Consider the following 139,831-nt stretch of genomic DNA (forward strand, 5'->3'; position numbering starts at 1 on the left):
ACACCCCCCCAACACACATCCCACTCACACCCCACACTCACCCCACTCACACCCCACAGACCACAGCACTGTAGCTGCATCACTTCCCACCACAGCCCAATCATGGAGTGCCACCTACAAGGAACAACAGACAGAAAGCCAACCCCAGCGCCGACACAGAAAGACTGCTTAGCTTCCCCTTCTCAGTGCCCAGCAAGAAACCTGGGAGCTGACACTGCCCTCTGGGTCTTCCCACGCTGCGCTAGAGCCCAGGAGAATGGTTCTCTTCCAACCATTCTCCTTGAACATGTCCAGGACGCTCCCCTCGAAAGCCTGCCCTAGCGGCTCCAACTGGGGATCTTACCAAGGACGCATTCTCTTGGTGTCTAACATGCCTAAGGGGCTGTTGGAGGCCATATGGAGCTGAAAGATGGCTCAGCCACACCCTTCCAAGAAGGGCAACCTGCCAGCCAGCACATTTCCAGAGCACCCGCCCCACACCCAAAGCTTCAAAGCCCCTCTGGGCATGCATCCTCAATGCAGAGGCCTACAGAAGCACAAGACATGCACCCGGCAATGCTCAGGTCCCTGCCCTGAAGCTGCAAGGCAACTCTGAGCTTGCACCCTCAATGCAAAGAGACCCACAGAAGCTTGGGACACAGATACACACAGCAGAAGCTCAGGCCCCAACCCCAGTCACAGCTTCTGACAGACACATGCGTATTGGGTCTGGTAGAAAGAGAAAGAAGGTGGAGGCCGGGCGCAGTGGCTCATGTCTGTAATCCCAGCACTTTGGGAGGCTGAGGTGGGTGGATCACCTGAGGTCAGGAGTTTGAGACCAGCCTGACCAACATGGTGAAACCCTGTCTCTACTAAATACAAAAAATTAGCTGGGCATGGTGGTGCGTGCCTGTAGTCCCAGCTACTTGGGAGGCTGAGGCAGGAGAATCGCTTGAACCCGGGAAGTGGAGGCTGCAGTGAGCTGAGATCGCACCACTGAACTCCAGCCTGGGCAACAAGACTGAAACTCTGTCTCAAAAAAAAAAAAAAAGAAAAGAAAAGAAAAAGAAAAAGAAGGTGGAGGCCCTAAGGGGTCTGGAACCCACAGACTCCAGCCAGAGACAAATCAGGTGCAGAAGGGGCGGCTCTGCTGCTGCCCTGTGGGCAGGTTCAATGGGCTGGGCTGTGGTGGCATTTTCGGGGGCCAGCTGGGCAGCTGTGCAGTGAGATTATCCTGGGCAGAGTGAGCAGGGGGGAGCCAGGGGCGGTGCACTCACTTCTTGGACGGTCCAGGAGGCATCGGAACCGGACTCGTTGGGGTTTTCTTGCCAACTGTCTGAGCCCGGGGACAAGCACGGGCCCCCTTCCTCCTCCAGCTCCTGCCCACACTCCATTTCACCCTCCGGGGCTGACGTCATTGTGGAGTTATTGTTCTCAGAATCTGTAATGGCAGATGAAGGAAGGGTCAAACCTCAGAGAGAAGCCAGTGAATGTTAGCAAGGAAAAACTGGCATCCTTCCCGCGAGTGCAGAGGTTCACCCCGTTCTCCCTCCGAGGTCCTGCACCGGGCCTGCTGACGTGAGCAGGGTAGGGGTTCTGCTCCAGGTGGGGAGGAGGGAACCAGGGACCCCAGTCTCAGCACAACACGGCGTGGATCGGACAGAAAGACCGCACGGTCCTAGCATCCAGCCCCTCCCTCCCAATGTCCAGATCAGTGGCTTCACCTGACTCTGTACTAGGATGTCAGCACACCTCGGGCACCTCTAAAACAGAGCCTGTTATGCTTTCCTCCCCTACTGTAGACATTCCTCCTGTCTCCCCAGGGTGGGCACTCTCCCAGTGGTGGCCCAGGGGTCTCCCACTGCTTCCCTTTTGTCCTGGCACTAAGGCATCTGCCTGCCCAGCTGCTGTGCCTCCAGATTCTCACCCATGCAGAGCTGCCACGCAGACAGCATGGAGCACCCGCACCCCACGCTCACTCTAGCCTTTGCTGTGGTGTAGATGTGCCTCGTCCGTCCCCACCAAAACTCATGTTGACATCTGATCCCCAGTATGCCAGTGCTGGGAGGCAGGGCCAGGGGGAGGTCAGTGGGTCATGAGGGCGAATCCCTCACGAATGGCTTGATGCTGTTTGTGGTCAAGGGTTCTCACTCTCTCTCGAGACTGGTTTACTCCCCTTGGGAATGGATTAGCACCCACCAGAGTGGGTTGTTACGAAGCCAAGATGCTTCGTCAGCATCCCCGTCGGCCCTACTCTGCCATGTTGTGACATGGCACAAAAGCCCGCACCAGAAGCCAGGGCGAGGCCCTGAACTTCTCAGTCTGAAGAACTGTGAGCTAAATAAACCTCTTTTTTCTTTTTCTTTTTTAATTTAATTTTAATTTTTTTGAGACAGGGTCTTGCTCTGTCGCCCAGGCTGGCGTGCAGTGGTGCAATCTCAGCTCACTGCAACCTCCGCCTCCTGGGTTCAAGTGATTCTCCTGCCTCAGCCTCCCAAGTAGCTGAGATTACAGGTGCGTGCCACCACACCCAGCTAATTTTTGTGTTTTTAGTAGAGACAGGGTTTCAGCACCTTGGCCAGGATGGTCTTGAACTCCTGACCTCATGATCCACCCATCTTGGTCTCTCAAAGTGCTGGGATTACAGGCAGGCGTGAGCCACCTTGCCCGGCCTCTTTTCTTTTTCTTTTCTTTTCATTTTTTTTTTTTTGAGACAGAGTCTCGCTCTGTCGCCCCGAGCTGGAGTGCAATGGCACAATCTTGGCTCACTGCAACCTCCTCCTCCTGGGTTCAAGCGATTCTCCTGCCTCAGCCTCTGGAGTAGCTGGGATTACAGGTGTTCACATCCAGCTAATTTTTTTTATTTTTAACAGAGATGGGGTTTCACCATGTTGGTCAGGCTGGTCTTGAACTCCTGACATCGTGATCCATCCACCTCGGCCTCCCGAAGTGCTGGGATTACAGGCGTGAGCCACGGCACCCCGCCTTTTCTTTTTCAATTACCCAGGCAACAGAAAATGGACGAAAACACCCTTCAAGGAGTCCCTGTTTTCTTTTCTTCTTCTTCTTTTTTTTTTTTTTTTTTTTTGAGGTAGAGTCTCACTCTGTCGCCCAGGCTGGAGTGCAGTGGCCGGATCTCAGCTCACTGCAAGCCCCACCTCCCGGGTTCATGCCATTCTCCTGCCTCAGTCTCCCGAGTAGTTGGGACTACAGGCACCTGCCACCTCGCCCGGCTAATTTTTTGTATTTTTAGTAGAGACGGAGTTTCACGGTGTTAGCCAGGATGGTCTCGATCTCCTGACCTCGTGATCTGCCCGCCTCGGCCTCCCAAAGTGCTGGGATTACAGGCGCCAGCCACCGTGCCTGGCCTGGAGTCCCTGTTTTCAATCCTGGGTCTGGACGACCCCACCACTCCCTGACACACACTCCAGATGGTGCTGGGCCAAGCCTGCTTTTCTGTACAGAACCTTCTCTCTGCCTGATCCCCACAGACCCTTCTCCAAAGCCCCAGGCCTGCCCCGGCTGCGCCCCTGTCTGGACACTTCCTCCCCCTGCCCGTTTCCAGCACACAGTTTCGTCACTGCCCTCCCATCCTCTGAGATCTGGAGGGCAGGGACCACACAGACCTTTTTCCCTTTGAGTACTCAGTGTTGGCATAGCTAAGAGCTCAAGAATTCGTGAAGTTCCTTAGCAGGACTCAAAATTGATAACAAATCTTCTAAACGTCTACATACACAGACACACATGAAACATCACAGCCAGCCCAAGGCCCCATCCTTTGAGAACAGATATTTCACCCATGCCAAGGATTCTGAGCCTGCCCCTCCCACCAACCTGCCTTCCCACCAGGGGCGGGCCCTGACTAGCCTAACCCAATCAGGGCCTCAGTCAATCACTGGCACCAGTGATTGGCTGAGGGAGGGGCCAACCAGCAAGAAGTATGGAAGCATCCATACTTCCGGACCGTTACTGGAGTTTCTGCCACTCAGTGCATCGTGGAAAGACCACGAGGCGGTACTGGGAAACCACTGTTCTCCACCTGCAGACAAAGTTGGCAGTGGAGAAGGGCAGAGCTGTCAGGATCAGAGAAATGGAGCAGAGCCCTAGTACATTTGAACCCCTCAAGCCTGGACTTGGGCAGAGATGGCCCAGCACATTTCTCTTGCTGAGAAAGCCTAGGAGAGCTGGGTTTCAGGCCGTGCCCAGTACAAACAGTCCCAACAACCACAAGTACCAACCAAAGCAAAACGAGCTTCCCTAAAGAAAGGCCGTTCAAGGAAATGCACACACAAGTGGTCTCTTAACTTCCATAGAGATGCCCGCCATGCCTACTGATGAAGGAAATCAGAACAGAGCCCCTACAATGCCATTTCCACCCAACCACTGGCACAGATTGACAAGATCAATCATTCTGAATGCTGGAGAGAATGAGTAGAAATTTAGAAGGCAGGGACCAGAGACACAGCCGGTCAGTGGCCCTTTTGTGCAGGGGATTTGAAGATATTTGCATTGTAAATGTGCCAGCCTGAGGCCAGCAGGCTAGTGGCTGGGAATCTGTCCTCCAGATGGCCAGCCTGGCTCAGAGGGCAAGGTCTCCATGCAAGCATGCAGCCCAGCAGCCTGTGTCATGGCAAAACAGCGGGACAAGGGAAGCGCCCAGGACAGGCCTGTTGCTGAGTCAGGCCCTGCTGGGTGGCAGAGCCAGGGAGGCTGCTGAGGTCCATCTTCCACTACAGGCCTCAGTCACTGTACATGAAAATAGCAAGGCATGGGCAGGGCATGAGCTGCCACTCACATAAACATGTGTGTGTGCACACGTTCACACAGAGGAGATGTCTAGAAGAGGACACACCAGTTTACAGTGTTGCTCTGGGGAATGTGACAGGCCTGGTCCAGGGTGAGGAAACTTCATGCTATTTTATGTCCTCCTATAACATGTGGATCATTTGCCAACCAGCATTTACATTTTTGTAATCATAAAAATAAGTAGCTGGATTCGGAAATAAGAGACATAGTTAACTAGCACTTTCTAAACAATGTACATGTTAACTCATTAATTACTCACAGGCACTTGTATAGAACAGGGTTATCCAGAGAGAAGAACTAATAGGATATGTAGGTAGGTAGGCAGGCAGGTAGATAGGTAGATACATGGATGGACGGATGAATAGATAGGATGGGATAGATGAATGGACAGATACATAGAATAGATGAATGGATGGATGGATGGATGAATAGATGGATCCATGAATAGACAGATAAGCTAGATGAATGGACAGACAGATGATAGATAGATAGATAGATAGATAGATAGATAGATAGATAGATAGATAGACAGAGAGATAGATAGATAGGATAGATGGACAGATAGTATAGATGGATGGACAGATAGGATAGATGGATAGATGAATGGATGGATAGAAAGATTGGATGGATGGATGGATGGATGGATGGATAGAATAGATGGACAGATAGAATACATGAATGGATGGATGGATGGAATAGATGGATGGATAGATAGAATAGATGGATGGATAGACAGATAGATAGGATAGATGGATACGTGGATAGATAGGGTAGGTGTACAGATAGGGTAGATGGATGGATAGATGGTGTGATGGTTAATATCAAGTGTCAATTTCATTGGGTTGAAGGATGCCTAGACAGTTGGTAAAGTATTGCCCTGGGTGTGTCTGTGAGGGTGTTGTCACAGGAGACTGACATTTGAGTCAATGGACTGGGAGAGGAAGATCCACCCTCAATGTGGGCGGGCACCATCCAGTCAGCTGCCAGTGTGGCTAAAACAAAGCAGGCAGAAGGTGGGGAAAGCTGGCTCGCTGAGTCTTCTGGCTTTCATCTTCCTCCTATGCTGGATGCTTCCTCACGTTCCTCCTGTCCTTGGACATCAGACTCCAGGTTCTTTGGCCTTTGGACTCTTGGACTTATGCCAGTGGTTTGCCAGGGGGATCTCGGGTCTTCAGCCACAGACTGAAGGCTGCACTGTCGGCTTCCCTGCTTTTGAAGCTTTTGGACTCAGACTGAGCAACTACTGGCTTCTTTCTTTCCCAGCTTGCAGATGGCCTATCACGGGACTTCACCTTGTGATTGTGTGAGCTAATTCTCCATAATACACTCCCTTTCATATAGACATAGATCCTATTAGTTCTGTCCCTCTGGAGAACCCTAATACAGACTTGTAGACAGATGGATAGATAGGATAGATAGAAAAGATGGATGGATAGGTACCTGGATGAATGGATGGATGGATCATTGATAGTAGATGATAGACAGATGGACAGACAGACGGACAGACAGATGGATGGACAAACAGAGGGATGAGAGAGGATGTATTAAGAGAATTGGCTCACACGACTATGAAGGCTGAGAAGTCACCATTTGGTTAAGCTTACATTCATTTTCATTCCCAAGATCCACCTGTCTTCCACAAAGGCCAAATAGGGGAGGTGAATGGGAATCCCCACCCCTGCCTCTTTGGAGTGCTTGGAGGTGGCACTAATCCCTGCAATCCCTCCAGGGATGCAGTACTGCTTTTTTTTTTTTTTTCCTGAGTCAGGGTCTCACTGTCACCCAGGCTGGAGTGCAGTTGTATGATCACGGCTCACTGCAGCCTTGACCTCCTGGGCTCCAGTGATCCTGCCATGCACGCCCATGTTCACCGTAGCACTATTCACTATAGCCAAGATACAGAATCCACCAACTATCCAACAATGGATGATGAAGAAAATGTGGTATATATACATAATGGAATACTACTTGGCGTTAAAAAAGAATGAAATTGGCCAGGTGCAATGGTTCATGCCTATAGTCCCAGCACTTTGGGAGGCAGAGGCAGGGGGATCACTTGAGGTCAGGAGTTGGAGACCAACAATGCTAATATGGAGAAAACCTGTCTCTAATAAAAAATACAAAATTAGCCAGATGTGGTGGCACACACCTGTAATCCCAGCTACTTGGGAGGCTGAGGCAGGAGAATCGCTTGAACCTGGGAGGCGGAGGTTGCAGTGAGCCAAGGACCAGCCACTGCACTCCAGCCTGGGAGACAGACTAAGACTCTGTCTCAAAAAAAACAAAAGAAAGAAAGAAAGAAAAAAGAAAATCGGCTATTGAGTAGAGCCACCTCCATCAATAACCTTAGCCAGATCTTCTGGAGAACTTACTGCAGCTTCTCCACCAGCACTTGCTGCTTCACCTTGCACTTTTATGTTATGGAGATGACTGCTTTCCTAAGACCTCATAAACCAATCTCTGCTGGCTGCAAACTCTTCTCTGCAGCTTCCTCAACTCTGTCAGCCTGTGTGGAATTGAAGAGTTAAGGCTTTGATGTGGATTAGGCTGTGGTTTAAGGAAATGTTGTGGCTAGTTTGAGCTCTCCAGACATCGCAAACTCTCTCCGTATCAGCAATAAGGCTGTTTCACTCTCTTATCATTTGTGTGTTCACTGGAGTAGCACTTTTTTTTTTTTTTTTGAGATGGAGTCTCACTCTGTCATCAGGCTGGAGTGCAGTGGCGTGATCTCGGCTCACTGCAATCTCTACCTCCTGAGTTCAAGTGATTCTCCTGCCTCAGCCTCCCGAGTAGCTGGGACTACAGGTACACACCACCACACCTAGCTAAGTTTTGGATTTTTAGTAGACATGGGTTTTCACCATATTGGCCAGGATGGTCTCTCTCTCTCTTTTTTTTTTTTTTTTTTGAGATGGAGTCTCATTCTTGTCACCCAGGCTGGAGTGCAGTGGCATGATCTCGGCTCACCGCAACCTCCGTCTCCTGGGTTCAAGCAATTCTTGTGCCTCAGCCTCCCAAGAAGCTGGGATTATGGGCATGAGCCACCACACCCAGCTAATTTTTGCATTTTTAGTAGAGACGGGATTTCACCACGTTGGCCAGGCTGGTCTCAAACTCCTAACCTCAGGTGATCCACCCACCTCAGCCTCCCAAAGTGCTGGAAGCACTTTTAATTTCTTTCAAAAACTTTTCCTTTGCATTTACAACTTGGCTAACCATTTGGTGCTAGAGGCCTAGCTATCAGCCTATCTCAGCTTTCAACATGCCTTCCTCAAGAAGTTTAATCATGTCTAACTCTTGATTTAAAGTGAGAGGCATGAGGCCAGGTGCGGTGTGGGTGGCTCACACCTGTAATCCCAGCACTTTGAGAGGCCAAGGTGGGCAGATCACTTGAGGTCAGGAGTTTGAGACCAACCTGGCCAACATGGTGAAACGTCATCTCTACTAAAAATATAAAAAATAGCTGAGGGTGGTGCTTCACGCCTGTAATCCCAGCTACTTGGGAGGCTGAGGTAGGAACATCGCTTGAACCTGGGAGATGGAGGTTGCAGTGAGCTGAAATGGTACCACTGCACTCCAGCCTGGGTGACAGAGCAAGACTCTGTCTCAAAACAATGAAACACAATTTAAAAAAATAAAGTGAGAGGCGTGAGACTCTTCTTTTCACTTGTGCACTTAGAGGCCACTGTAAGGCTATTTTTTTCTTTTCTTTTCTTTTGAGACAGGGTCTCACTCTGTCACCCAGGCTGGAATGTAGTGGGACAATCGTGGCTTACTGCAGCCTCGACTTCCCAGGCTCAAGTGATCCTCCTGCTCCGGCTAATTCTTATATATATATTTTTTTGAGATGTGGCTTCACCATGTTGCCTAGGCTGGTCTCAAACTCTTGGTCTCAAGCAATCTACTCACCTCGGCCTCCCAAAGTGCTGGGATTACAGGCGTGAGCCACGATGCCTAGTAAGGTGGGCCACCTTTTGATCTACCTTTTGATCCACGTTTCAGCAACCAAACAAAGACTCAGAGCCCTTCCTAACTCTACCAGCTGCAACGTGAAATGCATCATCTCTGCTAGTGGGCCCACACTAATAAACTCAACCGATCCAACTTTATATCATTTGGAACTCAATGTCTCCAGCCTGGCCAGGGGCTTCCCATGTCCCCATCCCAACATTGAAGGATCCCATCCTTTGCCACCCAATGTCCTCACTTTTTTTTTCTTTTTATGCAGAGATACAGTCTTTCTACATCGCCCAGGCTGGTCTCAAACTCCTGGGCTCAAGCGATCCTTCCACCTTGGCCTGTAAAAATGCTGCGGTTATAGGTGTGAACCGTGGCATCTGGCTTAAGTGCCCCCGCTTTAACAGGCTTAAGTGCCCCCGCTTTAACAGTAGACACCCTGCATGGCTGAGAGCTCAGCTTTCCTTGTAACTCAGCTAATCGCATGAGAGCTTGTGCTCGATTTTCTACAATTTCAACCCCGTGGCTACAGCAGAGAAGATTCCGACCCAGGGCACGCTAACAAACTCTCAGATCATTTACGCAGAGCTGCAGCCCAGACATCGAATCCCTGAGTTCATCCTTTTCACCACTTTCTCAGTGATGCTGGGGGGCAACCAGCCAGCATCATTGCATTTCTTGGTTTTCAATAAATGTTCAAAAGCATCATGTAGAGAGTCACCAAATTCCTGGCCTCTTACGAGTGGTGAGTTAGGAGTCTGAAGTGCATTTGCTTTGCATGCCTCTAGAAACAGTTCATGCTGCGTACTACCAGTCCTCGCAGCACTATTATTAATAGAAGTGGAGCCCTCAGGCCACGCGGTGGCTCACACCTATAATCCCAGCACTTTGCAAGGCTGAGGCAGGTGGATCACCTGAGGTCAAGAGTTCGAGACTAGCCTGGCCAACATGGTGAAACCCCGTCTCTACTAAAAATACAAAAATTAGCTAGGCGTGGTGGTGGGTGCCTGTAGTCCCAGCTACTTGGGAGGCTGAGGCAGAAGAATCACTAGAACCTGGGAGGCAGAGGTTGCAGTGAGCCAAGATCATGCCACTGCACTCTAGCCAGATCAACAAGAGCAAAAAAACTCCCTCTAAAAACAAAAAAAGAATGTGGAAGGATGGGGGTTCACACCCTGACCCCTAAACTTGAAAGACAACATCAGAGAGACCCCATGGCAAGCAGCTGGGCAAAGACTGAAAGAGGGGAAGGGTGGTGCAAAGGTCTTGCAGTGGAAGCACACCTAGTGTATCCAGGAAGGGCCAGGAGGCGGTGGGCTCTGGGCGCAGGAGAGGGAGCCAAGAGGAATGGGGTGGGCAGCCGTCTATGTAGGACCTTGTGGCCACCATAAGGGCTCCTGCTGCTAGTGGTGGTGGGGGCAGATCTTGGAAGGGGGTCTGTGGTTTGACTGCTGTGCTGAGCGTAAGCAGGAAGGTAGCGTGGAGGCGGGGAGACCAGCAGGGCCCTCTGCATGTGGGGCATGGAGGAAGGAGAGGGCCCAAGGGTGGTGGGTCTGACAGAAACAGCTGGAATACAGAGGTGCCCTCACCAGTGGAGGTAGGGCTGGGCTTTGGACACAGAAAGGCTGAACGTCTGGGGCTGCCAGTTATAGGGTTGGTATTTAAGGCCTCAGAGGAGGGGAACCAGTCTGAGGCCCCAGAAGCCAACAAAATTGAGGATGGACTCAAGACGGTCAGCAGGCAAGGCCCGCCTGACACTGCCCTGTTCCTGCCTCTCCACCCGCCTCCTGAGTCAGGGAGGTGCCTGGGCAGGTCCTGGGGCCCCCTCACAGCCCTTCAAAAACTAACCCAGGCAGAGCTCTCAACCCCTGCAAAGCCTCGAACTCTGCTTCCCTGCAGCATCCTCTGAAACCCTCTACCAAGCCTTCAGCTCAGCCCGACACTTCTCATTTCCAAAGGGAAGAAGAACCGTGAGCTCTCTCCAGGAAATGAAACTGAAACTTTTCAAAAGCACCAGGAACCTCTAGCAAAGACACCAACAAAACTTCTTGAGAGTTCTGTAGCCACAGAGGATCTCGGCCCCACCTGGGCTGCCTGCTGCCCAGGGTTTTCATTTCCCGGAAGGGAAGTGACACATCTCCGGGGGTCCCCACTGCCCCCGCATCCACCAGCACCCCCGGGGCCTCACCTGCTATGGGGGCTGCAGGAGGCAGCCTCTCTCCGCACTGGCTGCAGAACCTGGGGGCTTCCTCCTTGGAGACATGCTGGCACGAAGGACACTCCATGCGTCCTGCTGGGACGACTCAACACCAGCGCTGGTGCCCTGCAGATCCAGAAGCAAGAGCAGGAGTTGCTGGCAGCCCGCTATATACCAGCCTCCTGTCACGTGACCACAGCTTCGGTTTCATTTTCTGGGAAAGTGAAATCACAGCAGCCCAGCTGGTCCCCTGGTTAATCGAAACCCAACAGGAGCCGAGGCCAAGACCAGCCCCTCCCTGCTCTCTGCTGCCCTCTTGGCTCTCAAGCTTTTGCAGTCTCTTTTTTATTTTTTTGAGACGGAGTCTGGCTCTGTCACCCAGGCTGGAGTGCAGTGGCCGGATCTCAGCTCACTGCAAGCTCCGCCTCCCAGGTTTACGCCATTCTCCTACCTCAGCCTCCAGAGTAGCTGGGACTACAGGCGTCCGCCACCTCGCCCGGCTAATTTTTTGTATTTTTTTAGTAGAGACGGGGTTTCACCGTGTTAGCCAGGATGGTCTCGATCTCCTGACCTCGTGATCCGCCCGTCTCGGCCTCCCAAAGTGCTGGGATTACAGGCTTGACCCACCGCGCCCGGCCAGCTTTTGCAGTCTCTGCCCTGGTCCCTCACTCTGTCAGCCTAGAACCGTTCCTGCTGCTGAGGACATGGGTTGGGCCAGGTGGGGATAGGGGATGCTCCAGACAGGCTGGGCAGCCATGTGCTATTCAGCAGGGTACCATGGCCTGCCCTGAGCAATGCGCTCAGCCTCCTGATGCTTCACCCTCCTCATCCTCTAAAGAGGACTAGAGCACCTGCCCCACAAGTGATGGGGCCTGAGCAGGCAGCCCAGAACTACTGGGCTGGCAGTCAGATTCCTAGTAATGGGGGGAGGCTGCCGTCCACGAAGCTCCCCACTCTGCACTGACCACCTGCCCTTAGAACAGCCTCTGTGGTAGATGGCATCAAACCAAGGTGATGGTCACAGCGAGTCCAGACCAAGACTCAGGCCAGCATCCCCGGCCTCCAGGGTCACTTCTTGCATCCAGGGTGAGAGTGGAGATGGCATTTGGGCTCTTGGCCACCTAATAGTGGAGGACCTGACTCTCTCCCTCCCCAGTAAGAGGCCCCAGGGCACACTGGCCCACCCACCCCCTTCTTCTGATGGCTTCGAACTAAAGAACTCCACTGGGGCAGTGGCTGGAGCGGCAGCTGAGTGGTGCCTTCAGCAGCGGGAGGACACTCAGGCCACCTCCCTGCCCTGGCCCTGCCCTCTCCTTCCACTGGGTCTCCATCACAGGGTGGGCTGATTCAGGTTGGGCCTGAACGAGGGACGGAGGCACTGGCTGTTGGTTCCCTGGCTTCACCTGTGTGGGAGACTAATCTATGCCACTCCAAAACAGACTCTGGTCAATTTTGAGATGGCTATTCAGAGAAACCACATAGTCAGGAGCAGTTCTGGGAAGCTGTCCTTTTGTAAAAGGCTATAAAGGAAATCCACATCACGAAACAGCAGACTGGAGCGGAAGATCTCTCTGAGGCCCCATTACCTGCCTAGAGGGATCTCAGAACGGTCCCAGGGACACACAAGAGGAGTGCCTGCGGCCTCACCAGTTCCTCTGAGAGCAGCTCCGAGATCACTTGAGTGATTATCTGCACAAGACAACCCTCTACACCTCCCCTCTCCAGCCCCAAGCTCCCGTCCCAATGTCATAAATAAAACATCAATCATCTGTCGTCTTCAGTCTTCCCTTTGATGAGGTTGCCAATAAGTGTATGGGACAATTTGCATCTCTTTTCTCCAGGTCTGCTGCCCTTTTATTCCAGGGACTAAAATTATCTCTCCTTCAGAGTAGAAGGAAAGTTTAAAACTCCCCTTCCCCTGCCACAGCCAAGCCCTGGCCCCCACCGAACCTCCTCCCCTCCACACTCCACCTGAAGCAACCACCACTGGGCACTCCCTCCCTCAAACACCTTCAATGACTCCCCACCGCCCAGGCCTCTTTCTTCCCACCCGAACTGTTTCCTTCTCCAATGCTACACTGGGGAACCATAGACCAGAAAACTCGAAAAATCCTCCATTAAGCATCTTCTTCTTCTTTTTTTTTTTTTTTTTTTTTTTTTACAGTTTCAGTCCTCACCCAGGCTGGAGTGCAGTGGACAATCTCAAATCGCTGCAACCTCCGCCTCCGGGTTCTATTGATTCTCCCGCCACAGTCTCCCAAGTCCCAAGTAGATGGAATTACAGCCATGCGCCACCACACCTGGCTAATTTTTTGTGTTTTCAGTAGAGAAGGGGTTTCAGGTTGGCCAGGCTGGTCTGGAACTCCTGACCTCAGGTGATCCGCCCGCCTTGGCCTCCCAAAGTTTTGGTACTACAAGCATGAGCCACCGCGCCCGGACCCCTAAAGCATCTAATTGTTCCGTCTGCCCTAGGGGCCGAAAGACACAAGAGAGCGCCCCAGGCACCCAATACTGCTGCATTCAATACGCTTCCTGTCTTTTCTCTGCCATTTTTCCCCAAGCACAGACACTGCCACCCAAATCAAAGCCCATCCCCCCAACCACAACCAAAGTCAGCAAGGTGGGGGCAGGGAAAGGTCACCATCATGTTTGCACAACTCCTTCCCTCCCGGCCTGGACTCCCCCAGGACCCGGCCCACTGGCTTGCAGGCAGCCATCCGGGAGGGGTGCCCACCCCGGCCTTGAACCCCGCGCTCGGGCGACTTCGCCAAGTCGGGAGGATGCTGCGCGGTGCGGTCCGGAAGGGGCGATGCCTCCCTGGTAAAAGTTAGGAGTCTGTTTTTGCAACTTCACTTTTCCGTTGTTGCAATTCGTGCAGGCGCAGGATTCCCGGGCGGAGCTGCAGGCCCCGGTCCGGCTGTCCCCGTCCACTACCCGCCCGTGCCCCGGCCACTTCCCGGGGGCAGCACTGCCGGGATGGGCGGGTCGGGGGCTCTCTGCGCTCCGGGGATGTCGCCGGGGTCCCATGGGTGCCCGCTGCCCCCACCCCGGCCCCTCCCGCAGCCGGGAAACAGGGTCGGTGGGCGCCGCGGGCGGGGCTGGACCTGGCACCCCGGCGGCGAAACCGAAACTTGGAGCCGGCAGGAAGAGGCGGCCGGGAGGGGCATCCGGACGCAGGCGCCGCTCCCCGGGACCCGGCCAGCCCGCCCGCCCGCGGGGCCCACTGCACCCTAGCCCGCTCCCCGCCCCGGGAGACTCTCCGCGTCCGCTCGCACCTGCGGCCCCCGAGCTCGCCGCCTGCCGCGCTGTCGCCCCTCGGGTCACGGGGCCCTGGGCCCGCCCTGCCCGCCGCCGCTGGACCCGCGCAGGCGTGTGCGGAATTCCCCGCCAGTGGCGCCTCCCAGTGACTCCGCGCCCCCAGCCCCCGGGAGGCGCCTCGGGCCGCTGCGCGCCGGGTACAGGCGCAGGAGGGGCCTCGGTTCCCGCCAGGCGTGGGGCGCATGCGGGTCTCCCGGAAGCCCAGACCCCAGGCGGGCCTGAGCAGTGGGGTGGGGCCGGACAGGTGCGCCCCCTGCCCCGGCGCCCAGCACCTCGGACAGTGTCCGCGGCCTTGCAGAGCGGGCGGCCAGCCTGGGAGCCGCCCAGAGGGCGCCCGGGGGGTGCAGTGGAGGTCGTCAGCGCGCCGCGTGGGGGCCTTTGCGGATTAAGAGACCTCCGCGGCCCTGCGCAGAGCGCTCTGTCACTGATGGAGGGGCCACACGGTTTCCCCTTCTGTGAGGCTCACGGTGTAACCAGGGACCTCCGTTTTAAAATCACCCTTCCTTCCCCTCTCACCCCTTCATCCCGTCCCTCTCTGGACACTGTGCGTCTCTGCGCATTCCAGAGGAGATCCTCATCCTGAAACAATCTCGGGCGCGGAGCCCCAGCTGGATCCTCCTGCTTAGGGGGGGTCGCCAACAATTAGTCCAACATCCTCGCCAGCCACCCCTCCTAACCGACAACTGCCCACGACAGCCATGGGAACAAGACACAGACCCTGCCCCTACCCCACTCCCCACGGCGCCCACGGCAAGTTTCCCTAGAAGAACCTGATGGCAGCCTGGGCAATATAGAGCGACCCCATCTCTACAAAAAATCATTTTAAAAAATTAGCTGGCTGTGGTGGTGCACCTGTAGAGGCTGAGGCAAGAGGATCGTTTGAGCTCCAGGCTGCAGTGAGCCGTGATCATACCACTGCACTCCAGCCTGGATGACAAAGTGAGATCTTGCCTCAAAAATGAACCAACACAAAAACCTGAGGGTAAATTTTTAATTTTAAGATGGCATTTTTTATTTGTTTGTTTTTTGGAGATAGAGTCTCACTCTATACTCCAGGCTGGAGTGCAGTGGTGCGATCTTGGCTCACTGCAACCTCCACCTCCCAGTTCAAGTGATTCTCATGCCTCAGCCTCCAGTAGCTGGGATTACAAGCACCCGCCACCACGCCTGGCTCATTTTTGTAATTTTAGTAGAGACGGGGTTTCTCCATGTTGGCCAGGCTGATCTCAGACTCCTGACCTCAGGTGATCCACCTGCCTTGGCCTCCCAAAGTGCTGGAATTACAAGCATGAGCCACCGCACCCAGCCAAGGTGACACTTTAGAACGCTAGTTGGGCATCTTCTCACTTTGCTGGGTCTCCGATTAAAACCTGCTTTTTCCTCCCACCAATCCTGACTGCACCACTGCACTCCAGCCTGGGCAAAAGAATGAGACTTTGTCTCTAAACAGTTAATTTCAACTGCTGCTTCTGACTTTTTCAATATGACTAGTCGAAATGTGTAAATGACTTGCATGGCTCACATTGGTGGCTTGCATGATTTTTCTGTGGGACGGTGCTGTCTCCGTGATCACAGTCTGTCTCTACCAGCTGCTGCAGCAGGTACACATAAGCCCTTGGAGCTTTGCCTCTTGCCCATGTAACAGTGCTGGGCCGGAGTGCTGCTCAGCAGGGTGCCCTCCTCCGCTCTGCCATTTTCACCCCATGGCTTTGGAGGGCACCCAAAGAATCATCTCCATCCCAGGCATCAGAAAGCGGAAAGGAGCCTGGAGGGAGAGGTTGTTATTGGCTGGGCTTAGAAATGGCACACAAGCTTCTCACACTTCATATGCTGTGTGTGTTTGCCAGGCTGTTGAGACACAGGACCCCAGACCAGAGGGGTTAAACATGTGGATGAAAAGAGTCAAACTCTGTAAAATATTTGAAGAGATTTATTCTGAGCCAAATATGAGTGGCCATGGTTTCACTTACGTCCGTGTGAAGAGACCATCAAACAGACTTTGTGTGAGCAATAAAGCTTTTTAATCACCTGGGTGCAGCCGGGAGGAGTCCGAAAAGACAGTCAGTGAAGGGAGAGAGGGGTGGGGCCGTTTTACAGGATTTGGGTAGGTAGTTGAAAATTACGGTCAAAGGGGGTTGTTCTCTGGCGGGCAGGGGCAGGGTCACAAGGTGCTCAGTGAGCCAGGATGAGCCAGGAGAAGGAATTTCACAGGGTAATGTCATCAGTTAAGGCAGGAACAGCCATTTTCACTTCTTTTGTGATTCTTCAGTCACTTCAGGCCCTCTGGATGTGTACGTGCAGGTCACAGGGGATAAGATGGCTTAGCTTGGGCTCGGAGGCCTGACCCATAGCCTGTGGCACAGCCTTCAGGCAGTCCTGAGAACATGTGCCCAAGGTGGTTAGGTGCAGCTTGGTTTGTACATTTTAGGGAAGCCTAAGACATCAATCAAATGCGTTTGAGAAATACACTGATTTGGTCCAGAGAGGCAGGAAAATTTGAAGCGGTGGGGGCAGGAGACTTCCAGGCTGTAGGTAAATTTAAACATTTTCTGGTTTACAATTGGTTGAGTTTATCTAAAGACCCGGGATTAATAGCAAGGAAATGTTCAGGTTAAGATAAAACATTGTGGAGACCAAAGTTTTTTTGAAGTCTCATAGTGCCTGCCTTTAGAGACAAATAGATGACAAATGTAATGTTTCCTATTCAAACCTTTAAAGGTGCGAGAGTCTCAGTTAATCTCTGCAGGATTCGGAGGGCCTGGACGAAAAAGATCTAGCTATGTTCACAGAGATTCTTTACAGATGCAAATTTTCCCCCACAAAGGACAGCTCTGCAGGGCCATTTCAGAATATGGTAAAGAAACATGTTTCGGGGTAAAACATTTTGATTTTCTTCTTTGTCACATAATGTTATGCCAGAGTCAGACTGTAAAGTAAGTCCGGAGGTTGCCTCCTTTGGAGAGAGGCTAGTCAGAAACTCGAAAGAATGCTCCCATTTGTCTCTCACTTATCTATGACCTGGAAGACTTTCCAAAGTTGTTCGGCCTATGCATCTTACATAGATTGATGTCTCATGTCTCCCTAAAATGTATAAAACCAAGCTGTGCCCTGACCACCTTGGACACAGGTCGGCAGGACCTCCTGGGGCTGTGTCACGGGCAGGTGTCCTCAACCTTGGCCAGATAAACTTCCTAAATTAACTGAGACTTGTCTCAGGTATTTGGGGTTCACACGAAATATAGGATTAAATGAAATCCATCTGCGAATGTTTGGTTTGTAAGGCATGACTCTCTGATGCCTTAGATAGGAATTTGGGCAAGATTAAAAAATTCAGAATTTAGTCTTCAAACAGCAGAAATGCACCATCTCACAGCTCTGGAGGCCAGAAGCCCAAGATCAGGGTGTTGGCAGCACTGGGTCCTGCTGAGGCTATAAGGGAGTATCCGTTCCAGGCCTCACTCCTGGCTCCTGGTGATCACTGGTACGGGCTGAATTAAAAGTCCTGAACCTCTTTGACAGAAACTAACAGACCCTCTTTTGGCTATAAAACAACAAAAAAAATTTTTTTTTTTTTTTTTTTTTTTTTTTTTTTTTTTTTTGAGACGGAGTCCCGCTCTGTTGCCCGGGCTGGAGCGCAGAGGCGCGATATCGGCTCACTGCAAGCTCCACCTTCAGGGTTCACGCCATTATCCTACCTCAGTCTCCCAAGTAGCTGGGACTACAGGCACCCGCCACCACGCCCGGCTAATTTTTTTGTATTTTTTTTACCAGAGACAGGGTTTCACCATGTTAGCCAGGATGGTCTCGATCTCCTGACCTCATGATCCGCCCGCCTCGGCCTCCCAAAGTGCTGGGATTACAGTCAGGAGCCACCACACCCAGCCAACAACAAAATTTTTAAGTCTCAGCCACAGCAGGACAGAGGCTGGCCGTGTCCCACCTGCTTCCCAGCCCCAGCCCTCTTACTGTCATCACCAGTGTCAGGCCTCTGAGCCCAAGCCTGCACGTATTCATCCAGATGGCCTGAAGCAAACGAAGAATCACACAAAAGAAGTGAAAATGGCCAGTTCCTGTCTTAACTGATGACATTACCTTGTGAAATTCCTTCTCCTGGCTCATCCTGGCTCAAAAGCTCCCCCACTGAGTACCTTGTGACTCCCAATCCTGCCAGCCGGAGAGCAACCCCTTTTAACTGTAATTTTCCACTCCCTACCCAAATCCTATAAAACAGCCCCAACCCGTCTCCCTGCGCTGACTCTCTTTTTGGACTCAGCCCGCCTGCACCCAGGTGAAATAAACAGCCTTGTTGCTCACACAAAGCCTGTTTGGTGGTCTCTTCACATGGACGCGCGGGAAAACCAGGTCCTATCAAAGACTGAGGATGCCTCCACTAACGGTACCCACCCGGCACCTGGTCTTGTTTCGGTGGTTCTGACTGGCCTCCTGAGGATGTGCACTTCGGGGACTTGTACCCTACATGTCACCTTTTTATGTATAGGGCCTGATTATAATGCATTTAAATGTTAAGTCTTTTTCCCAAAGTGAACATGGGTCATACGTTGCTGCATTTTTCACACATGTAAAGCCTAATGCCCATGCATATGCGACTCCTTCATGAATACTCATAGCCCCTCCTGTAACCTACTGAGCACGTATACTTGGCCAACCCTTTCAGAGTAAATTCCTGTCTTACCCGTCCCTTCCTCAAAGTGCCGGCCATGCTTCCCAGGCTACAAGAAGAGCCTCCGGCCAGGCATGGTGGCTTATGCCTGTAATCCCAGCACTTTGGGAGGCCGAGGGGGGCGGATCACGAGGTCAGGAGATCGAGACCATCCTGGCTAATACGGTGAAACCCCGTTCTCTACTAAAAAAAAAAAAAAAATACAAAAAATTAGCCGGGCATGGTGGCGGGCACCTGTAGTCCCAGCCACTGGGGAGGCTGAGGCAGAAGAATGGCGTGAGCCTGGGAGGCGGAGGTTGCAGTGAGCCGAGATTGTGCCACTACACTCCAGCCTGGGCAACAGAGCAAGACTCCATCTCAAAAAAAAAAAAAAAGCCTCTGGCCGGGCTCAGTGGCTGACGCCTGTAATCCCAGCACTTTGGGAGGCCAAAGCAGATGGATCACAAGGTCAGGAGTTTGAGACCAGTCTGGCCAACATGGTGAAACCCCGTCTCTACTAAAAATACAAAAAAATTAGCTGAGCATGGTGGTGTGTGCCTGTAATCCGAGCTACTCGGGAGGCTGAGGCAGAATTGCTTGAACTGGGACCCGGGAGGTAGAGCTTGCAGTGAACCGAGATCATGCCACTGCATTCCAGTCTGGGCTACAGAGTGAGACTCCATCTCAAAAAAATAAATAAATGGCCGGGTGTGGTGGCTCAAGCCTGTAATCCCAGCACTTTGGGAGGCCGAGACGGGTGGATCACGAGGTCAGGAGATCAAGACTATCCTGGCTAACACGGTGAAACCCCGTCTCTACTAAAAAATACAAAAAACTAGCCGGGCATGGTGGCGGGCGCCTGTAGTCCCAGCTACTCGAGAGGCTGAGGCAGGAGAATGGTGTGAATCCGGGAGGTGGAGCTTGCAGTGAGCTGAAGTGAGCTGAGATCCGGCCACTGCACTCCAGCCCGGGCGGCAGAGCGAGACTCCATCTCAAAAAAAATAAAATAAAATAAAAATAAATAAATAAATAAATAAACCTCCTTGCAGGCTGCAACCCTTTATGAGAAACAAGTTCTCCTTTATTAATGGTTGAACCTCGACGTTCTTCAGCTGACAGTTGCTAGAGTTCCTTGGCTTGTCCTTGTGTCATGAGATCTCTGCCTTCATGTTCACAGCACATGCTCCATGTGTATCGATTAACAAATTTCCCTTTATAAAAACACCACTTCCAACCTGGGCAACATGGCAAAACCCTATCTCTACACAAAATTTAAAAATTTGGCTGGGCGCAGTGGCTCACCCCCACAATCTCAACACTTTGGGAGGCCGAGGCGGGCAGATCACTTGCGATCAGGAGTTTGAGACCAGCCTGGTCAACATGGTGAAACCCCATGTCTACTAAAAATACAAAAATTAGCTGGGCATGATGGTGCACGCCTGCAATCCCAGCTATTCTGGAGGCTGAGGCAGGAGAATTGCTTGAGCCCGGGAGGCAGAGGTTGCAGTGAGCCAAGATCACACCACTGCACTCCTGCCTGAGCCACAGAGTGAGATTCTGTCTCAAAAATGCATAAATACATAAATAATAAAAATAAAAATTTGCCCTGCATGGTGGCTCATGCCTGTGGTCCCAGCTACTTGGGAGGCTGAGGCAGGAGGATCACTTGAGCCAGAGAGCCGACTGCAGCGGTCAAGCCACCGCAATCCGGCCTGGGCAAGAGTGAGATCCTGTCTCAAAACCAAAAACAAGAAGTCACCGCTTACATGGGATTAGGCCCACCCTACTCCAGTACGGCCTCATTTTAACTTGAACTAACGACATCTGCAACAACTCTATTTTCTTTTTTCTCTTTCTTTTTGAGATGGGGTCTCACTCTATTGCCCAGGCTGGAGTGCAGTGACACAATCATGGCTCACTGCAGCCTCGACCCCCCCAGGCTCAAGTGATTCTCCTGCCTCAGCCTCCAGAGTAGCTGGGACTACAGGCCTCCCAAAGAGCAGAGAACTCTTTTTTAAACTTGTATACAACATACAATTGTTTGGTCTTTGTGTTCACTCAAATAGCATCTTAAGATGGGTATCATTCTGCAACTTGGTTTTTTCCACCCCAAATTCAGTGTTACAACTTAAACCTTCATCTCATTTCACTTTTTTTTTTTTTTTTTTGAGACAGAGTCTCACTCTGTCACAGAGGTCGACTAATTGTTGTATTTTTAGTACACAGGGTTTCGCCATGTTGGCCAGGCTGGTCTTGAACTCCGGACCTTGAGCGATCCACCCGCCTCGGCCTCCCAAAGTGCTGGGATTACAGGTGTGAGCCGCCACACCCGGCCTTCACCTCATTTCTTTTAATTGCTGCGCAATATTCCATGGTATTATTCCAGTGTCCTACAGTCAAGACGCTACTGAATTCAGAGACACCCAGTTTTCTTCCTGCTTCTTCTTGCTTCCTGGAAGGCTGACTCAAGCATGTTTGAGTAGCTTCTGAGAAGCATAAGTGTTGAGTCATAGGTGGTGTGCAGATTTATGAAACTGATAGTGCCTAGTGCCCGCCACAGTCTGTTTACCTTCACCCATCCCTGTGAATGAACCATGTCTAGGTTCAAGCATGGATGCCCTTGGTATGTGGGTGCAAGCCAAACGTGGACTGCTGCCCCTTTCAGCCCCGGCAGGGAGGCCCAGCGAGCACAGCTTTGGGACAGGTTCACTTTATGTAGAAAGAGAAGCTGCCTGAAGTCACAAATGACATGGATTGGAGGGCAGGGGTGAACAGTTCACTTGTGGATGAGAGAGGGCCAGGCATGGTGGCTCACACCTTAATTCCAGCACTCCAGGTTGAAGCTGGAGTATCGCTTGAGCCCAGGAGTTTGAGACCAGCCTGGGAAACAAAGTGAGACCCTGTCTCTATAAAAAAAATTAATAAATTAGCCTGGCATGGTGGCATGTGTCTGTGGTCCCAGCCACACCAGAGGTTGAGGCAAGAGGATTGCTTGAGCCCAGGAGCTGAAGACCAGCCTGGGGAACACAGTGAGAAGAAAGGGAGGGAGGGAGGAAGAAAGGGAGAAAGGGAAGAAAAAAAGGAAAGGAAGGAAGAAAGAAAAGTAAAAGAAGGAAAGAAAGAAGGAAGAAAAGGAAGGGAGCAAGAGAGGAAAGGAAAGAAGGAAAGAAAGAGGAAGGAAGGAAGGGAGAGAGGGAGGGAGAGAGGGAAAGGAAAGGAAGGAAGGAAAATGGGAGGCAAGGGACCTGGAAGAGTCATGTGGATGAACACACTCCAGTGTCTGCTCCAGTGTCCAGTGGGGAGCCCCGCAGCCAGCAGCCCTGGTTACAGAGGCTCTCTCCTTGCTGTGCTGACACTGGCCGGGACTGCCTGGGCAGAACGAGGCTCAGCAGGGCAGGCACATTCTTCTTGAAGAAAGTGCAGGGAGAACACACCTCCGAGGCCGCCACAGGCCTCCAGGGATTTACCCCTAGACTCAATCAAAGCATTCATAAAAATACAAACACGCAGGCAGTCCTCATCTGCTCAGGCTGCCGTGACAGATCACCCCAGCCCGCAGGGCTTAACACGGAGATTCATTTTCTCCTGGTTCTGGAGGCTGGGTCCCCATGAGGCCTTTCTTCCTGGCAGGCACGTGGCCTGGTTCTTGCTGTGTCCTCTCATGGCGTTCCCTGGGGCGTGAGGGTGCAGAGAACGAGCTCTCTGGCATCTCTCCTCATAAGGACACTAAAGCTATCAGTTCAGGGCCCACCTCTCTGACCTTCATTAAACCCTAGTTACCCCTAAAAGCCCTATTTCCAAATGCAGTCACATAGAGGACGAAGCCTTCAACTTAAGGGTCTTGAGGGGGCACGATCCCGTCTCTAACCCAAGCACACGTTGAACAGCGGGCTCAGTAAGTCAATTATGATGCATATAGAGACCAGAATACCACGCAGACATTAAAAACCATGTGTTCTAATGCTATTTATTATCACAATAAATAACTCACTGCAAACGACTGCATGAAAAATGTGGGTTCCAGAGCCCCATGTATAAAATGATCCCATTTATGTAAACTGTAAACATACATCCACATGCTGACGGACAGGCACGTTTGGGGAGGGGTCTGGAGTGATCACCCAAGTGGATGGGGTTGGGGGGTGGTTTCCTGTATTTTTTACAATAAGCATTTATGACTTTTACAAAATCACCAAAGCTATCACTTTCTCCATTCACAAAACAAAATTATTTTTACATAGAGACTTGACGTCATTTGGCACACCTAGGTTTTCTCTTGGAGAGCGCAGATGCTGTAAACAGGAGCAGACCCGCCTCCCAGACTCCCGCCTGCCCCGTCCCTCCCCTGCAGGTGGCACTGGTGAGCTGGGAAGGTGCTGCGGGCCCCAGGACGCCTGGCACAGCCCAGGCCTTCCGGCCTGGCCCTGCTTCCTCGCACAGTCTGTCATTCTAGAAGACTCTCTCCAAACCACTCTTCCAAAGAGGGTCATGCCAGGGAACAGCAGCGAGGTCATTTTCCAGTCATCCCACAGGAAGCCACTGCGCCGACCCCACCCCCGCCGTAGACCTCCAGGCCTGGCTTCCTTCTTCCCCCCAGGTTACCTGCTCAGGGCCAGCATGTCTGTCAGGCGGCATCCAGCATCCAAGCACAGTGACAAGAACCTTCCGGAACACCCTGCAAACTGTGGATGCTCATGGGTGGCCCCATTACGCCTTGAGCAGGGTGACCTTGGGGTCCGGAATGGCGTCTTCTCTGACGTTGTAGGGCTGGGCCCCTGGCTCCTGCCTCAGGTGTTTCTCTGCAGAAAATACAAGCAATTTTTCAAGCACTGAAAGCTCAGAAGTGAGGATGGGTCAGTTCACGCGAAGAGATTAAGGGGGGGTCTTTCAGGGTTCTAGAAGGTGTGCTGGAAGGAGCTATGGGCCCCCCAGGCCAGTGTCACTAACTCCGTGAGGGGCTCGGCGGAGTCTCTGTAAGCGTATTTTTCAGGTGACGAACGGCCCTTTCTTACCGCTCAGGGTACCCTCCCATCCCACGGCCAGGCCACAGTCTGCTCATCCATCTCCAGTGCACTGCATCTGAGCTGCTTCCTTCTAGCAACAACATGGGTGAATCTCCCTGACATCACATTGAGCCAACGAGGCTGGTACAACATCCGCCCCCCTCACTCTCACGGAGCTGACCCTGCTTCAGCTGTGGCCTCAGTGGAAGAGGAAGAGGCCTGGCACTGGGGCCTGGGACCCTCTGGCCCCTGCTGTGTGGGCTGGGGTGGACGCTCTGCATCGCTGGCCCATCCTCTTGTTGACACCTGCTGCAGCTCAGACCTCCAGCGATTGCTGTCTCAGGGCTCAGCGCCTACCCTGCTCCTGTCCCTCCCGTCCCTCCTGTCCCGGGGCTTCTGGATCTCCTGACCCGGCCCTGCTCTGTCCTGGTCCTGATCCCTCGCGGTGTGGACTTCGGCTGGAAGGACATTCTTCCAACCTTCTGCACGAAAAACGTGGGTTCCAGAGCACCAGGTGTGAAATGATCTCATTTATGTAAAACCACAAACACATATCCACACACTGACAGGCAGGTACATATGCATGTTTAGGGGAGGGGTCTGGAGTGATCACCAAAGTGGACTGGGGTGGAGGTGGTTTCCCATTTTTGTTTTTGTGTTTTTTTGAGACAGAGTCTCGCTCTCTCACGCAGGCTGGAGTGCAGCGGCACGATCTCGGCTTACTGCAACCTCTGCCTCCTGGGTTTAAGCAATTCTCTTGCTTCAGCCTCCAGAATAGCTGGGACTACAGGTGCCCACCACCACACTCAGCTAATATTTGTATTTTTAGTACTGATGGGGTTTCACCATGTTGGCCAGGCTGGTCTCAAACTCCTGACCTCAGGTGATCTGCCCACCTCAGCCTCCCAAACTGCTGGTATTACAGGCATGAGCCACTGCGCCCAGCTGGTTTCCTGTAGTTTTTACAATAAGCATTTACGATTTTTATAAAATCACCAAAGTCGCAGGATGTCTGACTGTGCCCACCTGCTTCTTCCAGGGTGGAGAAGGACTGGAACCCCTTCAGGTCAGCGGACAGCAGGACACGGAGAACAGGGACCTGAGGGACAGACAGACTTTAGCCAGGGCAGGATGTCCCTCTCTAGCACAGGGCAGGCAGCCTGGTGGACACGCAAGCTCAGAGTCTCCCGGAGAGGGACAGCTTCACCTCCACACCGGCAAACGGTGAGAAGAAACACAGCCCAGGGGAAAGCTGTCAGAGGAGGATTTTTTTTTTAAAGTTTTTTGTTTTTTGAGACAGGGTCTTGCTCATCGCTCAGGTTGGAATGCAGTGGCGTGATCATGGCTCACTGCAGCCTCAACCTCCCAGACTCAAGTGATCCTCCCACCTCAGCCTCCGGAGTAGCTACAGGTGCACGCCATCACGTCCAGCTAATTTTTCCTATTTTTTTGATGGGGTTTCATCATGTTGCCGAGGCTGGTCTCAAAATCCCGGCCTCAAGTGATTCTCCTGCCTCGGCCTCCCAAAGTGCTGGGGTTACAGATGTAATCCTGTAATCCGCCTGGCCCAGAGAAGTTTTTTGTTTTGTTTTGTTTTGTTTTGTTTTAGAGACGGAGTTTCGCTCTTGTTGCCCAGGCTGGAGTGCAATGGCGAGATCTCAGCTCACTGCAACCTCCGCCTCCCAGGTTCAAGCAATTCTCCTGCTTCAGCCTCCCGAGTAGCTGGGATTACAGGCATGTGCCACCACGCCCATCTAATTTTTGTATTTTTAGTAGGGACAGAGTTTCACTATATTGGCCAGGCTGGTCTCAAACCCCTGACTTCTCACCTTGGCCTCTCAAAGTGCTGGGATTACAGGCATGAGCCACCATGTCTGGGCCAGAGGAGTATTTTTTTAAGTGAATCATCTCCAAAGACCATGAAGACATGTGCTCTGCAAATATGACATAGGATGTAACACTTATGAGCAAAGCTCTGAAGGCACATGCCCAAATCTGAAGCCCTGTCCACCATCCTGTGTGACCGTGGGCAGGTTACCTGGCTTCTCTGAGCCTCAATGACCTCTTCTGGACACAGGGATGAAGACAGCACTAGCCGGCCGGGCGCGGTAGCTCACGCCTGTAATCCCAGCACTTTGAGAGGCCGAGGCGGGCGGATCACGAGGTCAGGAGATCAAGACCATCCTGGTTAACAAGGTGAAAGCCTATCTCTACTAAAAATACAAAAAATTAGCGGGCGAGGTGGCGGGCGCCTGTAGTCCCAGCTACTCGGGAGGCTGAGCAGGAGAATGGCGTGAACTCGGGAGGCGGAGCTTGCAGTGAGCTGAGATCGCGCCACTGTACCTCCAGCCTGGGCAGCAGAGCCAGACTCCGTCTAAAAAAAAAAAAAGATAGCACTAGCCTCAGGGGCCAGGTTGAGGATGAATAAAACCCTGACAAGTACCAGCTGTGGCCCACACAGTGGGTATACGGTTCAGTTAGCCTCCTGTTTCATGGCTAGTTCATGAATGTTTCCTCTCAGTGCCTGGGACACGCCCTAGTCCCCCATGTTCTGCCATCTAGGACTTGGCAGGGAGCACACATTTAATCACAGCAACAGAGACCCCTGCCTCTCTGCAAACACCGGCCACATTCCTGGGATGTTGACCCTGCAGCGTTTGGAAGGCTCCCAGGTAAGGCCTAAGATGCAGGGCCCGGAACCCGGCCCCTACATTTTACCTGCAGCTCTGAACAGGACGGCCTCCACAGAAACCTGTCTTCAGCCTCTGGAAGCCCTGACAATACGTTTTTCACGAAATTCTATGCGCACCTGTTTTTGTTTTGTTTTGAGATGGAGTCTCACTCTGTTGCCCAGGCTAGAGTACAGTAGTGGGATCTCGGCTCACTGCTACCTCCGCCTCCTGGGTTCAAGCAACTCTCCCAGCCTCCCGTGTAGCTAGAATTATAAGTGCTCACCACCACACCTGGCTCGTTTTTTTTTTGTTTGTTTGTTTGTTTTGTTTTTGAGGCAGAGTCTCGCTCTGTCGCCCGGACTGGAGTGCAGTGGCCGGATCTCAGCTCACTGCAAGCTCCGCCTCCCGGGTTTACGCCATTCTCCTGCCTCAGCCTCCCGAGTAGCTGGGACTACAGGCGCCCGCCACCTCGCCTGGCTAGTTTTTGTATTTTTAGTAGAGATGGGGTTTCACCGTGTTAGCCAGGATGGTCTAGATCTCCTGACCTCGTGATCCACCCGTCTCGGCCTCCCAAAGTGCTGGGATTACAGGCTTGAGCCATTGCGCCCGGCCTTTTTTTGTATTTTTTAGTAGAGATGGGGTTTCACCATGTTGGCCAGGCTGATTTTGAACTCCTGACCTCAGGTGATCTGCCCACCTCGGCCTCCCAAAGTGCTGGATTCCAGGTGTAAGGCACCGCGCCCGGCCTCACCTGTCTCTTTTTGTTTCCTAAAACACAATTCCTCTGAGAGCAGGGACTGACCCTCATTCACCGTGTGTCCCCAGCACCGAGGACAGTGTAGCAGTGCCCACCAGGGAAATGAAGCCATAATGTGACCCCTCAGAGGACTGGGGGCCACCGCTCCCCATTCCACAGGGAGGGACGAGGAAGGCCAGATGGGAACGAGAACTGTTTAAATCAGAGGCAGAGCCAGCACTGGCCGAAGGGCCGTCCAGTATCATAGCCCAGAAATGTCACATTCACCACGGGAGGCAGGCACAGGAAGGACTTGAGGCAGCTGCTAACCCCTAAGGCAGCCCAGCACACACCCACCTGCAGGCCCACGAAGGCCAGGGCGACGCCCTGCTTCTGGAAGTCCTGGAGGAGCTCGCCAAGCCCCAGCACCACGGTGTAGTCGATGCTGCAGACATGGGTGCACTCCAGGACCAGGCAGCGTGGCGGGGAGACTGGGGAGACAGGTCCGAGCCAGGTCATGCCACGCAGAGCAGCCCAAAGCCGCTCTGCAGAGGCCAAAGGAGGCTCTGGCCAGGGGCAGGGGACAGAGAGGCCAGAGTGCTCCATCTCGTGGGGACTGAGTCACCCAGTTGGGGGATTCGGGTGGCAGGACCAGACACACAACTGTTTGATGACAGCAGCAGCTGTTTCCCTCCTAGGACTCACAGGCCCTTGGCTCCCCTAAAATCAACCCCCCAGAAACAGGAAGGGGACTTTAGGGGCAGGGAAGGAGTGATACGTGGGAAGCCACCACCCTTGCTGCAGCAGTCACTGGCTGAGGCCCACAGGGGACAGTCCTGCCCACTCAGAGATGCCTGAATCCTTGTGGACTGGAGAGTGTCGGGGACAGGGCCTTGGGGTCCTGAACAGCTGGGAGTGGGGGGCAGCGGACAGGGGAGCAACCTCAGACCACCTTGGCCCCCGCCCATGCACCTTCCAGGGCCCGGCTTAGGATCTCCTCCCGCAGAGCCTCCATGGCGGGGAAGGACAGGCCGCTGGCCGGCTGCAGGACCAGAACCGGCCCCTCTGACACCTGCAGGGAGGAGTGAGTCCTGGAGACCGGGCAGCCTCCACCAGGCTTGGCCTGTCCCAAGCAGGAAGCCCCCACCCAACCTAGCGCGCTGGAGGGAACCGGGAGTGGGGTGCTAAGGGGAGACCCCCATGGCCCCCACACAGTGGGAGAACACCATGGTTTATAGCAGGGTGGTTGCCCGCCTGCCAGCAAGCGGTCCCCTTCAGCAGCGCCCACAACCACCATCACCCCAGACCCTCAACACATAAGACCGTGCCCAGGAGTCCTGCCCCCAGCACACTCCCCACTCAGAGGCCACAGCAGGGTACCTTGGTCTCGGGCCTGGCTGCGGAGTGCAGGAGCATGAGCAGAGACACCAGGGCCCCGGCCAGGATGCCGTACTGCACCTCCCAGAAGCACAGCAGGAAGGTCACGCACAGGGGCAGCAGGTCCAGCCCTAGGAGACGGGCGCTGCTGAGGGACGCCTGGCAGCCACCCAAGCCCCCAACATGGCCCTGCTGACCAGTGAGAGCTTTCTACCCCCCACATATGAGTAAAGGTGCTCATGGACCCAAAGCAGCCCCCGAGGGGACTCCTGAGGACTTGGGGACAGCAGCTGCTGACCAGGCCAGCCTTCAAGTCGAAGGCAGGAAATGCCCTCCTCATCCGAGCTGAGCGCAGCTGAGACCTGCCCGCTCGGTCCCTGGCCTCCCACCTCAGGGAGGGGAGTGGCAGCGGCTTGTCAGGGCACAGAGCTGGCCTGGGGAGTGGGGCAGGGACCACGTGAACTCTTGAGATCTGGCCGAGAAGGTGCCCTGGGGACAAAGTGCATGGGCTCAGGCCTGGCGGGGATTCCACCTCACATAGGTCAGGCCCGCCCCACCCTGGCTAAGCCTCGGTTTCTGGTGGTAGCGACCATCCCATTCCACGTGTGCATATTAACATGTTTCAGGGCTGCTCTAAAGCCCCAGTGCACTGGCATGCGAAAGGCCCTGGCATGCTACAGGCGTGCAAGAAAATTATCCATCCTTTCACCTGGCAACTTGCTGGAGCTGACCAGAAAATGCCAAGTCAGCTAGGTGAACCTACTCCGTGCTTCTTCCACAAACAAAAGAAAACAACACATGTTAAGTTAAAGGACCTGGCAGTCAGGGCCTGAGTGCCAGGCTGCTCCACTGCCCCTGGTTACCAGGCACGTCTCCCGTCCCTCCCCCAGCTGGGCCGGGCAGAGCGGTGGCTAGAGGCAGCAGGGAGGGTGGAAATGAGGGCAGGGGGATCAGGAGGGGACCCTCCCCCGGGTCAGTGCTCCCCTCAGGACCCCAGGTGTCAGGACAAGGAGCTCCAGCTCTTCCCACTGAGCCTCTGGACCATCTCTGGGGTCATCTCCTGGCCATCCACTCCTCTGTTCCAGGACTGCCCTAACTTCCCAGCCCCAGCCCCGCAGCGGTGGCTGCAGGAAAATGGTGTAGCACAAATGACATTCTCCGCGTTCAGACACTGCATCACAGTGCTCTCCCCGTAGGACAAGAACGTACTCTTAACGCGCCAGAGCGTCCTGAAGATCTTGGTGTCGAACAGCGGGGCCACGGCCATGATGATGACGGCGGCCAGGGCGGACTTGGGGATGTAGTAGAAGAGTGAGGTCAGGTAGTCCAGAGACAGCAGCACCAGCACTCCTGCGGGGGCGCAGCAACACGGGTGACCTCAGGTGGCAGGGTCCCCCCAGCACGCACCATAGCAGCCTCCTGTTCAGCGGAGCCCACTGGGGACGGGGGCAGGGGTAGGGCGACAAGTGTCAAGGCCCCTAGCCCCTGCTCAGTCTCCTGCAGTCCCCCTACTCCTCTGTGGCCCCCCAAGTCCCTGTGCAGTCCGGGGCACACGGCCCATGAGCCAAAGGGACATCTCTTGGGCCCCCTCCTCCCTTTCTCCCACTCTCAGGGCTGGGGGCACAAGGGGAAGATGGAGGGCCTCACCCGTCACCAGGCCCCCCGCCGGGGTGCACACCCCCGACTGAGCGTTCACAGCTGTCCTGGAAGGCAACATAGAGACTGTCAGTCACCAGGGGCCGGGAAAGGGGAGATCTCAGTCCACACCCTGTGGCTGTTCTTCTGAGGGGACGTCAGCTCCCAGCATGGCTTAGGAAGCAGGCGGGGACTGCAAGAGGGGCAAGGTAGAGAGAGACTTAGGGTGCAGTCACAGACCGCTGTGCTCAGGCCACCCTGACTATAAGAAGCAGTTCAGGAAGCACACGTCCTTTTGGGTTCCTGCCCCCATCCAGGTGGGGGCCCCACACCCTGCAGGGTGAGCGTCAGCAGCTGGCGGACTGGGCACTGCCAAGCGGTGCCTCCTCTCCTTTAAGCCACAGATCACCCCCATCCTGCTGTCCTGACTGAGGAGGGGCCCCAGGGCGTCTGGGCTAAGCCTCACGCCTGGCTTCTTCAGGGCAGAGCTGCAGCCCTTCCTGTCTCCACGTCCTTTTAGGAATTGACTCCGGCACCAGGAGCTACAAGGGCTTTGACGTGCTGGGAACTTTCCAGTATTTGTTTTAGAGACGGAGTCTTGCTCTGTTGCCCAGGCTGGAGTGCAGCGGTGCAGTCACAACTCACTGCAGCCTCAACCTGCTGGGCTCAAGCGATCCTCCCGCTTCCGCCTCCAGAGTAAATGGGATAACAAGGGTATACCACAACGCCCGGTGGAAGTTTCTAGTATTAAACTGCAGGACCATCTATGAGAGTAAAGAAACAGAACACCCTAGAGGACAGCGGGGTGACCCCCAGCCCTGCCCCTCCACGGAGAGTTCACAGCAGAGGACGGGGCGCCAGGGTCAGGGCAGGCAGACTCCTCGTCAGGATAACAACGTAAAGGCATCCAACGTGGGCAAGCAGAAGTGGAAGACAGGTCACTCACCGTCCAAAGCTGCCTGTGACTGGGTAGGAGAAGACGAAGGAGCCCAACACATTGGTGAGGCCTGGGGAGGAGCAAGACAGGCTGATCGGGGAGGTGGGCACACAGAATGGAGGGAAAGATGGGGAGGGGATAAAAACCCAGAAGGAAGGCGGGGCTCGCGAGAATTATCCTGGGGGCCTGAGCCTGTGCACTCTTTCAGGGAAGAAAACAGGCCACACTCTTGCAGATGCAGAGCCCAGCCTTTTTTTTTTTTTCTTTTTGAGACAGAGTCTGGCTGTTGCCCAAGCTGGAGTGCAGTAGCACGATCTCAGCTCACTGCAGCCTCCGCCTCCCAGTTCAAGCGATTCTCCTGCCTCAGCTTCCCGAGTAGCTGGGATTACAGGCACGTACCACCACGCCTGGCTTATTTTTGTATTTTTAGTAGAGACAGAGTTTTGCCATGTTGGCCAGGTTGATCTCAAACTCCTGACCTCAGTGATCCACCTGCTTTGGCCTCCCAAAGTGCTGGGACTACAGACAGACATGTGCCACCACACCTGGCTAATTTTTGCATTTTTAGTAGAGATGGGGTTTCACCATGTTGGTCAGGCTGATCTCAAACTCCTGACCTCAGGTGATCCACCTGCCTTGGCCTCCCAAAGTGCTGGGACTACAGGCATGAGCCACCACACCCAGTTAATTGTATTTTTAGTAGAGACAGGGTTTTGCCATGTCAGCCAGGCTGGTCTCAAACGCCCGACCTCAGGTGATAAATCCACCTCAGCCTCCCAAAGTGCTGGGGTTACAGGTGTGAGCCACCACGCCCAGTCAGATCCTAGCTTTCAAACACTTCTCAATCAGCCTCTCCTGTGTGACTAGGACATGCCTTCCCCACGCATAACAGAGGGGAGCATCTCACCACCCAGGAGCGGGTGACAGCTGAGATGAAAGCGCCCGTCAGACAAAGTCAGACAAACTCTACGTGCTCGGGAGGTCAGTGGCTGCCCACAGTTCTCCACCCAGTTCCTTTCAAACCCAGCACTCCTTCTCATGAGACGACAGCCACAGTGAGGCCAAGGTCATGGCTGGTATGCTGCCTCCCCAGGTGATGCTGGCTGCCGACAACAGACAAAGCCCACGCCTGCAGCATCGCTGAGGCCCAAGAACGGGGATCACTGCTCAGGTAGACCCCACGCTCCCACCAGCATCTGTCTCACCACTAAAACCAGAATCCCTCCTGCTCGCTAAGACCCACAGGGAGTTCTCAGGTCTCAAAGGTGCAGGGCCTGCTCTCAAGGTAGCTTGGGCTGGGGCCAACTCAGTATCAGGGCATCCCAGATGACACAGCCCAGCTCACAGCCCTGAGAGAGGGGGGATAAGGCAAGGAAATGCAGGCGTGGGAGGTCTCAGCAGAGGCCTGCGGTGACCGCAGGCTGCACGGGATCATCCTCACTCTGCAACAGCTTGGGCTGGGGACCCAACTCTGTGAGCCAAAGCTGACCAGGGTGACCCCTCCCAGCTTGGCCTTTATGGGCTCACATCAGCCAGCTTCTTGCTGTGCAGCTGCTGAAGCCTATCTGGCCTATCTGAGATGAAGGAATCCCATGGCTGTCACAGTAACCTTGACCTTCGCACTGTCTGCGTTGTATCCCTGGAACTCAGCGTGCCATCAGAATAGTTCTGTGGTATTTTTAAAGTAATGGGAATAGGGCCAGGGGCTGTGACTCAGGCCTGTAATCCTAGCACTTTGGGAGGCCAAAGCAGGCAGATCACCAGAGGTCAGCAGCTCGAGACCAGCCTGGCCAACATGGCAAAACCCCGTCCTACTAAAAATACAAAAATCAGTCGGGCTTGGGGGCAGGCGCCTGTAATCCCAGCTACTCAGGAGGGTGAGGCAGAATTGCTTGAACCCAGGAGACGGAGGTTGCAGAGAGCCAGACCGTGCCACTGCACTCCAGCCTGGGCGACACAGCAAGACTCCGTCTCAAATAACAATTATAATAAGTAAAGTAATGGGAATGGGATGCTCTGGGAAATCACATTTGGAAGATTTACTGGGGGGCTTCAGGGAGGCCGTGGATTCTCTCGGCCTGAGAGTGTGTGAGTCCTAGGAAGCCGAGCTCCACCACTCAACTAATGCCTCGCTCTCCATGGCTCGGAGAGGAGCCTGGGCAACGTCCCTTTGTGACCCAACCTGGGTCACTCACTTTGCTGTCAAGAAGCCAAATGGCTCTCACGAAATTGTCAGGGTGGACACCCCTTGGGAAGAAGCCCATGGTGCTTCCTGGGTTACCCTGCTCCAGTCTCATGAGGGGAGAGAAGGAAAGGCAGGAAGGCCTGGGTCCCACGAGTCAGTCACGATAACTGAATTTAAGATTCACACGGGACTGGGTGCGGTGGCGGGTGCCTGTAATCCCAGCACTTTGGGAGGCCGAGGCGGGTGGATCACGAGGTCAGGAGTTTGAGACCAGCCTGACCAATATGGTGAAACCCCATCCCTACTAAAAATACAAAAAGTAGCCAGGCATGGTGGCGCGCGCCTGTAGTCTCAGCTACTCAGGAGGCTGAGGCAGGAGAATCAGATGAACCCAGAAGGCAGAGGTTGCAGTGAGCTGAGATCGCACCACTGCCCTCTAGCCCAGGCAATAAAGCAAGATTCAGTCTCACACACAAAATATATATATATATTCACACTGTAGTCTCAAAATACACCACTAAGAAGTCAGCCTGCAGAGATATAACAAGAGGAAACTAAACAGTGAAAGCAGGCACGACCCCCCATCCACAGGCAGGCAACTTAGGGCCCCCGAGTCTTCATGAATCCACCTGCCCCTGCCCGGAGGGAGGCACAGGGCAGGGTGCGGGTACAATCAGAAGACTGCTCTGGACTCCCCCGGCCACAGCCTTCAGCTCTCGACCCTGTCCCTGGCCGCTCCCTCCTTGAGGTGGGACATTCCAGGTGTTCCTGGATCTAGACCAAGGCTACAGACCTCAGGGCCGTGTACACAGCACAGGTGCTCAGCAAGTGGTCGGACAGATAACAGAGGTCAGCTCCTTATTCTTAGGGGTTAAACTGAGCAGTGTGGAGGTCTGGCAATGAGTTCTTATTAATATTCCAGAAGAGCCAGGTGCGGTAGCTTATGCCTGTAACCTCAGCACCTTGGGAGGCCGAGGCAGGCAGATCACCTGAGGTCAGGAGTTCGAGACCAGCCTGGGCAACATGGTAAAACCCCGTCTCTACTAAAAATACAAAAATTAGCTAGGCATGGTGGCACACGCCTGTAATCCCAGCTACTCAGAAGGCCGAGGCAGGAGAATTGCTTGAACCTGGGAGGCGGAGGTTGTAGTGAACCGAGATCGCACCTCTGCACTCCTGCCTGGGTAACAGAGCGAGACTCTGTCTCAAAAACCCAAAACAAAACAAAATATTCCCGAAGAGCCCATCCGGGGCCACCTTTGCCCTCCCAGTTCATCACCACCATCACGGTCTTCCTACGACGCAGGAGACACAGGGGCAGGCCTGGGTCCCTGGAGGCCCACGGGGGGTCTTCCCCACAGCTGGGGTCTTACCAATGGCCAGCAGCTCCTGGTTGGCATCGATGCGGTAATTATTCTGAGATGCTAAAGGGAACCAACAGTAAAGACATGGTCACTGATATTCAACATCACTCAAAAAGTATTCACAAAATGTAAAACAGATTATGAATTTCTACATATGGCATTAAGTTTTGTAAATATAACTATATGAATACACATCTAAAATATTCACATACATGCGCATGTAAACATGTGCTTGAATGTATCACAGAGTGGAAAGAGGTACCATACCATGTAATCAGGCCAGGTACGGTGGCTCACAGCTGTAATAGCAGCACTTTGGGAGGCCAAGGCAGGAGGATCGCTCGAGCCCAGGAGTTCGAGACCAGCCTGGGCAACATGGCAAAACCCCATCTCTACAAAAAAATACAAAAGTTAGCCGGGCATGGTGGTGTGTGCCTATAGTCCCAGATATTCAGGACGCTGAGGTGGGAGGATGGTTTGAGACTAGGAGGTTGAGTATGCAGTGAGATGAGATCGTGCCACTGCACTCCAGTCCGGGCAACAGAGACCGTCTCAAACAACAAGAAGAAAACATGTAAACAGTAGTTAATTGTGGTAGTAAAACAGATTATGGGTGATTTGTCTCTTCTTTACTCATTTCTGCACTTTTGACATTTTCTACAATGAATGTATATTAATAAACATAGCCATTAACAATTAAATTAAAACTTTCAATTAAACAGATAATACAGGATCTTGTTCTGCAGCCCAGGCTGGAGTGCAGTGGCACTATCCCAGCTCAATGCCACCTCAACCTCCTGGGCTCAAGTGATCCTCCTGCCTTAGGATCTCGAGCAGCTGGTACCACAGGTGTGCTCCAGGCCCAGCTAATTTTATTTTTAATAGAAACGAGGTCTCGTTATGTTGCCTAGGTGGGTTTCAAACTCCTGAGCTCAAGCGATCCTCCTGCCTAGGCCTCCCAAAGTGTTGGGATTACAACACTTTTTATAATAAGAAAAACATTTTATTTTATTATTTTTATTTTTTTAGATGGAGTCTTATTCTGTCACCCAGGCTGGAGTGCAGTGGAGTGATCTTGGCTCACCATAACCTCTGCCTCCCAGGTTCAAGAGATACTCCTGCCTTAGCCTCCTGAGTAGCTGGGACTACAGGTGCATGCCACCACGCCTGGCTAATTTTTGCATTTTTAGTAGAAATCGGGTTTCACCATGTTGGTCAGGCTTGTATCGAACTCCTGACCTCAGGTGATCCGCCTACCTCGGCCTCCCAAACTGCTGGGATTACAGACGTGAGCCAACGCGCCCAACGAGAAAAACATTTTAAACTGGAAACCTCTCTGATGACCAGTTGAGACGACTGGAAAGTCTAAGATGGGCCATCTCAGAGAGGTGAGCAGGCCAAGATTTGAGGGGAAGGCACAGGAGCATGGATCTAAGACAGAGGTTGGCAAACTTTTCTTTTCTTTCTTTTTTTTTTTTTTTTTTTTTTTTTTTAGAGTCTCATTCTGTCGTCCAGGCTGGAGTGCAGTGGTATGATCTCGGCTCACTGCAAGCTCCGCCTCCTGGGTTCACGCCATTCTTCTGCCTCAGCCTCCAGAGTAGCTGGGACTACAGGCGCCCGCCACCACGCCTGGCTAATTTTTTTGTATTTTTAGTAGAGATGGGGTTTCACCATGTTAGTCAGGATGGTCTTGATCTCCTGACCTCGTGATCCGCCCACCTCAGCCTCCCAAAGTGATAGGATTACTGGCATGAGTCACCACGCCTGGCCAAAACTTTCAACTAAACAGATAATACAGGATCTTGTTCTGCTGCCCAGGCTGGAGTGCAGTGGCACTATCACAGCTCAATGCCACCTCGACCTCCTGGGCTCAAGTGATCCTCCTGCCTCAGTCTCCCGAGCAGCTGGTACCACAGGTGTGCTCCATGCCCGGCTAGTTTTTATTTTTAATAGAAACGAGGTCTCATTATATTGCCTAGGTGGGTTTCAAACTCCTGAACTCAAGCGAGCCTCCTGTCTTGGCCTCCCAAAGTGTTGGGATTACAGGCCTGAGCCACCATGCCTGGCCCAAAGATAATGCTTAAAACTCATCACTTCCTAATGTATTTGGCATTTGGCTACTGCTGATGAGGTTATTTGCACCCACTGTATCTACATGGTGGAGATGCCATAGAATATGGTTGTTCATGCAGATCTCAACCCAGCTCCATGTGCAAACTCCCTGTTCAGCGATGTGACCTCAAAATCAGACAGCAGCATTTACACCATGGACATCGGCAAGGGCCACGAAGCAAAACCTTTTATTTCCACAAAGAGCAGAGGCTGTTACGACACTCACCAGCACACCATGGGGTGGGAGGGCGATGTCTCGTTATAGATCCAGCTTTATCATATGTACATAGTACGTATATATCTATCATGAGCATGTATTACGAATTCAAATTTCTAACACTAGTAACAGATAAAAGCAAGCTAGAAAGCAGGCAGGCCTAGCCCAGCCGGCACACTGGGAGGCCCGGGGCGTGGATGACAGGTGTCTTACCGAAGGCTTTGGCCACCGCAATGCTCTCCAGGAGGCCCACCAGGGGCACCACGGCCAGCCCGGCCCCCATGTCCTGAGAGAGGAGAGAGGGATGGTGAGTGGCCTTCCTAAGGGGTAGGACCCGGCAGTGACCCATGAAGGCAGCAAGGAGCCACACCTCCCCACAGGTAACAGGAGCAAGTGCTTGTCAGCTGCAGGATGCGCCTCCTTGTTTGAAGAGGCGCCAGGTGCTGGGAGGAACACAGCAAATTTATCTCAGCTGGAGTCCAAAACGGGAGAAGCACCCCGGAACACAAACGTGACATCCCTGAGCTCGTTGAGGCTGCGTCCGACCTGGGATTCTTTAATGACGGAGATGTCCCTTCCTGAGGACTCAGCTGTCCCAACTGACCTCAGACCCCCGGCACCCAGCAGACGCACCAGGGTAGGGGCCAGGCCAGGGGCCACTGCAGCCTCGGCCACGCCATCCTGGCTCCTGGCTCTGCCCACCTGCACCATCTCGGTGAAGGAGATCGTCCCGTTGGCTGTGGTCACTGAGAAGGGCGGGGTTCGGACTGGAGGGAGCCCCTCAGCTGTCTCCCCTGTTAGGATGAAGGGCTGGTATCCAGTCACCTCGAAGGAGTATGCAACCAGGGCCGCGAAGGAGACCACCAGGGCGTTGCGAGCTAGGAGAGAAGGAGAGGTGCGTTCAGGACCCCGCTCCTGGCGAGCGTGGGGTAGCGCAGCTGCCTCCAGATTATTGGGGCAGACACCCCAGGGGCAGAAGAGGCCCCCGCTGGGCCACAGTCCTCACTCTGCACTCTGGGAAACATAGCACAGGCACAAGTGCTATGTGGCAGGGTGAACAGGTGGGATGGCAGAGCTGCACGCTGCAGACAGGTGCATATGCCACCTGCCACCAAGCTCCAGGTGACTGGACGTCGTGCACCCCGGCAAAGACTCTCTGAAATCAGGTGCCCAGGGCACATCCACCTCAAAGCACAAGGGAGGAAGAAGCCAGATGTATCCCCTTCCCCGAACAACAGAAACAATGGCCTCCAAAATGCGGGACAGCGGGCATGATGGCCACTAAGACACGGGACAGCGGGCATGACGGCCACAGGGAAACGAGGGAGGTGAGTCTGTCACTGCCCTGCTGGCTGCTTGCAGTTTCCCCGATGGTCCCCATGTGTATGGAGGGGACCCCTAGCAGAGCCCTGAGTTCGGGGGCAATGCTGGGAGGGAGTCTGAGGAGGCCTGCAGCTGGAGCTGACAGCAAGGTCACAGGAGCAGAGAGGGTGGCCGGAGACAGAGCTCAGAGATCTGCAGAGGTGCCCTCGGGTGTGCAGCAGAGAACTGGTCGAGGCAAAGTGGGGCGAAAAAGACCCAAATCCACAGTGGGGAAGAGGGTTACAAGGGACAATCCCAGGGACTCACACCAGAGTGAAAACCCCCATAATTCATGGAGTATCAGGGACTCCTGAGGGTTTTACCTCAGCAGTGGAGATTAGCCCAAGGCCTGGGGTTGGCAAATTTTTTCTGTAAAGGACTAAATACTAAAAACCTTCTGCTTTGTGGGCCATAAAGTCTCTGGTGCAACTACTCAAGTCTGTTATTACTGCATAAAAGTTGACATTGACAAAGTAAACGAATGGGAGTTACTTTCCAATAAAACTTTATTTACAAAATCAAGTGGTGGGCCAGATTAGGCTTGCCCTAGAATGAACACGGCTCTGGTCCAGCTCACAAAGCTTAAAAGTAAGATCCTGGCCGGGCGCAGTGGCTCAAGCCTGTAATCCCAACACTTTGGGAGGCCGAGACGGGCAGATCACGAGGTCAGGAGATCGAGACCATCCTGGCTAATACGGTGAAACCCCGTCTCTACTAACAAAATACAAAAAACTAGCCGGGCAAGGTGGCGGGCGCCTGTAGTCCCAGCTACTTGGGAGGCTGAGGCAGGAGAATGGTGTAAACCCGGGGGACGGAGCTTGCAGTGAGCTGAGATCCAGCCACTGCGCTCCAGCCTGGGCGACAGAACGAGACTCCGTCTCAAAAAAAAAAAAAAAAAGTAAGATCCTAAATGGATCAAACTGTTCTAAGAAACTTAACTGTATCCCAGAACAAAGCTCAAGAAGATTTATAGAATACAAAAATATCCAGCATGCAGTAACCTCAAACTCACAAAATCTAGCATCCATGCAAACAAAAATTACCAGGCATACAAAGAAGCAGGAAAATATGGCTGGCTGCAGTGGCCCATGCTTGTAATCCCAACACTTTGGGAGGCCAAGACAGGAGGATCGCTGAAGCCCAGGAGTTTGAGGACAGCCTCAGCAAATTAGTGAGACACTATCTCTACAAAAAATAAAAAATTAGTTGAGCACAGTGGCATATGCCTGTAGTCCCAGCTACTTGGGGGGCTGAGGTGGGATGATCACTTGAGCCTGGGAGGTTGAGGCTGCAGTGAACCATGATCATGCCACTGTACTCTAGCCCTGGTGACACAGTGAGACCCTGTCTCAAAAAATAAAAATAAAAAAAAGACCCATAAGTAACATAGTTAAAGATGACAGAATTAACTGGACATTAAAAGAGTAACTGTAACCAAATGTAATTTAATAGGACATTAAAAGAATTAAAATAGTTAATAGAACATTAAAAGAGTAACTGTAACCAAATTCCGCATACTTAAAAAAAAAAAAAACGAGAGGAAAGACTGCAACTGTTAAGTGAAGATGTACAAAATACATTTTAAAAGATTCAAATTGAGACTGGGCATGGTGGCTCACACCTGTAATCCCAGCAGTTTGGGAGGCCGAGGCAGGTGGATCACCTGAGGTCAGGAATTCGAGACCGGCCCAGCCAACAAGGTGAAGCTCTGTCTCTACTAAAGATACAAAAATTAGCCAGGTGTGGTGGCGGGTGCCTGTAATCCAGCTACTTGGGAGGCTGAGGCAGGAGAAACACTTGAACCCGGGAGGCAGAGGTTGCAGTGAGCCGAGATTGCGCCATTGCACTCCAGCCTGGGTGATAGAGTGAAACTCCATCTTAAAAAAAAAAAAAAAAAGGCCGGGCGCGGTGGCTCATGCCTGTAATCTAAACACTTTGGGAGACCGAGGCAGGCGGATCACGAGGTCAGGAGATCGAGACCATCCTGGCTAACATGGTGAAATCCCGTCTCTACTAAAACAATACAAAAAAATTAGCCAGGCGTGGTGGCGGGCGCCTGTAGTCCCAGCTACTCGGGAGGCTGAGGCAGGAGAATGGCGTGAACCTGGGAGGTGGAGCTTGCAGTGAGCCGAGATCGCGCCACTTGTACTCCAGCCCTGGGTGACAGAGCAAGACTCCATCTCAAAAAAAAAAAGAAAAGAAAGAAAGAAAGAAAAGAAAGAAAGAAAAGAAAAAGAAAAAAAAGATTCACATTGGATTTCTAGAAATGAAAACCACAGTGTCTGAGATGGAAGAAGCACTTGATACAATTAACAACAGTGGAGACATTACAGAAAAAAAAGACTAAAATGTAGCAGTAGAAACTATCCAACATGAAATACACAATGGGAAAGACTGAAAATCACAAGTGAGCTGTGGGAACAGCTTCGAGGTGCCTGAAATACAGGTATGGGCGTCTGCAAAAAATTCTGTGGAATCGTATCATAGGGGGACACTGCAAAGATTTCAAGAAAAGATGGGTGTATATTTTCCAAATGTGATGAAACTGCAAACCCACATATCTAAGAAGTTCAATGAATCCTAAGCATAAACACAGAAAAAAACAAACAAACAAAAAACACTACATCAAGCCACATTATGAAACTGCCTAAAACCAGTGATAAAGAATATTTTAAAAGCAGTGGAGAAAAAGGCTACATACAGAGGAACAAAAATAAGAATGAGAGCACACTCCTTGAAACGAAGTGGGCCAGAAGACAGCAGAATAGCATCTTTAAAGTCCTGAGGCCAGGCACAGTGGCTCACGCCTGTAATCCTAGCACTGTGGGAGGCCAAGGAAGGTGGATCACCTGAGGTCAGGAGTTCGAAACCAGCCTGGCCAACATGGTGAAACCCTGTCTCTGCTAAAAATACAAAAATTAGCCGGGCATGGTGGCATGTGCCTGTAATTCCATCTACTTAGGAGGCTGAGACAGGAAAATCGCTTGAACCCAGGAGGCAGAGAACGCAGTGAGCCAAGATCGTGCCACTGCACTCCAGCCTGGGTGACACAGAGAGACACTGTCTCAAAATAAAAAAATAAATAAATATTTTTTTTTAGAAAGTACTGAAAAAAAAAAAGTTGAGAATTATATCACCAGCAAAACTATCTTTGAAAAATGAGACAAAATAGACTTTCAGACACACAAACGTCAAAAGTTGAAAGAAGACCAGGAGTAGTGGCTCACACATGTAATTCCAACACTCTGGAAGCCAAGGTGGGAGGATCCCTTGAGCCCAGGAGTTAGAGACCAGCCTGGGCAATGTAGGAAGACACCATCTCTACAAAAAGTAAAAATAAAAAAGCATCCAGGCATGGTGATGCACACCTATAGTCCCAGCTACTCAGGAGACTGAGGCAGGAGGATTGCTTGAATCTAGGAGTCTAAGGCTGCAGTGAACTGTAATTGCGCCACTGCATTCCAGCCTGGGTGACAGAGAGAATCCGCTCTCAAGAAAGAAAAGAAAGAGAGAAAGAAAGAAAAGAAAGAAAAGAAAGAAAAGAAAGAAAAGAAAGAAAGAAAGAAAGAAAGAAAGAAAGAAAGAAAGAAAGAAAGAAAGAAAGAAAGAAAGAAAGAAAGAAAGAAAGAAAGAAAGAAAGAAAGAGCTGAAAGAATTAATCACCAACGGGCCTGCAACAGAAGAAAAACTAAAGTCCTTCAGGTAGAAGGAAAATGACACCAGATGGAAATTTGGATTTGTACAAAGGAATTAAGAGCACCAGAAACAGTTACTACGTGCATAAATATAAAAGACTTTGTTCCTGCAGGGAATGGTGGCTCACACCTGCAATCTCAGCACTTTGGTTGGCTGAGGCAGGAGCATCACTTGAGGCCTAGAATCTTTGACCAGCCTGAGCAACACAGCCCGTTTCTACAAAAAAATTTTAAAAATTAGCCACATGTGGTGACGCATGCCTGTAGACCAAGCTACTCAGGAGGCTGAGGCAGGAGGATGACTTGAGTCCAGGAGTTTGCAGCTTCAGTGATGGATCTTGGCTCACTGCAATCTCTGCCTCCCAGATTCAAGTGATTCTCCCACCTCAGCCTCCCCAGCAGCTGGGATTACAGTCATGCACCACCATGCCTGGCTAACTTTTTGTATTTTGGGTAGAGATGGGGTTTTGCCATGTTCCCCAGGCTGGTCTTGAACTCCTGAGCTCAGACAATCTGCCTCCCTCGGCCTCCCAAAGTGCTGGGATTACAGGTGTGAGCCACTGCGCCTGGCCTGCTATAAGGTTCTAATGTCACATGAAATTGAAGTTTAATGTATACTGTAGCAAGATAAAGATGTTTACCACAAACCTTAAAGCAGCCACTTAGAAACAAAAACTAAATACAGCAGTTACAGCTAATCAGCCAATAAAGGACATAAAATGGAATCATAAAAACTAATCAATAGAGGTAGAAGGAGGGGGAAAAGGGAACAAAGAACAAATGAGACAAACAGGAAACAGACAGCAATATGGTAGATCTAAAGTCAAACATACCAATAATGACATTAAATATAAATGGCATAACCTTCCAATTAAAAGGCAGAGATTATCAGATTAAAAACAAATCCCATCTATATGCTGCCTACAAAACATACCATTAAACACAAGAACACAAATCGATTAAATACGTTAAAAGTAAAAAGATAGGAGGCTGGGTGTGGTGGCCCAGCACTTTGGGAGGCCATGGCAGGTGGATCACTTGAGGCCAAGAATTTGAGACCAGGCTGGCCAACATGGCAAAACTTCATCGCTACTAAAAATACAAAAATTAGCTGGGCTTGGTGGTGCAAGCCTGTAATCCCAGCTACTTGGGAGGCTGAGGCACAAGAATTGCTTGAACCTGGGAGGTGGAAGTTGCAGTGAGCCCAGATCACACCATTGCACTCCAGCGTGGGCAACAGAGAGAGATTCTGTCTCAAAAAAAAAAAAAAAATGGGAGGCCGAGACGGGCGAATCATGAGGTCAGGAGATCGAGACCATCCTGGCTAACACGGTGAAACCCCGTCTCTACTAAAAAATACAAAAAGCTAGCCGGGCGAGGTGGCGGGCGCCTGTAGTCCCAGCTACTCGGGAGGCTGAGGCAGGAGAATGGCGTAAACCCAGGGGGCGGAGCTTGCAGTGAGCTGAGATCCGGCCACTGCGCTCCAGCCTGGGCGACAGAGCAAGACTCTGTCTCAAAAAAAAAAAAAGAATCAAAAGCTTTTTAAGTAGTTTCCCCAGAACAATGCTACACACGCTGGGAGAAAGGAGACGGCAGCCCTACACTGTAAATGTTTCTCAAGTTTCTGTACATTACGACGTTTTGACATCTTACAAGACTTTTCTGGCTGTGGAGAGACTGCCTTCAGGGTTAGGCAAGTCTTAAAGACAAAAGCAGCCCTAAGTATGTCTCTGATATGCCAGCTAACCCCTCTGGAGCCATCCTTCCTCCACCAGCCTGGCCTGCACCCCAGGAGGCAAGATTTTTCTGCCTTACGCCTGAAACCCACCAAAATTCCTCCAACTGCCAGTCCTAAGCTGGTCACCTTTCTTCACCTTGCCTTTATCGTGAAAACCTCAGTAAAGGCTGTGGCCTAAACCACAGCTTTGGCTTCTCCTCCTGGCCACCCTGGTGTCCTCTGACATGGCCCTACGTGGCATGCTGTGCCTCCTGTCTCTAGGACCTGGGAGTACAATAAACTGGTTTTCTTCCTGAGCCTTTCTCGGTCTCCCCTTGTGGCCGCACCTGACTCACCATCTCCTAAAGTAATACAAAACAAGTCTCTAAGAAACATGGGGTCTCTAAGCAGTTCCCAAACTTTGACTTCTTTTTTTTTTTTTTTTTGAGACGGAGTCTCGCTCTGTTGCCAGGCTAGAGTGCAGTGGTGCAATCTTGGCTCACTATAACCTCTGCCTCCCGGTTCAAGCGATTCTCCTGCCTCAACCTCCCGAGTAGCTGGGATCACAGGCACACGCCACCACATCCAGCTAATTTTTGTATTTTTAGTAGAGACGGGTTTCGCCATGTTGGCCAAGCTGGTTTCAAACTCCTGACCTCAGGTGATCTGCCTCCCTCAGCCTCCCAAAGTGCTGGGATTATAGGCGTGAGCCACCGTGCCCGGCTTCCAAACTCGGACTTCTAAGGGGATCCCATGAATCCCCTGGGCATGCGCTGAAGAATGCAGATTCTGATTCGGACACCTGGGGTGGGGCCTGAGATCCTGCCTTTCCAGTAAGCTCCCAGGAGATGCCTAGTGCCCAGGCTGCTGGGCCCAGGCCACACTCTGAGTCTCAAGGTTTAAGACAACAAAGCACAGGCCGGGAGCAGTGGCTTAGGCCTGTAATCTCAGCATTTTGGGAGGCCGAGGCGGGCAGATCACTTGAGGTCAGGAGTTTGAGACCAGCCTGGCCAACATAGTGAAACCCCGTCTCTACTAAAAATACAAAAATTAGCCTGGTAAGATGGTGGTGCACGCCTGCTGTCCCGGCTAATCACGAGGCTAAGGGGGGACAATCACTTGAAACCAGGAGGCAGGTTGCAGTGAGCCGAGATCACACCATTGCACTCCAGCCTGGGCAACAGAGTGAGACACCAGCTCCAAAATAATAATAATAATAATAAGATAACAAAGCGTTTTCACTATTTCACGGACAACTGAACTAAAGCTCAGGAACTTCGGAAGCTACTTTGCAAGTCTAAGCCCAGACCAGGCTGGGACTGGAAGCTGGACATCTCCACTCTAAACCCAGCATCCTCTGCACCCTACGAGGCTCTCAGTGTTCACTACGGCCTCAGGTGTGCTGAACAGGATCCAGGGAGAGACCACAGGGAACAGACCAGCCTGGGTAGGAGGAAGTGACTCAAGAACTAAGTCCAGCCACCCTCTCTCTCCTATGGCTGTTGGATTTTGCAGCCCCTCAACAGCAAGGCCAAGCTCGGGCTGTTCTGAGCTGAATCTGTCCCCTCAGCTCTGAGAAGGTTCGGAGTCACCTAGGCTTCCTGACTTTCCTGGGTGTCCCTTCCTCTCTGGGCCTCCCAGTGCTCAGCCAGGGGACCTGTGCCCATCTTGGATGCACTGAGAAGAGGCTCCCACCTCCCCTAGGGCGGTCCTTCACCTGCTGACAGCCCTGCTGCTCCTCCCACAATGCAGCCCTCACCACCCCTTTCTCAGAGGACCCTTGGTTATCTGTGGCTCAGCCTGCGGCCTCCCCCCCGAGGCTGAAGTTGGATCCCAGCAAGTTGCACAATTCAAACAGAGCCTGTTGGTCTCCGTAGAATTTGCTTTCTCTCCCCAGGACCGGCCAGTAGACTGGGTTTCTCCACCTCAGCACCACTGACATTTTGGGCCAGATCACTGTTTGCTGTGGAAGCCTGTGTACCGTCAGAGGTTTAGTGGCATTCCTGGCCTCTCCTCACTAGTTGCCAGCAACTGCCTTGCCCGGTGGTATCCACCAAAAATGTTTCCCAACATTGCCAAATGTCACCAGGGGGCAAAACTGCTTCAGGGTGAGAACTACCAGAGCCGGCCAGTTCTCAGCTCTGGCTGTGCGTCAGTTTTCAGCTCTGGCTGCATCAGAACCCACCGAGTTTGGTTCGGAGTTTTAAATGTCCCAGAGTTTGGGTCGGGGCAGTGGCTCATGCCTGTAATCCCAGCACTTTGGGAGGCCGAGGTGGGCAGATCACTTCAGCTCGGGAGTTTGAGACCAGCGTGGTCAACATGGTAAAACCCTGTCTCTACTAAAAATACAAACATCAGTTGGGCGTGGTGGCATGCGCCTGTAATCCCAGCTACTCAGGAGGCTGAGGCAGGAGAATCACATGAACCTGGGAGGTGGAGGTTGCAGTGAGCCAACATCACACCATTGTACTCCAGCCTGGGCGACAGAGCGAAACTCCGTCTCAATCAACCAACCAATCAATCACATGTCCCAGAGTTTGGTGTGGTGTTTTATATGTCCCAATGCTCAAGTTACACCCAGACCAATGACATGAGACTCTCTGGGAGCGGGACTCAGGACTCCCCAAGTGACCCCAACCTGCAGCCAAGGTTGCATACGAGGTCAGCCAGAGGTCCCTCACCTGTTGTAGCAGACCAGACCAGCCCGTGGCTGAGCCGCACACCAAGGGGCATCTCGGGGTGGATGGGAGGCACGTGGTCCCGCATCAGCTTCAGCACCAGCAGCAGCAGCATGCAGACCAGTCCCAGGATGGCATCACCTACCCTGTGGACAGGCAGAGGACTGGTCACCACCCAGCTTGGCCCAGGCCTCCTGTTGACTCCAGCGTCCTGCTGCTGCTTAAGCTGGGAGGCGCCAAGAAGCTCCCAGGAGAGGCCCAATGCCCAGGCTGGCCCCAGACGACAGCGAGTTTCAAGGCTTAAGGAAATAAATCATTTTCAATATTTTCGCTGTTTCACAGACACTTAACTAAAGCTCAGGAACCTTAGCAAGCTACTCTGCAAGACTAAGCACAGGCTAGGCCGAGATGTTTTCTCCTAAGCCATATACATCCCTGTTCTACTTCAAAATTCAATTTAAAATTCAGGGTACACAGGATTGTGCAGGACGGGCAGTGGAGAGGCCTGGGTCATGATGGCGGTGGGGCGACGTGCTCACATTTTCACTCCCGTAGCTCTCTGGGACTCAAGTCTGTGGCACAGGATCTGCTGAGTGACCACAAGGAACGGGACCAGCCTGAGCACTCTCTGCAGGTGGCTCTAGAACAAGTCTGCCAAACCCACAGCCTGTGAGCCATGCGCAGCCTGGGAGAGTTTTGAATGAGGCCCAACACAAATTTGTAAACTTTCTTAAAACATGATGAGTTCTTCAGGTGATTTTTTTTTCTAGCTTATCAGCTATCGTTAGCGTATTTTATCTATAGCCCAAGACAATTCTTCCTGTGTGGCCCAGGGAAGCCAAAAGATTGGACAACCTGCTCTAGACATTCTAGAAGGCTTAGGACTAAACAGTCAGTAAGGCCCCTTTTACCTCTGACAGTCCGTGATGTTCTCTAACTGGTCAGGCTCCATAATCACTGCTCCCCCATCAGGCCAACCCCGGCCCACTGGTGCCTCTGAAGGGTAAGGAACCCACTGGCTTCCAGATGGGTTCAGCCGCTGGGAAGCTTTGGCAGCAGATCAGAGGGGAGCGGAAGATGGTCCAGGATCACCCCCACTCCCTCCAGGCCACAGCACTGGGCAGCCATCTCTACAGCTCCCCCAGATCACTTCCTCCTCCAGTCCCTTCCAGCCAGAGAGGTAGAGAGGTATCCTGCCTTCCTGCTGGATGGTCTGGCAGGGAGGTACCCCTCATCAGATAGTTTTTTTTTTTTTTTGGAGATGGAGTCTCGCTCTATCACCCGGGCTGGAGTACAGTAGTGGGATCTCAGCTCACTGCAACCTCCACCTCCTGGGTTCAAGCAATCCTCCTGCCTCAGCCTCCCGAGTAGCTGGGACTACAGGCAAGCACCACCACACTCAACTAATTTTTGTATTTTTAGTAGAGATGGAGTTTCACCATGTTGACCAGGCTGGTCTTAAACTCCTGACCTAAGGTGATCTGCCCGCCTAGGCTTCCCAAAGTGCTGGGATTACAGGCGTGAGCCACCATGCCCGGCCATCAGAGGTTCTTTAAACCACCTGAGGGAAGTGCTTGGGTCTCCTCATCTCTCATCACAGCCTCACCTGCCGTCCCTGCGGCACTGCATTCTGTCTGTGTTAGCTGCCCCATGCCGTGTTCTCTTCCTTCACAAATCACAACCCAGGAGAGACACACTGCCTTCTTTTTCTTTACCCAGTCTCTTCCCATTCCTGTTCCCCAGGAAAACTTTCTGGAGAGAGAAACACTGCCCTGCCCTGGCTCCCCAGAGCAGAGCTTCTCGAATTCTCCCCTGCGCACAGACCACAGGCCTCCTATTAAAACACTGGCTCTGATAGGGCAGGTCTGGAAAGGGCTGAGAGTCTCATTTCTTGACAGCTTGCAAGTGCTGCTGAGGGGTTGCCCTGGGGACCCCTGTCTGAGCAGCCACCAGGTGTGGAAAATGAGGTGGGGGCTGGCAGAGGAGGTGTGGGAGGAGGAGCTTCCTTATAGGAGGGAGGAACAAAGCCCGGGGTACCTGGTCTCTGGGATCCTGAGGAAGGTGTGGTACACCTGCAGGAAGAACTGCCTGGGGATGTTCTGTAGTCCCAGCAGGTTCTGTCCAAACACAGAGATGCTGATCAGAGGCCCTGCCCCCAAACCAAGGCCATCTGTCCACAGCTCCCCGCCCACCTGCCCCCCGGGGCTGAGGCAGTGTCCCCTGCCCCACAACCCCCATCCCAGACCCTCATTTCCGGGGCCCATCTTAGGGGCTCAGGGGCCCATCGGCCCACTCCCAGCGCCCCCTAGGGCAGGAGATCAAAGCTACCCTTGGGGGAGACAGTACTTCACAATTACTGGGTCAGTGATATGTTTCTCTAAATTACTTTTCTCATAAAAAACAGTGTAGGTCACCCCATAGCAAGGAGCCGGGTTCTACAGCTCGATGGCCAGGGGCCATGGGCTGCCCAGCCCCGCCCCCCATTGGCTCGAGGCAGCTCGGTGGCCAGGCCCCCTGCAATGTAGACCCTTGCTGCCACTGGCTTGAGAATGCCTCCGTCACTAGGTGCCCCGCCACCCCCCAGCCCTGCTGCTGCGGAATCTTCCCGGCACGCAGATGTGGAGGGCTCCGAGAGGCTTTGAGAAGCTGGGCTGGGGAATCCTCAGCCAGGTAGGAATCTCCCATGATGCCAGCTCTCAGGGATCCTGGGCAGGGGAAGGCACTCCATCCTGTGTTCCAGTTTCGTTTTTTTTCTTTGGGGGGGGGGCGGGGGTGGGTCTTGCTTGCTCTATGGACCAGGCTGGATTTGAACTCCTGGGCTCCGGTGATCCTCCCACCTCGGCCTCCCACGTAGCTGGGATCTACAGTGCAGGCACAGCTTGTGCTTTAGTTCTTGACGTCGCCTGAGACTCGACAGGAGTCAGAGGGGAAAGTCGAGGCCCAGGCTCGCAGGGCCACAGGCTCAAGGACCCTGCCCTAAAACGGCTGCGCACGGAGTGGGTGGGGTTAGGACATCCTGGTGGGCGGGCGGACTCTGGGACTGCTGGGATAGGGGCTTCTGTCCTGAGCATGTCAGGGGGAGCCCTCCCCCTGGATGGCTTCAGAGTCCCTAGGCAGGGCTAGAGTTGCCAAGTATGAAGGCAGGTACAAGGCACTCTCCACTCTCACTGCGATCCTAAAAAGAACATTCTTGATACCAAAAACGATGTTTCCAGAATAAAGAGCCAACCATGCCCTGAAACAGCATTTCCCAAGCTAACCCTGAGAGAGGTGTGTAGATAACGTAACATACAAATCAGACTCACCCACACCTAAGCTGGTCCCTCCTCTCTAAAATGGAAATAATGACACACCCACCTCCCAGGGGTGTGCTGAGAATCACACACGGAGTCTTGCCCAGTGCCTCGCACGTAGCAAGAGTGCAAAAAGTGTCTATTGACACACACACTCTCACATATGCACACTCTCTCACACATTCACACACTCACATACTTTCACACTCACACACACCCTCTCACATACACTCTCACACTCACACAGACACACACACTCACACACTTTCACACACACTCACACACACTCACACTCATCACACTCACACACACTCACACTCATCTCACACACACACACACTCTCACACACTCATCACACACTGATCCCACACTCACACACACACTCACATTCACACACTCACACACACACACTCACACTCATCACACACTCTCACACACTCACACTCTCACACTCTCACACACACTCTCACACTCACACACACTCTCACACACACACACTCACACACACTCACACACTCACACACACACACTCTCACACACATTCTCCTGTCCTTGGTCTTCTCATGGTCCCTCCATCAGGGAAGACGGTCTCAGGCTAGCCTGGAGCAGAGCCTGGCAATGACACACGGTCAGGAGGCAGCATGTGACCCTAGTCTGTCATGAGGGCCACACAGCCTCATCCATGGAATTGGGCTTACTTCACACACACCCAACTGAGCACCCCCCTACTGCAGCAGCCCAGTGCTGGGCGGCCATGGCTGGGAGAAGGACAGTTCCTGCCCTCAAGGAACTTACAACCCAGCAAAAACAGAATAAATGACACCCTCAGCTGATGACTGACTTCAGAGCTTCTTATAGATGTTTTAAAAGGAAATATAAAATGCATGGCATTTAAGAAATATTAAACAGAAACCAGGGGGAAAAAAGGCACAGATGAAACCATCTAGCTAAATTAGCATGGGGAAGTAATTTGCTTGTAGAAATTCTAGCAGCGTGCTCGTGACTGGTGGGGCCTGCTGGATGTGCCCAGTGCAGGGAGAACAGAGCCACGTCACAGAGCCAGCCAAGCACACTGGAACAGAAACTCGGGCAAGAGCAGGGAGATGGAATTACCGGCCCCCAAGTTACCCGCTATAAAATCCAACCATCACACAACATCCCTCCCAGGAAGGTCATTTATTAACAGGGGACCCGTGAGAGCACCGCGTGCTTCTTAACCCACGGAGGACAACCTGAAACAGCAAGACATCCACTGGCCACAGGAGTCAGGACCAGCCTCGGTCCTGCTTCCGCTATCCCTGAGCCAACAAGCAGCAGCCGAAGAGCAGTGTCCTGGGTGGGCACTGTCCCTACCTTGATCTGTCCAAAGCCGATGGTGACTGTAGCAGCAGAGGTGAAGCCGTTGATGACGGGGCAGGAAATGAAGTCCAGCAGGAACCCTGGCCGGCCAAGAGGGAACACCAAGCTGGTCCCAGCCCCACCCAGTCCCAGAGGATGAGGGGAGATGTGAGCTGGGGACACTGAGCTGGTCCCAGCTCCACCCAGTCCCAGAGGATGAGGGGAGATGTGAGCTGGGGGAGGCGGCACGGGTGGGATCGGAGAGCAGATACTGCAGCTAAGGACTGGGGGTAACACACCCTGCTTGGCTGTTCTTGGAGAGCAGAAAAGGGAAACTGGGGTCTGAGGCCACAGGCACTTATTCAAAGTGTCCTGGTCTCTAAGCAGAAAAGAGTAGACTAAAGGCCAAGCGTCCTACCCCCTCTACCACCCACCCACCTACACATCAAAACACACACCCACACCCCCACCACATGCACACATACATACCCACACCCCCACGACACACACACACACACATACCCACACCCCCACGACACACACACACACCCACACCCCCACGACACACACACACACCCACACCCCCACGACACACATACACATACCCACACCCCCACGACACACACACACATACCCACAACCCCATGACACACACATACATACCCACACCCCCACGACACACACACCCACACCCCCACCACATGCACACATACATACCCACACCCCCACGACACACACACATACATACCCACACCCCCACGACACACATACACCCACACCCCGACACACACACATACCCACACCCCCACGACACACACACCCACACCCCCACGACACACACACATACATACCCACACCCCCATGACACACACATACATACCCACACCCCCACGACACACACACCCACACCCCCACCACATGCACACATACATACCCACACCCCCACGACACACACACATACATACCCACACCCCCACGACACACATACACCCACACCCCGACACACACACATACATACCCACACCCCCACGACACACACACCCACACCCCCACGACACACACACATACATACCCACACCCCCATGACACACACATACATACCCACACCCCCACGACACACACATACACACCCACACCCCCATGACGCACACACACCCCCACACCCCCACGACACACACGGGGATAGACCTTGAAATGCAAACAAGGAAATGCTGAGGTCAAGGGCATTCCCTTGACAAGAAGGTAGAGCCTCACCCAAATGCAGGACCCCCATGGCCAGCTGGATGCAGCCAGACAGGAAGGCCAGCAGCACAGCATAGGCAGGCTCGTGGAAGGTGTAGAAGGAGACCAGGAGGGACATAATGGCAGTGGGTCCCAGAGTCACATCCCGGGAGGTGCCCAGGAAGAAATACACGAAGCAGCCCATGAAGGCAGAGTAGAGGCCATACTGTGGGGAGAGACGGCGGTGAGCACTCATAAGGCCAAGGCCTGTCCACCAGGTCCCTAGTGTGTGTGTCCAAGCACGGGATCTGTGGGTGTCAGCTGTGTCCCGGGCACCCAAGCACGCACAGGTGAGAGGTGCACCACCCTGCCCTGTGGGTGGACCTGCAGTGATCAGGAGGCCACTTCTTTAGCAGCACCCAACTGGGGGCTCAGGGTGCAGACAGCAAGGCAGAGGGGTTGGTGCAGGCCCGTGTGCTGTGTCCAAGTCTGAGGAAACATTTTTTTTTTTTCCTGAGACAGAGTCTTGCTCTGTCACCCAGGTTGGAGTGCAGTGGCACGATCTCGGCTCACCGCAACCTCCGCCTCCCGGTTTCAAGCAATTCTCCTGCCTCAGCCTTCCCAGTAGCTGGGATTACAGGTGCCCGCCACTGTGCCTGGCTAATTTTTGTATTTTTAGTGGAGACAGGGTTTCACCATTTTGGTCAGGCTGGTCTTGAACTCCTGAGGCCTCCATGAGTCATCTCACCGGCCTCTTCATAACCAGTTCAGTGTCTGTGTGTGCCAAACAGGCATAGGAGCCTGGATCAGCCCAGAGACAGTCACGCGTCACACACACTGTAAACCAAAGGTTCCCTGGGGCCCAGGGGCTGGAAACCTGGAATCTCTGCTGGTGTCTGGGATTGATACTGTGTATTCTGCACTGCTTCTGAGATGTGGCTGGCAGCAGGGTCAGACACCTCACCTGGGGTGGGAGTCCAGCCACTTCAGCATAGGCCAGTGCCTGGGGAATGGCAGTGAGGCCAACTGAGAGACCAGCGATGAAATCCATCTTCAGCCACTGCAGGGAGTAGCTCGGCAGCCACGCCAGGATGGGTAGTCTCCTCTGCACGGCCGCAGGGCAGCAGCAGCAGGCGTTGGAGGCCATCCTGGGGCCGGAGGACCTGCCCTGACCCAGAGCCGTCACCCAAGAAGGCATCTCTACGGTAGGGCTGGGGGGTGCAGGTGACAGAGACCAGCAGTGAGAGCGTGGCCTTTAAAGAACCCGGCAACACTGGTCAGGGGCGGTGGGTGTCAGGAGGGGTCACTATGGGTCTCCCCTTCCCAGGGGGACTGAACCAGAGGGCTCTGAGAGGAAGCCAACAACGTGCACAAGAAGGGGACTGGGCCAAGACTGGAGGGCGCACCCCGTCCCTCATCACTCTCTCTCCCTGAATCCCCCCCGTGCAAATCCTGGGTGCCTTCTGTCCCTTCATTCTCAACTCTCCCAGGTAAGAAACCGATAAGTGATTTCTTATTGAGAAGTCTGAAGACTAATTAATTAAGCTCAATACTTCTGGCCCCTGGAGAACCGGCTTCCTTCGCCTTTTTCCCCTCTCCCCAGGGAATTTAATGGGGAGAGAAGCAGGGCCCGCGGGCGCACCCTACGCTGGTGGGGGTGCGGGTGACAGCCGGGAGATGCGGAGGGGTTCCGGAGGGGTTCCGAGGTTTTCCAACCGCGCACCAAGACGGGCTCCACCCACTACGGTGGACTGCGGCGCTCGTGGGGGGCTGGGGGCGACCTCCGCTCCTGAGGCCAGGCCTCGCTCAGCCCCCACCTGTGGCTTTCACAGTCCTGGAGTTCTAGTTGCTCCTGGGAGGACATGAGAGGCGCCCGGTTAATTCCGGTGCGCAGCATCTTCCAGGACCCCGGCGCCCGCGCACAGAGCTGCCACCCCCACCCCGCCACGCCCCCGGCCGCTCCGGGCAAAATCCACTGCCCGGCCCCCGGCCCCGCCCACGAGGCCGCTGGCTCCGGATCCTGGGGTCTCCGGAGGGGACCCCGCGCCACCTGGCCGTCCGCGGTCCCTTGGCCCCGAGCAAGGCCGAGGGCCGCGGCGACCCGGGTGGGGACGCGGCGGGGGAGTGGTCCCCACGGGAGGCCCCCGCACTTTCGGACTCTGCGCTGGCCCCCGCGTCGGCTGCCCCGGGCGACCCCGGCCACTGTCCGCACCCCCCGCCCCTGGTCCCCGCTCGCCGCCCTTGCGGGCCACGGACTCACCCACTTGGCGTTGCAGCTCGGGGTCTGCTGGCGCCGCCGCAGCCGGGTCCGCAGGAATCGCCCGGGACAGGCCCGGGCGGGGTCTGGCGCGCACGTGACCGGGGGCGGGGCGGGGCGGGGCGGGGCGGGGGCGGGGCGGGGGGGGCGGGGCGGGGGCGGGCGGGGGCGGAGCCGAGCGAGAGACCAGAGCCGGAGCCGGAGCCGCCGCCGCCGCCATGCGCCGGCCTGGGCCCACCTGCTGCGCGCTGCTGCTAGTCCTGGGGCTCTGCCGGGCGCGCCCCCGGAACGCACTGCTGCTCCTCGGTGAGTGCCGGCGCCGCCCCCCCACGCCCACCTGCTGTGGCCCGCGGAAGTGGCCACTGGTCTCCTCCCCACCCGTGGTCAATGCTGACCCTAGTGTGCCCTGCTCGCCCTTGTATCCTCCACTGCCATTCCCTCTCGTCCTCCTCTCTGTGTTGCCCCCAGACTCTTCATGGGTGTCTCCCCAGAGAGGGCAGCAAGGGCTGGAGGGGTGAGCCCCAGCATCCAGCACCCCGACATTTACCTCCTGCCGCCTGTCCCCACCCTCCTCTGACCCTGCCCAGCCAGGGCTCAGGTGTCCACGGATCCCAGATCGTTCTCCGGAGGGGATTCCAGAGGAGGGGCTGGTGCTCAGGTCCCCAGAGACTGCAGACAGGGTGCCCTCCTGGCCCTCATCTCCTCCCCGCTGCAATCTTTTCCGACCCTATAGGCTGTGGCTCAGCTGTCTTTTCCCTTGTCCCAAGGACACAGCCCTCCACCACCCACCCACCACCGTCTCCCCCAATCCCAGTCCCTCTCAGAAACCCCAGGTTCCTCCAGCGCAAGCACTGTGCTGCTCACAAGACTTCCGGTTTGGGTAATCAAGGCTCTTGGCCCATGACAAGTGACGAGGCCAAACCCAAGGCCTGCGATTCTTTCCCCTTCTGAGGTCTGGCGCCCTGCCAGGTGCCCTCTTTCTGATTGATTCTGTGGTCTCTGGGCGGGGGTTCGGCTCACTGTAACATAAACAGCTCTCCTGCCAACTCCTCACCTCCCAGAAGCTCAACGGAGAACCTGCATGGATCCTCATCTGTGTATAAGGATTCCCACAGGAGGCTTTCAGAGCCCAGGCTATGCGGCCACTGGGCTAGGGCCTGTCTTAGCACGGACTGCCCTGGATTGGCTTAAACAGAACTGTATTTCTCACAATTCTGTGGGCTGAAAATCGAAGGTCAGGGTGCCAGCTTGGTTGGGTTCCAGTGAGGGTCCGCTTTCGGCTTGCAGGTGGTCACCCTCTCACTGTTTCCTCACGTGACAAGCGGGTGGGGGTGGTCTCACTTCCTTTTCCTTTCTTTTTTCTTTCTTTCTTTTTTTTTTTTTGTGAGACAGGGTCTCACTCTGTCACCCAGGATGGAGTGCAGTAGCACAATCACAGCTTACTACAGCCTCAACCTCCCAGGCTCCAGTGATCCTCCTGCCTCATCCTCCCAGGTAGCTGGGACCTCAGGTGCACATCACCATGCCCGGCTAATTTTTGTATTTTTTGTAGAGACAAGATCTCACTGTGTTGCCCAGGCTGGTTTCGAACTCCTGGGCTCAAGTGATCTTCCTGCCTCGGCCTCCAGGGTTCTGGGATTACAGGTATGAGACACTGCACCTGGCTCTCTCTTTATTTTCTTATAAGGCCGCAGTCCTGTCAGATCAGGGTCTCATCCTTATGAATCATTTAATCTTAATTAAGGACCCTGTCTCCAGATACAGTGATGTTGGCGTCAGGGCTTTCAGCATATGAATTCCGGGAGGACACAGTTCAGTCCGTAGCAGGCCCACAGCCAAGTGCCGAGAAACTCTGGGTTTGGAGAAGGGCAGCTTTCCTCCTGGCCTGTGGGGAGGGGGTTAGGGAGCACAGCCCATCCCACTCTCCCTCCGGGTTTACCTGGCTGCCATGAGCTCACACCCCCTGGGTCCTGTGGGGTGGAGGATGGCAGCCCAACCGGAAGGTGCCCAGCCTCCTCTGCCCGTGGACCGCACTGCCTCTGAGGGAACTGGGGAAAGTGTTGGTCCTGGGGGCTCCCACCAGCCTCTCCTGTGGTGCCCGCAGTGTCCTCTACTCCAGAGCAGGGGGAAGAAGCTTGGTGTGGTTGTGGGAGTTCAGCGGCCCGTCCCCGTTTCCCGCTGCCCAGCGTGTGGCCTTGGGCACGGCACCTCACCTTTTTGGGCCTCCGCTGCTTTGTGGAGAGTGAAAGCATTGAAATAGATAACTGCAAGGTCACTAGGCCTTTGAGATGGCATCAGTGAGAAGCAGCGGTGGGACACACACACACAGATCTTTAGACGGGCCCTGGGTGAAGCTCTCCTGCCCTCTGCCCCACGCAGTTTCTGCAGAGCCCAGAATTGCCCAGCAGTTCGGTGGCCATGCACGGCTGTGGAATGCACGGCTGTGGCTATGCATTCAGCCGCTGTCTGCCTAAATGCCTAGCCAGCTAACATGCCCACCCAGGTGGCGTGCCTACTGGGGTATCATCAAGCTTGTTGGGATATCATGCCTGCATGAGTATCTTGCCCACTCGGGTACCATGCCTGCCTGCTAACATACCTCCGCAGGTACCAGGCCTGCCTGGGTACCATGCCTATCTGCTTATACCCCCCAGCTGTCAGTTCAGCCTGTGTACCGTGCCCAACTGCCAACATACCCACTGGGTATCAGGCCTGCTTAGGATATCATCAAGCTTATTGTGGTATGATGCCCACTTAAATACCATGCCTGCCTGCTAACATACCACCCAGGCATCATCCCTGCTGGATACCAGTCTACCTGCTAACATACCCACTGGGTATCAGGCCTGCCTGGGTACCATGCCCACCTGCTAACATACCCACCATGTTTCATGCCTATTGGCCACCATGCCTGCTTGCTGATACACCCACCAGGTATTGTGCCCACTAGGTACCATGCCTTCTTGCTAACTTACCCAGTGGGTATGGGGTCTTCTGGGTACATGCCTGCCTGCTAACATACCCACCAAGTATCAGACCTGCTAACATGCCCTCTGATATCATGCTTGTCTGATGTACCCACGTGGGTGTCATGCCTCCTAGGTAATGAAGTGCTCTGTCAGAATAGCGTTTCACGATGAGAGTTCACGCTGAGCCAGTACCATGCCCACCTGGGTATCTTGCCTCCTGGCATCACAGCCCCAGCCTCCCTCACTCCCAGTGCTGTTTCTCATGACCGCAGCCCACCATGTGCTCTCTGTCTCCCACCTTATGCAGCGGATGACGGAGGCTTTGAGAGTGGTGCGTACAACAACAGCGCCATCGCCACCCCGCACCTGGACGCCTTGGCCCGCCGCAGTCTCCTTTTCCGCAACGCCTTCACCTCGGTCAGCAGCTGCTCTCCCAGCCGCGCCAGCCTCCTCACTGGCCTGCCCCAGGTGAGGTGCAAGGGGCAGGAGGAGGGGATGGGCAGGGAGTAGATAGGTGGCGTCCGGGGCCCAGGCCTCTGCCACGTCTCCTATCCCCGGGCTCCCTGGGGGTGTTGCCCACTTTCCCTCCCACCTCCAAGAGGAGGCAAGAACAGCCTATGGCCGTAAGTGCAGACTAGGGGCTCCAACTCACCTACCTGCCCTGGCTCCACTGCTCTGTGTGTGACCTTGAGCAAGTAACCTACCTCCCTGTGCCTCAGTTTCCTCATCTGTAAGATGGTGGGTATAATGAGATGCCACTCTAGTTATGGGGATTGGCGGGGCTCATGCTTCGTATGTAAACAGCGTGAGGCCTGGTGGACTTAGTCAGCGTGACCCGCCATCACCACAGTGTCCCAGGAATGCGATGGTGCGGGGAGTGGCTGCCGCTGGGCATGCACACTCCTATTTTATTGTGGTAAAATGCACAAACATCAATGTTCCCATCGTCGCCATTTTTCAGCACACAGTTCCGGGGCATGAAGTGCATTCACATTGTTGTGCAGCCATCACCACCATCCACTTCCAGAACTTTTCCATCTTCCCAGACAGAAGCTGTGTCCCATGAAACACCAGCTCCACGTTCTGCCCCCATCCCCTGTCTCTATGACTCTGACTGCTCCAGGGGCCACATAAGAGTGGAATCACGCCGGGCGCGGTGGCTCACGCCTGTAATCCCAGCACTTTGGGAGGCTGAGACGGGCGGATCACGAGGTCAGGAGATCGAGACCATCCTGGCTAACACAGTGAAACCCCGTCTCTACTAAAAATACAAAGAAAACTAGCCGGGCGAGGTGGCGGGCGCCTGTAGTCCCAGCTACTCGGGAGGCTGAGGCAGGAGAATGGTGTGAACCCGGGAGGCGGAGCTTGCAGTGAGCTGAGATCCGGCCACTGCACTCCAGCCCGGGCGACAGAGTAAGACTCCGTCTCAAAAAAAAAAAAAAAAAAAAAAAAGTGGAATCACACAGGACTAGTCCTTTTTTTTTTTTTTTTGAGTTAGAGTCTCACTCTGTCACCCAGGCTGGAGTGCAGCAGTGCGATCTCGGCTCACTGCAGCCTCTGCCTCCCAGGTTCCAGCAATTTTCCTGCCTTAGTCTCCCAAGTAGCTGGGATTACAGGTGCGGGCCACCACACCTGACTAATTTTTGTATTTTTAGTAGAGATGGGATTTCACCATGTTGGTCAGGCTGGTTTTGAACTCCTGACCTCAAATGATCTGCCTGCCTCGGCCTCCCGAAGTGCTGGGATGACAAGCGTGAGCCGCTGCGCCCGGCCCCTCTTTTGTGTCCTTGCTTCACTCAGCACAACGTCTTCAGGGTTAACCATGCTGTAGCACGAGTCAGGACTTCCCTCCTCTTTAGGGCTGAATCGTATTCCAGTGGATGGACGGACCCCGCATTTGCTTCTCCATTTATCCGTCAGTGGGCACTCAGGTTGCTGCTACCCTTTGGCTGTTGTGAATAAAGCTGCTGTGAACATGGGTGTTTGAGGACACTTATTGTCTGTCTGTCTGTCTGTCTGTTTTTTGAGACGGAGTCTCACTCTGTTGCCCAGGCTGGAGTGCACTGGTGCCATCTCAGCTCACTGCAAGCTCCGCCTCCCAGGTTCAAGCCATTCTCCTGCCTCAGCCTCCCGAGCAGCTGGGACTACAGGCGCCGCCACCACACCCAGCTAATTTTTGTATTTTTAGTAGAGAGAAGGTTTCATCATGTTGGCCAGGCTGGTCTCGATCTCCTGACCTCGTGATCCACCCGCCTCAGCCTCCCAAAGTGCTGGGATTACAGGCGTGAGCCACCGCGCCCGGCCGGCAGTCTGAGTTTTTAAAATGTACAATATCTTTTACAATATAAAATAACTAGGTAATAAAACAAGGCCTGGTCCTTTTTCACTCTGTAACGTGTGATTGTAATAGAAAAGTTCAAAAGTACATCAAGGCGCCCTCGTGCCAGTGCACGCCCTCCAGGTCCCCTTCTTTCTCACGAAGTCCTCCTTTCACAAGAGGGACCCGTGGGCCTCTTGGGCAGGGAGGGGGAGGTGGAGCCAGTCTCTCTGGGTGCTGGTCACTCAAAGTCTAAATCAGGGCCCCGAGAAGGCCCCCGGGGATGGGAGGACCGTGGGAGAACAGGTGGGGCAGGCGGGCCCTGGCTGCCTGGGGGCCCTGGATCTCATGCACCTTTGCTGGCAGCATCAGAATGGGATGTACGGGCTGCACCAGGATGTGCACCACTTCAACTCCTTCGACAGGGTGCGGAGCCTGCCGCTGCTGCTCAGCCAAGCTGGCGTGCGCACAGGTGAGGACCCTGTGCCAAGGACAGGGCGTGGGGTGAGGCACCGAGGCCAGGCCAGAGCCCAGGAGGTTTGGCACCTTGTCCCAAGGCACCCTCAGCCCCTGTGGCCTGCCCTTAGCTCTTGTCCCAAAAGACCTGGGCCTGGGTCTCCTGGCTAGACTGTGAGTCCACGAGAACCCACAGTGCGCTTAGGGCTGAGGGGAGCAGAGAAGGGAGCAGAGGGGGTTGGGAGGCAGAAGGGACTCTGGACAGGCCTCTCTTCCCATTCAGGCATCATCGGGAAGAAGCACGTGGGGCCGGAGGCCGTGTACCCGTTTGACTTTGCTTACACGGAGGAGAACGGCTCTGTCCTCCAGGTGGGACGGAACATCACCAGAATTAAGCTGCTCGTCCGGAAATTCCTGCAGACTCAGGATGACCGGTATGAGTCGGGGCCCCTGCCCCTTCCCCCTGGCGGCTGGTCCCAGAGCACAGCCTGGAGTCTTCAGACGGGATGCATGGGCCCCCACGTGGCTGGAATGGGGGCGGGGAGAAGGTTCCAGGTACTCGAACTAGCCTGGTCAGAGGGAGAAGAGACCTGGGGAAACTGAGGCAGTGAGGGTCACAGGTTGACTTCCAGATACAGAGGAGGAGGCAGAGCTGAGGGGCTTCCTGTGCCAGGCGGCATTGGCCCCGCAGCCTTGGCAATGAGCCTCCTCCCGTGCAGGCCTTTCTTCCTCTACGTCGCCTTCCATGATCCCCACCGCTGTGGGCACTCCCAGCCCCAGTACGGAACCTTCTGTGAGAAGTTTGGCAACGGAGAGAGCGGCATGGGTCGTATCCCAGACTGGACCCCCCAGGCCTATGGCCCACTGGACGTGCTGGTAGGAGGGCCCCTCTCGCGTTTCAGGATGCCCGTCAGCCCTGGGTCAGGACCTGGGCCTCCTGCGAGCTTGCAGCCTTGGCCCTCGGTGATGAAGAAAGATGCGCTGACCAAATTGGATTCAGGTTCCCATCCTTGGGACCACAGAGAGAACCGTAGAGAGATGGGGTGGTCCAGAGTGAGGCTGTTCTGGGTTCATCTGTTTGTAGGAGGCCCCGGGGAGAAGGCTGGACGCCACTCCCCCAGTCCGTCTGTTCTAAGCCTGGCTCCCCACCGCCTGCTCCAGGTGCCTTACTTCATCCCCAACACCCCGGCAGCCCGAGCCGACCTTGCCGCTCAGTACACCACCATCGGCCGCATGGACCAAGGTGGGCTTGCAGAATGGGGCACTGAGAGGGGTGCCATGGCCTGGGTCCCCAACCTAGGCCAGCGCCCTCTCAGTCAGATCACAGCAGGGTGTGGGTGAGGGTCCCAGTGTGGCAGGCCCTGTGCTGCAGCCAGCAGAGCCCACATGGAGAGGTGGGGCCTGTGGGTGGCATCAGGACCCACCCCTGGGACTGCCCTGATGTGGAACTGCTCCTGGGCTGGGGCCTTAGGGTGCTCCAGAGGTTGGCTGAAGACTTCAGTACTTCCAGCCACAGGACCTGGGTCGGACTGGGGGTTTGGAGTTCCCTAGCGTATGCAGACGGAGAACTTGAGGTGTGTGAGTTTTTGTGGTTGTCCGAAAAAGCCCCGTGAACCGGATGGCTTACAGCAACCAAAATTTGTACTCTCACAGTTCTGGAGGCCGGAAGTTTGAAATCAAGGTGTCAGCAGGGTCACGTTCCCCTTAAGGTGTAGGGGAGACCCTGCCTTCCCTCTTCCAGCTTCTGGGGGCTGCGCCAGTGCTCAGTGTTCCTGGGCTGGCGGTAGCATCACCCCCATCCCCGCTGAAGCCTTCACACGGCCTTTTTTCCTGTGTCTCCTCTTCCGTCTGTGTCTCCACTTCTTCTTCTTTTTTTTTTTTTCTGAGACTGAGTCTCGCTCTGTTGCCCGGGCTGGAGTGCAGTGGCACGATCTCAGCTCACTACAACCACCACCTCCCGGGTTCAAGCGATTCTTCTGTCTCAGCCTCCAGAGTAGCTGGGACTGCAGTTGCCCACCACCATGCCCAGCTACTTTTTATATTTTTAGTAGAGACAGGGTTTCACCATATTAGCTAAGCTGGTCTTGAACTCCTGACCTCGTGATCCGCCTGCCTCAGCCTCCCAAAGTGCTGGGACCACAGGCGTGAGGCACCACGCCCAGCCTGTTTCTGCTTCTTATAAGGACCCTGTCGTTTTTAGGGCCTGCCTGAGTACTTCAGGATGATTTTGTCCCAGGATCTTTATCTGCAGTTCCCTTTCCAAACAAGGCCCCCTTCACAGATTCCAGCACACATGTCTTTTGGGGTCGGGGATCACCGTTTAACCCACAACAGGAGGTCGGGAGCTTTGCCATTTCCCTGTTGGTGCCGTTAATTCTTAGTGACCTGGGAAAGAGTGGGTACAGAGGAAACCTTGTCTTCTGGCCCCTGCCCTATTTGCTCCATGGGACAGACACGAGATTCCAGAGAACTCAGAAGCTGGCGGGCCCCAGGGAGCAGCTGCCTGGGGGTGACACAGAAGTGCCAAGGGATGACTGGAGTCCCTGGAGGCCTATTCGAGGCCTGCTCAGGGAATGGGAGCTGGGCAGAGCTGGGCAAGAGCCAGGGCTAGTGGGAAGAACTACAGGATGCTTTCAAATCCGGAAAGCGCCGAGCCCAGCGGCCGGATGAAGCAGCGGGTGGGTCTGCACACACCCCTGCCTCCGTGCGTGTCTGCAGCTGAGCTCTGCTTCCCGGCCCCTCACCGCAGGAGTTGGACTTGTGCTCCAGGAGCTGCGTGATGCGGGTGTCCTGAACGACACACTGGTGATCTTCACGTCCGACAACGGGATCCCCTTCCCCAGTGGCAGGACCAACCTGTACTGGCCAGGCACTGCTGAACCCTTACTGGTGTCATCCCCGGAGCACCCAAAACGCTGGGGCCAAGTCAGCGAGGCCTACGTGAGCCTCCTAGGTACGCCTGTCTGTCTCCATCAGGGAAGGGGTGGGCGTGGATCTGGGATGGAGCCACGACCTGTCAGATGCTGCTCCACACCCATCACCTAACATGGCTCTCAGGTCATCTGGGTGAGGAAGGGACTGTCGCTCCCACTCTGCAGAGGAAAAGAGTGAGGCTCAGAGAGGTGAAGTAAGCTGCTCAAGACTGCACAGCTGATAAGCACTAAGCTAGGATTCTCGCCTGGATCCCACTGCTTTCAAAACCATTGCCTTTTCTCGCCTGCCTCCAGTGAGCTTCAGAATCATCTGGAATGCTCGTTCATATCCAAATTGCAACTCCCAGAGTGTCCCATTCAGTAGATTTTGGCGGGCTCAAGCGTTTGCATGTCTGACAAGTTCCCAGGTGATGCCGATACTGTGGGCTTGGGGACCCCCCTTTGAGCATCTATGCACCCCATCCTGCCTTCCTGGGGGACCCAAAGCATCTCATGACCCTGCTCATTTCTAAAAAGGCCTGGGACATCTAGTCCCATGTTATGGACGTGCAGACAAAGATGGGGTGCAGGAAGACCTTGTGAGGGCCTTGGGGTGAGCCCCTCGGCACAGGGCAGAGGCTCGCGGGCCCTGGCCACGGCCTGGCAGAGCCTCCAGGTGGGGTGGGCCCGGGGCAGCAGCAAAGTCAGGTTCCTTTTCCCTCCGAGCTCGGGCCCACATCTCTCTCTGGCCCCAGATTATGAGCCACACCCACCACAGGGCTGGAGTAGACGAGCTGCTGAAAAGTAGACTTCTTTTCTGGTCCATAGGATTTTAGAAGGATCTTAAACATCACCGAATCCGGGCCTCTTGTTACACCATTCAAGGTGCCATGGCCCAGAGAGAGGACATGGCGGTGAGAGGTGGTCGACAAGGCACCTCCCGCTGCTGATTGGATTGGAGAAGGCAGCCGCCCAGGGTGGCATAGGTTCGGCCCTTCGGAGGGCAGCTCCTGTGTGCTGAGGGCCCTGCTGCTCTGAGATGCCGCTTCCCTTCCAGACCTCACGCCCACCATCTTGGATTGGTTCTCCGTCCCGTACCCCAGCTACGCCATCTTTGGCTCGAAGACCATTCACCTCACTGGCCGGTCCCTCCTGCCAGCGCTGGAGGCCGAGCCCCTCTGGGCCACCGTCTTTGGCAGCCAGAGCCACCACGAGGTCACCATGTCCTACCCCATGCGCTCCGTGCAGCACCGGAACTTACGCCTCGTGCACAACCTCCACTTCAAGATGCCCTTTCCCATCGACCAGGATTTCTACGTCTCACCCACCTTCCAGGACCTCCTGAACCGCACCACAGCTGGCCAGCCCACAGGCTGGTACAAGGACCTCCGTCATTACTACTACCGGGCACGCTGGGAGCTCTACGACCGGAGCCAGGACCCCCACGAGACCCAGAACCTGGCCGCCGACCCGCGCTTCGCCCAGGTGCTGGAGATGCTTCGGGCCCAGCTGACCAAGTGGCAGTGGGAGACCCACGACCCCTGGGTGTGTGCCCCCGACGGCGTCCTGGAGGAGAAGCTCTCTCCCCAGTGCCAGCCCCTCCACAATGAGCTGTGACCATCCCAGGAGGCCTGTGCACACATCCCAGACATGTCCCTGTGGCCGGCCAGCCTGGGGAGCACTGACAACAGCCCTTCCGTCTACACTCCCGTCCAAGGAGGGTTTTTCCTTCCTGTGGGGTCACTCCTGCCAGTCCCTGGAGGGGGACCAGAGCATGTGCCCAGCCCCTCCACCACCAGGGGCACTGCCATCACGGCAGACGACACGGCCATCCTCGTGTCTGAACCATGTCCCGGCATGGGAATTCTAGACGTGTGTGATCTGTGGACAGGGCAGCACCCCCAGCCCATGATAAGGGAGTCTTGTTTTCTGGCTTGCTTTGGGGACCTGCAAATGGGAGGCTTGAGGCCCTCTTTAGGCTTTGGCAGCCACAGATACGTACGAGCCCTTCACGGAGAGCAGGCAAGGGCTTCGGTGCCGCGTGGGCAGTACACAGGTCCCACCCACACTCACCTGGGAGCACAGCGCCTGGCTCTTACCAGCGTCTGGCCTAGAGGAAGCCTTTCAGCCACCTTTGGGCAGGTTTCTGCTTCTGTTTTGCCCCACGGTCAAGTACCTGGTCCCCAGGCAGGTTTCAGCTGATTGGCGGCAGGCTCCCGCTGATTGGCGGCAGGCTCCCTGAGTGATGAGCTTGAACCTGTGGTGTTTCTGGGCAGAAGCTTATCTTTTTTGAGAGTGTTCAAAGATGAAGGTATGGCAGTGCCTGTCCTCTGACTTGGGTTAATTCTTGGGTGGCACTGGCATTGCTGGGTGGCGATGCCCGTCCTCTGGATTGGGTTAATTCTTGGGTGGCACTGGCATTGCTGGGTGGCGATGCCCGTCCTCTGGCTTGGGTTAATTCTTGGGTGACGTCAGCATTGCTGGGAGAAGGCGCCGTTCCTGCCCTGCCTCCACCCACCTCAGGAGCAGAAGCCCGGCCTGGACACCCTCGAAGGAGAGGGCGCTTCCTTGAGTGGGTGGCTCCCCTCGCCCTTCTCTCCCCATCACTCCATACTGGGGTGGGCTGGGGGAAGCCATAGGCCAGCTATTGTAAAAGCTTATTATTTTAGTAAAATATGCAGAAGTTCTTTTTCTGAACTCGTTTATGATGCTTCCAACCTGAATTCTAGAACAGCTTCCTGATTCTTGGACACTGCTGTCAAAATGACCTTCAGTCTGCAACAGCCCCAGGAGGCAGAGGCAAGGCCAGGCGCTGGAGGACCTGGGTCCTCCCTGAGCCCGGAAGCTGCAGTGAAGATGTTTGGCCCAAGAAGGGCTGGGGTGCAAAGCCAGGTCGGGGGAAGGCAGAGTCTGCCGGGCCTTGTACAGGGACACTGGTGCCAGGCTTCTCTGGGACACCCCCACCGAACGGGCATGGAGGCCACGGGGCACAGACCCACTGAAAGTACCATCTCCACCACCCAAGGCTTTATTTACAAGTAAACACACTGGTCTCTGTAAACTGGAGTTCCTGAGGCATCGCAGCCTCAGAAGCTGAGAAAAGGTGGCCAGGGTCACAGCATATGTGGGCTCATGCCTCTGCCCCAGGCAAGGGTGGCAGCAACCCTGGGGGCCACCCCGACTCCCCACCCGCTGCCTCTGTGCTTTTGGAGTGAGCCTTTGACACTTCAAAATTTTAAAGGGAAGTGCAGCCCCCACAGATTTGAATCGGGCCTGCAGACAGGCGGTTTTTCAGAGAGGTCCGGGGCCTCCGGTTCTAGGGAAGGCATGGGAAGATGTCCCTCCTGTCCCACTGCAGAAACATTCTCAGGGTCTCCAGTCCAGACCATGCCAAGCCTGGTGAAAGGTGAAGATGTTTCCACAGAAAAGTGTGCAGTTACAAGTGGCTTCACCATGTGTGACCTGCACGTGGTGAGGGTTCAAGGTTAGACCCCAGCCAGAGGGGACAGCTGGCCTCATGTGCCAGGAGCCCACAGCTGTGCCAATAGGGTCTGGGCTCAGGAACAGGACTGCATTAACAGGCACGCAGAGGTCCCCACAGTCCCAGGAAGGGGCATGGTACATCATCGGGGGTTTTGCTCCGTCCACACCACCTTCTTCTGCTCGTCGGCGATGGCCTGGCGGACACAGCTGACTAGGCCATCCAGGTCGCTCCAGCTGTCAGGAGCCAGGCTGCTATATAGACAGGGCGCCCGGTCCAGGTGTCCCTCCTCCTGCCTGGCGGCCTCCAGGAGCTGCTCCTCTGAGGTGCCCAGCCGCTGTAGGCCCTTCCTGCACAGGCCAGAGATGGGGAATGGGGCGGGCTCAGGGGAGAGCAAGGCGCCCAGGAGCCCCGGCTACAGTAGTGATGACATGCACCCAAACACCCCTGAACACAGATGGCCTCGCTTTGAGGGGACCTTGTAAAGTAAATAGGACCCAGGCCCCAGTGGTGGGAGGCAGGTTGTCTAGAACACAGCCTTGGTTCTGGGAGTAGAAAGGGCACAGTAGCAGGACATCTCGGTCTGTCCCAAGGAAACCAGTCATTTTTTTACTTTTTTTTTTCTGTCCTTAGCTAACAAGGATTAGATTGTGCTAGCTGAGCCCCAGTAAGTGCGGAGTGTCAGTAGAGCTGAGGCCGGGTGGGGGTCTGGCCTCACGGTGCTGCTCTGGGCTGCTCTTGGGGGAGGGAGTGCCAATTTGTTAATTTACAACTTTAAATTTCAATGACAAAATGTCATTTTCCATTGACTAGGCTATCTTTGCCCACTGTAAAAGACACCCTCATCCTGGTATCAAGATCCTGGCGAGGCCGGATGTGAAGTGGAGTTTGTTTGGTAAGCGCGAAATCAGAGTAGTTTTTGTTGTTGCTGTTGTTTTGTTTTGTTTTTTTGAGACAGAGTCTCGCTCTGTCATCCAGACTTGAGTGCAGTGGTGTGATCTTGGCTCACCGCAAACTCCACCTCCTGGGTTCAATTGATTCTCCTGCCTCAGCCCCCTGAGCAGCTGGGATTACTGGCACCTGCCACCACACCTGGCTAGTTTTTGTATTTTTAATACAGACGGGGTTTCTCCGTGTTGGCCAGGCTGGTCTTGAACTGCTGACCTCAGGCGATCCGCCCGCCTTGGCCTCCCAAAGTACTGGGATTACAGGTGTGAGTCACTGCGCCCAGCCAAAATCAGAGGAATTTCGTCCCAAAGTTGTGCAGAAACGGCCCTGTCAGCTCTTCAGATTCCTGAAAGCCGCAGAGCACACTCTGCGGCTTTCATGGCACCTGCCATGGGCTTCAGGGGAGCCCAGGAGCCACTTCAAAGCCCCTGCCCAGCTCCCAGGAGCCGCTTCAAAGCCCCTGCCTAACTCCCAGCGTGCACCTACTTGAGCTTCTTTGCCATCTTGTCATTGACAGAGACGTGGATGACAATGGGGAAGATGTCCATCCTGTGCAGGGCGCAGACACTGTCCAGCCGCACGTCCAGGAGGGCATGGGTGTTCTTTGTGGGAGGGAGAGGGAGAAGTGAGTCAAGATCGCCAGCCTCTGAGGGAGCAAAGGGAGCCCACGCCCAGGTCTGAAGGGCCCTCCGGACAGGCTGAGGGCAGGGCAGGGGCTGGGGAGAGCTGAATTTTGTAGAGAAGATGGGGGAAGAGAGCTTGTCACTTTCTTTTCTTTTTTCTTTTTTTTTTTTTTTGAGACAGAGTCTCGCTCTGTCGCCCAGGCTGTAGTGCAGTGGTGCAATCTCAGCTCACTGCAGGCTCCGCCTCCCGGGTTCCCGCCATTCTCCTGCCTCAGCCTCCCGAGTAGCTGGGACTACAGGCACCTGCCACCACGCCCGGCTAATTTTTTGTATTTTTAGTAGAGACAGGGTTTCACTGTGTTAGCCAGGATGGTCTCGATCTCGATCTCATGAGGTGATCCGCCCACCTCAGCCTCCCAAAGTGCTGGGATTAAAGGTGTGAGCCACTGCACCCGGCCCACTTTTAATTTTTTTAGGTTTTAAATTTTTTGTAGAGACGGGTGTCTCACTGTGCTGCTCAGGCTGGTCTCAAACTCCTGGGCTCAAGCAATCTTCCCGCCTAGGCCTCCCAAAGTGTGGGGATTACAGGCATGAGCCACTGTGCCCAGACACTTTCTTCTCTTTTTATTTTTTAATTTTTTTTAGAGACAGGGGTCTCACTGTGTTGCTCAGGCTGGTCTTGAACTCCTGGGCTCAAGCGATCCTCTCACCTCGGCTTCCCAAAGTGCTGGGATGACAGGTGTGAGCTCCAGGCCCAGCTGAGTTTGCCACTTTCTAAATGAGGCTGCTTGCTGTGCAGTCTTAAGAGTTTCCATCCCTTTGATTTTTCACTGCGAAAATCTAGAAATTGTGAGCTCTGGGGACTGAGGCGAACTTGGCATGGAGCCCCGCCAGCCCCTACAGGAGGCACCCTGATGCCAGACTCTGCTTCCCATGCCTGTGCAGACACAAAGCTATGGTTCACGGGGAGCTGCTTTTCATGCGTGTGCGTCTTCAAACATGGAGAGTGTCGTTATCTGAGATTTATTCATTCTTGAACAAGTATCTATTAAACATCCCCCAAGCTGAGAAAACAGAGACTCAAGGAGCTGGGAGACCTCACCCATGGTCCCGTGGATCCTAACTGGCTGAGACGAGGTTTGGGCTCCTGCTGGGGTGTTGGGGCCCAGAGGTCAGCGACAAGGTCACCCCGGTCCAGGTCGGTCCCTGCACCTTTATCTCATCCCACTCCTCTGCATTCCCGAAACCCTTCCCAGGACAGCTCCCCTGCCCACCCCCCCCCTTGCCCTCACCTTTTCCATGAGGGACTCCACAGCATGGCGGGTCACCCAGCAGCGGCCCCCAGACACCTCTCCCTCCTGGACGATGTCCCCTCTCTGGCTCCAGGCCTCATACTCCTCCTGGCTCAAGTACTCTACAGGTGACATTGGGCAGGGCTGTCATACACCAGCTGCCTGGGGGTCCGAGGGAGCCCCATGGTAAACGCCCCTGTCCCCGTGGACCCTGCCAGCCCTGGGAGAAGCTCTTCTTAGGGCATCCACTCAACAAACCTGACCCTGCACGCCCCCTTGTGCCCTGCACCTCCATCCTGAACTATCTGGACACAGCAGGTGAGTGTGGGAATGCACGTAGTGGGGGAGGGAAGGAGAGAGGGAAGGAGGAGGGAGGAAGAGGAGAAGGGAGGAAGGGGTGGAGGGAGGGGTAGAGGGATTCCCAGGCAACAGCACACCTGCCAGGCACTTCTTAAACCCTTGGAGGAGGCAGAGCTTCTCGCTCAGGATCTTCCCAACCACTCTGGGCACGAAGAACACAGGCCGGGGCTGGGCAGGTCGATGGGGCCGCACCAGGGTGTAGGGCACCAGGGTGAAGCAGCTCTCGGCCCAGAAGCATGCGCTGGAGCCTGTGGAGGAGAGGACCCTGAGGGTGGGTGAGGCTGCGGCAGCCCCCGGCCAGCCCACCCTGCCCTGGGAGGGACTGGGTCTGCTTTGCTCACTGCAGCAGCCCCAACACCTAGAATTCCAAGCGCACAGGCTCAGCGGACACAGGACTCACTCCGAGTTCCACAGCCCCTGGCCGAGCGGCTCCTTTGCACGTGGGTTACACAGCTTTGTGGCTCTCCAGGCACCGCTTTGCAGCCTGCAACTTAATCCTGTTTTCCTCTAGGCCCAAGGGAGGATGGCGGAAGCCAGGATCTTCTTCCTTCCAAAGGATCTGGGAGAGCGGCACCCCTCTCCTCAGCCATCCTCCCAGGGTGCAGCGTCCCAGCCCTCCCTCTGTCCTGGGCCCCTGTACTCCTCTCCTGAACTTTTTTTTTTTTCCCTGAGACGGAGTTTTGCTTTTATCACCCAGGCTGGAGTGCGGTGGCGCCATCTCGGCTCACTGCCACCTCTGCCTCCCGGGTTCAAGCGATTCTCCTGCCTCAGCCTCCCGAGTAGCTGGGACTACAGGTGTGAGCCACCACGCCCAGCCCCATGATTCTTGAAGAGCAGATCTTGGCCTAAATGGGTGGCATCCCCCGGCCCCAGCTGACCAACTAGCAGCAGCTCCGAAAGCCCCTCACCCGCTCGGAGCCAGCAGCCCCTGTGCCAGCTCACCAGGCCTCACCCTCCATCGTGCTGGGGTCCAGCTGGCCCCTGTCAAAGGACGAACACAGAGGGCTGGTCTTGGCTTTGTCCATACTGACGATGCGGACCAGCTTCTGTGGTCCCCCAGAAGACGGCTGAAAGAGGGACAGAGAAGGGATGAGGAGAAGCTGTTGAAGCCATCAACACGGGCCCAGCACCCCCTGTCTTCACACCCCACCCCATCAAATCCAGTGTGGTCTCTGCACTATCAGACTGTGCCCACTGAACAGCCAGGATGCCCAGGGCCCGTGCCAGGGGGTGGGAGGGGGGAGGGGGTCCTCAGGTCAACAGCCACAAAGCAGGGCCCTACAGTGAGGGGCAGGCTGCAAAGGCAGGAGGAAGGGCAGAGGTCTCCCCCGTGCCCAGCCCTGCATCATCGGTGGGGGACTGGCTGAGCACTGTCCTGTGGTTCTTAGCATGGAACCACTGCATGGACGGGCAGGTGCTTAGCAACCTGCCAAGTGTCCCGTGTCTGGAGAGCACAAAGGTGTCTGATGCAGAGGAATGGGAATTCAGGGGAGATGATTGGCACTGGGGTGACCTGGGAGTGATGCAGAGACTGAGATACTCTGAGAGCAGCATGAGGTGTGTCTACACTGTGCAAGAGCCTGTAGGCTGTGCGGGGGCTGCAGACCCTACCCTGATTTGAAGGGGCCCAGAGGAGAGACAGGTGGGGTCACCCTCCTCCAATCAGCAGCCCACACTCTCCACACGGTGCCCCCTGCCTCCCTGCCAGCACTGAGCCCCTCTTCCAGCCCACCCCAGTGGGGGCCAGGCCCCTCCTGGAGCCTCACCTTGCGGGTGACGGCGCACTGCTGAGTCATTTCCTGGATGAGGTCTATGAGCTGCTGCTGAGCCCTGCGGAGAACAGGAGAGGCCGTGACCCAGCTGCCTCCTGCCAGGAGAGCGGGGCAGGGGAGAGTCAAGCAGGGGAGAGTGGGGGAGATGGCTGAGTGGGAGAGGAGGCCCTCTACCTAGAGCTCCACACACCCCTTTGCTGCAGGCCAGAGCGCTCCACCCCGGTGGCCATCCCAGTCTCCAGAGCTTTCAAAAGACTCCAGGGCCTCAGTCCACCTCTGGAGATGCTGATTGACTTGTCCCGGGGCGGGACCCAGGGGGTGCTGTTGAGCAGCCAGTGTACAAGGCCCCCCTCCAGAACCTCAATATTCATGGTGGGTCTGTGACCTGCAGCCTGGAGTCACCAAGAGAGCTGTTAGAAATGCAGAGTGCTAGGCCTCTCCCTAGATCTGCTGGCTCCAATCCCCAGGGGACTTGAGTTTGCAATAAGTGATGGGGGTGCTGAGCTCAATACCTGTGCTTTCTAGCACTGTGCGTTCTGTGCATTTGAACCTTGGAGCCTCTCATAGGCTGATCTAGAGCAATGGTTTTCATTTTTTTTTTTTTTTTTTTTTTTTTTGAGGCGGAGTCTCGCTCTGTCGCCCAGGCTGGAGTACAGTGGCCGGATCTCAGCTCACTGCAAGCTCCGCCTCCCGGGTTTACGCCATTCTCCTGCCTCAGCCTCCCGAGTAGCTGGGACTACAGGCGCCTGCCACCTCGCCCTGCTAGTTTTTTGTATTTTTTAGTAGAGACGGGGTTTCACCGTGTTAGCCAGGATGGTCTCGATCTCCTGACCTCGTGATCCGCCCGTCTCGGCCTCCCAAAGTGCTGGGATTACAGGCTTGAGCCACCGCGCCTGGCCTAGAGCAATGGTTTTCAACGGAGCAAGGCAGGGGGCAGTGTCACTCCTCAGGGAGGGTGACCAGCTGTCCCAGCTTGCCCAGGACCAAGGGGCTTCCCTGCAAGTGGGGCTTTCAGTGCTAAGACCAAGACTGTCCTAGGAGAACCAGGGGACCCTTGGCAACATATGGAGACATTTCTGGTTGTCACAACTGGGGCACGGGAGTGCTCCCGGCATCCTGGGTAGGGAGGCCAGGGATGCTGCTCAACATCCTGCAGTGCCCAGGACGGCCCCACCACAAATAGAGATCCAGCCCCAAATGTCCATGGTACTAGAGCTGAGAAACCCAGATCTAGAATGTTCTAGAATGAACATTTCATTTGCAAGATATAAAGCATCCATCACAAAGAAACAACATCTTCAGCAGTGATCTTGGCAGGCTTCCCTCCTTAAGGGGTCTCACCACGCCTACCCGCTATTGCTGGGCAGGAGGAGGAAGCCGAGGCAGGCTGGGTGCCATTTCCCTGTGGGCCTCTCTGGGGACACACGGAGCTCGCGGCAGCTGCTCACCCGGAGTAGTTGGGGATGGTACCGTGCACACCAGCATCCTTCATGGTGTAAGGGTTCACGCGGTGGGCGTGCCAGCAGCCGCAGCCCTGGAACATGGTGTCGGTGACGTGGAGGACCTCGTTGCAATGCACTTGCAGCTCCTCCTTGGCCCTCCCCTCCATGGCCAGGTTGACCCGGATGTAGAATGAGTCCCCCGAGGTTGCCACTTTGGTCTCCAGGTCCTGGAGTAGCCTCTTATAACCTGATAAAAGGGGACATGAGCCACAGATGAGCTGCGAATATGAGCCCGCGCGAGGAAGGTTGCAGAAAATTAAAGTAGGAGAGAAGAAAGGACCCTCTGCAGTCTCAGAAGCCGCTCTGGCACTGGAGTCCGTGGGTGGGAGGTTTCCAGCTGGCTTGGGGGCTTCCCGGGGACCTGGGGCACAGCCTGGCTGATCCTCTCCTGGCTCTGGGGGGACCCTGGCTGCTGGGCGTGTAGAGCCACCAGGGACCTAAGGGTCCCGGAGACTGGCCAGGCAGCTGTGCACGCGAGAGGAGTGGTGTGCGTACCATCCATGTTGACCTTCACAGACAGGCAGCAGAAGCCGTCCACCCTCCTGAGAAGCCCCACGGCCTGTTCCAGGGTCGTGTCCTCCAGGACTGCCTTGAACAAGGGCTCTGAGGCTTCGTAATCAACCTGAGGGCAAGTCGAGAAGGTCAGTCTCTTTCCCCGGGACGCTGAATCCAGCCAGGATGCAGAGGGCGCTGAGGCAAGGCGTGGGCCAGGCCTGGAGTAGGACCACTGCCTGCACGCCTTGGCCAAAACAAAGCTGCACCACCAGAGCCTCTGTGGGGCCTTCAGACCTCTAGTGATGCATGCTACACATGGTCCTGGACAAAGAGTCAACTGCCAACCCTTCCCCAACCCGTCCACTGTCGAGGTTGCGGGTTCTTTGTGATAAGCACTTCCCTCTCTTGAAGAAAAGAAAAGAAAGGACCTTGGTTCTAGAACATTCAAGAGCATTCTAGATAGGTAGATAGGGGTTTCTTTCTTTTTCTTTGAGATGGAGTCTCGCTCTGTCGCCCAGGCTGGAGTGCAGTGGCGCGATCTCTACTCACTGCAAGCTCTACCTCCCAGTTCACGCCATTCTCCTGCCTCAGCCTCCCAAGTAGCTGGGGCTACAGGCGCCCACCACCTTGCCCGGCTAATTTTTGTATTTTTAGTAGAGACGGGGTTTCACTGTGTTAGCCAGGATGGTCTCGATCTCCTGACCTCGTGATCTGCCCGTCTCGGCCTCCCAAAGTGCTGGGATTACAGACGTGAGCCACCCCGCCCGGCCGATAGGGGTTTCTTAGCTTTGGGATCATTCTGTGCTGCTGCGGGCTGTCCCGGGCCCTATAGGATGCAGAGTGACATCCCCAGCCTTCACCCACCCGCTGCCCTGGCTCTCCACCCACAGCCTTCCCCACTGCGAAGGCCCACCCCGCAGGGCTTCCATCATCCACTTCATTTCTTCTTGATATTGTTCTAAGCTTAGGAGAGTAAATCTTTTTATGATACAAAATTAGGATGTGTTTTAACACCGTTAGAATTGAATTGGCCTCCTTAGGATATCGGGACTGTCTCCCTGAACACCGTCAAGGGGCTCTGTTGCTTGAACTGCCTCAGAGCTGATCATTGGAACCTTAAGAGCAGGGTCCCCCACCCCTGGGCCACAGACTGGTCCTGGCCCATGGTCTGTTAGGACCCGGGCCACATAGCAGGAGGGCATGGTGGGCGAGTGAGAATTACGGCCTCAGCTCCGCCTCCTGTCAGCTCAGCACAGCAGTAGATTCTCACAGGAGCGTGAGCCCTGCTGTGAACTGCACGTGCGCAGGATCTGGGTTTCACGCTCCTTATGAGAATCTAATGCCTGATGATCTGTCGCTGTCTCCCGTCACCCCAGATGGGACCGTCTTGTTGCAGGAAAACCAGCTCAGGGCTCCCACTGATTTTGAATTATGGTTCAGGGTATAATTCTTTCATTACATATTACAGTGTAATAAGAATAGAAAAGTGTACAATCAATGTAACGTGCTTGAATCATCCCAAAACCATCCCCCGCAACCCAGTCTGTGGAAAAGCTGTCTTCCATGAAGCCAGTCCCTGGTGCCAGAAAGTTTGGGGACTGCCGCTTAAGAGGACAATTAGAAATGTAAAGAAGGGGCATGGTGGCTGATGCCTGTAATCCCAGCACTTTGGGAGGCCGAGGTGGGTGGATCACTCGAGGTCAGGAGTTCGAGATCAGCCTGGCCAACATGGTGAAACCTCGTCTCTACTAAAAATATAAAAATTAGCCGGCCTTGGTGGTGCATGCCTGTAATCCCAGCTACTCGGGAGGCTGAGGCAAGAGAATTGCTTGAACCAAGGAGGTGGAGGCTGCAGTGAGCCAAGATCACACCACTGCACTCCAGTCTGGGCAACAGAGCAAGACTCCGTCTCGAAAAAAAAAAAAAAAAGAAAGAAATGTAAAACAGGGTTTCTGGGGTCATGTGGAGGACACGAAGGACACTTGGATTAGGAGCTCCATGTGCTATCATTCGAGCCCTGGGGAAGCTCAGCATTTGGACAGCCTGTTCCAAGGGGGCAGTGAGGGGTGCGTGGAACACTCCTGTTCAAGGGGTTCAGCCACATCCTCTCCCCTCCTCTGTGCTCACCTTCCCACCCCAGAGCCCCCATCCCCAGTCCCCTCCTGGGAGCCGCAGGGTGAGCCTGTGGGATGAGGTGAAGCCCATCTTGCACATTTCTTGGTTTAAAAAGTTTTTCATATTAAGAAAGCACTGTGTGGCCGGGCGTGGTGACTCAAGCCTGTAATCCCAGCACTTTGGGAGGCCGAGACGGGCGGATCACGAGGTCAGGAGATCGAGACCATCCTGGCTAACACGGTGAAACCCCGTCTCTACTAAAAAATACAAAAAACTAGCTGGGTGAGGTGGCGGCGCCTGTAGTCCCAGCTACGCGGGAGGCTGAGGCAGGAGAATGGCGTGAACCCGGGAGGCGGAGCTTGCAGTGAGCTGAGATCCAGCCACTGCACTCCAGCCTGGGCGACAGAGCGAGACTCCGTCTCAAAAAAAAAAAAAAGAAAGAAAGAAAGAAAGCACTGTGCTTTTCTTTTCCTTTTTCTTTTTTTTTTTTTTTTTTTTTGAGACCGAGTCTCACTCTGTCGCCCAGGCTGGAGTACAGTGGCACGATCTCAGCTCACTGCAACCTCCAACTCCCGGGTTCAAGTGATTCTCCTGCCTCAGCCTCCTGTGTAGCTGGGATTATAGATATCAGCCACCATGCCTGGCTTTTTTTTTTTTTTTTTTTTTTTTTTTTTTGAGACAAGGTCTTGCTCTGTCACCCAGGCTCGAGTGCAGTGGTGCAATCATAGCTCACTGCAGCCTCAATCTCCTGGACTCAGTTATCTGAGTAGCTAGGACTACAGGCATGCACCACTGTGCCCAGAAGTATTTTTTTTCCTAAAGTTTAATAATTCTGCTTCTGCTTTTAGGCCACATCAAAGTCACCCTCTGCCCATGTATTCACTTAATAATAATTAGTTAGATTATACTTTTTTTTGAAACAGAGTCTGACTCTGTCATGCAGACTGGAGTGCAGTGGTGCAATCTTGGCTTACTGCAACCTCTGCTTCCCGTGCTCAAGCGATTCTCCTGCCTCAGCCTCCCAAGTAGTTGGGACTACTTGGCGCCCACCACCACGCCTGGCTAATTTTTGTATTTTTAGTAGAGATGGGGTTTTGCCATGTTGGCCAGGCTGGTCTCGAACTCCTGACCTCAAGTGATCTGCCTGCCTCAGCCTCCTGCTGGGATTACAGGCGTGAGTCACTGCGCCCGGCCAGGTTGTACATTTGTGTCCATTTATCTTCTCAGCAGTTTTGTACATTTTATAACAACAAAAAAAAGTTTTAGAAAATGTCCCCAAATTAGCCGGGCATGGTAGCACATGCTTGTGGTCTGGTCTCAGCTACTTAAGAGGCTGAGGTGGGAGGATCAATTGAGCCTGGGGAGGTCGAGCTGTGATTGCACCACTGCACTCGAGCCTGGGTGACAGAGCGAGACCCTGTTTCAAAAGAACAAAACAAAAAAAAGTAAAGATCGGTGGCTCACGCCTGTAATCCCAGCACTTTGGGAGGCCAAGGCGGGCGGATCACGAGGTCAGGAGATCGAGATCATTCTAGCTAACACGGTGAAACCCCGTCTCTACTAAAAACACACACACACAAATTAGCCGGGCGCGGTGGCGGGTGCCTGTAGTCTCAGCTACTCAGGAGGCTGAGGCAGGAGAATGGCGTGAACCCCGGAGGCGGAGCTTGCAGTGAGCGGAGATTGCGCCACTGCACTCCAGCCTGGGCGACAGAGCGAGACTCCATCCCCCCCCACAAAAAAAGAAAAGAAAAGAAAAGAAATGCCCCAGTGGTTAAAATAGTGAATTATATGTCACGTGTATTTTACTGCACACACCGAAGTGACCGCCACCAGCCCTGTCAAAGGGCCTCAAGCAAAGACCCCTGGTCAGAAGTGCTGCATGGTAGCAGCCACCGCGGGTGATGTGCTGGGTTCCCCACGGCACGACTCTCATTTATAAATGAGCGGAACGCTTTACATCAGCCCAGGAAAGAGCAGGGGCCTAGCCCAGAGTGGATCTGCATGGTCTGGGGGATCTGAAGTCTGTCTGGGTCGCCCCACCCACTGCCGCTGCCCCCATGAAGAGCCCGGGGGACAGGAGGGGCCTCGTGCAACTCACCATCACGATCTGGGTGCCCGGGCGCAAGGCCATCTGGTCCGCCGCCGAGCCCGGGGTGACCCGGTGGATGAAGATGCCTGTGAGGTTCCCACCGATGACGCTGATCTGCTCCAGCAACGCATCCCCCTGGAACGCCAGCACCGTGATCTGGCTCAGGATCCTGCGGGCTGGCCTCCGCCGCATGAGGACGCCGCTGCAGGCCGGGAGATGACCAGCTTATGCACTGCCCAGAGTAGGAGAGCCGGCAAGGCCACCTCTCCGTTGCTTCCCTCTGGCCCCAGTGCTCTGGAATTCTCTTCCCCCTCCATGGCACCATGTGCTGGGAAATGCTGTCACCTCCCAGTGGTGATAGGACACTCAGCCTCTGCTCTGCCACCCTCTGGCCCTGGTTCCCCAGCCAGCCTCGGAGGGCTCCCCCCTGCTGCTCACCTCTCTGAGACATCAAGGCTTCCAGGTGAGAATGGCTGCAGGCTGCTTTCCAGCTGGGGAGGGTCTGGGAGGAAGCCAAGAGCTCACAGATCTTGGTCACCCCACTGCTGATGGGGCTTCCTGTAACCTCAGCCCCTTCTCCCTCAGCCTCAGGCACCCCGTGCCTGTTCCATCGTCTGTGCTGAGGCTGAACTTTCTCTTCCTCCACCCCTTCCTCAATGCTTGGACACTGATTTCATCTTTCCTAAAATCACTGTAACTAGTGAGGAGCTGCAACTGGGAGGGTCTGAGCACCACATGCTATTTTGTGATATTTGAATGAGTTGCCAACATTTGAAAGACAGGAAGATTTCACCTAAAATCTGGATTTCTGGCTTCACTTGAAAAAATATCTGCTGTAACCCTGGGGCTGCATTTCTGCACTGACGTGTATTTCTGCATGGACCTGCATTTCAGGACTGGCCTGCACTTCTGCACTGACGTGTATTTCTGTATGGACCTGCATTTCAGGACTGGCCTGCATTTCTGCACTGACCTCCATGTCTGCATGGGCCTGCACTGGCCTGCCTTTCTTTCTTTTTTTTTTTTTTTTGAGACAGAGTCTCGCTCTGTCCCCCAGGCTGGAGTACAGTGGCGTGATCTTGGCTCACTGCAACCTCCGCCTCCCGGGTTCAAGCAATTCTTCTGCCTTAGCCTCCTGAGTAGCTGGGACTACAGGCATGCACCACCACACCCGGATAATTTTTCGTATTTTTAGTAGAGACGGGATTTCACCGTGTTGACCAGGCTGGTCTTGAACTCCTGACCTCGTGATCCACCTGCTTTGGCCTCCCAAAGTGCTGGGATTATAGGTGGGAGCCACTGCGCCCAGCCCTGGCCTGCCTTTCTACATGGATCTGCATTTCTTTTGTTGTTGTTAGTGTTCTTGAGATGGAGTCTCGCTCTCTTGCCAGGCTGGAGTACAGTAGCGCGATCTTGGCTCACTGCAACCTCCGCCTCCCAGGTTTGAGTGATTCTCCTGCCTCAGCCTCCCGAGTAGCTGGAACTACAGGTGTTCACCACCACTCCCAGCTAACTTTTGTATTTTTAGTACAGACGAGGTTTCACCATGTTGGCCAGGATGGTCTCGATCTCTTGACCTCGTGATCCACCCACCTTGGCCTCCCAAACATGGACCTGCATTTCTACGCAGACCTGCGCTACTGTACTTCCCTGCATTTCCACGCTGGCCTGCATTTCTATGTGGCAGCAATCACTGGCACTGGCCAGCGGCTGCCTGCTCCTTACCCCAGACCCCTCTGCTTCCCAGCTGGTGGTGGCAGGTCTCTGAGTTGCCAATCCTAGGACTAGAGGCTCCCCAGGGTCTCCCAAGCTCTAGCATTTTACTGTACAGCCTGTGAGCACCCGAGCCAGGGAGCAGCCTGCCAGGGTCCACGGCTGCAAGTCTCACTCTGTGAACCACACAGGAGAACCAGGGCCAGCACAGACCTAAGAGTTCCCTAGGCCTGGCTCACAGGCAAAAACCCACTGGGATCACATTCAAAGCCAATGAAATGAGGTGTGTACTCTGGATGTATTTGAGGTCAATGCCACTAAAAGTATATGCAACCAGGGCATTACGCAGAATCCTCACAGAGGAAAAATCAAGACGAATAAGCTCTCCCTTCTCATCTCACATCTAATTTAGATATGCCTTGGGTGGACTCTCTCAATTTATCACTGTTATACATAAAAACGTGTATGAGTCCCCAGAGATGAAGGTTTCTTGTCATGCCACCCACAGAAGGCACCTGGGCAGTGCGGGGCACTTTCGCCCCCTGGTGGCCATGAGGTGAATTCCAGATGGGGAGCAAAGCACCTACTGTGTGCAAGGCCAAAGGCTGGGCGCCAGTTGCGCTGAGGCGGAAAGGCTAGGGCACCCGCCCATGATGGGCCCATGGACTTTGGGAGGAGAGGGCTGGTCCGATCACAAACAGAAATGAGCCACAAGAGAACCACGAGGCCTTAGGGCCAGCGCCTGAGAGGAGAGATGCTCCCTTCAGGTAGATGTCACACTGTGCCTGGCCTCAGCCTGGCACCACTAAGCGACCCTGCCTGCTGCCGTCCGAAACCACTAGGAAGCCCAAGCGCTACAGATCAGAGCAAGGGGCTGGGTGCTGAGCGGGGCGTGGATGAAACACAACTTCCCTGGCTCTAGGGAAAAACACAAGGACGCCAGCAAACAGAGCGCAGCTGGCCTTTGGCTGATGCTGGCTGGCAGGCAGGACTTTCCCAAAGTGCAAGATCGAGGCCAAGGTCAAGGCCCAGGGCAGAAGCTGAGCTCTGCTTCTATCTGCTCTTTCCCTGGAGAGAGGCCCCGGCCTTCTCATCAGCTCCCTGTTCTGCCCAGGGGAGGTGGGCTGCTGTGGAGTTCAGGGTTGGGCACGCTCACCTGCTCTGTCTAGGGGCTCATCATCCAGGTGTGGGTTGCCCGCCTTAGCTCCCGGCGGGGCTCCTGGATCTCCCTCCAGGATTTCCAGGCAGCTGCTGCAAAGCACAAGAAGCAGCAGGCTCAGACTGCATCACCTGCTCCCTCTGAGTCCCCACGCCCCAAGCACTGGCCCCCAGCACCTGCCAGCTCCGGGGCTTTGAGGGCAGGAGCTGCTGCCTGCAACCCCCAGATGCCCTGAGGTCTAGGTGGGTGTCTCTGGTGAGTTGCCAGGAAGGACCCCAGTGCCACATGTGCTCTACCTGAAAGACCAGGGTTCTTCCCCGAAGTCCTCGGCCACCCGCTTGTACAGGGACTGCTGGCTGGGGGGCACGGGGCTGCTGGAGCGGAAGCTGTCCGCCAGCTCGCGGCTGGATGTGTTGCTTAGGTCCGACCAGAGCTGAGACTGGAGGAGGGAGAACAGAGGTCAGCGGGGCATGCATGAGGACACCTCGAGACTCCTCCCACGGTGTAGAGAGAGTGAGCCACAGTGAGAACTGAGTGGAGAGGAGGCAGCAGGAGGGGAAGGAAATGTGACCCCATGTGACATGGGGTCACATACACTGAGCGCCTGCTGTATGCCAGGCACTGGGGTCACATACACTGAGCGCCTGCTGTATGCCAGACACTGGGGTCACATGCAGTGAGCACCTGCTGTATGTCAGGCACTCTATTAGCTGCTTGGCTTAGTTCTCAGGATAAATCTGTAAGGCAGCGCTGCTGTCCCATTTGACATGTAAAGTGATGTAGTTTGGCCATGTGTTCCCACCCAAATCTCATCTTGAATTGTAATAATTCCCTCATGTCAAGGGTGGGACCAGGTGGAGATAACTGAATCATGGGGTCTGTTTCTCCCATGCTGTTCTCGTGACAGTGAGTGAGTTCTCACAAGATCTGATGGTTTTATAAAGGGCTTCCCCCTTTGCTGAGCACTATTCTCTCTCCTGCCACTCTGTGAAGAGGCGCCTTCTGCCATGATTGTAAGCTTCCTGAGGCCTCTCTAGTCATGCTGAACTGTGAGTCAATTAAACTTCTTTCTTTATAAATTACCCAATCTCGGGTATGTCTTTACCATCAGCATGAGAACAAACTAATGCACAAAGCAACTGAGGCCCAGAGAGGTTGAGCGCTTAGCGGCTAGGGAGGGCAGGCTGCGTTCAGAATGAACACTGACGAGTGTGACGTGCGAAGCACTGAGGCCACCCGGTGCGTGGGGTAGGTCTGAGTCCAGCCCCTTCTTTCACTAATAAGTATTCCTGGAGCAGCTACTATGTGCCAGGTCCTTTGATGGTGTCAGAAGTACGTCTGAGGACAGGCACCATCCTTGGTGTGGGGGAACCAATGGGCGCCCATGGACCAGTGAGGTGGAGTGAGGCATTCCAGGGCTGTGGGCGACATGGGCAGGGCAGGGAGGCCAGGGCGGACTCTTTGGAGAAAGTGGCACAGACAGAGGAGTGAGGGGGAGTGTATGTGTGGGGCACATTCCAGACAGAGAGAGCAACAGAGCAGTGGCACACAGAGCCCAGGAAGTAGGAGGCAGTCCCCCTAGCGCGGCCAGATTAGAAAGCCGGGGCAGGAGGAGCATGGCTGGAGGGAAGCGGATCGGTCAGTTGCCCACGAGGTCGGTGAATGAGGACGGTCTGTCCTGGTGAGCAGAGCTGCTGGGAGCCAGTTCTGAGCACCTGAGTTCCCTTCCCTTCCCTCCCCGACCCGACCCACCCCCAGGGAAGGGAAACATGGCTGGACTCTGTCCTGTGGGGAATGGGGGGCACAGAGGGGCATTAAGGCAGATTCGAGAGTCAATTCAGTTGAGGGTTTGGGCTGCCCTGGCCCAGGGAGTCCCAGCACCGACAGTGACATCTTCCCCTTGTGTGCACTCAGTGTTCTGGGGAAGATCCTGGCCTCCCCCGACTCTTTGAGTGGCCAGGGGGCAAGTGAGCCTGGGCCTGATGTGCTTGGGGTGCTGCTGGGATGGTCCAGGAAGGAAACCCCAGGTCCACCCCAAGGCATGGCAAAGGGATGTCAGGCTCACCTGCCTCTCACCCTCCCTCCCTCCCGGCTCCCAGCATCCTGCGGCACTGGGACTTTGACCCCAGCATCCTCATGCCACATGCCCACTGTGGTGGGACCGCCTCTTTCCTTTGCCAAAGGGTGAGGGCAGATGCCAGAGACCTGAGGCTCCAGAAACCACAGTGAGGCTGGCATCCCGGGAACTGTCTGTACCAGGTTGAATCGGGTCCCCTGGAAACTCATGTCCGGGGACCGTCTGTGCCAGGTTGAATCGGGTCCCCTGGAAACTCATATCTGGGGACCGTCTGTACCAGGTTGAATCGGGTCCCCTGGAAACTCATGTCCGGGGACCGTCTGTGCCAGGTTGAATCGGGTCCCCTGGAAACTCATATCTGGGGACCGTCTGTGCCAGGTTGAATCGGGTGCCCTGGAAACTCATATCTGGGGACCGTCTGTGCCAGGTTGAATCGGGTTCCCTGGAAACTCATGTCTGGGGACCGTCTGTGCCAGGTTGAATTGGGTCCCTTGGAAACTCATGTCTGGGGACCGTCTGTGCCAGGTTGAATCGGGTCCCCTGGAAATTCATGTCCACCCTGCAAACTGTGAATGTGACCTTCTTTAGGAACAGGACTTTCAGACGGGTACCCTGTCAGCACTTTGACTTTGGACTTCTGGCCTCCAGGACTGTGACAGAATCAACCTCTGATGTTTAAAACTCTCGCAATAGGGCCAGGTGCAGTGGCTCATGCCTGTAATCTCAGCACTTTGGGAGGCTGAGGCCGGCAGATCATTTGAGGTCAGGAGTTCAAGACCAGCCTGGCCAATATGGTGAAACCCCATCTCTACTAAAAATACAAAAATTAACTGGACATGGTGGCGGGTATCTGTAATCCCAGCTACTTGGGCGGCTGAGGCAACAGAATCGCTTGAACCTGGGAGGTGGAGGTTGCAGTGAGCCGAAATCACATCACTGCACTCCAGCCTGGGTAACAGAGCAGACTCCGTCTCAAAAAACTAAAATGAACTCTCACAATCACACCAACCTCTTCCCTGTGGGGACAGGGTGGAAGGAGGCCCACTTTTGTCCTGACAGAGGAGCCCCTGGGCTGGCCCAGAGGGTCAAGGCAGTGAGGGAGGTGGGAGGAGCGGCTGTACCTCCGTGGAGCTGACGAGGCTGCCGTCACTGTCGCCTCTGGGGCAGATGGCGTGCATCCGCACCAGCCGCTGCTTCTCCCGTGGACAGGGCTCCCTGGTCCTGGCTTCCTGCTTGAGCTGCCAAAGACAGGCCAGACAGGCTGGTTAATTCAGGAAAGGCTCCCATTCGAGGCCCGTGGGGTTTCTACCAGGTCAGCACCGCCCGCTCCACCCTCCCCAGCAGTTTCCTCTCTCAGCTTCCAGGGAAAACAATCATGCCCCTGTCCTCTGAGCCCGGGACCCAGCGTCACAGGGTCACAGGTGCTGCCAATCAATGGGACTGAAAGAAACCAGCTGGACACACAGCATTTCATTTCTTTTAGAATATGTGTGATTTACCAGTTCTACGAATAATATATAATACACACACACACACACACACACACACACACACAAATAGAAAATTGGAGGTAGGGAAGCAGAACCAGTTAGAGAAGAAAATAAAGGCCAGGCGCGGTGGCTCAAGCCTGTAATCCCAGCACTTTGGGAGGCCGAGACGGGCGGATCACGAGGTCAGAAGATCGAGACCATCCTGGCTAACACTGTGAAACCCCGTCTCTACTAAAAAAAAATGCAAAAAACTAGCCGGGCGAGGTGGCGGGCGCCTGTAGTCCCAGCTACTCGGGAGGCTGAGGCAGGAGAATGGCGTAAACCCAGGGGGCGGAGCTTGCAGTGAGCTGAGATCCGGCCACTGCACTCCAGCCTGGGCGACAGAGCGAGACTCTGTCTCAAAATAAATAAATAAATAAAAGAAAATAAAATCCACCCATCATCTCACACTCAGAATGAGCACAGCCTGTGCGTTGGCGCCTGCCCCAGGGTTTTTGTCTGCGTGCACACGTGTGTTTTCACCATCGATGTGGGACGCTGGCTGTGTAGGGGGTGAGGCAGGAAGGGCCGGTGGATTCTGCATGCGGAGGGAGGAGCTCCTGTGCCTCCCTGGGGGCCTGGAGCTGGAGCTGCCTGCCAGCCCAGAGCGAGAGGCTTTCTAAGAATCCCGGCTGTCTGGGAACATGCTCCCTTTGTTACACCTGGGTCTGTCTTTTCGCTCTCAGACGTTGGGCTTTTAAGCATTTCAGGAACACAGCATCTGCACTGCAAATGGCTGCCTGTGGACAGCTTCAAACGCCGCCTGCCACATCCATCACCACACTCGACGAGTTCCAGAACCTTCCGCTAAGCTCCCCATTCTATGACACGGAAGCAGACTCTACTTGTCTACTGAGCACCTTCAAGATTTTACGGCACCATTCACGCGTGGGAGCCGGTGTGTCAGTCAACACAGTGACACTGGGCCGTCTCTGCAGGTGCAGCGTGTGGCCCAGCCTGGGACCCTGCCTGTCCTCCCAGTGCCTCCCTGGGCCACCCTGGGGCCCAGCTCTGTCCCGCTGTCCCCGCAGCCCCTGCCTGGCCTCCAGCTCGGGTCAGCCAGGAGCACTCACCACACCCGGAGGCTCTGCCTGCAGCTGGCGGAGCTGTGTGCGCAGCTCACAGACCTGGTCCGTCAGCTCAAACACCTGCCTGCGGAGGGAATCCTTCTCCACCAGACTCTGGGAAATCTCTCTCTGAGCACTGTCCCTTGCGGAGTATGCCTGTGGGCCAAGACGGGAGTAAACAGGCCAAGCCATCACCACGGGGGAGCCTCAGCTAGAGAAGGAGAGCTCTGTTTCTAGCCTGCGTGCATCTGACATCCACTAAATGGCCCACGCTGAGCTGTGCAAACTTAGGAATCATTTCAATTCATGTTCACGTGTGCAGTTTCAACAAAACCCAATATTTGGGGTGCACTTTCTCAGGGTCATGTGCCAGGAATAAAAGCAAGAAGGATGATAGAGACAGCATGTGGACAACAGGCATGGGGGAGTGAGGAAACTTCGTGTGGACCGGGGAAAGAGACCCTGAAATCTGGGACCAGCTGCCATCAAGGACAGGGAGCCATGAGACTGTCCCCGGAACCAGCCCTCACCTGGGGAAGCAAGCACTGGGTGATGGGGTGGGCCTGGCCTCTTAGGTACCTGGTCTCGCTCCTTCTGCAGCTCGCACACCTGGGCCTGCAGTGCGTTCACCTTCTCCCTGTAGAGCTGGCAGGTCATCCTACTCTTCTGGAACTGCAGCAGGGTCTGTTCTTTCTCCTCCCAGTACTGGACAGAGTGGGACACATGGCCTGTGGAGCTCAGCAGCTCTAAGGGTCTGGGCTGAGGAGGGGGTCGGGGAGCCCAGGGGTGGAGGGAAGGAGGTAGTTCTAGGGATGAAATAAGGTCAGTTCTCACTCGTCTCTTTTTTTTTTTTTTTGAGATGGAGACTTGCTGCAATGCCAAGGCTAGAGTGCAGCAGCACGATCTCGGCTCACTGCAACCTCTGCTTCCAGGGTTCAAGTGATTCTCGTACCTCAGCCTCCCTAGTAGCTGGGATTACAGGCACATACCACCAGGCCCTCTACTAAAAAAATATAGCTAATTTTTGTAATTTTAGTAGGGACAGGGTTTCACTGTATTGGCCAGGCTGGTCTCGAACTCCTGGCCTCAAGTGATCTGCCTGCCTCAGCCTCCCAAAGTGCTGATTATACGCGTGGGCCACTGTGCCTGGCCTCACTCGTCTCTTAAGTGCTAGATTTCGAGGCACATCAAGACAGTTGCTGAGGCTGATTATATCTGAATTAAAACAATGAGTGGATGTTACATGCATAGTTGTGTTTTGCTTTTTTAATGTCCCAAAAAAACAATTCCCCGTCCCTGTCCTCTTCTCTTCCACTGTCTCCTTTCCTCCCCGTTCCCTGCTCACCTAAGTCCCTGGCTCTCCCTGGGGCCCCGGGCCCGGGGCCCCGGGCCCTGCAATCCCCTGCGTTTGAATCACGCATCTGCCTGACCATGGTCTTAGCTGTGGGGTGTGAGTCGGTGCTCAGGGTGGCGCTGACAAAGCAGGCCGACAGTTTCGTTCAGCAAAATTATGTGAGCTCGGCGTGGATGAAGGAATCTGGCTTCCCCACAGACCTGTCCGCGCCCCTGAGACCAGCCCCAGGAGGGTCACAGGAGAGGAAGGGGTCACACGGCACCTGCTCTCGCTGCCTCTCAGCAGCCACGGCCCGCTCCCGCAGTGAGTGGATGCGCTCCACCAGCTCCTGTCGGCTCCCCCGCGCCTCGTCCAGGCTCTGCTCCAGAATGTCCTTCTCTGCCTGGGGCAGAGAGAGCTCATTTTGGGGTGCTGGCTTCCCCAGAGGTCTGCCCTAGGCAAGCAGAATCCCAAGAAGACGGCGGCAACTTCACGGTCAGGTGTGTGGACGGATGCAGTCTTACTACTGTACACTGGGCAGGAGAGAAGCCACGGAAAAGCCACCCACCATGCCTGGAAAAAGTGCGCATTCACGTCCAAGGAGAAAGGAACACAGGAAACTGGTGACCTCTTAGGACACCAGTTCCTCCCTTTACCAGGTCAGCCTTCTCCTTCAGCAGACCTACCGGCAGTTTCGCAGCGAGGGAGAAACCAGCAGACAGGTGGTTCCCTCTGACACTCACTTCCCAGGAAGAAGCTTATAAACAGGCACACAATCCAGGCTGCAGGAGGACTGGTGCCCCAGGCCCAGTGAATGCTTACGGAAGGAGTATCTCAATACTAACCTACTGAGCGGGGCAAGGAGGAGAAGCCAAGGGTCATTGCTCGCTCACTGCTCTGCTTCAGAACCCCCTTCTCTCCAGTGCACATGAGGCCCAGAGGGCGGAATCTTTCCAGGCAGAAAGGTTTCTTTCCCCCATCTTTAACACGAGTCCCATGCTTTACAACGGGCCAAGTCCACTCCAAAACACAGTGGCTGCAGCAAACCCACCAAGTGGGGCATTGTGATGCGCCTCCAGCGGCTTTCGCTTTTATTTGTTTGAAACAGGGTCTCCCTCTGTCGCCCAGGCTGGAGTGCAGTGGCGTGATCTCAGCTCCCTGCAGCCTGAAACTCCCAGGGTCAAGCGATCCTCCCATCTCAGCCTCCTGGGTAGCTAGGACCACAGGTGTGCACCACCATGCCCGGCTACTTCTTGTATTTTTTGTAGAGATGGGGTCTCGCCACGTTGCCCAGGCTGTGAACTCCTGAGCTCAAGCTATCCGCCCATCTCGGCCTCCCAAGTGCTGGGATTATAGGAATGAGCCACTGTGCCCAGTTCCAGCTTTTAATACTGGTTCCAACAGCTTTTAATTGTGCCAATTTTGGGGTCTGGGGAACAGCAGGAAGGAAGGAGGTAAACAGAAAGTGGGTGAGAAGAGTCCCCGAATTTCACCTCCTGTCCTTCGCCTCACCTTAATTAAACCATCTGCCAGAAACCCCACAGCCTGGGGACCAAGCCCCCAAGGCAGGAGGCTGCTCTCTGCTGGGGGGACCGGAACCTACCAGGCTGAAAGTCAGCGAGCGCAGTTTCTCATTCTCCTCCTTCAGGCGGTTCAGCTCCTCGTCCCCGGACTCCTGGTCGCTGGCCGTCCTCAGGGACTGCTCTTGCAGTTCCAGCTCGCGGGAGGAAACCATGCTGACTCGCTGCAGCTCCTGCCTCAGTAGATACAGCTGTGCAGGGGGAGGCGACAGGAAGGCGATGGAAACAGCTTCTCCCCTGACCAGGAGCTGGGTGGATTTCTCACCCTTCCTCCTAATGATGCTTTTCACACTCAGGGGGCTTCCTGCCTTAAGACTGAAAAACCCACAAAAGGGTTCACCTAATGAATAGTCCCAAATATTCGTCTGGGGCTGGGAGGACAGAGGCCTTTCAGCTCTGTTGTGTATATGAGGCACCATGGTTGAACTCCATCCAGGGTTAGGGTCCCAGGACTAGACCAAGAGGCCTTGATAACCAGCTCCTGGATCTCTACAGCTGAGCAGCTGGCAGTGATGGCCAGCATGCTCCCCGGCTCCCCTGCTTGTCCATATTCTTCTAAATACAGCAATAAAGGGAATTTGGAGTCACGGAAATCAGTAAGAAGTAAGAGAGAGGAAAGTCAGGTCGGATGGGGTAGATGTGCCTGGGAATGTGAGACTGGGGCTATTCAGACAGCAAAGCCCCTGTACTGATTTGCAATCTGTGTGCAGGGCCCTGGCCCTCCAGGGACTGTCCCACCAGGTCCTGCTGGCCTCCTTCCTCTGGACAGCAGAAACTTGGAGCTTGAGCAATGGGTCCGGCCTCTTCCCATCCTGGGTGTGGCAGCCCTGGGGAGGCAGGACTTTTCCCATGAGGCAAGCCCGGAGAGTCTATATGTCAGGGTGGGTGCTGGTGCTCACCCCTGGGCTGTGGCCAAGAAGGACCTTTCCACCTGGACTTTCCCCTCCCGATACCCGCTTAGCACATTCTCAATTCGCAAGTACCCAGCTCCTGCAATGGTCCAGCTGGGCTGGGCACGTCACAGTCTACAGATTCAAAAAGTAAAATCAAGTCAGAGTTGGAAGGGAACAGGAAAACACGAGACTGAAAGTGAACCAGAACAAATGAACCGAATTCTATTTCCCACAGACGCCATAACCACAATGAAGAGAGAGACAGACAGACAAGGACAGAGAGCACGAAGCTACAGTGACTCACAAACACAGCGTTTGATTACAAACCCTCAGCCTTGAGCAAGACTGGGTGGTGGGGGGAGGTGAATTACAACCAAATCCAGTGCTCATCTGAGTGGGGTTGTTAATGGCAGTGGTATGGGCAGAGCGATTCTGAAGCGATGTGAGATGTCCTGCAGGACTGAGCATGGCGGAATGTGCTGGTGACGCTGGGAGCAGGGTTCCCACTGAGGAAGGAGCACACACGTACGGAACGGGAGGAGGCAAGAAGAAGCCACGGGGCGTGGGTTGGAATTAGAGGTATGGGTGAAGTATGCATGTGAATTGTATGTATACTTCCATGCATATGAGTATGTGTGTGGACACAGACAAGTATGTATGTGCGTATGTATATGTATATTTCCAAATGTGTATCTGTGTTTCCTAGCTCTGTTCCCTGAAAGGGCTGAGAAGCAGACACCCCAGTAGTGATGGGCACACCTACGCCCAGATCTTGTTCTCTAAAAGGAGACAGGAGTCCAGGCGCCGTGGCTCATGCCTGTAATCCCAGCACTTTGGGAGACCGAGGAGGGCAGATCGCCTGAGGTCGGGAGTTTGAGACCAGCCTGGCCAACATGGCAAAACCCCGTCTCTATTAAAAATACAAAAAATTAGCCAGGCGTGGTGGTGCTCACCTATAATCCCAGCTGCTCAGGAGGCTGAGGCAGGAGAATTGATTGAACCCGGGAGACAGAGGTTGCAGTGGGCTGAGATGGCACCACTGCACTCCAGCTTGGGTGGTAGAGCGAGACTCCGTCTCAAAAAAACAAACCAACAAGTGAAAAAAAGGAAGTGGGGCCCTCAGAGAATGGGCTGAGGCTGGATTTGGGGTAGGCTGGGTACAAGATGATCCTGTAATATCTCGTGAGGCCAGATAGGAAGTTGGTGCTCCAAAAACAAGGGACCTGTCTCAGGACATGGAGCTGGTTGAAGGGCTCCATGGGTCACATCTGGGTCCATTTGAGACCAAAATCATTAAGGACAGTGAGAGGTCAGACCCTGCAGAGTAGGAACCCATGAACTGCGCCAAGAACAGAGTCAGCCACGGGAGAAGGGAAGGCAGAGGCTGTGGGCAGCAGCAAAGTGGGGCACTGGCACGGTCATTATTCACAGCCCCCAGGGTAGAGACCAGCTCCCGCCAGAGTCTCCACAGCAATGTCCCAGGAAATGTCCACCAGGAGCATGGCGCTTGCTGGTCTCAGTGCCCCACACCCGAGATGCTTATCAGTTGCAGGGAAGAAAAGAAAGAGCGATTCTGCAGTAGAGCAATTGGGCTGCACCTTGGCAAGTGGTGGAGGGTGACGTCCCCCGTGAGGGGCAACAGGACCTCGAGAGCTCTCAGGGGATGCCCTGAGTCAGGCCAGCAGCCCCTGTGCAGGGTCCTGGCCAAAGAACATAACTTCTGTCTACACGTGGGAAACACAAGACAAACCCCAAATGAGAGGCCGTCTATCATCAAAGGGAAGGGGTGAGGGCTTTAAAGGGGGCCACCTCGTAATAGACAAAGAAAGGCTGTGGGCTGTTGCCACACGAAGGCAAGGCGGATAAAGAGAGGAACAGTGGAATGCAGGGCCCGACCCTGAGCTGGGGGGAAGGGACAGATGATAAAACCGGAACACAGAAGGATTGGATAAAAACAGGGTGTCCATACCGAAAAGACTGAAGTTGAGAATGGCGCTGTGGCTATACAGGAGCATGTGGTTATTCTCAGGAAGCAGACATTGAAAGGTTTGGTGGGGGTAAAGGGCCATGAGACAGTAAGAGTACAAATGATAAAGCAAGGGTAGGTGGGTATTTTTTGTACTGTTTTCATTTGTGTGATTTAAAAATATATATTTGAAATAATTTCTAAATGAGAAGTAACAAATTAAAAACAAACAACAAATGCCATGATTAAAGGCAAAGTGCTGGCTGGCGCAGGGGCTCACGCCTGTAATCCCAGCACTTTGGGAGGCCGAGGTGGATGGATCACGAGGTCAGGAGATCGCGACCATCCTGGCTAATATGGTGAAACCCCGTCTCTGTTAAAAATACAAAAAATTAGCCGGGCTTGGTGGCGGGTGCCTGTAGTCCCAGCTACTAGGGAGGCTGAGGCAGGAGAATGGCGTGAACCTGGGAGGCAGAGCTTGCAGTGAGTCGAGATCACGCCACTGCACTCCAGCCTGGGCGATGAGCAAGACTCCATCTCAAAAAATAAAAAAATAAAAAAAAATTAAAACAAAGGCAAAGCGCTGGCTGGCGCAGGGGCTCACACCTGTAATCCCAGCACTTTGGGAGGCCGAGGTGGATGGATCACGAGGTCAGGAGATCGCGACCATCCTGGCTAATATGGTGAAACCCCGTCTCTGTTAAAAATACAAAAAATTAGCTGGGCTTGGTGGCGGGCGCCTGTAGTCCCAGCTACTCGGGAGGCTGAGGCAGGAGAATGGCGTGAACCTGGGAGGCGGAGCTTGCAGTGAGTCGAGATCGCGCCACTGCACTCCAGCCTGGGTGACAGAGCGAGACTCCATCTCAAAAAAAAAAAAATCAAAAAAAATTAAAACAAAGGCAAAGCGCTGGCTGGCGCAGGGGCTCACACCTGCAATCCCAGCACTTTGGGAGGCCAGGGTGGGAGGATCACTTGAGCCCAAGAGTTGGAGACCAGCCTAGTGAGAGCCCCATCTCAAAAAAAAATTTTTTTTTAATTAGCTGGGTGGGTGGCACAGTCTGCAGTCCCAGCTACTCAGGAGGCTGGGTTTGGGATTCCTTGAGCTCCGCAGTTTGAGGCTGTAGTGAGCTAGGACTGCACCACTGTACTCTGGCCTTGGTGACAGAGTGAGATACTGTCTCTAAACAATTAAAAATAATAGTAATAAAAATAAAGGTAAAAAGAAAATGCCAAAATGGCAAGGAGTGCACATCCTCCATATTTTGAGAAGCCTTTTACCCAACAGTCAGGTCATTAGCCCCAAAGAAAAATGAGTGAAACACATGCAGTTTCAGAGGCCTGAGTTGAGAGCCCTCCTGCCCTCCCCGCCTGAGTCCAGGGCCAGCTGAGAAGGACAAAGGAGGACGACAGAGACTGACTATCCCGTGTCACTGCCACAGCTGGGCAGTGGGACACAGGTGGCTCTACAAATATGGAGCCCAGTGTGTCCAGATCTGCCCAGGCGTCGGCAGGATGGGCAGTTTATAGACAAGCAGGCCAGGCCATGGGCAGCTACTGGACAAGGCACACCTTGCCGCCATGCAGGCTATACAGAGGGGCCTGGGTGGCCTCCCAGGGAGGGGAAGGATCAGCTTCCCAGAGGGGTCTCAGCCAAGGGTCTTGGGGCAGGGAAGTGTTAGACAAGGAAGAGGGGAAAGGAGTTCCAGGCAGATGGACCAGCTAGTACAAAGGCCTGGGGGCAGACAGCAGCAGGGTCCCACTGGGGTGCAGGGTGTCTCCCTACCTCCTCCTGCAGGCTGCGGCAGCGTGAGACGGCCAGCTCCTTCTCCTGCAGTGCGCTGCTGTAGTGCAGCGAGAGGCTGAGCATCTCGTCCTTCAGCCTCAGCACCTCATGGAAGTGGGTGCTAACCTCATGCTTCATGCGGCTGTGGTCAGCCTCCAGCTGGTGCAGGCCCTCAGCACGGGTCTCAGCCAGGCCCAGGCGCTCCTGCAGCTGCTGGCACCGCCGCAGCAGCACCTCCTTCTGCCCCTTCTCCTGATTCAGCTCTTCTTGCAGGCTGCCGATGGCCCCAGCCAGGCACTCGGTCAGCTTGGATGTCTCCATGAGACCTGTGGGAAGACGGGCAGGTGGGCAAGTGAGCAGGTGGGAAGCTGAGCATGTGGGCAGATGGGCATGTGGCAGGTATGCAGGTGGGCCGGTGGGCCGAGGCATTGCTCCCATGACCCCACAGCCTTGCCCAGACTCCCCAGCAGGCCCCCAGCTTTAACCTGCTGGTCTCCTTAAAAGCTCCTGGGCCTCAAGCAGACTTGGTCCTTTGGTTGAATAAACAGCGTGACTCCCGATTTTGGCATGAGGGTTACCCACTCTGACCTTCCCCATAAGACCCCACTGTTCAGATTTAATGACCCTCCTTGGTAGCTGAGATGTGCTCAGTGCTAACTCATTTTAATGTTATCCCGAGAAAAAGATAAAACAAGAATACAAATCCATGTACTAGAACTCTAAAGAACATAAACACACACTGTGCGGGAGTACAGGGAAAATGGTCTGTTCTCCACCGTTTTGGGTCATGTGAGTCCTGCTCCTTTCAATACATAAATCTTTCAACAGTTCCTCCAGGGAAACCTAGAATTACTCCCTGAAGGAAAATGGTGAGCAGTGCACAGAAGGCTCTGCAGCCCTGTACCCTCTGTCGCCTCCTAGGAGCTGGGGCTGGGCTGTTCTGGTCCCTCCAGCAAAGCCGCAAGGTTAAAGGCAGACTCCAGGAGACACTCCCTTGCCCTTTGCTTGTGTCTTTCCAAGCAGATCTCCCTACCCCATCCCTCAGGGGTCTCCTCTTGGTGCTGGGTAATTAAGGACCAACCCTTTAGAGTCAAGGCGCAGGGGCTCCTTATCCTACCCACCCCCAATACAGGGAGGGGGTTCCTCACCCTCAGAGTGCTGGGGCTGGGACAGGGACTGCAGCCTGGAGGGAAGGGGGAGAAGGGCGAATCGGCAGGTAAGTGGGGACCTGGGGTTACCAGGAGCCTGAGGCTCCTAGGAAGTGCCTGCGATCAGAGTCGGAGCTCTCACCGCTGAAGTTGCTGAAGTCAACATCGGGTTGCAGCCCAGTGACCAGGGTATAGACGTCAGGGTTGTGGAACTTTAGGCTCTCCAGGAAGGCGATGGCCCCATTCTTCCCTCGAGTCTTCAGCAAATCCAGCAAGTGCCCTTGGGAGGCAGAACCGTCTGTTAGCTACCAAAGGGGCTGGGCTCCCTGGCTGGCTTCCCCACAGGGGAGGGGCCTGGGGCTGGGGAAACCCCCCGCACATCTAAGAATTGGGAGGTAAAAGCAGTTTTCCGGGATCTGCTGGGTGGGATGCGCCCTCACTACTCTCACAGGCTCCCTTTACCCACGTGACCTCAGTCAGACTTGAGAAGGGTAAAGCTGGCATTTATTGAGCAAAAACTGCAACCCAAGTGCTCTGGCAAGCGTGGGGGGACGGGGACAGGGTGAGGAGGTCGGTTCCTGCTTGCAAGCACCTCCCTGGCAAGCCGGTGGGTGGTGCAGACGCCGGGTCCCACCACAGCGCCATCAGCTTTGGAGCCATGCACAGAAAGAAGCAGAGTGGCACCCCAGGGCTACGGGGGACAGGTCCCAGGGAGCCTCAGGGCCTTCCACACCCAGGGCCCAGAGCCCATCTCTCTCAGCCAGAATGACTAGCGTGGATTAATCTCTCCTGTGTTTGGGGTTCATACACCAACATGCATGAATATTACCATGTTGACAGCTACCACCTACTGCCTGTTTTCTATAGCCCCAGCTTTGCAGTATTTTATAAACTAACTCACTTGCTTCTCCTAACAACTTTATATGGTAAAGCCATTAGCATTCTCATTTTTTAATGAATAAACACAGCTAGTGGGACCATCAGAATGTACTCCAAAGACATCGGTAGTGGTGTAAATGGTGGTTCCCCTTCAAAGACATGTCCATCTGGAACCTGTCCAGGTGACCTTTTATGGGAAAAGGGCCTTTGCAGATATAAGTTAATGATTTCAGGATCAGATCATCCTGGTTATCTAGGTGGGCCCTAAATGCAAGAGCAAGTGTTTTTATAAGAGACACGATGAGAAGAGACCCCCTGAAGATAGAAGCAGACAGTGGAGCCGTGTGGACTGAAAGCCAAGGAACACCTGGGGCCGCAGGAAGCTGGAAGAGGTGGGGAAGAGGGAGCTGCTCTCACCGGCCCTCATGGCGCTGTTGGTGAGCCGGGGGCTGTGCAGCACCTCCTCCTCATCCAGCTGGCACAGCACCTTGGCCTGGCGCAGGTAGGGAGTGAGGCGGCTGGGGCAGATGCAGCGCACGATCCTGTGGCGGTGGCTCTCCATCATGTCCCACAGCGTCTCCTCGTCCAGCGCTGTGAGCGCAGAGTCCTTGCGGCACAGTTCCCCCATGGCTGGGCGCTGGAAGGACCCTAGGAGGGGCGGCCATGGGGGTGGAGCTGTCAGGGAAGCAGGAGCCCAGGAGAGCCAGGGTGACACCATTTTAAAATCAACTCCATCGTAAAATTTGCAAGGTGCACTCTTTGCCAGTCAGAACCCACGGTCCTGGGATGTTCACAGCAGGGGAAGCAGCATGGTAACGCCTGCAAGGACAAACTCCCATGACAACAAAATGTCCAGATGCCCATCACAGGATAAGACCTGCTTTGAAAATGATTGTACTCATCACCATGGTGTTGGAACGACCTTGACGGTCTTTGCCATGCTGGTTTCTCCCTCTGCGTAAGACTGAGTGCTATGGCCCCACCTGCTCTACCCCAATCCTAAGCAATAACGTCGCTAATTCACACTTTGTTGTGTCAGTTACAGCTTTTTCTAAAAAATTAAAGTAAATAAATACTTATTTTTTTTGGCGGGGTGAGGTGGCTCACGCCTGGCCGAGGTGGGCAGATCATGAGGTCAGGAGATCGAGACCATCCTGGCTAACATGGTGAAAGCCCGTCTGTACTAAAAATACAAAAAAAATTAGCCGGGCGTGGTGGTGGGAGCCTGTTGTCCCAGCTACTGGGGAGGCTGAGGCAGGAGAATGGCGTGAACCCGGGAGGCAGAGCGTGCAGTGAGCCGAGATCATGCCACTGCATTGCAGCCTGGGCGACACAGCGATACTCCATCTCAAAAAAAAAAAAAAAAAAAACCGAAAGAAAGAAAGAAAGAAAGAAAGAAAGAAAGAAAGAAAGAAAGAAAGAAAGAAAGAAAGAAAGAAAGAAAGAAAAAGAAATTCATCCAAAATAATGGTAGTAGGCTAGGCATATTGGCTCATGCCTATAATCCCAGCACTTTGAGAGGCCAAGGCGGAAGGATTGCTCAAACCTAGGAGTTCGAGACCAGCCTGGCCAACATGGTGAAACCCTGTCTCTACTAAAAATACAAAAATTAGCCAGGCATGGTGGTATGCACCTGCAATCCCAGCTACTCAGGAGGATCATTTGAGCCTGGGAGGCAGAGGTTGTGGTGAGCTGAGATTGTGCCACTGCACTCCAGCCTGGGTGACACAGGGAGACCCTGTCCCAGTAAACAAAGACACACGCAAACAAACAAGTAACAGTAGGGGTGCTACACTTTGGAAATGCTGCTTTATATGTTCTTCATGAAAGGTAATTTTCATTAGAAGCAAGACTGTCGGCTTCTCTAGAGCCGAGATCGTGGCACTGCACTCCAGCCTGGGTGACATAGCGAGACTCTGTCTAAAAAAACAACAAGAAAGTTCCCATTGTTTTCAGCTACCTAGCAGGTGGTCCCTTGTTTGCAGCGGCCCAGGACACTGATACAGAGGACTGCACAGAGGACTCCACGTGAGGGAATGTGCTGGGGAATGACACTGGGCACAAGTGCCTTGGGGAAGATGTTTCAGGGCCGTAACGGCCAGCACGGCTCGGCTGCGGAGAGTATGGGCTTACAAAGGTGGCCAGGCAGACAGAGGGTGGACAGGTCCCCAAAAGGGCTGAGCTGCAGCTGGTCTGGGGCCGCCACCAGGGCTGATGTCCCAAGCCCAGGTCTGTCTGGACAGAGTACATGAAGCATGTTGCTGTTACAGCCCGGAACGCCTGCTCTTCAGGGGATATGCTGGCTAGGGCAGACTCTAAGAGCTGTTGGAGGTCCTCAACGGTCACCTGCCCAGCCTCCCATCCTAGCAAGAGGCCCAGGCGCCCTAGCTTTGGAGATAAGCTGTGTCCTCTGCTGTGCCCCTGTCTGAGCCCCTATGTGGCATCAACATAAGGCCATTAGCTCATGAATCCATCTAAATAATTTTAAAATGTTTTAAAACTGTGCACTGTTTCCAGCATATTAAAAAAATCCTCCAAATAACAAATATCCTGCAAATAACAAATATCCACATACCCACCATGTGGATTCAACCATCTTGACATTCTGCACTTCAGGTTTCTTTTTAAGGAAACGAGAGGCAGATGGCGCCTTTTGTTCTCTTCAGTCCCTCTTCCCTCCCTCTGTGGCCAGACATTCTAAAAATCATTTTAAAATGTTTTTTTTGAGGTAGGGTCTTGCTCTGTTGCCCAGGCTGGAATGCAGTGAGGTGATCGTGGCTCACTGCAGCCTTGAGCTCCCAGACCCAAGCAATCCTCCCACCTCAGTCTCTCAAGTACCTGAGGCCACAGGCATGCGCCACCATGCCTGGCTTATTTTTTAATTTTTGTACAGATGGAATCTCCCTATGTTGCCCAGGCTGGTCTCGAACTCCTAGGCTCAAGTGATCTGTCTACCTCAGCCTCTGAAAGTGCTGGGATTATAGCCCAGCCTAAAAATGATATTTTAAAAATCATTTCCTGTAAGTGGAAGTGTGTATGAACAGTATATAGTATCTTTGCATGATACTTCGAGCAGACAGCAGGTTCACATCAACAGCGCCTTCACTGTTACCTGGAACTTCACAGAAACTATGCTTCTGTGCAAGGCTGTACGGCTTCTGAGGTTTCTCATACTGATACATGCAGCTTGATACGTGCACGATCCTTCAAACTGTGCACTGGATTCAATGATATGAATAACCACATGGACTTATCATGCTCCTGTGTGAGGATCTCAGGTTGTGCCTCATTTTTCTCCATTGTCCACAGAGCTGCAGCCACCACCTTTGTTAATCTCTTGGGCACAGGTGGGAGCGATTCCTCACAGACCCATGAATTCCCGTGACTTGATTCTTTTCATTTGGAATGAGAGGCTGGACCACGGGAGACAGATGCCTCTTGAAGAGGTCTGTATGCTAAAAATACTTGAGAATCAGAGCAAATCAACACCTGCCATCTAAAAAATGGAAAATGGGCCAGGCGCAGTGGCTCATGCCTGTAATCCCAGCACTTTGGGAGGCCAAGGCAGGTGGATCACCTGAGGTCAGGAGTTCGAGACCAGCCTGACCAATATGGCGGAACCCCATCTCTACTAAAAATACAAAAATTAGCCAGGCATGGTGACGGGTGCCTATAGTCCCAGCTACTTGAGAAGCTGAGGCAGGAGAATCGCTTGAACCTGGGAGGCAGAGGTTGCAGTAAGCCGAGATCGCGTCATTGCACTCCAGCCTGGGTGACAGTGCGAGATTCCATCTCAAAAATTAAAAATACATATATATTTAAAAATTTAAATAAAACATGGGAAATGATCGTTGGAGAGTCGTGTGTGCAGGAGCAGCGCTGCAAGCCCTCCGAGGAGCCGGGTCTCCGGAAGTACTCACCAGGGGTCTCAGGGTCGCTTTCGCAGGAGCTCTGTGCAGCAGGGTGGGGTCCTCAGTCCCCGCAACGTCTCCAAAGCCCCGTGTGGTGCCGGCTGCCTCCTCTCTGCAGGCTGCTGGGCAGGACGGAGCTGGACAGAAGGAAGAGCCTGAAACCAAAGCAGCACCAGGTGAATTGACGGTGATTTCAAGCCATGTGACCTGTTCCAGACTCAAAGTTCGGTCACAACAACCGCAAGCGGCGGGGAAAAGACGTTAAACTTGGATCCAGGAAATAATTCGACGGACCTTTGACCCCTGTGGTTTTCCCAGTAACTACTGAAGCTTCCTTAGCGCTTGGAAGCAGACTTCTAGAATGCACCTGGGCTTTGAACCCTAGACTACCAAGGAGAGTTGACAGGCGCAGCAGTTACCCAAAGCGTCCACAGGCCTGTCTGGGGCTCCCCACAGGGCCAGGCCACTCACATCCTTCTGCTGAGTCTCCTTGCCCGGAAGGAAGAACAGCTGGAGAGGACAGTGACGGGCCCAGAGGCCGGGGCCGGCAGGTGAGGAGGAGAGGAGAACCAGCCTAGGGCAGCTCTGCCCCACTCCTTCTGATCTCAGTCCTGTTTCTCACTGGAACAGGTGATTGAGGCTTGTGAGTCACTGATTGTGGCCCCCCAAAAGAATGCTGAGTCTTGACCCCCAGGACCTGTAAATAGGACCTCATTTGGGAATAGGTCCCTGCCAACATAATCAAGTTGAGGTCATTAGGGTGGGCCCTCGTCCAGAGATGGGTGCCCTTATAACAAGAGGAGAAGGGCTGGGTGCAGTGGCTCATGCCCGTAATCCCACATTTTGAAAGGCCGAGGTGGGCAGATTGGTTGAGCTCTGGAGTTTGAGACCAGCCGGGGCTACACAGTAAGACCTTGTCTCTGCTAAATTTTTTTTTTTTTTTTTTTTGAGACAGAGTCTTGCTCTTGTCGCCCATGCTGGAGTGCAATGGCACAATCTCGGCTCACTGCAATCTCTACCTCCCGGGTTCAAGCAATTCTCCTGCCTCAGCCTCCTGAGTAGCTGGAATTACAAGTGCGCGCCACCACGCCCAGCTACTTTTTGTATTTTTAGTAGAGACGGGGTTTTACCATGTTGGCCAGGCTGGTCTCGATCTCCTGACCTCAAGTGATCCGCCTGCCTCGGCCTCCCAAAGTGCTGAGATTACAGGCGTGAACCACTGCACCTGGCCTAAAAAAAAATTTTTTTTTAATTAGCCAGGTGTGGTGGTCCACACCTGTAGTCGTAGCTACTGAGGAGGCTGAGGTGGGAGGATTGCTTGAGCCTGGGAGGTATAGGTTGCAGAGCTGAGAGAGTGCCACTCCACTCCAGCCTGGACAACACAGCAAGACCGTGTCTCAAAAAAAAAAAAAAAAAAAGAAGAGGAGAAGGACCCTAGACCTAGATACCCCGTGACCACCCTGTGTTGGCAGAGGCCAAGACTGGAGTGACACGCTGAGGGTCGGTGGTAACACTAGAAACTCAAGAGAAGGCATGAAGCAGACCCTCCCTGGAGCCTTCATGGGGTTGCGGCCCTGCTGACCCCTGGAGTGTGGACTTCTGGCCTCCAGAACCAGGAGCAAATACATTTCTGTTGTTTTAAGCCACCCAGTTTGTGGTAATTTATGATGGCAGCCAGAGGAAGCGTGCACAGGGGCAAAGGGGATGTGGAAATTGTCTATCCATCTCCAGGGATGCGCTGCCAATGGGCACGCTCCCACGGAAGGCTCCTGAGTTCCCGGGCCTCCACCCAGTAGAAGCTTGCATCACTGGAGTCTGACTCCAGGTCAGAATGATCCTCTGTCCCGCTTCAGGACCAGCTATATCATCTGCGGAGCTCAGTGCAAAATGAAAATATGGTGCGCTTGTTTTAAAAATGTATTCAGAATTTCAAGGCAGCAATAGCAGAGCAATAAAGTCAGCCCAGGGCCCCTGACTCCAGCCCTGCCTTGCATAACTGAGGGGTCCTCAGGCCCATTGTCTATCAGGGCAGTAGCTAAAGGTAGGGGATGGTTTCCTTCACAGATGATGGAATGTCCTAAAGTTAACGGTGGTGTTGTTTGCACGTATCTGTGAATACACTAAAAGCATCATAAACGGGTGAATTGTGTGCCATGTGGGTTATAGCTCTTCCTTTTTTTTTTTTTTTTTTTTGTGAGACAAGGTCTTGCTCTGTTGCTCAGGCTGGAGTGCAATGGTGCAATCTCTGCTCACCGCAATATCCGTCTCCTGGGCTTAAGTGATCCTCTACCTTAGCCTCCTGAGTATCTGGGACTATAGATAATATGTGCCACCACGCCAGGCTCATTGTTTTTTTTTTTTTTTTTTGGAGAGATGGCGGTCTCACTATGTTGCCTGGGCTGGTCTCAAACTCCTAGGTCTAAGCAATCCTCCCACCTCAGCCTCCGAAAGTGCTAGGATTATAGGTGTGAGCCACTGTGCCTGGCCGTGAGTTATATCTCAACAAAGTTGTTTAAAAAAAAAAAAAAGGCCGGGCGCGGCGGCTCAAACCTGTAATCCCAGCACTTTGGGAGGCCGAGACGGGCGGATCACGAGGTCAGGAGATCGAGACCATCCTGGCTAACACGGTGAAACCCCATCTCTACTAAAAAAAAATACAAAAAACTAGCCAGGTGAGGTGGTGGGCACCTGTAGTCACAGGTATTCGGGAGGCTGAGGCAGGAGAATGGTGTAAACCCGGGAGGCGGAGCTTCCAGTGAGCTGAGATCCGGGCACTGCACTCCAGCCGGGGCGACAGAGCAAGACTCCGTCTCAGAAAAAAAAAAAGATCTGGGCTTGGCGCAGTGGCTCATGCCCGTAATTTGGAAGGCAGAGGTAGGAGGATCGCTTGAGCCCAGGAATTCGAGACAAGCCTAGGCAACATAGGACGTTCCTGTCTCTAAAAACAAACAAACAAACAAAAAACAAACAAACAAAAGATTCCAGAGTGACTGGCGATCCCACCCTGCCTCCTGCTTCCCTCTCTGACCACACTCCCTGCCAAGAAGCTGGAGGAGGGTGGGCTGAGGAGGTCCCTGCAGTGACCGGTTCTGCCCCTGCCACCCCAGGGCCAGGGCTGGGGGGTCCAGAGTGCATGGGACACCGGCACCCTCTTTCCTTTCTCTTCATTTTCAGCCTAGGCTGGGGCCCCCAATCCCAGCCAGAGCCTGCCTGTTCGGCGCCCCCACCACAAGCAGGATTCCTCTCTTGCCAGCTCCTGTTCTCTACCAGGAGGTGTCGGGCAGGAGCGTGTGCTCCGGGCGTTCCCCTGCCGGCCTCCTCCCTTCCATCCCCTTGGCTTCCTCATTCCAGAATCCCTGTTCACCTCAGCTGACCCCGTGACCCCCTAGGAATGTTTCTGGCTCCTGCAGAGGCGTCTGGGTTTCCCTCACTTAGATGACAACCAGGTGGGCGCAGTCACTCTGTCACGTCAAGCCCAAAGTCTCCAGGTCAAACTCAACACAGGATCAGAGCAGCCTCCTATACGTCCCTCCCCAGCTCCTGGTGAAATGAACCAAATGTTGCTTTTTAAAAAGTTAAAAAAATAAGTAAGTGAATAAAGCAGCAACCACAAAATGAGGAAAGGAAAACAACTTTTCTGCCACAAACTGAAAAATAGCAGAGGCCGGGCACGGTGGCTCACGCCTGTAATCCCAGCACTTCGGGAGGCTGAGGCAGGCAGATCGCTTGAGCCCAGGAGTTAGAGACCAGCCTGGGCGACATGGCGAAACCCTGTCTCTACAAAAACTACAAAAATTAGCTGGGCATGGTAGCATGAGCCTGTGGTCCCCAAGTTACTTGGGAGGCTGAGGTGGGAGGATCACTTGAGCTCAGGAGGCAGAGGTTGCAGTGAAATGAGATTGCATCACTGCACTCCAGCCTGGATGACAGAGTGAGACCCTGTCTTAAAAAAAAAAAAAAAAGGAAAAAAAAAAAAAGAGGCCGGGCGCGGTGGCTCACGCTTGTAATCCCAGCACTTTGGGAGGCCGAGGCAGGCAGATCATGAAGTCAGGAGATCGAGACCATCCTGGCAAACACGGTGAAACCCCGTCTCTACTAAAAATACAAAAAAACAATTAGTCGGGCGTGGTGGTGGGCGCCTGTAGTCCCAGCTTCTCGGGTGGCTGAGGCAGGAGAATGGCGTGAACCCGGGAGGTGGCGGAGCTTGCAGTGAGCGGAGATCGCACCACTGCACTCCAGCCTGGGCAACAGAGCGAGACTCCGTCTCAAAAAAAAAAAAAAAAGAAAGAAAAATGGCAGACAAGCCCTGAAACCAAAGAAGTGGTTCCAAGGGGCACTGGGGGCACAGGTGCCAGCGCAACCCTTAGGGACAGACTGTTGCAAGAGGGGACCTAAGCATCCCTCTACTGTTTGGGCAGCTGAAGATAAGTCTAGGGAAGTCAGAGAAAACGCCCCAGAGCTGCCTCCAGCTTCTCTGGGAGTCCTCAGCAGGGGCGGGGAGGAGGCTGTACTGAGCCGGGAGAGAGCCCAGGCCCAGCTGCCCTTCTCAGTGTGGGCCAACCACCGGATTTCTTTAATCACACATCCACTACCAAACTACGGTGGGAATAGCGTCTTCCAGCCAAATAAGAAGATTTTTTACCCTAAGAAATAATACAAGCAGTAGAAATCAGGGTGGGGTTAGGGGAGGGAAGTTGTCACTTTATCTTCCATGACCCTGTGCTATCTAAAATAAAGTAAGGGCAGGCGACGTGGCTCGTGGCTGTAATCCCAGCACTTTGGGAGGCAGAGGTGGGCAGGTTGCCTGAGGTCAGGAGTTAAAGATCAGCCTGGCCAACATGGCAAAACCCCGTCTCTACTAAAAATACAAATATTAGCTGGGTGTGGTGACGCATGCCTGTAATCCCAACTACTCGGGAGGCTGAGACAGGAGAATCGCTTGAACAAGGGAGGCAGAGGTTGCGGTGAACCGAGATCGCGCCACTGAACTCCAGCCTGGGAGACAGAGCGAGACTCCATCGCCAATTAATTAATGAATTACATTCAACAAAATGCTGATTTTATTTTATTTTCCATTTTGTGGAGAATGGGGTATTGCTATGTTGGCCAGGCTCTCAAACTCCTGGGCTCAAGCAGTCCTCTTGCCTCTGCCTCCCTAAGTGCAATGATTACAGGTATGAGCCACCAAACCCAGCACTGCTGATTTTACATCATATCACTAATTTATCAAGGTTTTTGTAATCTCTTATCTGAATCTTGGGGATTTTTAGGAACTAATAGTTCTGGTCATTGTGAAACTGTTCTACCTCATTTGGCATTCCATTATTATTTTGAAAATTAAAAAATATTTTTTGGCCAGACACGGTGGCTCACACCTGTAATCCCAGCACTTTGGGAGGCCAAAGTGGGCAGATCACAAGGTCAGAAGTTCAAGACCAGTATGGCCAACATAGTGAAACCCCATCTGTACTAAAAATACAAAAAAGTACCCGGGTGTAGTGGTGTGCACCTGTAATCCCAGCTACTTGGGAGGCTGAGGCAGGAGAATTGCTTGAACCTGGGAGGCAGAGGTTGCAGTGAGCCAGGATCACGCCATTGCACTCCAGCCCGGGTGACAGTGCGAGACTCCATCTAAAAAAAAGAAAAAATGTCGAATCTGGATGCACTGCCTATGAGTTAGCCCAGCTTCTCAAGGAGCAGTACGTAAAAAATAAAAACAATAAAAAAAACTTTTGCCAGCAACATCTGAGCTGAACTAAAATTTAAGTAAAATTAAAAGTTTACATTTAAAGCATGTAGAATATGATCCCATTTTTATAAAACGGTGTTAGTTTATCTCTGGGAGTCCCTCAATCTATGTGCCCATCCATCCATTCATTCCAATCCATCCATTCATTCCAATCCATCCATTCATTCCAATCTGCCAATCAGTCTGTCCTGTCATTCCGTGCGTGTGTGTGTGTGTGTGTGCGCATAAGAGAGAAAGATGGGGAGAGAGATGGAGAGGCAGAGAGCAGAGGGATTTGGGAACACTCCTCACCAATGCTAATAATGCTTGTTGTTCATGGTGGTCGATTGTTAAGAAATCTGTTGAGGCCAGGCGTGGTGGCTCACGCCTGTAATCCAGCACTTTCAGAGGCCGAGGCAGGTGGATCACTCGAGGTCAGAGTTCGAGACCAGCCTGCCAACATGGTGAAACCCCATTTCTACCAGAAATAGAAAAATTAGCCGGCCGTGGTGGTGCTCACCTGTTGTCCTAGCTACTTGGGAGGCTGAGGCAGGAGAATCGCTTGAACCTGGGAAGTGGAGGTTGCAGAGAGCGGAGATGGCGCCACTGCACTCCAGCCTGGGAGCCAGGGTGAAACTCCATCTCAAAAAACAAAAAAAAAAAGAAGAAAAAAAAGAAATCTGTTCAGAATAAACAAACATGGGTTCAATAAAAACCATAAAGTCATTATTTTAGAAAACAATAAAATTAATCCAATTGGTCAAACAGAGAAGGAAATGGGCCTCATCCTAGAAGTATTTGCCACGGAACACCAGGGTCCAAGGTTGTCTGGGATGGTCCTGTTTATGACTCTTGTCCTAGAGTAGTGATCAACGGTGCCACCTTTCTCTCTCAATACAGACTCAACATCATCATGGGAAGGGGAGGCGAAGGCACGCCGAGGCCAAGCTCCCCCAGCTACAGCAGGGACACCAGCAGAAACATCTCCTCTCCTGCTGCCCTCGGCCCCGATGAACGCGGCGCATGGAGAGTGTGGGAGCCCAGGGGATGACAGATACTGGCTGAAGTGGGGAAAGTTCTAGAAGAGGGAAAGCGGGAGGAAGACTTGGCTGGTCCAGGATGCATCAGTTGGGAAGACAACTGTTTCTTACCCTCAGGGCAGGATTTCTTAGCTTTCCACTTAGTGAAGGAGAATGTAGCATCTTCATAAAATCCCGGTATTTGCCCCCAAATCTCTTACGAAACATCTACGTCAATAGGTATTCGGCCTGAGCCTAGAGGTTCCGAAGCAGATGGAAAATACAGGAGTCCCTAAAGGGTCGCCTGCAAGGCCTTTCTTTGTGGCCAGTGGCCCTGTGATTAAGTTGGTGCCAAAGAGCCAATGACCCAAAAACTAGGGCTTACCGCAGTATGTTTGTTCCTAGCAAATGACACTCTGGCACGCTCTCTAGTATTTCACTATATCGAGTTGCCAAGGGGCCACATCTCCAGCTTGCAGCTGAAACCCTGGGAGTTCTGGACAGCCAGGTCTGTGTGGATACCCTGAGGACCAGGACTGGTGGCCAGCCCCGGACTACAGGTTCCTTGGGTGCCTTCCCAGACCTGGGTCCAGGTGGCAATGACTGGGTCTGGGAGGGTCCTCTCGTTAGACTGCTCCTCTGCCCCTGACTTGCCCGAGCCTTTCAAGACTCCTGAGGAGGCTCTGAGGGTGCTGACTGTGCCCTCCCATCAGACTAAACTCAGAAAGTCAAGGCAGCTCAAGCCAAAGCTGCCTCACCAGCAGCTGAAGGCAGAGGCTCTGCAGGACTCTCCAGACCCCAGCCAGCTGCCCCTCAGGCTTCTGGAGCCCCCAGAGCCACACTGGGCTTCGAGCATCAGTGGGTGGAGCTAAATAGAAGTCACTAGTCCCTTCTGCAGTTGCAGTGAAGCAACTTACAGTAGACTCCAATGACAGTTAACAATTGCAGGAGCTTCTTTGTAACTTGTCCCAATGTAAATAGGGGTTAGTCTTAACAGAAAAAACAAACAAACAAACAAAAAAACACTTTAGGGCTGGGCACGGTGGCTCAAGCCTGTAATCCCAGCACTTTGGGAGGCCAAGGCAGGAGGATCGCTTGAGCCCAAGAGATTGAGGCTGCAGTGAGCTGTGATTGTGCCACTGCACTCCAGCCTGGGTGACAGAGCAAGACCCTGGCTCACAAAAAGGCAAAGAACAAAAGAAAGAGAGAGAGAGAAAGGAAAGAAGGAAGGATAGAGAAGGAAAGAAGGAAGGAAGGAAGGAAGGGAAGTAAAAGTAAGGAAGGAAGTAAGGAAGGAAGAGGAGGAAGGAAAGAAAAAAAGCAGGAAGGCAGAAAGAAAGCTAAATAGAAGTCAACTAGTCTCCCTTCTGCGTTGCAGTGAGAAAGGAAGGAAGGGAAGGAAGGAAGGAAGGAAGGAAGGACAGGAAAGGAAGGAATGAAAGGAGGAAGAAAAGAAGAAGGAATGACAGGAAGGAAGGAGTATGAGAGAGGAGACGAAGAGATATAGATAACGAAGAAGAATACAGAATAAGAAAAACATAAAGAAACGAAAGAAAAAGAAAAGCGAAGACCCCACAGGACAAAGACAGAAAAAAGAAAGATCTAGATATGGTTCTGATAGTAAAGAGCCAGAAAATGAGTACAAGAAAGAGCTGGAGCAGTGGCTCACACCTGTAATCCCAGCATTTTGGGAAACCAAGGTGGGCAGATCACCTGAAGTCAGGAGTTTGAGACCAGCCTAGCCAACATGACAAAACCCTGTCTCTACTAAAAATAAAAAAAATTAACCAGGCGTGGTGGCATGCAACTATAGTCCCAGCTACTTGGGAGGCTGAGGCAGGAGAATCACTTGAACCCAGGAGGCAGAGGTTGCAGTGAGCTGAGATTGTGCCACTGCACTCTAGCCTGGGCGACAGAGCGAGACTTCTGAAAAAGGCAAGAAGAGGGGAGGAGAGGGGAGGGGAAGGGAGGAGAGGAGAGGGCCCAGAGATCCCTAATTCCAAACTCTGAATCTAACTGTACAATTCTAGAAGAACCTAAGATCATAAAATCCTGAGCATCTAAGATGTGGGTTCTCCTTATTTGACCCCTCCCAGGTCAACATCCTTCTCCTAACCCAAGGGTCAGTCTCTTCCCTTGCCAGTGAAGTAGGGAAGAAGGCACATGTACACACATACACACACACACACACGTACACACCCCATGGGGGGCAGATGGTCACAAGCCCAGGAGGAGGGGCACAGTTCATCCCAGACCCCAGTGCCATGACACGCTCGCTGTGCCCCTGCTACCAAGAGCAGGCAGCTGGTCTTGCTCACTTTGTTCTGAACTTAGACATCTTCCTTCCCCTGTCTTTCGTCCCGCGGCAAAAGTGAGGAGATGAGAGTATAAAAAGGAGAATCCCTTTCATCTAGCATGACCTGTGCTGTTTAAAGGTGGAACTCAGCATTCAGAGAATGTTCCAGCGATTGATCCAGCAACACAGACAAGCCGTTTTCTGCTCTCTAGTCCACACACAAGGCAGCACCTCCACTCCTGATGAGGAAGAAGCCAGCCCCTCCCACTCCCCTGGGACCGCTCTCGGCCCCATCAGACCTGCGTCGGCTGAGCCCCTCCGTAGGCTGAGCCCTCCACAGGCTGACCTGCTGTCTGCTGGATGGACTGTGTGCACTTACCTTCCCTCTCCCAGGGAAGCGAGGACTGAATGTGGCCCAATCTCTGGCTGAACTGAATGGCAGTGGACAAGCAGGTTTGACAGGCACGTCCCACAGGAGCAGTGCCTTATATGGGGCTTCTATGAGCCATCGAAGCACAGTACATTCCCACAGCTGGGCATTGATGTAAGAACCACAGGGATGGTGGAGAACAGTCTGTGCATCTGGTCGACCCACAGAAGATGGTGACAGAGGGGAATGCTTCAGGGCTGGGGACTGGGAATCCTCTCTCCTTTGTGAATGGTCACCCAGTCCACCATTTCTGCCCTTGGAAAAATCCTAGGAAGACCAGGGTAAATTCTAGGGTCCTTCTTCGTTCTCCTGATCCATTATTGGAAGTATCTAAATAATTACAATAGGTCCATCTCAGGTCAACATTTCGTAACTATTGTTTAGATTTAGATGAAAGTCTTGGTCCTCCATGTTGACATATGTCTAGAATCTGATCGATTTTCGCCACCTGCATTGTAGTGCCCTGATCATGGCCCACCGGGACCTCTGCAGTGGCTCCTAACTTCTTCCCACGCCCCCATCACCAGTGCTCAACGTAGCAGGCAGAGAAGTCCTGCTAGATAGAGCATGAGTCAGCTCCTTTCATTCCCTTTGGTGTACAGGTCCTGGAGTCCTCAGCATGACCACGAGGCTCTGCTTATCAAGTCCTTGCTGACCTTCTCTCTCTTTCACCTGCTCCAAACACACAGCCTGACAGTCTTGACCATCCAGACACACTTCTGCCCCAGGGCCTTCGCACCTGCTGTTCCCACTGCCTGGAATACTCTTTCCCGTCCTTCCTTCCAGACTCTACTCAAATGCTACTTCCCAGATCATCCCACTTAAGTCTGTGGACCTCCCATCCCAGCCTTCTCTCCCCTTCTCTGTTTCATCTTCTCTGTGGGAATACTGCCTTGACCTAGCGTGTATTCTAGTTACGTGGCTTCCTGCCAGCCTCCCCACTCCTCAGTCACCTACTGAGGACAATAATTATTGTTTTTCTTGTTCCCTGCTGTGTCCCCACTCCTAGGGCTGTGATATTCCATAAATATTGGTTGAGTGAATGAATAAACATTGGTGGGGGCTTACTTTCCAATGATGCAGACACTGAAAGAAGGGAAATTCACATCTCCATGGCCTGAGAACCTTCACAATTCTCCTGCAGATAGTCAAAGGTCAGCTTTCAAGGTCATGTAGCCCATGGCGGCTGAGCAGCAACTCCCACCCAATCTCCTGGTGATGAGCTGGCTGAGGGCACAGCCAGCTGGGCAGAGCAAGTGAGAACAGAGGCCGAGGCCAGGTGCGGACATGAACTCTCCAACCACAGTTCCAGCCCCACTGGGTGTCAGCTTCCCCTCGGGCAGGTTGGTTAAGCCCCTAAGACTCAGCTCTCTCGGTTTCCTCCAGCAGGCCTCAGGATAAGCCCTGCCCCACGGTGGGAAAGCTCGCCAGCTCATCACACTGTGCTGGCCACAAAGAAAGTTCTAGTTACAGAAAATGCAAAGACATGCTGCCATTCCCAGTAAAAGAGGGGGCCAGAAGAATGCACCGGAGACAGGAGGAGTCTCACTAAGAACAGAAATAGCCATAGAAATAGTCAGGGCGCAGCCATAGAAAGGAATGAAGGGCCTTTGCAGAGACACGGATGAAGTTGGAAGCCATCATTCCCAGCAAACTAACATGGGAACAGAAATCCAAACACCACATGTTTTCACTCGTGAGTGGGAGCTAAACACTGAGAACACATAGACACAGGGAGGGGAACAGCACACACCGGGGCCTGTGGTCGGGGGAGTGGAGGGAGAGCATCAGGACAAATAGCCAATGCACGTGGGGCTTAAAACCTAGGTGATGGGTTGACAGGTGCAGCAAACCACCACGCCACACATTTACTTCCGTAACAAACCTGCACATTCTGCACACGTATCCCAGAACCTAAAATAAAATACAATAAAATAAAAACACTCAAGGAAGCCACAACCCCAAAGGACCCTGTGTTTTCTGAGAGCAAAAACCATATCTTAGGCTGAGTGTAGTGGCTCATGCCTGTAAGCCCAGTGCATTGAGAGGCTGAGGAGGGAGGGTTGCTTGAGGCCAAGAGTTCGAGACCAGCCTGGGCAACATAGGAAGACCCTGTCTCTACAAAAAATAATTAAAAAAAAAAAAAAAAAAAACAGCTGGGTGTGGTGCAACATGCCTGTGGTCCCAGCGACTCCAGAGGCTGACGTGGGAGGTTCGCTTGAGCCCAGGAGGTAGACACTGCAGTGAGCCGTGGTTGCACCACTGCACTCCAGCCTGGGCAGCAGAGGGAGATCCCGTCAAACAAAACAAAACAAAACAAAACAAAACAAAAAAACGTATCTTAATCACTATGGTGTCTTCAGAAGGGCCCCACTGGCAGGTCATCTGTATCACACAGAATTGCAGCTGCGTATACATGTCCAGAGCCAATAAAGCAGCACCTCTAGTAATCTGGCTGGGTTAGATTAGGGTATCCCTGGAAAAACTTGGAAGGGGGACCTGGGGGACAGGGGCCAGCAGGCACCAGGACAGCACCACACAGGGGCTCTGTGCCCTGTGGTAGTGATCAGTAAAGAAACGGACATGTGCCAGACTTGGGCCAGCTGTAGAGCTCCTCTGGGCACATTTTTTTTTTTTTGAGACGGAGTCTTGCTCTGTCACCCAGGCTGGAGTGCAGTGGCTTGACTTCAGCTCACTGCAGCCTCCACCTCGCAGGTTCAAGCGATTCTCCTGCCTCAGCCTCCTGTATAGTTGGGATTACAGCTACGTGCCACCGTGCCCAGCTAATTTTTGTATTTTTAGTAGAGACGGGGTTTCACCATGGTGGCCAGGCTGGTCTCAAACTCCTGATCTCAAGTGATCTGCCTACCTCAGCCTCCCAAAGTGCTGGGATTACAGGCGTGAGCCACCACATCTGGCCTCCTCTGGGCACTTTATTCATCCCTAGAATTTAGGGAGTTGGGGAAAAGCTTTGCCTTGAAATCATGATGTTGGCACCAGATGAAGATGGAGGCGTGAGGCCCTATAAGAATAAAAATCAGATCCTCAAAAGAAACCCCCAAGATCAGGAGTTTAGGTTGATTGAGGTAGGGGGCCTCTACCTGACTCCCCTACCATGGGTGGATGTAAATAAAGGTCAGGGTGTATAAACAGGAGCTTATGCATCTTCACTCTTGTACCTAGGGGCTGGGAGGGCAGGACTTACCCCAAGATACTCTAAACAGGTCCTCAACATCCTAGCTGGAGACCAGAGTAGGCGTCTCAGGCTGGGTGACTGGCTGTGGATGAGGAGGAGTGGCAGCAGAGACCTCACGCCCACCTCTGGGCTGCAACAGTGCGTGCAGTGGGCTGGGTGGGGAACGGCAGGAAGCAGCTATTTCCACAAGAGCTGGTAAAACTGGTCACTCCTGTTGTATTTTACAACTGCCTACCTGACAGCTCTGCTTGGATGTCTAGTCACCTCAAATATAACCCAGCTAAGTCATATCTACTGACTTTTTTTTCTTTTTCATTTTAAATATTGAGGCAAAATTCACACAACATGGAATTAACCATTCACAAATTTTATTTAAAAAAATACAAGGTCTTGCTGTGCTGCCCAGGCTGGAGTGCAGTGGTGTGATCTTAGCTCACTTCAGCCCAAAACTCCTAGGCTCAAGTAATCCTCCCGCCTCAGCCTCCCAAGTAGTTGGGATTACAGGCATGTGCCACCACATTCAGCTAATTTAAAAAATTTTTCTTTGTAGAGACAGGGTCTTGCCATATTGCCCAGGCTGGTCTCAAATACCTGGCCTCAAGCGATCCTCCTGTCTCAGCCTTTCAAAGTACTGGGATTACAGGTGTATGCCACCATGCCTGGCTAATTATTTTATTTTATATTCTCTAAAGATGGGGTCTTACCATGTTGCCAAGGTTGGTCTTGAACTCCTGATCTCAAGTGATCCGCCCACTTTGGCCTGGGATTACAGTGTGAGCCACAATGGCCAGCCAAAATTACCATTTTTAAAATGAACAATTCAGGGCAGGCGCGATGGTTCACATCTCTAATCCCAGAACTCTGGGAGGTCAAGGTGGGCAGATCACCTGAGGTCAGAAAATCGAGACCAGTCTGGCCAACATGGTGAAACCATCTCTACTAAAAACACGAAAATTAGGCCAGGCACGGTGGCTCCCGCCTGTAATCCCAGCACTTTGGGAGGCCAAGGCCGGCAGATCACAAGGTCAGGAGATCGAGACCATCCTGGCTAATATGGTAAAACCCTGTCTCTACTAAAAATACAAAAAATTACTGGGTATGGTGGCAGGCACCTGCAGTCCCACCTATTCAGGAGGCTGAGGCAGGAGAATGGTGTGAACCAAGGAGGCAGAGCTTGCAGTGAGTCAAGATTGTGTCACTGCACTCCAGCCTGAGCGAGAGAGCTAGACTCTGTCTCAAAAAAAAAAAAAAAAGAAAGAAAGAAAGAAAGAAAAAAACACAAAAATTAGCTGGGCTTGGTGGCGAGTGCCTGTAATCCCAGCTACTCAGGATGCTGAGACAGGAGAATCGCGTGAACCCTGGAGCGGAGGTTGCAGTGAACCGAGATCTCACCATCATACTCCAGCCTCACTCCAGGTAACAAGAGTGAGACTCTATCTTAAAAAGATACATAGATAGATAGATAGATAGATAGTTAGATAGATAGATAGATAGATAAATAAATAAATAAATAAATAAAATAAAATAAACAATTCAGGCCAGGCACGGTGGCTCACACCTGTTATCTTACAACTTTGGGAGGCCAAGCTGGGAGGATTGCCTGAACTCAGGAGCTCAAGACCAACCTGGGCAACAAGGCAAAACCCCGTCTCTAATAAAAATACAAAAAAATTAGCCCGGGGTAGTGGTGCACACCTGTAATCCCAACTACTGGGAAGGCTGAGGCAGGAGAATTGCTTGAACCTGGGACGCGGAGGTTGCAGCGAGCCAAGATCATGCCACTGTACTCCAGCCTGGGTCACAGAGTGAGACTCTGTCAGACAGACAAACAAACAAACACAATTCAGTGGCACTTAGTAAATATACAATGTTGTGTGACCACTATATCTAGTTTCAAAACATTTTTACCACCCAAAAAGAAACCACACACCCGTTAAGCAGCTCCCAGTTCAAGGCAACCACCAATCTGCTTTCCATCTCTGGATGTGCCTGTTCTGCACATTTCACATACGTGGAGTTGTGCAATACGTGGCCTCTTGCATTGGTGTCTTTCCCTCTACATGATGTTTTGAGGCTCCTCCACGTCATAGCCTGTGTCAGGGCCTCGTCCCGGATGTGGCCGTATCATATTCCACTCCATGTCATAGCCTGTGTCAGGGCCTCGTCCCGGATGTGGCCGTATCATATTCCACTCCACGTCATAGCCTGTGTCAGGGCCTCGTCCCGGATGTGGCCGTATCATATTCCACTCCACGTCATAGCCTGTGTCAGGGCCTCGTCCCGGATGTGGCCGTATCATATTCCACTGTGCGAATGCCATGCTTTGTTGGTTCATTTGTCTGTGAGTGCTGCTATTGTAACCGTGCAGTGGGTTCATTTATCCCACTTCCCAGAAAGAGCCAATTTATCAAGACAGGGGAATTGCAACAGAGAAAGAGTTTAATTCATGCAGAGCTGGCTGAACAGGAGACTGGAGTTTTATTATTACTCAAACCAGCTTCCCCAGAATTCAGAGGCTAGGAGATTTTTCAAGGATAGTTTGGGGGGCCTGGGAATGAGTGCTGCTGGTTGGTTGCAGATGCAATGACAGAGGTGACAGTCTTGTTCTGGGTGAGGCCACAGGACATATTGGCAGGTTCAGATGGAGCCATAAGCTGTCAGAAATGCGAAACCCTGGCTGGGTGCAGTGGCTCACACCTGTAATCCCAACACTTTGGGAGGCCAAGGCAGGCAGATCACAAGGTCGGGAGATCAAGAACATCTTGGCCAACATGGTGAAACCACGTCTCCACTAAAAATATGAAAAAAAAAAAAATTAGCCAGGCGTGGTGGCACGCACCTGTAATCCCAGCTACTCTGGAGACTGAGGCAGGAGAATCACTTGAACCTGGGAGGTGGAGGTTGCAGTGAGCTGAGGTTGGGCCACTGCACTCCAGCCTGGGCAACAAGAGAAAAACTCCACCTCAAAAAAAAAAAAAAGCAAAATCCTGAAAAGACATCTCAGAAGGCCAATCTTAGGTTTATGTGTACACGTCAGCAGAACTCAGGCTTCTCTCATCCCCCTAACTTGGTAGTCTTTAAATCAGCCTTATGATGGCAGTTCAGTTTTGGAGAAGGGCTATTATCATTTAAACCATAAACTAAATGTCTCCCAGAGTTAGCTTGGCACAAGTCCAGGAATGATAATGGGCAGTTTTGAGGTTAAAGACAAGATGAGGCATTTCACTTGAGCCCATGAGGTTGAGGCTGCAGTGAGCTATGATTGCACTACTGCACTCCAGCCTGGGCTACTCAGTGAGACCCTATCTCTTAAAAAATTAAAACAACAACGAAAACAATTAAAACAACAACAAAAACAAACAAAACAACCAAACTGCACACTTTGGATTCCATGTGGGATTAACAATGGAAGCTACTTCATTTTGGAGTCTGGTATTTAAAATTCTCACTGCAGCTTGGGTTTGCTTCCTGATCAGGGAATCAGTCCCTACTGGTTTCCATTTATTGATCCTAATACCTTCCATGAACAGCTTTTGATTTCCTGCCTTCTTCTGTCTTTGGAACACAGGGCTTTTGGGCCCTTGTGTGCAGGTGGTCAGCTGAGAAGCTGAGACCCTAGAGAATATGGCTGAACAGAAATGTGAGTTAGACTCCATTTGTGGCTAGTGAAACTTCACTTTCTTGTCTTTGGGAGGATTCTGGGTCTTATACAAAAAGACTTATCAGCTGTTTGGCCCAGCTAAAATCTGGTAACGAGATTTGAAAGGATTTTGGTTGGGGGAGGGAGGGACAGCGTCTCGCTCTGTCAACCAGGCTGGAGTGCAGTGGCGCAATCTCAGCTCACTGCAACCTCTGCCTCCTGGGTTGAAGCAATTCTCGTGCCTTAGCCTCCAAAGTAGCTGGGATTAAAGGCATGCACCACCATGCTTGGCTAATTTTTGTATTTTTGGTAGAGACGTGATTTCACCATGTTGGCCAGGCTGGTCTCGAACTCCTGACCTCAAGTGATTCACCCACCTCGGCCTCCCAAAGTGCTGGGGTTACAGGCGTGAGCCACTGTGCCCGGCCAATTCCTTTCCTCTTTTTTTTTTTTTTTTTTTTTTTTTTTTTTTTGAGACAGAGTCTTGCTCTGTCAGCCAGGCTGGAGTGCAGTGGCACAATCCCGGCTCACTGCAACCTCCACCTCCCAGGCTCAAGCAATTCTCCTGCCTCAGGCTCCAGAGTGCTGGAATTACAGGCACCTGTCACCATGCTTGGCTAATTTTTGTATTTTTAGTAGAGACGGGTTTCACCATGTTGTCCAGGCTGGTCTCAAACTCCTGACCTCAGGTAATCCGCCCACCTCGGCCTTCCAAAGTGCTGGGACTACAGGCATGAGCATTCCTTCTCTTTTTAGACCACACAGGGTAACTTCCTGACATTGCCATGGCATTTGTAAACCGTCATGGTGCTGGCAGGAGTGTCATTTTGCATGCTAACACATTATAATCAGCATATAATGAGCAGTGAGGACAGGCAGAGGTCACTTCCATCACCATCCTGGTTTTGGTGGGTTTTGGCTGCCTTCTTTATCGCATCCTGTTCTATCAGTAAGGTGTTTATGGCCTATATTTTGTACCAACCTCCTATCTCATCCTGTGACTAAGAATCCCTAACCTCCTGGGAATGCAGCCCAGTGGGCCTCAGCCTTATTTCACCCAGACCCTGTTCAAGATGGAGTCACTCTGGTTCGAATACCTCTGACACCTCTGTTCACTTCATTTTTAAAAAATTGTTCTCCCATATACTTTTACTCTGCCCCACTCCTGCTTCCGCTGCCATATTCAGTACCATGTAAAGAGATCCAGAGATTTCTAATGACCCAAACCCCTTAAGGAACTCAGAAAAAAAAAAAAAAAAAGATGCCACTCACCGTTTGTTGGAGGTCTTCTGCTTTCCTTGTGGAGTTTCAAGCATCACATGCAGAGTCTTCTGAGGTCTAAAGCTCTGCCCTCTTTTGCACGGTATTACCTGATCTCTTTGGCTTTTCGGGGATACCAAAAATTACCCAGTATTGTGAGAAAACTTGACCGTGGTTTGCATAACGGCTAGGCAAGAGATACAGTTTTAGAGGTGGCTAATGGCAGTTGCTTACAGAAAGTGGTTATTACTACAGGGGGCGACAAAAAGCATGGTTTGGGGCACCAGTGAAGTGGGAAATCAGCCAGATTTGTTTTCTGAGCACCAGTAATGACCCTGCTGGTCAAAGCAGGATGCAAGTTGGGTACAGCGGCTCACGTCTATAACCCCAGAATTTTGGGAAGCTGCAGCAGGAGAATCACTTGACCCCAGGAGTTTGAGACCACCCTGGGCAACATAGTGAGAACCCCATCTCTACAAAAAACTAAAAAATTAGCCAAGCATGGTGGCATGTGCCTGTGGGCCCAGGTACTTGGGAGACTAAGGCAGGAGGATTGCTTGAGCCCAGGGGGTCAAGGCTGCAGTAAGCCATGATTGTACCACTGTACTCCAGCCTGGGCAATGGAGCGAGACCCTATTTTAAAAAAAAAAGCAAGCTTAAAAAAAAAAAAAAACAGCTGAGACCAGCAGATGGAAACAAAAGTAACCTCCATTTGCCCTCACCACTCATCAGCATAAAGACCTTCCTTTGAGCACTATGACAGCTTATAAATGCCATGACAATACCCTATATGGTTCTAGAACTCCCCCACTTCTTTCCTAGAAAATTCAGAATAGTCCACCCCTTGATTAGCATATAATTAAGACCAGGTATAAATGCTGCTAGCCAGTGCTCCCTTCTTGCAGCTGTGGCTACCCCTGCTGCTGCTGCTCCTCCTCCTCCTGCTGCTGTTTACTGCTACTCTGGCCTCTCCCCGTGGGTTAGCCCTGCTCTTAAATTATTTTCTGAGCAAAGCCAAGAACTCTGTCAGGCTAAGCCCCAGTTTTGAGGTGTGCCTGCATTACCTAGAGGCTATGAAAGCACAGCTCACCAAGGGATAAGACTCCCCAGGCGATAGGCTGACCACAGATTGGGATGACTGGCTTTGTTTCCGAGTACCCCCATTTTTCTAAAAGATGTTTAATGATTTTTTCCTCTCTTTTTTTCTCCTTTCCCCAGTTCCTGACTTCCTACTTAGCCCTTTAGACATGCACATCTAGGCTTTTCTCCCCTCCTTCACTGGACAGTCCCTCGAGATCCCTTGGCAAGTGCATCTAACGCCTTGAGAGTTAACAGTTGATTTACAAACCAAAGCATGCCTGCTACGGAACTCCCTCATCAGGAGGTGGCCTGCAGAGATAATGGCCTGCCCACAAAAGTGCCAGCAGTCACTAGCTCAACCACCTGATAGATAAGGCACTGGAGCTAGCATGAACCCACTTCTGCCCCTGCTCACTTCCTCCCCTGTCTTTTAGAAGTGCCCACTTTCTGTTCCAAAAGCAAAATGGGACAGCTAAAGGCAAGACAGATGCCTGTGCCACTTCCCCAAGCTAGCTTTGGAATAAATAACCTTATCTGTGCCAGACCTCATTCTAAATAATTGGACTCTGCAAGTGGTCAGCAACTAACCTACTCTACTGTTCAGTTAGAGCTCTGGGTTGCCCACCAGCCTCCAGGGAATGTCCTTACAATAAAATGCACCGTGGGGCATTACACTTTCCCGTCCCATGACGAAATGAAAAGCATTGTGCGGGTATCGCACAGTCCAGTCCCGGGCTGAGATGAAATGCACTGTGGAGGCATTGTGCTGTCCAGTCCCATGACAAAATGAAATGCACCATTGGAGCATCACGTCATCCAGTCCCGTGCTGAGATGAAATGCACCATGGGAGCATCGCACCGTGCAGTCCCGTGCTGAGATAAAATGCACTGTGGGGGTATTGAACCATCCAGTCCCGGGCTGAGATGAAATGCACTGTGGAAGCATTGTACTGTTCAGTCCCATGACAAAATGAAATGCACCGTGGGAGTATCACGTCATCCAGTCCCGGGCTGAGATGAAATGCACTGTGGAGGCACTGTACTGTCCAGTCCCATGATGAAATGAAATGCACTGTGGGAACATTGCACCCTCCAGTCCCGTGCTGAGGTGAAATGCACCGTGGGAGCATTGCACCGGCCAGTCCCACGCCGCTCTCTTCTTTCTGGGACCCAGGATTTGGCATAAAAATGGGATCTTTGATTTTGGAGGATCTGTGCTCTGCCTTCCAGCTGTACCTGCTTCATGAATATTTAAAGATTAGGCCTTAAAAACTCCATGCTTTCTTTCCCCTTTTCATTAAAGGGCTCTACTCTTCAGGGTAATCTAATTTATCTAGTCATCTAATTAAGAAACAGGCTAAGTTTAAAAACCAAAATGCAACATTCTAACATTTAGCTGGTTATTTTGAAACTCTTTGTAAAAGAAGTTTACATCTATAAAGGCAATCTCCATTTATAAGGGCATCTCGCCTCTAAATCAGGAGGAACTTTTAGGATGGGGAAGATAACGGCTTACAGTTCACATAACAAACCTTACCTTTGCTTAGGCTGGGCATGGTGGCTCACACCTGTAATCCCAGCACTTTGGGAGGCTGAGGTGGGCAGATCAGCAGAGATCAGGAGCTTGAGACCAGCCTGGCCACCATGGCAAAACTCTGTCTCTGCTTAAAAAAAAAATGAAAAATAAAACTAACTAAATAAATAAATAGGCCGGGCGCGGTGGCTCAAGCCTGTAATCCCAGCACTTTGGGAGGCTGAGACGGGCGGATCGCGAGGTCAGGAGATCGAGACCATCCTGGCTAACACAGTGAAACCCCGTCTCTACTAAAAACTACAAAAAAACTAGCCGGGCAAGGTGGTGGCGCCTGTAGTCCCAGCTACCTGGGAGGCTGAGGCAGGAGAATGGCGTGAACCTGGGAGGCGGAGCTTGCAGCGAGCTGAGATCCGGCCACTGCACTCCAGCCCGGGCAACAGAGCGAGACCCCGTCTCAAAAAAATAAATAAATAAATAAATAAATAAATAGATAGATAGATAAATAAATTAGCCGGGCGTGGTTGCATTTGCCTGTAATCCCAGCTACTCAGGAGGCTGAGGCAAGAGAATCACTTGAACCCAGGAGGCAGAGGTTGCAGTGAGCCGAGATTGTGCCACTGCACTCTAGCCTGGGCGACAGAGTGAGACTTTGCTTAGATCTAAGTTCTGTGCCTTTGAGATACAAATTTTCTACCTTGTTTCAGCTAAAGTCATGTTTTTGGAGATGAAAAGTTGAGTTCCCTAACAATTGTTTTGGGCGTGAAACAGTTAATCAAGAAATTAATAGTCTGAAGTGAGGGAAACTAGTTGAAAAACGGCAAATGAACAATCTTATAAGTGTATAAGATCTGTTTCTGTTTGTGTGTTTGTACGTCTATGTGTTTATACATGTCACGTGTATGTCATGTTTCACTACCAAAATACATGAAAGAGCTCTAATTAATTGGCTTAAGGAAAAGGTAAGCACTTAAATCAAATATTTTATCAGAAAAATAGAAACGTTAACTTAAATGAGTTCTAGTTCAGGTGACTCTAGTAATCTTTGGTAAATATAGTTTCTAGGCCGGGCACGGTGGCTCAAGCCTGTAATCCCAGCACTTTGGGAGGCTGAGATGGGCGGATCACGAGGTCAGGAAATCGAGACCATCCTGGCTAACATGGTGAAACCCCATCTCTACTAAAAAATACAAAAAACTAGCTGGGCGAGGTGGCGGGTGCCTGTAGTGCCAGCTACACGGGAGGCTGAGGCAGGAGAATGGCATAAACCTGGGAGGTGGAGCTTGCAGTGAGCTGAGATCCGGCCACTGCACTCCAGCCTGGGCGACAGAGCAAGATTCTGTCTCAAAAAAAAAAAAAAAAAGTTTCTAAAGTATTGGTAAAACAGGATAGTAAATGTCTTCAGAATTTAACGTAGACATTTTTGTCTAAGTCTAATGGTCTGTTGGTCAGATTCTGTCACCCAAATGTTTTAAGGTCGTAAAACTGTTGCTTATTTTTTTTTTATTTTTTGAAACAGAGTCTTTCTGTCACCCAGGTGAGAGCTCAGTGGTGAGATCTTGGCTCACTGCAATCTTTGTTTCCTTGGCTCAAGCAATCCTCCCACCTCAGCCATGGGGAGGCATAGCTGCAGGCACTGTCCTTTGTCCTGGGCTCTGCATCTGGTACACTATTAAAATTGCTGATCTTCCAGGTTTTTCTCTAAAAACAAGTGTTACTAAGAGTTCACATCATAATTAATGTATGTAATTAAAACTCCAGCCTGGGCTACAGAGCGAGACTCCATCTCAAAAATAAATAAATAAATAAAACTACTAGACACAAGAAAAACATTTCTATATGCAAAATATATGAGGAAAGTAAAATGTCTGTTTAGTAAAGGAGGTTATAAGAAGCCATACCATTATAGTTTTTGTTAAAGGGATACTAATTTTGCCTAGTTAAGTTTTACATTGAGGGAATTTAAAAATGATAATAAAACTAAATGTATGTAGAAATTTGTAAAAGAAAATGGAAAATTGTCAAAGGTTATAAAAGGTTTATAAAAATCTTGTGGTCAAACTGGTTAAGAATGGATGGATTTGTTTATAAAATTTTATTAAAATTAGCTTTATTATTAATAGAACACTAATGCAAATGTAAAATTTGGTTTCCTTTTTGGAACAAAATTTTTGTGTAATAAGAGATAGTCCAAGATGTTTGTTTACCTTTTCAGTAAACTTCAAAAAACAAAACAAAATAGGTGAGGGAGAGAGACAGATTCAGTGACCTCATGCTGTATTTATTAGTTTTTTGGTTTTTGGGGTTTTTTTGAGATGGAGTCTCACTCTGTCACCCAGGCTGGAGTGCAGTGGCGCGATCTTGGCTCACTTCAACTTCCACCTCCCAGGTTCAAGTGATTCTCCTGCTTCAGCCTCCTGAGTAGCTGGGATTACAGACACGCACCACTATGCTTGGCCAATTTTTGTAATTTCAGTAGAGATGGGGTTTTGCCATGTTGCCCAGGCTGGTCTCGAACTCCTGACCTCAGGTGATCCACTGGCCTCAGCCTCCCAAAGTGCCAGGATTACAGGCATGAGCCGCCATGCCCAGCCTGAATTTACTAGGCTTTATGATTGTTTAGGAAACTGACTCTCTATTAAAGAGTAAATAATTTTTGCTTTTTGAAGTATTTGAATTATCATTTTGGCTCAGTGACCTTTTTACAGTAACCTGTGATCCTATTTTGTGATATGAAGTGTTTTAAACCTTTGATATTTGACAAACTATTTTCTTTTGAGCTATTTATAGCTTTTAACAATTGAGTGAAGTATATTCTTGTGAGCAAAATTTGAAGCATATTTCTTTCTCTTTATCTGATGTCTCCAAGTTTGAAAACTATTTGTGAGTATTCCTAATTTATGGCAATATAGTTATCTGCATAAGGTCTGTAAGAATCTGTTGTCTTTTAGAACAGGAAACAGTTGGAGACACTGATTATTTTACCAAGGCTTTGACTAGAATGGCATATTTTAGATATGACTGGACTGTTTTGAGGAATTGAGGTTAACTTATAGAGTTGAAAAAAAGACAGTTGAAAACACTGGTCTAGTACCTTGACTCAATGGTTCCCCTGCAAGGTTCCTGACCTGTTAAGTAAAGAATGTCACTTTCTGATTAGGCCCAGGAATCTCAAATATTTTGAGACCTCTAGAAGAAGTCATCCAATTCATACAGGTATCTGTAGGCACAGATAAATCTTTGCCTTGGTTCAGGAGGCTTTTACAAAGTCTGACCTTGGCCAGTCATGGTGGCTCAAGCCTGTAATCCCAGTACTTTGGGAGATCAAGGAAGGAGGATTGTTTCAGGCCAGGAGTTCAAAACCAGACTGTGCAACATAGTGAGACTCCATCTCTCAAAACAACAACAACAACAACAACAACAACAACAAAAGCCCAGTGTAGTGATATGTTTCTTTCATCAAAGCTACTTGGGAGACTGAGGTTGGAGGATCACTTGATCATAGGAGTTCAAGGTCATTGTGAGCTATGATGACACCACTGCACTCCAGCCTGGGCAACAGAGTGAGACCCTACATCAAAAATAAAGAAAGAAGGCCAGGTGCAGGCAAAATAAATAAATAAGGCTCAGACCAGTCTGAGCAACATGGCAAAACTCTGTCTGTACCAAAAATACAAAAAATACCCAGGTGTGGAGGCGGGCGCCTGTAGTCCAGCTACTCGGGAGGTGGAGGTGGATGGATCGCTTGAGCCTGGGAGGCGGAGGTTGCAGTGAGCTAAGATCGTGCCACTGCACTCTAGCCTGGATGACAGAGTAAAACTCCGTCTAAAAGAGAGAAAGACAGAGAGATTAAATAAATAGTCTAACCTTATAAAAAGTTCCAGCAAAAGCAACTTAAAAGAGCCTATATGGCCAATCACTACTTTTACTATACTTTATGCAAATAATCGTGCCAAGTGTAGTAAGACTGAAACTTATTTTGCCAATATATTGGTCTTACTACGATTTCTCCTTGATAACAATGGCAAACTGGAGAGAGAAAAATTATGTTTCAAAAGAAAACTATAGGCTGGGTGGGAGGATTGCTTGGGGACAGAAGTTCAATACCAGCCTGGGTGACATAGCAAGACCTCTTCCCTACAATAATTTTTTTTTAAGAAAGAAAGAATAGCCAGGTGCGGTGGCTCAAGCCTGTAATCCCAGCACTTTGGGAGGCCGAGACGGGCGGATCACGAGGTCAGGAGATCGAGACCATCCTGGCTAACACGGTGAAACCCCGTCTCTACTAAAAAAATACAAAAAACTAGCCAGGCGAGGTGGCGGGCGCCTGTAGTCCCAGCTACTCAGGAGGCTGAGGCAGGAGAATGGCGTGAACCCGGGAGGGGAAGCTTGCAGTGAGCTGAGATCCGGCCACTGCACTCCAGCCTGGGTGACAGAGCGAGACTCCGTCTCAAAAAAAAAAAAAAAAAAAAAAAAAAAAAAAAGACTGGATATAATTAATTTATAAGGTTTCATTAAAAAAAAATCGGGTTGACATTAATAAATTTCGGGTGAAATTTGGCTTTCTCCTCTAGAGCAGGATTTGTATGTAATATTAAAGACAGATAGGAAAGCTAAATCTTCCTCTGAATGAGTAAAGGTTTTTGCTTTGTTTTAAATTTTTTGAGTCATCATTTTGGCTAAAATAAATGACTTGTGGGAATCTGGAATTCTATCTCATAGCATTAAGTGCTTTGAACCTCTAACATATTTAACAGTCTTCCCCAAATCAAACTTCAGTTTCAAAAATTGTCTTTCCTGAACCCCTAGTTTTTGGATGCTACAGAGGGCCCCTGGAGCATCCAAAAGAGAGGTAGACAGGATTATTTGACATAGTTAGTTACATGGGATTCAAAAGTGATGTCTAATCTTCTTTAGGTTATATTTTAGTGATAATATTATGTTCTAAAATTATATGGAATGTCTAAAATTCTAATGTCTGAGTATATGCTATCAATCTTAATTAAGGTTATGTTAAGTTATTGTAAACCACAGAAATTACCAAATTTCTTTGTCAATCACGTTCTGGACTGTAACCACCCTGGACATTTTGTCATTTGCAGACAATTGTTGTCTTGCTTTGATCCTTTTCTTTTTTTGAGATGGAATTTCATCTTGTTATCCAGGCTGGAGTGCAATGGCGCAACCCTGGCTCACTGCAACATCCACCTCCTGGGTTCAAGTGATTCTCCTGCCTCAGTCTCCCAAGTACCTGGGATTACAGGTGCCTGTCACCACACCTGGCTAATTTTTGTATTTTTATTAGAGATGGGATTTTGTCATGTTGGCCAGGCTGGTCTTGAACTCCTGACCTCAGGTTATCCACCCGCCTTGGCCTCTCAAAGTGCTGGGATTACAGATGTGAGTCACTGCACCTGGCGGCTTTGATCCTTTTCAAAAGATGGTTTATAATCAGCTCCAGGACTTTGATAAGTGCTCTCAAATGCAGGCTTGTAATAACTTTGAAGATTGTGACATTGGAATAAAGAAAAAATGTACAAGACTCATGAAGAGCTGAAATGTTCATGAATATTAAGCAGAGCAAGAGTTAACAGAATGGACTGAACTAACATAAACCTAAGTTTTTTAACCTTTTTGCTTAAAATGTTTCTGATCCTTGTTTGGTTTTTCAGAGTCAAGGAAACTTATTTTGAGTTATTTACAGCCTTTAATAATTGAGTAAGGTATACTCTTGTGAACAAAATTTGGAGCATGTTTGTTTCTCTCTGCCTGGATTCTCCAGAATTTGGAAACTACTTGTGAGTATTCTTAACCTATGGCAATATAGTTATTTGCATCGGTGCAATAAGAATCCATTTTCTTTTGCAACAGGACACAATAGGAGAAACGGGTTGTTACACCAAGGCTTTGACTGGAAGGGTGTGCTTCCCATTAAGGAATCAAGCTTGACTTGCAGAGCCCATAAAATCCCCTTGGGAAAACTGGCCTAATACCCTGCCTACAGAGTCCCTGCACGGGGTTCCTAACCTGTGGTGAGGAAAGAATGTCACATTCTAACAGGCCCAGGTGCCCCATGTTCTTGGGACCTCAAGAAGAGAGGGAGTTACCCAACTCACAGGGATCTGAAGGTACAGACCCATGGCTGGGCTCAGCTTTATAAGACCTTATCTGAGATTCCTAGTGGAATAGAGTTCCATCAAAGACAACTGAAAAGTCTATGTGAAGAATAATTATTCTTGCTGCACTTTATGCAAATAATCAGGCCAAGTATAGGACTAAAGTTTATTTTGCAAACAACTCAGTCCTATCATGATTTCTTTTTGACAAAAAATGAGGACTGGAGTTGGAAAACTTATGTTTCAGAACTTAACATCCGTTTGTCATTAAATTCTAATCTCATTAGTTGCTTTTGTTTCTGCCTACATTTTAAACTAACCCTGTTTATTCCTGTGAACCAACCAACAATCTCCAGCTGTAGCTCAAAAGTAACAAAATGAATGGGTGATGTAAAAATCTGGATCAATATTCTAGTTTTGGGCAATTAGCCTACAGATCCTACCAGGTGATAGGAATAAATAGGATGCCCAAAAACTGGAGGATTCTTTGTTTAGGAAAATAAGCCCAAGGGAGCTAACCAAAGCCACATGCACCCAAAGCTTAGCAGGCCTAACTGTAGCCACCAGTTACCAGGGCTTGTCAGTAGCCTTGGGATTTCTGAGCTGTCCTTTCCCCTTCTTGTCTCATTTTCACAGCCCAAATTGTTTCTTCTCACTGAGAGGCCATTCAACTTCAAATGGTGATGCAAATGGAACCACGCATGGATGCACCATTCTTTTTTTCTTTTCTATTTTTTTTTTTTTTTTGAGACGGCGTCTCACTGTGTTGCCCAGGCTGGAGTGCAGTGGCACAACCTCGGCTCACTGCAAGCTCCACCTCCCGGGTTCCCGCCATTCTCCTGCCTCAGCCTCCCGAGTAGCTGGGACTACAGGCACCCACCACCTCACCTGGCTAATTGTATTTTTAGTAGAGACAGCGTTTCACCGTGTTAGCCAGGATGGTCTCGATCTCCTGATCTTGTGATCTGCCCGCCTCGGCCTCCCAAAGTGCTGGGATGACAGGCATGAGCCACCACGCTGGGCCAGATGCATCATTCTTCTGGAGATCCTTAAACTTACCTCAGGAGGAGCCTAACGGCTGCTTCCCCAAAACAGCACCCCGTCAGCAGGAAGCAGTTAAGAGTGGTCAGCGTCCACTTTCCCCAACAACAGTTGGGGTCTCCACTCTTAAAGGGGGGAATGAAAGGAGTTAGCTAGCTTGCTTCAGGCAGACAGTAAGGGAAGGGTCCCTGGAGAATCTCTGATCTGCCCCACAAGTGCTTACACCAGATACTTTGTGCAGATAAGGGAACTTGCACAGCATGCTTGCCTGAACATGACCGCAGCAGACTAATGGCCTGCATGCACACTGAGGGGAAGGGATGGAGCCAACAGGAATTTATACCTTATACAAATAAGGAACCCAGCTCCATTAGCTTTTATATAAAAGCCCTTGCATTCAACTGCGAAGAGGGCAACCAGCAACCTGCTTTCAGCTCCCCTCTTTTTGCTGAGAGCTTTCCTTTTTGCTTAATAAATTCTATTCCACTTATTCTTTGATGTCCATGTGCCTATTTCCTCCTGGTTGTGAGACAAGAACCTGGACCTAGCTGAGCTATGGAGTAAAAAATCCTGCATCAATATGGTGTCCTGACATGCTGAAATGAAGATGTCTCAGTGTCTCTCTGAGCACTCCCCCCAATCTCTCTCGCATAAAAGTTGAAGTTTCTTTACTGTTTAAGACCCAGTTCTACTAAGGAGAACAATAGCTTCTTCTCTCCTCCCTGTTATTAACTGTTGCAGAAAAGAAGACTAAGATGAATGCACACATGAACAGACTCTTTTGCAAGAATAAAGACTGTCTCCAGGGATCATTTGAATTCCATAGAGAGATACTGGCTGGGTGCAGTGGTTCATGCCTGTAACCCCAGAACTTTGGGAGGCTGAAATGAGAGGATTCTTCAAGCCCAGAAGTTTGAGACCAGCCTGGGAAACATATTGAGACCCCGTCTCTCCAGAAAAAAAAAAAAAAGTAAACAAAATTAGCCACTTGTGGTGGCATGCACTTGTAGTCCCAGCTACTTGAGAGGGTGAGTTGGGAGGATCACTTGAGCCTGCTGAGGCTACAGTGAGCCAAGGTCATGCTATTGCACTCCAACTTGAGTGACAGAGTGAGTCCTTGTCTCAAAAAAAAAAAAAAAAAAAAAAAAAAAGAGAGAGAGAGAGAGAGAGAGAGAAACAACAAAGAGAACTATTTACAAGTAGATTTCTGTTCCCTGATCCGGTCATTCTCCCTAGTAATCATTTATTGCCCCTCAATAGAATGTCAGCGGAATTCCTCTTCTCATCCCTTCCATAACCTGTTTTACCAGGATCCAAGCCCTGCTTCTTTCTGTAACTTCAAGATGGCATACAAGCTTCTCTTAACTCATTGAGGGGTTGGATCTTCACTCTGAAGCCTCCTGTGTATACACATTATATAAGTTTGCATGCCTTTTCTCCTATTAATCAATCTGCCTCATGTCAGTGATTTTCAGCAAACCTCTAGAGGGCCGCCGGGGGCTACGGCCCCAACAATAGTCTCTGAGACTCTTTATGATCTGGCCCCACGCACCTCTCCTCCCATCGCACACTCCTTGCCCACCTTCACTATGCGACAAGCTCCCTGTCTTCTGTCCCTCAATTGTGCCAGTATCCTGCCTGTCTTTGCACTCACTGTGTATTTACCCAATGGGCTCCACTTGCCCACTGCAGAAACAGATCCAATTCATTAAGACAGGGGAATTGTAACAGAGAAAGTGTTTTATACACATAGAGCTGGCTAATGGGAGGCTGGAATTTTATTATTATTCAAATTAGCCTTCCCCCAAAACTTGGACGCTAAGGTTTTCAAAGATAGTCTTGTGGGGAGGGGTTAGCTAGGGAATGAGTGTTGCTGACTGGTGGGAGCAGAATCCTGAAGGGTGGAACATGGTTCTTGTGTGTGTGTGTTCAGTCAGCTCCTTGGTGGGGCCACAGGAAGGTCAGTGGGTCTGGGTGGGGCCATCGGTCATGAGAAATGCAAAAAACCAGAAAAGCCTTCTCAAAAGACCAACATTAGGGTCTACAAGAGTCTAATTATCTGAAGGAGTAATTGGGGAAGTTGCAAATCTTGTGACCACGGGAATAATGGCTGGTAATTGTTTACATCTATACCTTAGCAGAATTTACGCTCCTTTCATCTTCCTAACTTGGTGGTCTTTCATGAGCTTTACAAAGGCTTGGTTTTAGCTTACTAAACTAAAGGCTATTATCCTTTAAACTCACTGTCTCTTAAAGTCAACTTGGCCCAAGTCGAGGAATGACTTAAGGGCAGTTTGGAGGTTAAAGGAAAGATGGGGGCTGGTTAGATGCTATCTTTTCCACTGGCATAATTTTCTCAATGTTAATCTTTTGCAAAGGTGGTTTTGATCCCTCCCTTTGGGTTTCATCACACCTTATTCTTATGGTGTGGGCTACGGGAATGGAAAAAGACTGATGACTATTCTAGTGTTTTCAACCATCCCCTTTTCTTGGAACACTCCACCCCTGCGTGTCACTGTGACCACTTCCTCTCAACTTAGGTGACACCTACCTCCAGCCACTCATGTAAATCAGCAACCCATTAATTCTCTTCCACTTTGTGTTATTTTATTTACATCCCAGCAATTATCAAACCTACAATTATCTTATTGGTTTGTGTTTTTGGTCTTGTCCTCTTCTGCAACAGAAACTGTGAGGGCAGGTGCATTCTCTAAACCCATCCAGCAGTAAGAATGATGCCTGTTGCAAACTAAAAATAAAACCCCAAGACCCCCAACCAACTGAATGGACCCCCTCTTGGCCAAACAGACTCCAGAGAAACCTGTAAAACAATTCCCAGCCATGATGGGAAGGGAGGTCAGACATGCCTCGTTATGCCTCTTCCCTTTGGAGTTCAGGCACAACTGATCAGCATTGAGGTTTGTTAAAGCAAACCAAATATGGCCTGAGAAGGACTCCATGCTTCTAATATATTTGAGTCCTCGTGGACGAACTGCAACCTAACTTGGTAGACAAGACTGAAAACCTAACTTAGGAGTATGTGCCTGCAACAATAGCTGAGTCTTGGCCAATCCCAGCAGCTGAACTTCAACCACTCACACACTGCTGAGTGTTCAAACAAGGCAAACACCAACCTGTAACCAATCCAGCTGTTTCTGTACCTCACTTCGGTTATTAAGAACAAATAGTTCATCTTCAAAGGGTTTTGGTTCCTGGTTCTTTGTTCTACTCTAAAAGGTAATCGTACACATTCATCTATCAGCTCTCCCTCTCTCTGCTGTGCCCAAACATCCCAGGATCTAATCATACCTGTCCTTCCTGTCAAATGCCCAATGTCGCCTCCTTTGATTATGTCAACAGTAGCCAATTGGAATTAGCCTAGATTGTGCAGTCCGACCCCAGCCTGCAGGGGGAGGACACAGGAACAGGGCCTGTATTAGAGATAAAAACCTCCTGCTCTCCTTTGTTTTCCATGCTTTCCTTTGCCTCTGCCTTGTATGCAGGAAACACCCTTCTATAGACGTAAATTGCCTTGCTGAGAAAACTTTTGCCTGAGTACTTGTTTCACTTTGCGACACCGAAAATTTGTTTCTAACACTTCTGATTTCTGTATGTCACTTTACTTTTTCTGTGTATAAATTTGTTCTGACCATGGGGCACCACCTGCAGTCTCTCTGAATCTGCTGATTCTGGGTGCTGCCCAATTCACAAAGCATTCATTACTCAATTACACTCCTTTAAATTTAATTCAGCTGATATCGGGGGAACCCACCCCCAATAATTCAATGTTAATTCATGTAGGTTCTTTTCTATTTCCCTAAGTGTCGGCCGGTCTGAGAAATAAAGGGAAAGACTACAAAAGAGAGAAATTTTAAAGCTGGGTATCTGGGGGAGACATCACATGTCGGCAGGTTCCATGACGCCCCCCCAAGCTGCAAAACCAGCAAGTTTGCAATAGTGATTTTCAAAAGGGGAGGGAGTGTACAGATAGGTGTGGGTCACAGAGATCACATGCTTCACAAGGTAATAAAATATCACAAGCCAAATGGAGGCACAGCAAGATCACAGGACTGGAGCAAAATTAAAAATGCTAACGAAGTTTCATGTCCCACTGGGCACGCATTGTCATTGATAACATCTTATCAGGAGACAGGGTTTGAGAGCACACAACTGGTCTGACCAAAATTTATTAGGCAGGAATTTCCTGATCCTAACAGGCCTGGGAGCGCTACGGGAGACCGGGGCTTCTTTCATCCCTTATCTGCAACCACAAAAGACAAACATTGCCAGAGTGGCCATTTTAGAGACCTACCCCTAGGAATGCATTCTCTTTCTCAGGGCTGTTCCCTGCTGAGAAAAAGAATTCAGCGATATTTCTCCTATTTGCTTTTGAAAGAAGAGAAATATGGCTCTATTCTGCAAAGCTCTCAGGCAGCCAGACCTAATGGTTATCTCCCTTGTTCCCTGAACATCCCTGTTACCCTGTTCTTTTTTCAAGGTGCCCAGATTTCATATTGTTTAAACACACATGCTTTATGAACAATTTGTGCAGTTAACGCAATCACCACAGAATCCTGAGGCAACATACATCCTCAGTTTATGAAGATGATGGGATTAAGAGATTAAAGACAGGCATAGGAAATCACAAGAGTATTGATTGGGGAAGTGATAAATGTCCATGAAATCTTCATAATTTATGTTCAGAGACTGCAGTAACGACAGGCGTAAGAAATTATAAATGTCCATGAAATGTTTACAATGTATGTTCTTCTGCCATGGCTTCAGCTGGTCCCTCCGTTCGGGGTCCCTGACTTCCCACAACAGGCTGAAGTTTTTCTTTTAGATTAAAATAGAGATAAGATTGATCAAACAGACTCTTTGTGGCAATAAGATACCTAATTATAAACAAGATCTATGGTCATGGCAGGCAAAGGCTGATTGACACCCTACTAACCATAAACCCTTGTCAAGCCTTTTTTTTTTTTTTAATTGACCTGGTACAATGTGGCTTCCTTTTCCAACCTGGTTCTGGATGAGCACACATGACAGAATGGAAATCAAAATATTTTATCATGAAATGTATTTCTTTGACATACTTTTTTTTTTTTTTTTTTTTTTTTTTTTTTTTTTTTTTTGAGACGGAGTCTCGCTCTGTCGCCCAGGCTGGAGTGCAGTGGCCGGATCTCAGCTCACTGCAAGCTCCGCCTCCCGGGTTTATGCCATTCTCCTGCCTCAGCCTCCCGTTCTTTGACATACTTTGTTATGGCCCTGCAAAGTTGTCTTTTGGCTGGGTGCAGTGGCTCACGCCTGTAATCCCAGCACTTTAGGAGGCCAAGGCAGGCAGATCACAAGGTCAGGAGATTGAGACCATCCTGGCTAACATGGTGAAACCCCGTCTCTACTAAAAATACAAAAAAACTAGCTAGGCATGGTGGCAGGTGCCTGTAGTCCCAGCCACTCCGGAGGCTAAGGCAGGAGAATGGCATGAACCCAGGAGGCGGAGCTTGCAGTGAGCTGAGATCTGGCCACTGCACCCCAGCCTGGGCGACAGAACGAGACTCCGCCTGAAAAAAAAAAAAAAAAAAAAAAAAAAAAAAAGCTGTCTTTTGTGGGGGAAATTAATTTGCATCTGTAGAGAACATCCATTAACACATCCAGGCGCTGGTTCCCTTTCTAGGCCTTGCCTGGATCTAGGAGAGATCTGCTGACAGCTTGACACCTTTAAAGTCTGAAAAGAGACATTTGCCATCCATTTTCTCCGAGGGCTGCTAGAAACCTATGAGGCTTTCATTTACATAACAAGGGCCTTCACCCCCACAAGTGCCTTAACTCAAGCATTCCTTTCTACTTACTTCAGGTCTTTAGACAATAGCTTAACTCTTTTTGACTGCCCCAAAACATAATACAAATAATAGCTTAACTCTCTCAAATGGCAACTAAAGAATCCCTAAACCCACCTATGACTTGTAAGCCCCTGCTCTGAGACGTCCAGCCTTTCAGGCTGAACCAAACGTATACCTTCCACGTACTGACTTATGTCTTCGCCTGTAACTCCTATTTACCTAAAATGTATAAATGTAAACTGTTACTGGCCAGGCACAGTGGCTCATGTCTGTAATCCCAGCACTTTGGGAGGCCGAGGCGGGTGGATCACCTGGGGTCAGAAGTTTGAGACCAGCCTGACCAACATGGTAAAACCTCATCTCTACTAAACACAAAAAAATTAGCCAGGTGTGGTAGTGCACACCTGTAATCCCAGCTACTTGGGAGGCTGAGGCAGGAGAATCACTCGAACCTGGGAAGCAGAGGTTGCAGTGAGCTGAGATTGTGCCACTGCACTCCAGCCTGGGCAACAAGAGTGAAACTCCATCTCAAAAAAAAAAAAAAAAAGAAAGGGAACTACCTCATGCGTCCGTGTGAAGAGATCACCAAACAGGCTTTGTGTGAGCTGTTTATTTCACCTGGGTGCAGGCAGGCTGAGTCCAAAAAGACAGTCAGCAAAGGGTGGTGGGATTATCGTTAGTTCTTACAGGTTTTGGAATAGGCGGTGGAGTTAGCAGCAATGTTTTTGGGGGCAGGGGGTGGATCTCACAAAGTACATTTGGAAGGGTGGGGAGAATTACAAAGAACCTTCTTAAGGGTGGGGGAGATTATAAAGAACCTTCTTTAGGGTTGGGGAGAATACAAAGTACATTGATCAGTTAGGGTGGGGCAGAAAGAAATCACAAAGGTGGAATGTCATCAGTTAAGACTATTTTCACTTATTTTGTGGATCTTCACTTGCTTCAGGCCATCTGGATGTCTACGTGTAGGTCACTGGGGATATGATGGCTTAGCTTGGGCTCAGAGGCTGACAGAAACTGTTACCTGGATACCTTGTGACCACTTACTCAAGGCTTTTTGGGTTTGTGTTTTTCCAGGCCACAGTCACTTCTATTGGTTGAGAATAATCCTCCTGAAAACATTTTTACAGAGTTTGGTTTTTCTGTTAACCCTGCACATGTGCTAGACTCTGCCCAGCCAGTGCAGGTCCCAGAGTCAAGACAGCAGTGAGGTGAGTCCAGGCAGCACTCAGCAAGGTGCCTTGCCCCAGCCAGTTGGGTTTAGGCCGTGCTGTGCCTAGAAAGGAGCAGTGTTCACCTTTAATACCTAGGGATGGGTGGAGACTCCTGGCAGGAAGCCACTCCTAGTGGATGGCCCCTTGGATCAGATCGAGGTCACTTCTATCCAGGACATTAACTCCTGCAGTGATGAGTTACAGGAACCCAGCTCAGCCCAGCAGCACTGCCCCCAAGCCTCCTGGGCAAGATGAGCCACCTCGCCCTTTTCTACCTGATTCCCGGAGCCAATGAAGGTAGAGGAAAAGTGACAGGTCAGGTCTGGAGGGGTACAGACCACTGGGCTGTTCCCATTGTCACAGGGCAAACCCCCGAAGTGGGACTCAGTCTGTGAGACCATGTGGGTTCCTGGCTTCCCGTGGGAAGGAATTCAAAAGTAAGCCAACAGAATGAAGTGAAAGCAGGTTTATGAAGGAAGTAAAGGAGTAAAAGCTGACTACTCTATAGGCAGAGCAGCCCTGAGGGGTGCTGGTTGGCTTTTATGGTAATTTCTTAATCATATGCTAAAAAGGGGTGGACTGTTCATGAGTTTTCCAGGAAAGGGGTGGGCAATTCCTGGAACTGAGGGTTTCTCCCTGTTTCAGACCACACAGGGTAACTTTCAGAGGTGGCCATGGCATCTGGAGACTGTCATGACTGGTGGCAGTGTCTTTCGGCAGCTAATGCATTAGAATTAGCATATAAGGCCCAGTGAGGACAGGCGGAGGCTGCTTTCATCACCATCCTGCTTTTGGTGGGGTTCGGAGGTTTCTTTACCACATCCTGTTTTATCAGCGGTTCTTTGTGACCTATATCTTGTGAAACAAGCCCTGCCAAATTCTTATCTCACCATCTCCCCCACAGCAACCTCCTGAGCTCACAGCGCTCCTGGCCAGCTGGGACTGCATTGTGTCCCTCCTTCCCTCTTGCCCCAGAGGTCCACACATTGAGTAAGCCAACAACTATTTATTGAACACCTACTGAGCATTAGGGAAACAGTAGGGGTGAAACAGACATGACCCTAGCAGCCACATTTAATGGGGTGGGTAGTCTCCCTCTCCAGGGTGGAAACCGTGTGGGAAGAGAGATGCTGGTGACAGCGAGGATGCTGAGACCAGGCCTAGGGGTCTGTCTACCTCGTGACTGGGAGCCTCTTTTCCTAGACACCATGGGGGCCAGGGACAAAGGGCAGGCACTATAGCCACTGTTTAGGGAACTCAGAGCCTGGCCTGCTTGTGCCTTTCCTTGTAGGGCACTTGAACTTATCACACTGGGCCTTAATGTCTCCATCAGTAAAAGAGACAAGATATCTGTCTGCATTTTCTACTTACGGAGATACTGAAGGTTTCCCATAGGAATGGAAACTTATCCAGAAGTTTAAGCAGGGGACTTGTGGACAGAAAGCTAAGCTGGGCTGTCAGCTCTCATTTTTTAAGTAGATGTTATGCACAGCACAACAGAGCTACACAGAGTCGACGCTTTAACAAATTGGGTGGATGACTCACAAGTCATGTTCTCAAGACACGGCTGACGCGATCCTAACTGCCTACCAGTGATAAACAGAACGAGGGGCCTGGGGTCCTGTTGATGCTAGGGCATCTGCTGAGCACCACGTAGGCCATGGAAAAGCACGCACCATATTTCACAGCAAAAACCTCTTCTCCTGAGAGGAGCTCTTGTTGCTCTCCTGCATGACAAAAATAAGAGTCTCCTCCCGTCGATTCACCGCCTTCCCACTCTGCGTTTTCTAAAGCCTTTTTGGCAACAGGGACAGGTTTTGTGGAAGACAAATGTATTAGTCCATTTTCATAGTGCTACAAAGAACTGCCTGAGACTGGGTAATTTATAAAGGAACGAGGTTTGACAGTTCAGCATGGCTGGGGAGGCCTCAGGGAACTTACAATCATGGCAGGAGGGGAAGGAGAAGTAAGGCACCTTCTTCGCAAGGTGGCAGGAAGGAGAAGCGCCGAGCAGAGGGGGAAGAGCCCCTTATAAAACCGTAAGATCTCAAAAGATCAATCAAGACAACAGCATGGGGAGCCCGTCCCCGTGACTCAATCACTCCACCTGGCTTCTCCCTCCACACGTGGGCGCTATAGGGATTATGGGATTACAGTTCGAGATGAGAGCCGGGTGGGGACACAAAGTCTAACCATGTCAATAACTTTTTCACAGGTGGTGGAAAAAAATTCCTCCGGAGATGGATGGGGTAGTGGTTTCGGGATGAAACTATTCCACCTCACATTGTCAGGCATTGGATTCCCATGAAGAGTGCACAACCTATACCCCTCGAATGCGCAGTTCACAATAGGGTTCACGCTCCTCTGATAATCCAATGCTGCCGCTGACAGGAGGCAGAGCTCAGCTTAGCTTCCTTGTTCGCCTCCTGCCGCACGGCCTGGTTCCTAACAGGCCAGACAGGTGCCGATACTGGTCCGTGGCCTGGGGTTTGGAGATTCCTACTCTAAGAAGTGGATTTACCCTCATAATCCCAGGGCCCCTCAGCGTCTAAGGAAGAGGCTTCTTGGTCACAAAGGTGGACAGACCCATTAAGCTCTGGGCCAGCAGCCCCATCTTCAGCACCTCATGTCCTGCAATGTTTGTGTGTTGGGGATGGGTCCCTCTCAGCCGATTCATCTCAAAGCAGGAGACCCCATGTCTGTCTTATGCCCCACTGTTTCCCTAGAAAGCATCGTTCACCCAGAGACTGCACCAAACCTCACCAGCTCTCATCATTTTCATAGACTCCGGGCTAAAAAGCTATTGCTCCCCAGAAGTTAGAGACCTTTCAGATGTGTATTCAGACATCTGGCATAAACATTTCCAGCAAAACGGTGTAAAACGTTAGATCATCTAGTCACAAAAAGGTGAAGGAAAACAAACCTAAGCAGTTTGTGGATTAGATTTCAAAACTTTGAACAAGGTGAGGCCTGGTAGCTCACACCTGTGATTCCAGCACTTTGAGAGGCGGAGGTAGGAGTGATCGCTTGAGCTCCTGGGCTGGGGCCGGGGTGTAGGGTCCTCAGTAAGGCTTCTGAATAAAACTAATTTTTTTTTTTTTTTTTTTTGAGACAGAGTCTCGCTCTGCCGCCCAGGCTGGAGTGCAGTGGCCAGATCTCAGCTCACTGCAAGCTCCGCCTCCTGGGTTTAGGCCATTCTCCTGCCTAAGCCTCCTGAGTAGCTGGGACTACAGGCGCCCGCCACATCGCCTGGCTAGTTTTTTTTTTGTATTTTTTAGTAGAGACGGGGTTTCACCGTGTTAGCCAGGATGGTCTCGATCTCCTGACCTCGTGATCCGCCAGTCTCGGCCTCCCAAAGTGCTGGGATTACAGGCTTGAGCCACCGCGCCCGGCCAAAACTAATTCTTTAAAAGCTTACCTGTATTTCTTCAGTCAACAAGGTATTTTACATTCTTCTCCTACACTAAGTCATTGAAGTCTGTGTGTATTTTACAACAAAGCCCTAGAGCACAGCCTGGCAAACAGTGTGAGGCACTGAACGATCCTTTGTAGAGTGAGGAAGGTATCAGAGCGTACGATAGTTAATATTTTGGTTACGTGACACCAGCAACCTTACAAAGAATGTTTCTCGGGTCAATTATCTGTCATGGATAAATTCTGGTGCCAGAATGAGATTTGCTCTTGGAGAAGGCTGCATTTACTTGTTCACCCTTGAAATACTGCAGTCCACCAATTTCTTGATAAAAGGATGCTCTGTTTTTTTGTTTTTTGAGATGGAGTCTCCGTCACGCAGGCTGGAGTGCAGTGGCACAATCTCGGCTCACTGCAACTTCCACCTCCGGAGTTCAGGAGATTCTCCTGCCTCGGCCTCCAGAGTAGCCGGGACTACCAGCATCCGCCACCACGGCCAGCCAAGTTTTGTACTTTTTTTTTTTTAGTAGAAATGGGGTTTCACCATTTTGGCCAGGCTGGTCTCGAACTCCTAAACTCGTGATCCGCCTGCCTCCGCCTCCCAAAGTGCTGGGATTACAGGTGTGAGCCACCGGGCCTGGCCAGGATGTTCTGGTTTTAACTAAAATTAACCTTCATAAAAGGAGAGCTTTCAAGCACTCCTGGAAAGAAGCCGTGGATTAAAGATGTGCCTAGCCATGCAAGCCAGATTTGTGACCACAATGACAGGGCCGGACTCACGCCTGTAATCCCAGCACTTTAGGAGGCCGAGGTGGGCAGATTATGAGGTCAGGAGTTCAAGACCAGCCTGACCAACATGGGGAAACTCCATCTCTACTAAAAATACAAAAATTAGCCGGGTGTAGTGGCGCGTGCCTGTAGTCCCAGTTACTCGGGAGGCTGAGGCAGAAGAATGGCACGAACCTGGGGGGTGGAGCTTGCAGTGAGCCGAGGTCACGAGCTGCACTCCAGCCTGGGTGACAGAGCAAGACTCCATCCAGAAAAAAAAAAAATGACAGAGCTGGTGCTCATGGAAATTTTTACTTTTCCCACATTTTTTTTTTTTTTTTTTTTTTTTTTTTTTTTTTTTTTTTGAGGCGGAGTCTCGCTCTGTCGCCCAGGCTGGAGTGCAGTGGCCGGATCTCGGCTCACTGCAAGCTCCGCCTCCCGGGTTCACGCCATTCTCCTGCCTCAGCCTCCCGAGTAGCTGGGACTACAGGCGCCCGCCACCTCGCCCGGCTAGTTTTTTGTATTTTTAGTAGAGACGGGGTTTCACCATGTTAGCCAGGATGGTCTCGATCTCCTGACCTCGTGATCCGCCCGTCTCGGCCTCCCAAAGTGCTGGGATTACAGGCTTGAGCCACCGCGCCCGGCCTACTTTTCCCACATTTAAAAACATGATTCTCAACAGCGTGAACTGCCCTTCAAAGATGATGGAGCTGCTTCAAAGTGCATTAGAGGAGCTGGGTATGTAGAAGCACTTCAAGTGTCAGATAAGAAAGTGGTTAGGGACTGTGCGTAGTAGCGGCACCTGCGGTCCCAGGTACTCTGGAGGCTGAGGCGGGAGGATCGCCTGGGCTTGGGAGGTGGAGGCTGCAGTGAATGCAGATCGCGCCATAGCACTCCAGCCTGGGCGACAGAGCCAGACTCTGTCTCAAAACAAATGAACAAACTAAAAGCAGGTTAAGATGTGCAACTGGTTACCGTTCTGCTGGGCAACTAAATGATCCCATCTGGGTTATCTTTGCTGCAGGACACGCATTATTAGCACCGTCTAGACAGGAGGCTTTCATTAAGAGTAAATTGCAGGCTCTGCATGTATTTTACTTTATAACAGCTGCTTGCCGGGCACAGTGGCTCATGTCTGTAATCCCAGCACCTTGGGAGGCCAAGGCGGGCGGATCACCTGAGGCTCAGGAGTTCAAGACCAGCTTGGACAACCCTAACCCCCACCCCTCCCCCAACACCGTCTCTACAAAAAATTTTTAAAAATCAGCCGGACGTGGTGGCGCGCGCCTGAGGTCCCAGCTACTCCAGAGGCTGAGGCGGAGGCTACAGTGAGCCCTGATCCCACCGTTGCACTCCAGCCTGGGCGACAAGGAGAGACCCTGTCTCCAACTGACCAGGCAAACGGCGAAGACACACACAGGCGCGTCCCCAAAGAAGGACACCGGCGTTAGAGGCCCTGGCCCTCCCCAGCGCAGACCCGCCCGAGCCCAGCGCCGCGCCGGGGCCCACCACCGGCGGCCGTGAGGGTTTCCACCCGAATCTCCCCGGCGAGCTGGGCGCCCCCACTACGGATCCGCGACGCAGTCCACCCACTGCAGGCCCGAGAGAGGACCCGTGTTCGTCCTTTTCATTCGAGGCGGGGCTGTTGTAGCGACGCCACCCGGACTGGAGGCCCCTCGCGGCCCCCAGCCTGTTGCCAGGGAATTCAGGGCCGCACGCCGCTCAAAGAGCCTCAGCGTCCCAGTCTCCCGATACCCGCAGCCGCCAGGAAACGCCACCAACTCCGGAAATCCACCCCCTTTCCGTACCTTTTATAAGGAACCGGGTGCCCCGCCCTCAACGAGATCCCGCGGGAACTGCATATGGCGCGAGAGCAGAAACACCTTACTTTTCCCTGCGGCAAACGCCCAGTTCCCTTTCAAGTGACGAAGAGTGCCCCGCCCCAGAGGCGTGGCCGCCTCGCGCGCACGTACGCACGCACATACGCACGTACGCACGTCTCGCGCTTTCTCACGCTAAGGCGTCAGTTCTCGGCAGCGGCAGCGAGAGGAGTTGGGTGGTGCTTTACGCGGCGGCGCGCGCTGTGCTCTTCCGCGGACTCAAAATCATGGCGACCACGGCCACGATGGCGACCTCGGGCTCGGCGCGAAAGCGTCTGCTCAAAGAGGAA

The 139,831-nt window shown here is 52.4% G+C and overlaps 5 protein-coding genes across 13 annotated transcripts in view; 2 read left to right on the forward strand and 3 right to left on the reverse strand.

Annotated features, from left to right (window-relative positions):
* Nucleotides 1-1,061: 1,061 nt before the first annotated feature.
* Nucleotides 1,062-14,294, reverse strand: LOC115894721 (E3 ubiquitin-protein ligase RNF213-like). 4 transcript variants are annotated; one of them, XM_030922539.1, is made up of 3 exons: nt 14,215-14,294; nt 10,931-11,065; nt 1,062-1,420 (listed from the first exon to the last, which is right to left on the reverse strand). In XM_030922539.1, the coding sequence occupies exons 2-3, from the start codon at nt 11,025-11,027 to the stop codon at nt 1,209-1,211; spliced, it is 309 nt and encodes a 102-aa protein (XP_030778399.1). In that variant the 5' UTR covers nt 11,028-11,065; nt 14,215-14,294; the 3' UTR covers nt 1,062-1,208. The 4 variants fall into 4 exon arrangements, with proteins under 4 accessions (XP_030778399.1, XP_030778400.1, XP_030778397.1 ...); XM_030922540.1 differs by lacking the exon at nt 14,215-14,294 and adding an exon at nt 13,674-14,181; XM_030922537.1 differs by lacking the exon at nt 14,215-14,294 and adding an exon at nt 13,117-14,181.
* An 8,574-nt stretch (nt 14,295-22,868) lies between these two features.
* Nucleotides 22,869-54,815, reverse strand: SLC26A11 (solute carrier family 26 member 11). 3 transcript variants are annotated; one of them, XM_030923007.1, is made up of 18 exons: nt 54,720-54,815; nt 54,102-54,311; nt 53,424-53,670; nt 52,493-52,685; nt 51,254-51,339; nt 48,645-48,724; nt 46,611-46,753; nt 37,858-38,033; nt 37,369-37,441; nt 34,836-34,886; nt 31,287-31,347; nt 30,353-30,408; nt 29,915-30,055; nt 28,709-28,836; nt 28,301-28,400; nt 27,686-27,819; nt 24,947-25,019; nt 22,869-23,716 (listed from the first exon to the last, which is right to left on the reverse strand). In XM_030923007.1, exons 3-18 carry the CDS (start codon nt 53,655-53,657, stop codon nt 23,625-23,627), a joined length of 1,821 nt encoding a protein of 606 aa, XP_030778867.1. In that variant the 5' UTR covers nt 53,658-53,670; nt 54,102-54,311; nt 54,720-54,815; the 3' UTR covers nt 22,869-23,624. The 3 variants fall into 3 exon arrangements, with proteins under 3 accessions (XP_030778867.1, XP_030778868.1, XP_030778869.1); XM_030923008.1 differs by having other exon boundaries at nt 54,183-54,311; nt 54,720-54,807; XM_030923009.1 differs by lacking the exon at nt 54,102-54,311 and having other exon boundaries at nt 54,720-54,798.
* A 53-nt stretch (nt 54,816-54,868) lies between these two features.
* SGSH (N-sulfoglucosamine sulfohydrolase) lies at nt 54,869-66,067 on the forward strand. 3 transcript variants are annotated; one of them, XM_010379721.2, is made up of 8 exons: nt 54,869-55,022; nt 57,993-58,153; nt 60,369-60,474; nt 60,742-60,892; nt 61,178-61,334; nt 61,620-61,701; nt 63,208-63,411; nt 64,428-66,067. In XM_010379721.2, the coding sequence occupies exons 1-8, from the start codon at nt 54,935-54,937 to the stop codon at nt 64,985-64,987; spliced, it is 1,509 nt and encodes a 502-aa protein (XP_010378023.1). In that variant the 5' UTR covers nt 54,869-54,934; the 3' UTR covers nt 64,988-66,067. The 3 variants fall into 3 exon arrangements, with proteins under 3 accessions (XP_010378023.1, XP_030778871.1, XP_030778870.1); XM_030923011.1 differs by lacking the exon at nt 64,428-66,067 and adding an exon at nt 63,557-63,612; XM_030923010.1 differs by having other exon boundaries at nt 54,881-55,022; nt 60,428-60,474.
* Nucleotides 66,016-105,388, reverse strand: CARD14 (caspase recruitment domain family member 14). Of its 2 annotated transcripts, XM_010379722.2 has the most exons (22): nt 105,337-105,388; nt 99,098-99,243; nt 95,595-95,825; nt 94,441-94,578; nt 93,151-93,476; nt 88,532-88,699; nt 87,212-87,331; nt 86,175-86,300; nt 85,602-85,751; nt 84,121-84,237; nt 81,219-81,361; nt 80,920-81,014; nt 78,489-78,552; nt 78,060-78,252; nt 73,844-73,970; nt 73,295-73,535; nt 71,841-71,904; nt 71,027-71,141; nt 70,152-70,322; nt 69,715-69,836; nt 68,286-68,401; nt 66,016-67,201 (listed from the first exon to the last, which is right to left on the reverse strand). In XM_010379722.2, exons 3-22 carry the CDS (start codon nt 95,803-95,805, stop codon nt 66,994-66,996), a joined length of 3,015 nt encoding a protein of 1,004 aa, XP_010378024.2. In that variant the 5' UTR covers nt 95,806-95,825; nt 99,098-99,243; nt 105,337-105,388; the 3' UTR covers nt 66,016-66,993. The 2 variants fall into 2 exon arrangements, 1 of the variants encoding a protein (XP_010378024.2); XR_004054951.1 differs by lacking the exons at nt 66,016-67,201; nt 68,286-68,401; nt 69,715-69,836 and adding an exon at nt 70,475-70,633 and having other exon boundaries at nt 70,184-70,322.
* Nucleotides 105,389-139,686: 34,298 nt separating this feature from the next.
* EIF4A3 (eukaryotic translation initiation factor 4A3) overlaps nt 139,687-139,831 on the forward strand; it is a 15,870-nt gene continuing 15,725 nt past the window's right edge. Inside the window, exon 1 of the mRNA XM_010379720.2 lies at nt 139,687-139,831. This exon is cut by the window's right edge and continues 106 nt beyond it. Coding sequence (XP_010378022.1) covers nt 139,769-139,831 — 63 coding nt within the window. The 5' untranslated portion in view covers nt 139,687-139,768.

The sequence above is a fragment of the Rhinopithecus roxellana genome, chromosome 19 (genome assembly GCF_007565055.1).
Source record: "Rhinopithecus roxellana isolate Shanxi Qingling chromosome 19, ASM756505v1, whole genome shotgun sequence".
NCBI lineage: Eukaryota > Metazoa > Chordata > Mammalia > Primates > Cercopithecidae > Rhinopithecus > Rhinopithecus roxellana.

Bases quoted from the DNA above. Each gene is read 5' to 3' on its own strand.
- LOC115894721 (XM_030922539.1), bottom strand. From the start codon at position 11,027: ATGGAGTGTCCTTCGTGCCAGCATGTCTCCAAGGAGGAAGCCCCCAGG. The intron at 1,421-10,930 runs GTGAGGCCCCGG...CTGCCATTACAG, and splicing joins TCCTGCAGCCCCCATAGCAG to ATTCTGAGAACAATAACTCC.
- SLC26A11 (XM_030923007.1), bottom strand. From the start codon at position 53,657: ATGCCTTCTTGGGTGACGGCTCTGGGTCAGGGCAGGTCCTCCGGCCCC. The intron at 52,686-53,423 runs GTGAGGTGTCTG...CTCTCCCCACAG, and splicing joins TGGCTGGACTCCCACCCCAG to TATGGCCTCTACTCTGCCTT. The intron at 37,442-37,857 runs GTGGGCAGAGCC...CTCCTCTCTCAG, and splicing joins CCTTCACCGAGATGGTGCAG to GACATGGGGGCCGGGCTGGC.
- SGSH (XM_010379721.2), top strand. From the start codon at position 54,935: ATGCGCCGGCCTGGGCCCACCTGCTGCGCGCTGCTGCTAGTCCTGGGG. The intron at 55,023-57,992 runs GTGAGTGCCGGC...CACCTTATGCAG, and splicing joins GAACGCACTGCTGCTCCTCG to CGGATGACGGAGGCTTTGAG. The intron at 58,154-60,368 runs GTGAGGTGCAAG...CTTTGCTGGCAG, and splicing joins TCCTCACTGGCCTGCCCCAG to CATCAGAATGGGATGTACGG.
- CARD14 (XM_010379722.2), bottom strand. From the start codon at position 95,805: ATGGGGGAACTGTGCCGCAAGGACTCTGCGCTCACAGCGCTGGACGAG. The intron at 86,301-87,211 runs GTGCCGTGTGAC...CACTCTGTCCAG, and splicing joins CTGAGAGGCAGCGAGAGCAG to TACTGGGAGGAGAAAGAACA. The intron at 73,971-78,059 runs GTGAGTTGCACG...ACTTGCCCTCAG, and splicing joins CGGGCACCCAGATCGTGATG to GTTGATTACGAAGCCTCAGA.